This window comes from Vipera berus, assembly GCF_964194415.1.
Source record: "Vipera berus genome assembly, chromosome: 2".
NCBI classification, from domain to species: Eukaryota; Metazoa; Chordata; class Lepidosauria; order Squamata; family Viperidae; genus Vipera; species Vipera berus.
The window spans coordinates 37,312,941-37,457,119 of NC_138203.1; the positions used below are offsets into that span (position 1 = coordinate 37,312,941).

The 144,179-nt window shown below is 38.1% G+C and overlaps 1 protein-coding gene across 1 annotated transcript; it reads right to left on the bottom strand.

Moving 5' to 3' along the window:
* Positions 1–1,243: 1,243 nt before the first annotated feature.
* HAPLN1 (hyaluronan and proteoglycan link protein 1) lies at positions 1,244–64,594 on the bottom strand (the record flags this gene model as incomplete). Its single annotated transcript, XM_081321210.1, has 5 exons — positions 64,499–64,594; positions 13,313–13,437; positions 6,160–6,528; positions 3,110–3,412; positions 1,244–1,533 (listed from the first exon to the last, which is right to left on the bottom strand). The coding sequence occupies exons 2-5, from the start codon at positions 13,410–13,412 to the stop codon at positions 1,244–1,246; spliced, it is 1,062 nt and encodes a 353-aa protein (XP_081177336.1). The 5' UTR covers positions 13,413–13,437; positions 64,499–64,594.
* Positions 64,595–144,179: the final 79,585 nt, after the last annotated feature.

The window sequence follows — 144,179 nt, forward strand, 5'->3', positions numbered from 1 at the left end:
GTGATCAAATAATCCCAATTAAAATATAGCTATAGTCATATTCTATTGGGGAACCCAAGAGCTTTGCAAAGTCTTCTTTGCACACAAGAAACTGGACCTTACAAGGCATAATAAGATGAAAATGGGGGAGTTGGTGTCTCCATTAAAATAAGCAAATGTTTTTGATTTTAGCAAGAGTATTCAGTATTAAAATATTTCTCCTTTTCCTAAACAGGATAAAAAATATCTTCCTTTTATTTATAGAAGAGAGAATATGCTTCAAAATTCAAATAATGTTTATCTTGGACATATGGAACTAGGACAGGAAATTTTAAATATTTAAAATTTTCATTTATAAAGGCAATAATACTCAAAAGCTACAATCAAATCAAGATGCTATATTTAATACATGTGTGTTTCTGTCCAGCAGTTCATCTATAGATAACTGCCCTGAGTAAAAGCTAAATGCTGCTTAGCAAAATGGATTTCAAAATTAAAACAACAGCTGCAGCAATATAAAAGTTCATAAAACTATTCAAAGTAATGCAATATATTTCAGGCATATTTAGTTTATATTAAGAAGAAAAATGGCTCCAATTTTTAATTATTCATATACACATTTTCTACTGCATACATAAGAAAACCAAGAATATATTCAGAAGATTTAACTGTGCTTGATGGAATGTTACAATTCTTTACCAGAGTTTGCCAAAAGGCATGGTTTAAAATAGTGAAACTTTTTTTGAATGTTGAAGACTTCATAAAATACTGTTGCTTTAAACAGCATTCACATCTTTTTTTAACTGCTCACAAAATCACATGGAATGGCAGTTAATAAAAGATGGACACAGTTCATAACATCAGATCTCAGTCGTTATTCTCTGGTATCTTTTAATACATTGCAAATATGTAAACTTTATCCTTTGATAAGCCTTACATTCCTTAATTGAGTCCTAGTAATCAAGCTATTGCATGCCCCATTCAAGAAAAATATGTTTGTTGGAATTGTGTAGCTTAAAGAGTTACATTTCAAAAACTTCCTTACCTAGAGCTTTCTTTAAATTATATTAATTTAAAATATCTATTGAATGATTTTTTTAAAAAAATAATAGTCGAACAAATTAATTGGTTGCTTTTACGAAATGACTCCTTATAGTAAGTAAAAAAAAAGATTTATCACAGTTTTGGCAATTTGTATAAGTTCTTATTGAAACAATCTTCACATGTTCTTGATCAACTGGACACTGTTGTGCTCTTGGTCCTTTCACTGGTATGATCTGAAGCAGTAAACTCCATATAGCTTGTGCTTTTTATCCGGAAAGCCCACCAAGCGTACTGCTGCTTCGTTAGGGCTACAGCGTTTTCTTGGCTTTGAGATGGGATATCGGACACTGCCATCAGCCAGCCAACCGGCATCACAGCGGTCATATCCTAGGAGTTTCCAGGCTGCAAACATTTGGCCTACTTTAGCAATCTGTGCACCATCATTGATGCAGGCTTGCACAGCTTCATCATAGGTCAGCTTGGTCGGGTGTATTAGGTAATAAAAACGGCCTGATGGAATAGAAAAAGGTTATAATACATATGAAAAAAGTTATGCAATTAAAATAAATTTTAAAGATTCATAAGAAAAAATATTTCATTATATTTATTATGTTTTTGTGTGTAAAACAGTTCAAAACTATTCTTACGATAGTTATAGTTATCGCTAAAATTAAAGGAGGGGAAAAATTTCATTCTTTCTATAAATATGCAGAATTTTTCTACGGATTAAATTTTCTAATGCACTTACGGAGAAAGGTAAGAAGTGATACTATTGTGTTAAACAGAATGTTGAGTCCTTACCTAGCAGAAATTTGCTTCAGAAATATTTGTAAATATATGCATAAGCACTTCTAATTATCTCTAAATCATGTAATTTCAATACTGTCAGCATACTATAGAAGGAACAAGGACTGTGACACACTTAAATCAGCAGAAATGGTTCTTCACTTCATACATACTGTACATACTGCTCAAGGTGCTTTTACATGTCATTACTATGTGAATATTTCATTCATATTGGACAATTCTATGTCTCTAAATAATTCAGATTTAGATTTTCATGTTTAGTGCAATTAATTTTATACTGTACTCTCTAATATTTTCAGTCAAATACAAGGTACTATTTTTTTTAAAAAAATGGATCCAGACTATGTGTGAATTCTACGTGACAGATGCCTCATCAAAACAAAGTGATTTCCTTGATTCAGTAATCCCTGATTATTTCTCCATTGATCTGCAAGGCTATTTGGAAGAATCAGAGGGCCCATTTGCTTAAGACAGCACAGGATTATAGGGAAAAGGTGGAAACAGAGAAAATCAGCACCTCTCCCTTCACCTAGGAAGCATATTCAACAGCCTTTATAGAAAGGCAAATTCAAATCTTATCTCTTGTTTGAAGCCTTTTCTCAAAGCCCAAATTACGTGCAAGCATATCTGGGTATTTAGCTATGTTATTTATATGGGATGGGATGATAGGACTTATGAGAAACTGAATTTTCATTATAAATAGTGGTCAGTCTCTTTGGAACTCATTGTGTGTATTTATTCCTTTTCCAAAAATTTCAGATAATGCTTAAATGGCACAAGATTTATTTGCCTCAACTCAGTCAGCCCCTTATGGAACTAAAATAGCTGGATCTGGATCAAATAAACATTTGTACAATCTTTAAAGCCTATTTGTTTTGGAAATGCATTCCTCAGGATTGCCCAATGAATAGTAATGTTTACTGTTCTCATGTTCTGAGACAAATAAATTTTATTGTGAATACTCAGAGCATATGTACGCAGAGCAAGGGAGCATCCCTTTGTTTGTGGGCTGCAAGCCAAACATCTGCTATTCAAGAGGCATACAATGCCTGGTTCTGAGTTGACCAAGTTCCTGCTCAAAGGGAGGGTTTTCCATGTTAGATTTCTTGTGTAGATAAGTATTTTTCTATTAATTTCCCTAGAGCAGGGGTAGGCAACCTTGGCTCTTTTATGACTTGTGGACTTTAACTCCCAGAATTCCTGAGCCAGCCATGCTGAGGGAAAAGGGAGAGCCAAGCTGAGCCACTCCAGAAAACTTCCAAGGAGTCAAATTACTTACCAGTAAAATGAGAGGTAAAACAAAAGACATCATATCTGTTTTGTTCTTTATTTGAGAAGCCATAATTCCGGATTCCAGGCACTGTGTTCTTCCCACCACAAGGCTCTCTGGGATCTCTAATTGGATATTGAACTGACCCATCATTGAGCCAGCCTGCATTGCACCAGTCCAGTCCTGACCTCCATCCTTCATATAACTGGTCAAATGAAGCTATAACTGCATCCTGGTCGAGGCAGGCTTGCTGAGCTTCATAGAAGTTTAAATTATAGCGACCCAGTCGTGGGAAGTAAGGGAATACAATGCCTAAAAGATAGCACAAGAGGAAAAGATGACTGCTTAATCAATTAATTAATCAAGGAAGGACAATCAAATGCTAGGAGCCCAGGGTCTTAAGCCTTCATTTTGCACTATGTTCAGATCATACACTAGAATTCAGCATCAAGTTTACTTATTTTTCAGTGGCACATTTTTTTTGAATGAAAACAAAATCAGCCCCAAAATGTTGGTCCACTCCTGCAGTGCTGAAAATGAGGCTTACAGATGGAAACTGAAAAAAAAATGGTGCTCTCCCTAAACTGAAAGGCATTTCAAAAATTATTTACAATATGTTAGAATAGATAGAAGACTGAATGGAGATTTGTACTATCACTAAAACAGCAATCTGTTAAATTTAACAACAAGTGAACTGTTTAGTCTAAGAGTTTTGTCTGACTGTCTCTTTAGACCATATACTGAAGCTCACCCTTTCCTGATGGAATGCCACCAGTTCTTCATGCAATACTCAAATATGGGTTTTCAACTATCAGATAAGTTATTTTGGCTTCATTGCCTCATTATTAGCATGTCTGTTTTTAAAGAGCAAGAAAATGGACTATTTGATTTTGGCACATAAACTTTATGAACAGCCAGAAAATTTGTCATTTGATGTGTATTGGAATGAGAAACCTTCAAATAAGCTTTAAATTTGGATTTATCTTTAATGTTATTTCCACGAGCAAAATACTGCAGTATCTATTGTCTTTACCTGAAACTTAACTTCTTTCTATACTATTTGTAAGTGAGAAGGCCATATGAATATAGCAAAACTGGAAACTACACTAGATCAAATCAGCCAGTCAGAATTGTTGATACTGCCCTAGTATATGAGTAAAGCTTCCATTTCCATCTTGAAAGGCATTTCAAAAATTATTTACAATATGTTAGAATAGATAGAAGACTGAATGGAGATTTGTACTATCACTAAAACAGCAATCTGTTAAATTTATATTTGGGAATGCGGCCTAACAACAAGTGAACTGTTTAGTCTAAGAGTTTTGTCTGACTGTCTCTTTAGACCATATACTGAAGCTCACCCTTTCCTGATGGAATGCCACCAGTTCTTCATGCAATACTCAAATATGGGTTTTTAACTATCAGATAAGTTATTTTGGCTTCATTGCCTCATTATTAGCATGTCTGTTTTTAAAGAGCAAGAAAATGGACTATTTGATTTTGGCACATAAACTTTATGAACAGCCAGAAAATTTGTCATTTGATGTGTATTGGAATGAGAAACCTTCAAATAAGCTTTAAAGGTACTGGTAACGGTGTTCAAAGCACTCCATGGCATGGGGCCGGAGTACCTCAGGGAACATCTGCTGCCGGCATCAAGCTCCCTGCGCCCTGTGCGTTCCCACAGAGAGGGCCTCCTCAGGGTGCCACCGATCAGAGAATGTCGATTGGTGGCCCCCAGGGGGAGATCCTTCTCTGTGGGCGCTCCGGAGCTGTGGAATCAGCTACCGGTAGAGCTCCGGATGGCGCCCGATCTTCGCTCCTTTCGTCGCGATCTTAAGACATTTCTGTTTGTACAAGCTGGCCTAGCCTGATGGGGATTGCAGGGGTTGTTTTATCTTTGGTCTTTTAATTTTTCTTGGGGTTTTTAGCACTGCATTTCTATTGTTCTTAACTAGGGCAATTGTTTAATCTTTTTTAATGTTTGTATTTGCTATTTTATTCTGCCCTGTGAACCGCCCTGAGTCCTCAGGGAGAAGGGCGGTATATAAATGTTATTAAATTAAATTAAATTAAATTAAATTTGGATTTATCTTTAATGCTATTTCCACGAGCAAAATACTGCAGTATCTATTGTCTTTACCTGAAACTTAACTTCTTTCTATACTATTTGTAAGTGAGAAGGCCATATGAATATAGCAAAACTGGAAACTACACTAGATCAAATCAGCCAGTCAGAATTGTTGATACTGCCCTAGTATATGAGTAAAGCTTCCATTTCCATCTTGAAATTGATTTTTTCCCCTCTGAAATAAGATGCTTAATTTAAGAAACAGAATGGAAGAAATGTAGATTAAAAATGCTTAAAAGAACTCAACAGCCTCTATGGCTAAGTACACTCTCCAGCCAAGATATTTTTCCAACCCATCAAATTCAATTGTTTAGTCAGAACCATCCAGTATAAAAATGCCTTAAGTCAGAAGGGCCAAAAGATTGATCCCTTCAGCCTTGCTGAGTCTTTTAATCTGTTACGATTGTTTCTATATATATTGTTTTCTCTGCCCAGAGTTGTTCAGAAGTCAGGTTTCTTTGAAATTGAATTAAATATATACAGTACAGAAACTAAAGCAAAGATGTGTTTGATTTAATAATATATGCAGAGGCATTTTCACACAATCTAGATCAGGATTCCATAAAGACTTTCACCTATAAACAAGGCCTTCTGCCCTCATGAGGTTTGTCCTGATGTTATGGATACATAGCATCTGCATGATGTTAGGGACAGAGCTGGTTACCCTAAAGTCGTAAGTTGAATTAAATTATTTTATAAAGCTTGAAGAGAACTATAAATAAAGCCCCCTTTAAAAATGTATGCAGAAATAAAATGTAGCTTAACAAACTTAACTTATCCAATAATCTTTCTTTATTAATTAAAGAAAAATATCTAATATAGCTAGATTCTGATAGATTGTTATATTAAGCTATGAAAGCTATATTGTCTGAACAATAGTAATAGCAATATTTTTAATGAACAATTTCTGTTTAGCTGGGAAGCTTACCATCCAAGTCTAGAGTTATAACAGTTGAATTATCTTCTAAACCTTCAATGACTTCACATTTGTATTTCCCATAATCCTCCAGCATTAAATTTGAGATTACCAGAGAGGCATCATTTTCAGTGCTTTTCTTCAAGAATACCCTTCCTTGGAAATTACCATAACTTTTTTTGTGGTAACCCATTTCAACATAGACATCCAGTTCTTTGAGGTAATCTGAAGTGAGTTTGGTCCACTTGACACGAACTCTATGGAATCCTGAGACAGGTAATGTATTGTCACGATAAAATTTACATGGCAGAGTAACACTGCCACCACGATGTGAGAAGATTTTAGTTTGTTCTGCTTTCACAAGAAGATGAGGTTCATTTTCTAAACACACGGGAAAAAAAACATTGATTAGAATAGCTGAAATACACTAAACTATTTCAGAGATGAAAATAGCCACATTCCTAGGCAAGTAAAAATCTATGGATATGTACAATATGATTCAGTAGTCTCTCTCTTTCTCTCTCAGGCCTCTCATTCATGAACAATATATGGCTAACAATGTGAACATATATGAAATAACTACTCCAACTATCTCCATCAAAATTCAGACATGATCCAGAGGCTACATTTTATCATGCAAGATAGCATTCGTTGACCCAAAAATCAAATCCTGTTCCTGGGGGAATAATGCTGGAAAGATGATGGTGGTGGTATTGTTGTTGTTGATGATGATGAAAAATAGATAGAAATGTCACACATGCAGAAAACCATCTTCAAATTATAGGATACCCTGCTGTGCAAAACAGAACATGTAGGTCTAACACTTCCTGAAGGCTAAGGCAAGTGAATCGCTATAAAGAAGGAACCCTCAAAGGTAGGACTAGTTTCTGAGAATGCCAGTGACAATTGTATAGAGAAAGGACCTGGAAAAAACTAACCTAATTTGATGTGGTTGGATGGGTCAATAAATATAGCCAAGGCAGTCCTTCAGATAACCAGGTTGCAAGCCATATACTGTAGGGTACCAATTGATTTCTGGATGTAATGTAAGGTGACAACCAGCACCTTGAATTATATCTCCAAATTCACGGGTAGCCAATGCTGCTTCTGAATCAGCAGATGTTACTGAGTATATCGAGATACATTCATCATTGCCCGGGCTTCCACATTTTCTACCAATTGTAGCTACTGAATCTTCTTCAAAGCTAGCCCTGGGTAATGTATATTATAGTAGCCCAACTGATGGTGACTAGAGCATGAGTGTCTGTGAATAGGGTCAAGGAAAAATCATAACTGGCACTTAAGGTGTAACTTTGCAAAAACTCTCTTAGATAAAAGTGCCCTCTGTTTTTAAAGCGGGAACTGTAAGTCTAGGAGAACTCTAAAATTGCATCTATCTCTGATCATGGATAATATAACCTTATTGAGAGTCAGAGAATTTCCCAGGAATTCCACAAATCCAAAGTCACTCAATGTTGGAAGAATTCAGTTTGACTACTTTGGATTGTTGTTTTCGTCTTTTATTATTTTCTGGGCATTCTGGTGCTGTATTTTTAATTTTTATATGGGATTTATTGAATTTTATGTGAGCTGCAGAAAGTCAGTTTTGGTTATAGCAGCTCACAAATATTATTTCCTATCCAGATTCGGACAATCTCCAGGCACCCGGTTAGCATTACCCTAGAGACAAGATGCACAAGTGCACAATTTCTGCATACTAATACCAAATCCTGTACCAACATATAACCCCCCACCCCCCAGATTCATGTAGGTGTCTGAAAGGAGTGAAGTAAGGTCAGATCCCCGAGAGACTGCAAGAACTGGGGGTTTCTGGCCATATCTCACCTCCACTATTAGCACTGACTGGAACTAACCCCTAAGGAATATGGATGGTGACTGCACAGAAGTACCCTCTCTTGATTACTTCAGAGACTGTCCAAACGGATTGGCATTCTCCTGATTCGACTGTCTCCATTCACAAGTGTGACCAATATGATTTCTACACCAATCTCAGCCCTGCTTGGGCTCAAATCATTTGTTTTCTTCAGAGCCTCTTGCACTTCCTCCACAAGCTTCCAAGGAAAGATGGTTCGAGACCACTAGAATTGCTTGTAAGAATTCTCTGTCCTTTCATGACACCTGAAATCAATTCCAAGAAGTGGAATCCTTTTTTTGGGTGGGGGACTGTGGTGCCTTTAAGGCAGTGTTGACTCATAGCAGATGCCTGGACTACTCCCTGCAGTTTTCTTGGCAAGGTTTTTCAATAGTGGCTTGCTATTGCCTCCTTCCTAGAGCTGAGAGAGAGTAACTGGCCCAAGGTCACCCAGCTGGCTTTATACCTAAAATGGGACTACAACACATGGTTTCTTAGGCATGATGCCTTAATCATTACACCAAATTACCATATGCTGGGGAAAAATGAGTTTGTTAAATTAATGTTCTGAAAAACTTTTTTTTCCTGAAAAACATTTTTATTTTCATTTATCAGAATATGATTCATTTTTTCCCACTAATTAAGTTTCAGTGATTCTCAGCCACATAAATATGTGCTGAAAGCTTACATGCAAATTATATTTTAAACTGTCACAAAAACCAAAGAGCCTCACTTAGTCATAAATATTATATAATACATTTCTGCCCTGGGGAAAACTGGAATTCCCAATCTGAACATGGCAGTCAGCCACAGTATCAGCCTGATTCTATTTTTTTTCAAAATATTTTACAAGAACTCTGAACTAGAATGGAAATACAACTCTCTTTATTGTTAGAGTGTTGAAAGCAGAATGCATAAAAAACAATGAATTTATTAGATCCCGAAATTATCAGTCATTTATTATTCTTTATGCCTTCTATATATGAATGAATAACAATAGTAGTAATAATAGAGATTCATTTCAATTGTTATCATTAACCCTTCTCCCCCCATATAGAAAGTTTGATTTGGAAATAAGTTCCAATTCATTTTGGTTGAATAAATTATTTATAAATTATTCATTTACAATGGGACAGTGATGGGGAGATAGAATCTAAGTTAAGAAAATTATTGGAGTTTTGCAAGATGAAAGAACCAATAAAACCTGCCCAAAAAGAGCTTTGACAGAGACTAACATGGGAAACCATTCTTATCCATATCTGTCAATTAAATTTGAAAAGTTCAGAATGGTTTCCTGAAATTGATAGTACCTTGTCCTTGATGACTTTTTCTTTGCAGGAGATTACAGTAAGTAGTAAAAATAATTCACCATATGTGATTTTAAGAATCTTTAAGCCTGAACTTTTTATAGCTTGTATGGTGCAATATAAGAATGTTGAAAAATGAAAGCTTTTCAGGATGGCTACACTGGTCTAAAATCTAGTCATTAGATATTTATGCTACTATGCACACATACAAGAGATAAACTGATACAAGAGATAAACTGATATGAAAAATCTGTGATAATACAGAGAATGATAAAAAATAACTTGAGACTAACTTTGCAGGTCTGTAGACCAAACAAAAGCTGAAGTAAAACTTTAAGCATACTTGGTGACCATTTCAGTGAATGATCCATTTATGTTCCATTTATGATTTCCTTCCTTCCTTCCTTCCTTCCTTCCTTCCTTCCTTCCTTCCTTCCTTCCTTCCTTCCTTCCTTCCTTCCTTCCTTCCTTCCTCCCTCCCTCCCTCCCTCCCTCCCTCCCTCGGCATTCAGGAAGGACATAGTTACAAGAAGGAGAAAAGGAATTTTTCATCCTATTCTGTTTCTAAGAATAGTGCAGCTGTTTGGATCTGATGTGGGAAAAGTCCTTTGGATCCACAATCAGAATCTTACTGTACCTGCTAACAGTTCCTTAAAGCAGGCATGTATTTTTTTGGATTTGTACTTTTTTTCGCCTGGGACCACAAAACTACCATGTGAGCCCAGAAAAGGTGCAGATGCTGACAGGAACAATGAGCATGTCCATGCCTGATCAGAAGCACCTTTCTTGTCCTCCTTCCAGATAATTTCATATTCCTATTTTTACAAACTTTTCTAAAATAATAGTGCCACCTAGTGCTCTTACTATCTCACAGGGCACTTCACCATAACTGTTGCATATTCCAACAATATGAATGAGTTTATAGGTACACACACACTCCACTTATTTGCAGCTGTAATCTTGACAAATAGGATTCTCATATCCTAGGACCATTTAGGCCTGTTCCATCTTGTGAAAAATGCAATTCTGAAAGGAAGGAAAAATATGTGCATGTTTGGGGCATATATATATCGTGCATATTTCATAGAATCACAGAGTGAAAGGCTTGAAAAGTACTTTAAGAATCATTTTGTCCAACTTTATGCCCAAAGCAGGAATATTCTACTAAAGCACTTTTGAAAAATGGCCATAATGTCTTCCATTGTTGAACATTACTTAAGAATTAACAACCGATATATATTATTTTAACACATTTTTCATGTGCTGTTTTCTGAAATAACTCTAATAATTCTGCCCCATTATCTGTGTAACAGCTCTCAGCTACTGGAAGTTAGCTATCATGTCTCCCAGGAATCCTTTCTTCTCCAGGCAAAATGAATTTAACACCTTCAACTACTCCTCTTTAATTTTTATTTCCATACTCCTTATTATCTCAGTTGCTGTTATCTGGAACACTCTGTGATCATCTCAAATGTGGAAAACATATTCCAGTTATATTTTCACCACCACAGAAGAGAAATAAATCTCATCATATTCAATGAACCATGATGCTAAGTACACATGTGTGGTGAAAATTGCATTTTATTCCCTTTTTAAATAGATTTTTAGCATTGACAAATTTGCTAGAAACATCTAATGGAAAAATCACTTTATAAACACAATGTACAAATTTATGGTATTGATTTTTTTATATTTGATGAACATACATATTGACCAATGATAAATCCTTGGATTTCTGCCTATTTGGCTTCTGCAGAACTGTGTCATCTTAAATAACTTGTGCTCTAAAGTGAATGAAAAGTGATGATGTCTTTTTGTAGAGGCTCATTGCTTTGATTATACGTGTTGAATTTTGTTTTGTAAGTAGAAATCCTTTGGTGTTAACTGTGGAACCAGTGAATCATTTTATTTTGATTTGGCATTTTCAGTTAAGTTGTTCATTTCTGTCACAAGAGAGGCAAAAGTGCAAAAATGTTAGCCCTTTATCTTGCAACAAATCCCCTAAATAATTTTCATAGATTATTATTATTGCCACATATGATTCCTGATCAATACCTTCTCATTATTTGTTGATGTAGAATTCAGATGAGCTTAATCCAAATTAAATTAATTGTATCACTAATTGCAACTATAAATAGAAGAGCTAAAAACAAATTCATGATTAAAAAATGGGTGACAACTACAAATAGTGATAAAATTTAGTAGCCTCCAACGCACCATGAAAGTTGAGTTCAATCTATCTGTAAGTCACCAAATTCAGGAAGAATTATTCAAGTATAATTATATATGAATATACATGAGTATAATAAGTATGAGTACACTTATTCCTATGTATACATGAACCCCTGTTCAAAATATAAATTTATGACTAAAAAAATCATCATTATTTGAACTGGGACTCTTGTGCCTGATCTTCAAGTGCATTAATTACCAATTGTACCCAAATTGCATAGGCTTTTTCACTAGTGTTAAAATGTTCTCTGGCCTCTTGAAGGCTATTTAATCTTTGTTCAGTGTGGGAAATCTAGACTGAAGCTTCTCTGACAATGGCTTTCAGTTTGAAAACAGAGAAACTTCTACAATAATTTAATCAATTGTTAAACTATTTTGGGAACCTTCTTCCTTTAAAGACTCTCCATCATCATCATCATCATCATCATCATCATCATTTACCTTCCTTCAAAACAGTTACTTCTTTTTTTTTTATTGAAAAGTTTTAAAATACATTTTATCTTTAACAATCCCCCCTCCCCCTCCCCTACCAATCCCTCCCTCCCCCTCCCCCCCTTTCCCAGTTACTTCTAAGCCATGTATTTGGGGCCATGTATTTTACTGATTCTATGTCAACTTTCTTAAGTATTTAGATAGCCATATTTTCAGTTTAGGGTATATTCTTTGCCAATTATCATGTAACTTTTGGGGGTTTTTTTCTGTTCCCTTAAATTGCTGATGCCCATTACTATGCAAAATCCTTCAAAATGCTTATTTATAAACAAACATTAATCAAACATTAAATTGAACATTAAATTGAACATTTTTAGAGCAAAATTCCAAAACTGAAACATTTAAAAGTTTTACATTCTCATGTAAAGTAGGCAGGGAATTTTCACATTATGGTCCAAAGGAGTATTAGCAGCTTGATAATAATTCTAAAAACAATAACTGCTCCCTTAGAATCCTCCCGAAGTTGTCTGATGCTCAACATTTCCTTCTAAGTATCAACATGCAACACAATTTATAATGAGGCCAGCATTCACTACATTGCACCGACTCTCAAGAGTTTATCCTGCATATCTATAGGCTGTATAGTTTAAATTGTCAAAATGTAAGCTATACAAAGCAGAGAAGCTGCATGACATTTATCCTGCCTGTCACTTTTGCATAAATAAATGTATTGGTTTGCTACATACAGGATGATCCTTAGCTGCTGAAGCAAGAACTGAAAAACAGCTGCATTCCGTTATCGCCTCAAAGCTTTTCACAGCCAATCATACGCTTTAGGATTTGAATGGATATACATAAATATGTTAAGAGGTAGCATTCAATAGAAATCAAAGCAATGGGGAAGCATCATCTAGGGAGGTAAGCTACTTTTTATGTTGTCTACGTTGCTGCTGATCTGTTTTTTTTGCATCACTGTGTTTTAATAATCTATCATTACCATATTTCTGTGCTATGGAGGTGTCCTTGTGAAGGGCTTTCGATCTTATTTATTATAGAGTAGGCAGATATCTATTGGATAGCCTAATTGCTTACTTGCTGTGTTTAACATGCATGCATTTTGATTTTAGTAACCGTTGCTTCTTTGGCAAAAATCACAGAGATGTGGTATGCTGAACTGCAGACTGCAGTTCCAACCTAAAAAGCACTGCGGTATAAAAAATGTAATGCTGCAGCAAAGTTAGCCAATCAGTTTTATAAATGTAGCAAATGTTAACCTTTTTATTACAGCACCACAATTGTTCATTGATTTTTTTTTACTCACCATGGATGTGAATTATTCTATCATGCTCCAGAGTGAAGTTAGCAGCATGATGCTCAGCCCAGCAGAAAAAAATCAGCACCAGAAAAAGTAGACTCTTCATCTTTTATAGTCAAGAATCTTCTTCACTGCAAAAATATCAAATTGCAAAGAAGCTAATTGCATCTGGAAATTGTAATAGTAACACTTTATGCAGTTCCTCTGAGTTCCATCCTTCTCTTATTGCTCATTGCTTTGTGCTTGTAAAATTACAGAGTCACATAATTAAGAAATTTTATTAGGAATGTCCTCTTTGTCAGGAAGTTAGCTGTACAATTACTTGTCTACCAAATGAAATATACTATTGGGTAACTCTGCCCATTAAGAGAGTAATTGTTATTTCCAAACCATAAAAAATAAAGATTGTGATTCTTAAAGGTTAAGTGGACTTCAGTTTAAGTATTCAGAACTGTTCTGTTTGTACCCATTAAACAAAAACATACTGTATCTTAGACACAGAATATAAATACTGTTTTACGTCTTGTGACCGGTTTTTTTTTTGCACCTTAGTTAATTTAGCATGCAAGTGCAAGTTCTTCAACTGATCTGAGAGGCAGACTGCAGAGGCATGCTTCCTTACAGGCATACTCACCATTTTATAGATTAGTCTGCAGAGAAATGTTGAAACCTACATAAAGCAGGTTAGAATTGCAGGTTCTGCTACTGCAGCTGCCCTGACTGATTTTTATTCATTTCTATTTAGAATGCTGACTCATGAAATTATCCTGTCAGTTAGGGTCCCTGCAGTCAGCACAGCTGCTGAGAGCTGCAGAATAATATTCTGCAGCCTCAGAAGAATAATTAAGAAAATGAAGACCTGGAATCCATAGGAAGGAATATAATTCAAGATTTCTTAGGCAGAAGATTCAGTTTGGCATTTTCTTTAGCTGGGATACCTCTCTACTGTCCTATATGTGTTCAGAAAAAATTCTTATCCCCAGAACAAGATGGAGATGTAAAATAAATTTTATTCAGAAAAGTATATTTAACTTCTTTTGGGGAGATGTGGGATGGGGTGTGAATGTGGCATGGATCTGAAGCAAGATACACAACCTCTGCAAATTTTGAATTTAGAGAACTTTTTAATCAGAAACATTTTCTGGTTGTGTATTCTACCCAGAGATTTTTTTGCACGAGTAGTTCCTTTTTGCACAAGTAGTGGTATTAAAGTAGTTGCAAGAGAACCCCGTGACCTCTGGCTCTGAGTTAACCCACTGAGTTGTACTGAGTGGGTTAACTCAGTCGTGAGACTAAGTTATCATTGTGTGGAATTTCATTGTTCTGGCAGTATGCTCATCTCAGAAGGAAATTATAGGTTAAGGTTAAGAAGTTTTGTGTTTCTGTGTATTTCTCTCTGTGTATGTGTACTCCTTCATATACTGTTGACTTCTGGCAACTGCCTGGACTTCATGGAAAGTCCCAGTAGTCTTCATGGAAAGTTTTGGAAGTGGTTTGCCAATGTCATCTTCAGGAGAAAGGAGCCCAATTGGTCCACTGGAGGACTAGAACTCATGGTCCCCCTGTTTTTAGCATTGTATCTTAACCACTACATCAAACTGGTTCTCAAGATAAGGATCAGATGGTTCAAAATCAAATTCATTTAGTGTGGAACTAAAACAACATTAGATGTCTAGCTACTAAATAGATTTTAAAAAAACCACAACCCTGCAGTTTTTATAATTATAAACACTTGCCATTATCTACATGGCCTTGAGAGAAAATGGAGACCAAATAGCTTATTCAATAAGCCTTTTTCTGTGACTATTTATCTTGAACAGAACTACTATGTATTTATCAGTTAGACACAGAATAAACTGCCTGTGTGAATCCTCATATATGGAGGCTTGTACAGAGAAGTTTATAACCATATTCCCTACATCAGTGTTCCTCAAAATGGGCATTCTCCAAGTGCCTCAGCTTCCTCAGCTGCACCTCAGCGCCAGTATTTTCAGCAGTGGTGCTGTGCTGGCTGAAGCATTCTAAAAGTTGAAATCTGTGCTCATTTGGGAAAAGTTGACCAAGCACAACTGATTCTTTTTGAACAATATTAATCTGATCCACACAACGTTAGTTTGCTTCTTTGTGGCTTAACTTATTGGGTAATGAGCAACCCATACTTAATGGCTTATCATGATTCATGAATCTAGCTGGTTCATGCAGCATGATTAGTCCTAAATGTGTGGTTTACTATACATACCATAGTCAAACAAGCCCTGCCCTCCCAATGATAATGATAACTTTATTGTCACTTTGAATGTACACCAATCGGCATACATCAAAATGAAATTTCATTGCATACAGCTCTCAAAGGGTCACCACCTCCGATATATACTTCTTGTTCGTGGCCTGCTCAAATTTCACATTGTCCATTTTAGTCTCTAGGGAGTGAACGATGGTACACAGGACAGATGGAAATGGGACTCCATGTGGATTAGCCCTCAAATTCACTTGTATTCCGACAACCTCGCCTTCTTTCCTTTTTCTGATCCTGACTCTTCCACCTTTTCCTTAAAGAGGCCTTGCTTCTTTTCGCCCCTGGAGCATGCTGCTGCTGCCACCAACTCCTCCAAAAGCCCCACTCCCTTCCTCTGGGCCTGCCTCATCCAGTTCCTTCACTCCATAAGCTCCAGGTCCTCTCCTCCTCTGCCTCCTCTGGAAACAGCCCTGATTTGCAATACAATCCATCACTGGGCCAGCAGTCAGATCTTGCTGCTGGTAGAACAAATTCAAACAGTGCCAACGACTTTTAATGGTCTCACCAACAGTTCCAAAACAACTAGAAACTTGCCATGCCAGCAAAGATTGTCGGTCGTATGTCGTATGTTACCTTAGTTCCACCATGTTGCTCAAACACATTAAAATCTTCCTGATAATGTGGCCTATAGCCCTTACTATCCCTCCCAAAACTATTTGCCTTCAATGCACTGTGATCTTCCATAAACTTTGCCTTCTAATGTATGGAAACTGAAAATATTTAATACATTTAAAATTGAGTCCTTGACAAAGCAGAAGAGACCATTTATTATCTTATTTGGTCTTTTGAAACTATATATTTTTTGTTTTTATAATTTTCACAGTACATTGTTTAATCCTTTTTCAGTCATTCATCCTTAGCTTCCAAATAACCTGAATAATCTACAGTTGTTCGTAGGTAACGTTCTGTATTAGATGACTGAAAAAAAGTGGTGAAAACTTTACGGATGGGAAAAGTAGAAAGCTCAAGGGGAAAAAAAATAACAACAGAGACAAAAGGTCTGCAGGGTTGTGAACCAACCAGATTCTGATTACAAGACAAGTGTTATACACACTGAGCTGTTATAGCATTCCTAGAAAAGATATTACAGAGTATGGAAAACACTGATTCATTTATAGGGATGTTCCTGATTCTGCATAATAGTCATTAAAACTGTTATTGTAGGTTAGCCTACATCAAGCTTAAATATTTCTTCAAAGACCATCAATGCTTGAGGCAACAGAATATGGAAAAGTTTACTGCAGAAGTGAAGCATAAAAACATGTCCCTAGGAGCTAAAACAGGGCAATGTTTTCCACTTTATCCTTCCAAAACTTTCTGAGACAAGGAAATCTGATAGTCTGGATAAGCCTTTAGGAATCGAGCCTTGCTTGAACTCTGAAATGGAGCAACCAAATGGGTGTATGCACTTACCATTGCAGAAAAAAAATCGTAAGCTTTATTTTATTTCATTTAAGGATCCTAATATTCTTGTTATATAAAAACTCATAACACATTCATAGAACACAACTTACCTTTTAAAAAGAGATTTTTTAAAAAAATAAGATTAATACTAGCTCATTTTAGATAGCACAGTTCATATTTATAATTTCTCATTTTCAACTGATTGCAAGCTTGGGGAATTGAAACAGAACTGGAAAAACATGTGGTGGCACACATTTCAAAGTCCCCTTTTTTAGAATAGAGTTCTGATTCTCTGTCCCTTTCAGGAGAAGCTTGTTTTCAGAATTTGTACATTAGTGTAATTGGTTATACTTTGCCAACAGACACAATATTTGAAAGACTTCTCAGTTTCCATTACAGTCACAGTTTTTTTTGTGCCAAGAGCATACATGAAGTTCTGGAATATCATAAAAAAATAAGTCTTGTGAATCCAATAAAACATACTGATTTGAATCGATTTCTTCTTGTTTACTAGAAATTGAACTGATCATGGGTATGAAATGTAGAGAAGTACAAAACCATTTACTTCTTTATATTTGCCATACTTTGCTTTCTAAAATCTATGGCAAGTCTACAGAATGACTCATAAAGTTTTCTCTTTCCAGATAAATTGGTACAAGGGAAGAATTTGTTTTTCAACTGAAAAAGCAGTTCTATAAGTAGATTTATTGCTAGCTGGTGATTTTCAATGATGCACAAATGCAACCATGATATTGCTAGCACAATAACATTTTATTTATTTAACATTTGTACAGCTACCCATTTTAAAACCAATTCTAGGCAGCTTACAAGCAATAAAATGATATAAAACCACCAACAAAAAATTAAAAACAGAAAAACCTGGTGTCATCAACCACACTTTCTGGACCTTGCCCATTCCAACATTTGTGAGAAAAGCCATGTCTTGAACAGTCTTTGGAAAGATAGAAGAGTAGGGATCTGTCCATAGAACAGGGGCTGCATGATTAATAAAGGGGAGATTATCAAACATATATTTGAAAGTACTTACTACAAGTTTTTCTGATAGATTTTCTGATAGATTTCTTTTTCAAAAGTTAATATCTAAGGCAGGGGTGTCAAACTCAATTTCATTGAGGGCCGCATCAGCATTGCGGTTGCCCTCAAGGGGCCGGGTGGGTATGGCCAGGGTGGGCGTGGCCTACTGGGTGGGCGTGGCTAGAGTGCGTATGGCCTACTGGGTGGGCATGGCCAGCTCTACATCGTTCACATCAAGGGTGCCTATGGGGGCCTGGGCAGGAGTGGGAAAGATCTGAGGGTCTCTGGCAGAAGGAGAGTCTCTGGGCCAGGGCCAAGGCAGCGGGGGCCGTTCCCTCACTGTTTCCAGGATGGCTTCGCGGGCCGCATGAAACCACTTTGTGGGCCAGATCTGGGCCCCGGGCCTTGTGTTTGACATGTCTGATCTAAGGCATCTAATACTTACTGGGTTTTAGCTAAGGATGTATGGTTTACTGAGGTTAAGGACAATTATTTGTCCTCTGATCATAGGCATCAATGGATGAAGGTGTCAAAAAGGCAAGATGGCAGGCATGGCAATACGACTGAAGCCCAAGCCCTTTGTACATGCCGAAGACCTTGACATACAAAAAAGGTGGGGCTTTGAGGTCCCTCACTGATTGCTATCTTGACTCCTTTTTAAGCCTCTATTCCTGTATGGAAGCTGATGCTTGCAATGCATATTAACATTCCTACTCTCTAGTCTTTGCATAACTAACCTCCCTTCCGACTGCTTCATGTACTAAAATATCATGGATCCATTAATAAGGAATATTCAGCATAATAAACACTCAGATAAACAACTTGTGAGACAAAAAATAAAACATTTTATGATTACAAGATTTTTTTTATTTTTTTTAAAATGTACTTTAATATTTGTACCGTATATACCACCCAGCAGGCAGCAGCAACTGGCTAACCTTGTTCCAAATCTGAAATGAAGGATAGGGTTAGGCTTAGGGTGTAATCATCTGCTTCTTCCCCTTTGCTGTTTTTGGAAGGCAAAAATAGTTAGCTGTTGCTCTTTCCCCCCCCACTTCCCTTCACAAATGTAATCTCCAAGTGAGTTTTTCTGCTGTGAATTTAAAGTGTTCTTTCCACTTAAGTTGACTATTTGTTTTGGATGGCACTTTACTTTGCTACAGTTAATCCCAACAATTTATACAGTATTTTGCAAAAGGAAAAATGCTACCATACTTAAAGGATTAACTTAGTTAAGTTTTCTACAGCTTCAATTATTCTTTCTCTTTTCTGTTTACTACCCACATTTCCCTGGGTACCTCTTTCTTTATTAAGTGCAGTGATGCATCTTTTCATCAGTTTTCCAGTCACTTGAAATGGAAGGATTTCATGTGAACCTACATTAAGTCATTCAAAAAATGCTGAAACAATATGCTACTGGACTGACCAAAGACAAGAAAAAGCCGAAGGAAAAGTACAGTAGACAGCTCAGCGGGAAAAAAAACAGTAATAAAATTATTTCAGATCTTTACCAACAACCTTCTATTTGCAAGACAAGTGTTATAATCATTGCACTATTGTAGCATTGCTATTAAAGGAAACTCCTGAAGACCTATAGGACAGTTATAAAGGAGTTTTATATTTGGTTATTTTGCCTTTATGCATCTGCATTTTGATGCTATAACTCTGCATATATAAAATAATTCAGTTTAATGAATTAAATTGTCTGAGTGGCATAGATAATGTATACATACACACATATATCTGGTAAGTCCTGCCAACTTGATGAAAAATGATTGGCAGAGGGACTTCCAGTTTTGTGCAGTAGCGCAGCAGCCGAGGGATCACAGAGCTCTGCACCCTATGGCTGATTTCTGCCTGCTAGGGGACCCTAAATGGGCCTGAAGTTGTCCTGTAGAAGCAACTTAGAAGGGGGGAAGTCCTGCTGATTGTGGAGAGATGGTGGTTGATCCAATTGGTTTGGGAAAAGCCCTCCAGAAACTGGCAGGAGAAGAGGATAGTTTAACTTCCTAGTCTAGCCAAAGTGACTTAACCCAGATGGGGAAAAAAATTACAGGAAATTCTGGACATGGAAAAGACAAACCACACTTTAAGATTACAAAACAAGTTTAAGGATAAGAAAAATGATTTGGCAAAATGGACTTTGCCAGAAGAATTATGAGAACTTGAGAGATAAAAAATAAATGAAATCAAGAAAGGAAAAAAGGGAAAGATTTTTAATGAATACCAAGGGGTGAAACCTTCCTATAAAAACAGCTTACCTGTTTTGCCTTTTGTACCTGCAACAACATTTATAAGATTATGGGAAGATTCTTTGATTCATCGAAGCATATTGAACAGGGAAGATGTTGGGCAAAAAAAAAAAGGCTAAGTGAAATTAAGAAATTAGATGATGGGGGACTTCCGGTGGCTGCGCGGCGCCGGAGACAGCCTTCCCGGGCTGCCCGCGGCTCAGCTGAGTAATTTTCACCCGAAACAGCGCCGATCAGCTGTTCGGGTGAATTTGAAGCCCCCTCCTCGGGAGAAGAGGAGGGGGTGAGGCCCCAGGTAGGGGTTGAGTTCTCCGGGGCCGCCTGAGCTTGTAGCTTGGGCGGCTGAAGGATCGAACTCCCCCGTAGCCTGGGTTGCTCCCAGCTGGTCAGCGTCTCTGCTCCGGATTTCTTGGAGCAGAGCCAGGCGTTTGCGACCACCCCTGCCTGAAGGAAGGACTATGGAATAAAAGGAGCAGGCAGAGCGGTACAAGAGGAAAAGATGAAGAGGATTATTATATTTTACTCTCGAGCTTGATGGACTTTTTTAAACTTAAAGTGAAAGTGCGTCACAAGTGAAACTAAAAGATGGCGGCTAAACCTCCCTCAAAAACTCTTCGGAGTGCTGGAACTTCTCCGACGCAACAATCATCATTGCAGGCGTTGCATCCTCCTGATGTATTGACACCGAAGGATCTACAAGATGCTCTTGAAAAACATGCCCAGGTAATTCTGGAATCAATGGGAGATAAATTTGCACGGATGGAGGAGAAATTGGAGAAATTGGAGGAGAGAATGGAAGAGAGGATGGAACAGAAGTTTAGTGTGATGAAGGTAGACATTTTGTCTTCAGTGTATAAAGTGGCTGAATGTGTGGAAGATCTGGAGGAAAAAGTGGAAGATTTGACTCAAAAGAATGCCATATTAGAAGCAAAAGTATTGGAGAATGAAGATTTAAGAGATAAAATGGACAGAGAATTGAGTCTTGCTCAATATTATCAGATGCAGTTTGCTGTTAGAATCAGAGGCTTAAAAGAGAATATTAAGGAAGATCTAAAGCAGCTGATTTCGGAGGCTCTGGAAGTGGTATTGAATCAGCCAGCATCTGAAATAAAGGGAGGCATGGATAAAGTGTTTCGTGTGAATTCATGGATTGCTAGACAGAGAAAGCTGCCTAGAGATGTGGTGGTTTATTTTGTAAAGAGGGAAATTAGAGATGAAGTTATACAAGCTGCCTATGATTCTAAAGTTGTGATTGCTGATCAAGAAGTTTTGGTTCTAAAAGAAATTCCTCCAAAGATTTTAAGGAGAAGGAAGGATTTTACATTTCTTGTGCAAGAGCTCAAACAACGAGATATAAGATTCAGATGGGAGATCCCAGTTGGGTTGATGGTGATGCATGAAGGTAAAAGGTACCGTCTGGCTACTGTGATGCAGGAGCGTGATTTTTACAATAACGTTTTAAAAGCAACCCCATTATTACTTTTGGAAGCTGCAAAGAGATTTGGAGAAGGAGAACACCAAGAGGCTGAAGATGGACAGACAGAGGAGAACGGTGCTGGAGGAGATCAAGCTACAACTTCTTTGGATGATCCTAGAGAGAAGAGGGTGACGCGTGCTGCTTTAAAACGATTAAAAAAAAATAAAAGAAAAAGATCAGCAGAAGTCTATGGAATTTCCACAACGTACTTATAGCCAAGCAGTGGGAGGAGCATGGCCTAAAAAAGATAGTCCTATCAAAGCAGCGCTTCAAGAGCTTTGGGATGATATGCATGACAACTAAATTTTCAACTTGGAACGTTAATGGACTAAATTCACCACAGAAGAGGAAGAAAGTTTTTCAATATTTAAAATAATTCAAGATAGATGTTATATGTTTGCAAGAAAGGTATATTAGGGTTGTGGATCAAAAGTATTTACTGAACTCAAGGTTGGGTACGCGATTTGTTGCTTCTGTAATGAATAAGGAAAATGGAGTGGTTGTTTATGTTAAAAGTGCTTTAACAGCAGACTTAATTGAAGCAGATAAGCATGGAAGATACGTTATGATAGAGCTGCTGCTAGAAGGCAAAAAGACGCTTTTAGTTGGATTATATGCTCATAATCAACAACAAGCTGACTTTTTTAGTTTACTTTATACAAAGCTTACCCAGTTGGATTATAAATCTGTTATTTTTATGGGGGATTGGAATGGTGTTTTGGATGTACAGATGGACAAGGCTGGAGCTTCTAAGCGCGTCCCAAGTCATGCTAGACTGCCTAAATCCTTTTTTTTGAAATGAAGATTTTATATTAATAGTGTTTGTAGTTATTCTATATGAGCTAGAGAGTGATAGATTTTAGAGTTTACGGTTGTTAGCATGTGGTTGTTTATGATTCTTTTTTTTGTTTTTTATACCTTGTACTTAGCTCTGGGAAGTCGGGGGGGGAGGGGGGGAGGGGTAAGGAGGGAGGGATAGGGGAGGGGTAGGGGGGTTTGTTAAAGATAAAATGTATGATAAAACTTTTTAATAAAAAAAAAAGAAATTAGATGATGGGAATTACCAGAGGGAGTATTTAAAAATTAAACATTTGTTTGAATATAGTTAAAGAAATAGAAATTTTTTGAATATAAATGAAGATTAGTTTAAGGGGGATGAATCCCTCATGTAATACAGTATGCCTTTTTTCCTTTTATGTTTGTTTTTTTGACATAAGAAATATAAAAATGTTGGGATGGTTTACATAAGAGAAATGTTTTCTTTGTTTTTTCTTTTTTCTTTTTTTCTTTAAGACATGAGAAATGTAAAAATGTGTTAGCTTGCATGAGAAAAAAGACTTAAACATTTAAGTGTAACTAATTTTGAGAAAATCTTAACCAGTAAGAATGTTTTGAATATTATGGGGAAAACAAATTTAAAAAGAATGTAAACAGGATTTATGGCCAGGCAATCAAGATGATCAATGAAAAGAAGATTTATATCGATGTGGTTATTATTTGTAGAAACATGAGAAAAATGTTTATATTCAATTGTCATTTATTTAAGTAAGAACTGTATTAATTTAAGGTTGACAAGAAGAGGAAATCAAGTAGAGATCATCCGTGGCTTCGGGGTGAGGTATCATCAATATGCTGATGATACCCAGCTTTTCATCTCCACCCCGAACCAACCCAGTGATGCCCTCGATGTGATGTCCCGTTGCCTGGAAGCAGTACAGATTTGGATGGGAAAGAACAGGCTCCGGCTCAACCCGGCCAAGACTGAGTGGCTTTACGTACCGGCATCTCGTTTAGTCCAAGAGGTTCCATCTTTGGTTATAGGAAGAGAAATGTTACCTCCCGTTGATAGAGCACGCAATCTAGGCGTCCTCCTGGATTCACGACTCAGTTTTGAAGATCATATTGGAGTCGTGGCTAGGGGGGCATTTGCCCAGATTCGCCTGGTATGCCAGTTGCGCCCCTTTCTGGACCGAGATACCCTACACACAGTCACCCACACACTCGTTACCTCCCGTATAGATTACTGCAATGCTCTCTACATGGGGCTGCCCTTAAAGACCACCCGGAGGCTTCAGCTGGTGCAGAGTGTGGCTGCACGGGTAGTGATGGGAGCACCCCGATACTCCCATATTACACCCCTCCTGCGTGAGCTGCATTGGTTACCGGTTGCCCTCCAGGTGAGATTTAAGGTGCTGGTACTTACCTTTAAAGCCCTACATGGCTTAGGCCCGGGATACTTGCAGGACCATCTGCTACCGGGAACGAATTCCCATCGCCCAGTACGCTCACACAGAGAAGGCCTCCTCAGGGTACCGTCGGCTAGACAATGTCGGCTGGTGACCCCCAGGCAGAGGGCCTTCTCTGTGGGAGCGCCAGCCCTGTGGAACCAGCTCCCCCATGAGCTTCGGATGGCCCAAGATCTCCAGTCCTTTCACCGCAGCCTCAAAACACTCCGTTTCCACCTGGCTGACCTGGACTGACAGGGATTTTAATTATGTTTTTAATTTTTAACTCTAATTTTTAATTTATTTTAATTTTAATTTTAATTTATTGTACAGAGGCCTTTAATTTTAATTTTATCTTAACTTCTGTATTTATTGTACGTTATTGTTGTTAGCCGCCCTGAGTCCTTCGGGAGATAGGGCGGCATATAAGTCCCAATAATAAATAAATTAATTAAATAAATAAATAAATAATAAAAGTAAAGCTACTATATGGACTACAGAATTATAGAAATTTATTGTTATTGATTTTTTTAAACACTAACCCAGACAACACGATGTTTCCCAAATATTAAGGTGAATGTTAAAAATTAATAAAACATGTTTTTTTAAAAAATAAAGATCAAGGTGGCAGAAACACAGAACAGCAAGAATTTAAGGACTTTAATAGCTGGACAGGAGAACACAAAGGGTTCTTAGTTATTCCCAAAGGTGCTTTTTCAAGAGGCAACTGGACTTTCTTGTTTTTCTTTGAAGACATTTCGCTTCTCATCCAAGAAGCTTCTTCACCTCTGACTGGATGGTGGGGAATGGAAGGATTTATACTTACATTTATACTTTATACTTATAAAAAGACCCAGCAGAAGCTCCTCCATAACAGACAAAGAATAAACAATAAACCTAGCAAAGTTGTCATTCCACATGTTGTAGGAATATAAAACACCCAGACACAAACTGAGCAATGTGGTATATGCAGTACAATGCAGTGACCCATGTGAAGATCTGTACATTGGGGAAAGAAAACAGCCACTTCATAAACGCATGGCACAACATAGGAGAACAAACCCATCAGGACAAAAATCAGCAGTCCATCTGTATTTAAAAGACAAAGGCCAGTCTTTTGAAAACGTTAAGTTCACATTTTGGACAGAGATGACCGCTGGTTTGAAAGAGAGGTCAAAGAGGCCATCTATGTCAAAACTGAGCAGCTGTCTCTTAATAGAGGGGCAGTGATACAACATCATCAATCTCCAGTCTACAACACAGACCTTTTAGCAGTTCCAAGAAGACTCCACACCAATTTGCACTACTCAGCTGATACTGATGACACAGGTAAATCTCCAGGTGGCATCAATGACTCTCTAAAAGAATGCAAATGACCAGCTGTCAGCAAGGAGTATAAATCCTTTCATTCCCCACCATCTAGTCAGAGCTGAAGAAGCTTCTTGGATGAGAAATGAAACATCTTGAAAGAAAAACAAAGTCCACTTGACTCATGAAAAAGCACCTCAGGGATAACTAAGACCTGGATGATTGAGAATCTCCATAGAGAAAGGGTTCCTTAGATAAAGGCTAATAGGACTCTCCCCCAAATATTTCTGAAAAAGGCAATGGCAAGCAATAATTCTTATTGTTAAAGAAAACTATATGTCTATGTCCATTAAGTCACTGAGGCTCAAGTGTTATTGAAGGAGATAGTGTTATTTACTGCAATGCTTTTAAATTGTGAAATTTGGACTATATAATAAAGAGAAAGGATCCTTGTTATCATAGGTACAATAAAAGGCAGACTAAGAACAATAATTGCTTATAGTTATACATATTAAATTCATTTTGAAATTAAAAATGAAAGTGGTACTGCTTTAAAAATCATGATACCATATCTAACCTGGGCACCCTTTCCATATAATTTCATATGATGGGGGAACACAGAATTTCTTGACAACTAATTTGGTTCCTTTCTTATAACTGATTCACTGACATTTTATTTACTTACTATTATTTATATATCTTTCCAGTCCAAACAGAACTCTGAGTATATGATAAAACATTGAAATAAGTTCAGTGACAAAACAACAGGAAACATTAGTGCTTTGAGCACTAATTGCAGCTTATTTTTGTATAGATTTACTAATATATTTCTAATTGTTATTTTTCTAAAAAAAGAAGTCTGTTGTCTTAAATTTAAAAATAATTGCAAATAAATATTAATAAGTAGTGCACAAATAGACATATATAGTCCATTGTCTTCATAGTGTTTCATTCTTTGCATATGAGTAGAGAGAAATAGCATTCTCTAGCTTCAGATAATGAATACTTTGAAAAAGCAAATTTTGCCAGATCTCTTTTTTCAAACATGAAGGGAAGGGACAAAGCATTTTCCTCACAGCTGCAGCACAAGAAACACTGTGCTCTGAAAGCATGGATTCTGCTAGACCTGCATTAAAACAACAACAAACAACTGTGACAAAAAACCCTTCTTTTATCCTTATGAAATATTTGAGCACTGAGTAAGATGGAATGGCCTTCAGCAAATGAACCTTTTTTAGTACTCTTTTTTCACTTTATCAGTTAGGTGTTCCCTGCAGATCCATTCTGCAGCTGTAGTGAATAAGGTTGGATAAAGGACATTTATCCCTTCCCTTCTCCCACAGTCTTTCTGACATTCCTCTATTTAGGAAATCTGGGGAAACTCCTAATAGCAGCATTGGGAATTAGCTTCATCTGGAATTGCAAGGAGAGAAATATACATACCATCCTATGATACCAAACTTTGTGAGAGGACAGTGTGCATGTAAGTATAAGGTGTAGATCATTGAAGAGTTTTATCCATTTTTCCTTTGCAGCAACAAGATTGTTTTTGAAGATGTAATTAATATGGCAGTTTTGCTTTCATTTGATAGCTCCATAATCTTATAAATGAGTAAATTTACTTGTAACACTGAAGATGATAGTCAATAGAAGACCAATGTCTAAAAATTTTATGTTACCATAAAATTCCACAATAGAAAACAACTCATGGAGCAGAAAAAAGGGACTGTCACAAAGCAGAGGGATCAACCTATTTTCCATATCACCAGAAGGCAAGACAAGAAGGAATGGATGGAAACTAAACAAGGAGAGAAGCAACACAGAACTAAGGAGAAATTTCCTAACAGTGAGAACAATTAACCAGTGGGAATGGCTTCCCTTCAGTAGTTGTGGATGCTCTATCACTGGAGACTTAAAAAGAGACTGGACAGCCATTTATCTGAAATGATATAGGATTTCCTGCTAAAGCAGGGGGTTGGACTAGAAGACCTCCAAGGTCCCTTCCAACTCTGTTATTTTGTTAATTGTCAAAGCTGTATGTATTTAAAAATATTTTACATGAATCTAAGCAAAATAAGATAATCTCATGAACTGTGGTTATATTTATAGATAGTAGTAGTAATAGGATGATTTCACAGAAGAATGTTTGCACAAGATATTTGCTGCATGAGTATAAATTAGTTCGTGTAAATATTATGAAGCCCAAACAGGTTCTTCTAGAATTGTTTTCATGAATGTAACATTATGTACTGAAATCTGGCCCTTTTTTTAATGAGTATTAGCAGGAAAAATCATGTTGATTAAATTTAAACAGTTGCATAGAAGATATGAACTGTAATAGCAAGGAACTTTTTTTTCCCCTTAAATATATTTCTACCTTATTCAGCATCTAAATGAAGTAAAAGTAAAAAAGATAATTGAGTTTTTTTTCCCCAGTCAGTCTTTCTAAAATAATGAAGTCTTTACACAGATGTAAAACTAAATGATGTTCAGTGGACAGTAAGACATACAAATAAGTGTGCATAAAAATGCTTAGAGTTTATAATGTTGCTGCTTTGGCCCTATTTAAATATTCCTTACAAATAATAATAAATGAACAGGAGGCTGGATTAGAAAACCTCCAAGGTCCCTTCCAGCTCTACAGTATTCTTATTTTGCTTCTTAAAAATGTTTATTCTTTTCAGTTTAGATTTCTTGCCATATAATGCATTTCTCTTGATAGACATGTCATAGGGAATGCAGAGTAAAAGACTTCAGTCAATTTACCTATTGCAGGGGTGTCAAACTCAATTTCATTGAGGGCCGCATCAGCATTGCGGTTGCCCTCAGGGGGCCGGGTGGGTATGGCCAGGGTGGGCGTGGCCTACTGGGTGGGCGTGGCTAGAGTGCCTATGGCCTACTGGGTGAGCATGGCCAGCTCTACATCGTTCGCATCAAGGGTGCCTATGGGGGCCTGGGCAGGAGTGGGACAGATCTGAGGGTCTCTGGCAGAAGGAGGGTCTCTGGGCCAGGGCCAAGGCAGTGGGGGCCGTTCCCTCACTGTTTCCATGATGGCTTCGTGGGCCGCATGAAACCACTTCGCGGGCCGGATCTGGCCCCCGGGCCTTGTGTTTGACATGTCTGACCTATTGCTATAATGGTTATTTGATTGCAATATTGTTTATAATTGTATTCAGTGAAGTAGCCTGACTACTGGGACTAATTAAAATGATAGATAGAAGGATGCTTCCATTTTTTACTTCCTATGAAATCCCAGCTAGATAGTGTACAACATCCCATAAGAGAATTGTTTATAAACTGAACAGTATTATCTAGTGCTAAATATTGACTTTATGCCCAGTGAGTTACATCAGAAATAGGCAGATGATCATTTGGGATTTACTAATAGAACCATGCTTTTCAACTATCAGCAAGGATTTCTTGTTTATAAAGATTAAGTAACAATCTTATTTCCTCTTCAAATCATGCTGCCATAATGAAGTAAAACAAAAATAAACAGGAGAAGATTTACATTTTGGGCATGCAAGCTATGTTTATGAATATAAATATATAAAACTTCAGAAAATGACCTAAATGCATATTAAATTAATAAATAAAATGTAGGAAGAAATAGTAAGTTTCTAGTAGATTTGTAAAATGTGAGTTTTGTTCACTTGCATGCATTTTGGAATAGGATCTCCTTTCCTAATACTGTTTAAAATCTTGCATATTAGGGGCTTCCGGTTCATGCACGCGGCACTTCCGGACATGCAGGGACAGTCTGCTTCCTGTCGTCCGTTTCTTTCTCCTTTGGAGGACTCTGAAAAGGGTCAAAAATTGCCCTGGAGGGGCAATTACTGAAAGGAGGACTTCCCTGCAATCGCGGAAGGGCGGCAGCCCTCCACTGGAATCCGGGATCATCTCCTTTGGCCCAAAGAAGAGACCGGCTATAAAGATGGCCGATCACTAAGCCACTCCCTGCCAAAAGCCAAAAGTACTACCTAGCACTAAGAAGCAATTTGGAGGACCTGGGTGAGCTTTTACCTTTCCTTTTTCCTTAATCATCTTCCTGTGGGACTTTCCTGAAAATCTCCTTCCCCTTGTTTTGAGAAAATGGTGAATATCTACTTGGGAACAAATCTTTAAACCCTCATAGTTACAAAGGAAATTCAATTAATTCAGCAAAGAATTTAAGCAATTTCATCTGTATCTACTAAAAAGCTTCTTTTTGTTACTGGGGATTCACTATTTCATTTTCTCTCTAAACTGTGAATTAAAGAAAAAATTTGGACTAATCTTACAAAAGTTCTAAATTAATTTGGAAAAAGAAAAAGAAAAAAAACCTCTTACATTGCATGTTGTATGTTATTGATGACATCTTGTGGTGTAACCTGGTACAGCAAGTAAATTTCCTTTTTCTGTTGTGAGAGCTGACTGAATAACAAAGCTGTCAAAGATAAATGTGGGAACACCTGGCACTGATTACAACTCTTCAGGAGGTGGAAAAACTTTGACTATTATTAAAACAGCCTCCATGGAAGATTTAACTGCAAACAACGAAATGGATGAATACATCTCACCACTTGATTATAAACTGATACTGGACACGATCTTGGCAATCACAGAGCAAATTAAAGCCAAATTGCAAGAAAAATCTGACAACTTAAAGCCACCAAATCAAACTCTGAATTTAAATGAGGAAAAGATAACCCAAAACCAAATAGAAGAAGTGGAAACTAACATCAAAATAAGAGATTTTAAAGAACAACAAAAGCAGCCTACAAAAAACCTTAAAGTCCAAACTTTAATGGTAACTACAAAACTTACAAGCAAAAAAACAACAGTACCTGAACAAAGCAACATCAAGAGTGAAGACACTAAAAGCCCCCAAATATACTATATTGAGAATTAAATTAATCCAATGACAACCATAATACCAGCTACTACTTTCTACCTAACCCAGATAGAACTGATTTAATGACAACTATATCAACCACCAAAAACTGAACTATCAAAGCAAAAATACAATGGTTACAAAGGGGATATCTTCCTTGCAAAACTGACATTTGGATATGCTCCCTGGATTCAAATAAGGGGTATAGGAAGAAAGGAAGATACATTTGAGAATTTAAAGATACCAAGAGCAAAGTATGATTGGCACAAAAGGAAGCCAAGAGTTAGATTTAAAAAACTGAACTTGTTTTTCTTTTGGATTCTTAAAGATAGACTATAAAAATATTTTTCTACGGATCAAGGGGAATCTCAAAAAAAAATATCACTGATTTTACATTTAGCTTTTAGATCTGTAAAGGAAAAGAACTCCGAATCATATTATAGAATTTAGAATGACATATCAAAAGATAGTATGTTAATAAGTGATGTACGGTTAAGATGATTTATAGAATATTCAGTGGCTATTTTTGAACTATAGTATAGAATCTAGAATTTTAAGATGAAAACTCGACTTTAATGGTAAAACATAAGAATGTTTTGTAATGGCCAATATAAGTTTTGTAGATAAAAGAACTATTCTTTATTGAAATAGGGAATTGTGGGTTACCCAAAATTAAGCTTTCTTCTATATACTAGTATAGGCTATTCTAGAATATCCTATTGCAATTAGATAAAATTTAAAAACAGGATATTGATATGTATTACTGAAAATATATCATGAATTTTATTGATTGACTGGGCTATAACTAGAAATATACTAACTTGTTTATTTTGACTATGTAATCACTAAGCAAATTAGAGAGGGCATCTCTGTTGATGTACCTGAACTATTTACAATTGGTTATTTTTTATTTTAACTACCCAACCACCATATTGTTTCACAAATATATCTATATGTAAATATTAAAAAATCAATAAAACTTGTATTAAAAAATCTTGCATACTAGAGGGTCATTTAGACTATTGTAAGCATATTTTTGTTTGTGAACATGCTCACAATAAAAAGCTCACATATCTTTCCCTGGAGGGTTAAATGGAGTATGCTGTATTTTTCTGGGTGTCGCATCACACGTCCAAAATATTCTAACTTTCCTTTTTTAATTGTTTTGATGATTTCCCTTGGCTTTCCCAGGTGGCTTATCACAGCCTTATTAAATCACTATAGGTCCTGTTTTTGAAGTTCTTATTTAAGCTTAGTTTCCCCTCAATATTCAAAACATTCTTGTTAATTATAATTTTCTCAAAATTACATTTAAATGTCCAGACAGTTCATTCACATAAGCCATCCCAGTATTTTTACATTTCTCATATCATAAAAAGTACTATACTACTTGTAAATCACATCTCTTTCTTACCCATTTATACCCAAAATTTATCTATTCTTTTAGCCATATTCAAACAAGTGTTTAATCATATAGTACCTATATAGTATCTATATAGTACCTGTATCCAGCATTCTGTAAAATATAAACAGTCTTTTCAGTGAGTAAAGTGAATTGTTTCTTTTATTCAATTTTGTCCAATTCTCAGAGACTGCCTGGACAAGCCCCCACAATTTTCTTGGCAATGTTTTTCAGAAGTGGTTTGCCATTGTCTTCCCTCCTAGGGTTGAGAGAAAGAGACTGGACCAAAGTCACCCAGCTGGCTTTGTGCCTAAGGTGGGACTGGAAATCAAAGTCTCCTGGGTTTTAGTCTGATGCCTGAACCACTACACCAAACTGGCCTTACTAAAGTAAATTGACTTTATTCAAATAAGATTAAAACAATTCCTTTATTTCTTGTTTTTAGGGAAAGAAGACACCTACTGTTCAAGGAAATCAAGCTATTTTAAGGAATCACTATAAACAGTCAATCAATAAAATATTAATCATGTGCATGGAGAAGAATCTGTGTCACTGGATCACATCTCTTTTATATGAAAGTGAAGGAGGCAGTGAAGGAAAGAATCTGTTGCATCTGTGCCACCATTCTCATTTCTTCAAACTCCCACAGAAATCCTTTTACAAATCTAAAACTGCAAACATGGGGAAGGAAGTAGGTGGTGAAAAAGTCAACCCATCTCAAAAGACCACACTGATTTCACAGGAGAAGCAGTATAGCCTGAAGCTCTGGACTTTTTCTGCAGTGGTCTTTTGTGTAGTGCAGGCTCCTAAGAAAGCAGCAATAGAAGATTATAAGGGAGCTCCTCTGGAACAGCTTCATCAGGAACAAAGGAAAAGCCAGAAGACTATTTGGTGTTAATGAGGACACACTGAAAAACGCCATGGCAAAGGTGCTTTGCATGCTTTTTGATTTTTGTCGTCCTTCGGAACAAAAGATTCATTGATGTTGTACAATTGAAATAAGTGATTACTTGAAGTCTTCATTAATCAGTAAAAATAATGCTGTTGATTTTAGTTCCAAAGCTAAGTTAGTAGTATACTGGTAATATGATAATATAACTTGACTGCTACTTTGATAACTATGCTCTCAATACCTTCCTCCATGCAATGCCAGAGCAAATAACAACACATGTGATTAAGGAGGTTAACAGCCTCTTATACACGGATGCTTTTCTTTATATATTTCTGGTTCTTTATCAAAATAAACCTGACATCTAGTAGTGCTTTTTTCCAGCCATCAAAACCACATGAATATAAGATCATAACAGTTCTAAAGTGTCAGTCCAATAACCCACTTGATCTAGCACATTGTATTTTCAGAAAATCCAGAATAAGATGATGATGATTAATATCTAACATTCACTGATGGACAGCATTTAAGCAACTTGTGATTTTGGAATAGCAACTGCCATTAAGATGAGAAGTTATTAATAGCCCCTATCCTCAACTATTTTCCCAGTCCTCTTAAAACGATCCAAATTAATATCTCATGACAGCAAACTATATATTAATATAGATATTTCTACACTAAAGTGATTTTTTAAAATACAAATAGATAATATTTTTAGGTTCTATCCTTGTTGTGTTTGTATCTAAATATATATAAATCCATTCAAACTCATTACAATGAGAGTAACAATGATTTTAAAACAAAAATGGTTACAATATACTGTATGCAACAGAACAGTTTTTGCAGCCAATAGGTAAATTATTAACAGAACTAGCTATGTAGTTCTAAGAAAAATAGAAAGAATCATAAATATTTTAATACTTACTATTTTTTCTGTTTATAGGCTTAAAGGGATTTCATAAAATACCAACATGTGGAATTTATTAATCCAATACTTTAATTTAGATATTGCCAAATTACACACAACAACAATGAACTTTCCATTCCTATTGTCTGCTTATCAGATGGTTTCAAAGAAAACTATTTCTCTGAAAAAAAATATATCAAATGTAATAAACTGAAGCTAGGCACAGTCAAAAAATTATATTTTAGTTAAGTAAACTTTTTATAAGGAAAAAAATCACAATTTAATAACATCTTGAAGACTATGTTACCTACTTGTTTCATTTCTGTTCTTCCTGAGCATCTTGGGTTTAATTAGAACTCAAGTTCTAGTTAGAAATTATTCTAACACTCAAGCCATTGACTTAAAACTTCATTGAGATAATTGTTGAACTTGACCTCATCTGCTGTGAAAAAGGTGAACACGCTAATATGGAAATCAGCCCTTTACTGATCTGCTTATAAACATCTTGCCTCCTTAGAAGTATACAGAATCTCCTTAGGGATATAGATATGTTCCACCAGTTGGTGTTACCCAGATTCTCACAACAATTCCAGAAATCTTGCTTTCAAAAAATTAAGGCCATTTTGAGTTCATATTTGTTTAATGACTTAGATGGTTGAGATGTTTCAGTTCAGTTCAGTTCTGAATAGGAGAGACACGATAGCAGTGTTCCAGTATTTGAGGGGCTGCCACAAAGAAGAGGGGGTCATGTTATTCACCTAAGCACCAGAGGGAAGGACAAAAAACAATGGTTGGAAACTGATCAAAGAGAAAAGCAACCTGGAATTAAGGAGAAACTTCCTGACAGTAAGGACAATTAACCAGTGGAACAGCTTGCTAATCATTTAAGAAAATAAAGGTTTTGTTTTGCTGACTAACCTTTATATAAGTATTGAAGAAAAGAAGTTTGAGTAAAAAATTATATTGCAAGGGGAAAATTATAGTATTCTTTTTTTTAAGCTGAGGCACACGAAAGGAATACAAATTTTCTCCTAATTCTCTGAATTTTTAATCTTCTTCATAAACCAGGCTAATCCTGGCTAACAAGGTCATTTTGCATATAATATCATGCTGTATTTGACAATTCTTTGAGGAATATAATTACAGGAATATGAATATGCCACAAAATATAGGATGAAAATAAAATTGCCCACTGTTAAAGTCATTCTTCAACATTTTGAAAATATTACATCCATTTTTACTGGCACTCTACAATTGCCATTACTTTTCTTGCAAAGAAAGATTTGAAAGCAATTACATTTTCATTTATATGCCACTGTATAGCTGAAGTTTCCTTCCAGGCTTTTTAAATAATGTTCATATGTTGCCTCCATTCCTCCATAACTTTCAAGTCTTGAAAAGACTATTACAGAATGTGATGTTCTTAGAAAGTTACTGCTGACATGATAGGATTACTATTTTATGCTACTCAGAAGAGTATGCCAGTTACAGCCAGTTTGGGATAAGTTGCTGTAATTGAAGTTTGCTATCAGAATTGCTTAATAATATTCATTGGTGTTTTAAACCAAAAAAGCTAATACAATCCTGGCTTGTATAAACAGAGGCATAGAATCGAGATCATGTAAAGTATTAGTACCACTTTATAAGTAAGGCCACACCTGGAATACTGCAGCCAGTTTTGTTCACCATATCATAAAAAAGATGTTGAGAGTTTGGAAAAAATTCAGAGAAGAGCAACTAAGATGATCAAAGGACAGGAGACTAAAACTTACGAAAAATGGCTGCAGGACTTTGGTTTGACTAGTCTAAAGAAAAGAAGAAATAGGAGAGACACGATAGCAGTGTTCCAGTATTTGAGGGGCTGCCACAAAGAAGAGGGGGTCATGTTATTCACCTAAGCACCAGAGGGAAGGACAAAAAACAATGGTTGGAAACTGATCAAAGAGAAAAGCAACCTGGAATTAAGGAGAAACTTCCTGACAGTAAGGACAATTAACCAGTGGAACAGCTTGCTTCCAGAAATCGTGGGTGCTTCATCACTGGAGCTTTTTAAGAAGAGACTAGACAATCACTTGCCTGAGATAGTATAGGTTCTCCTGCTTGAGCAGGGGGCTGGACTAGAAGACCTCCAAGGTTCCTTCGAGCTCTATTCTATTATTGCTCCAATGTTTTGTGTTCCCCATACAAATGCACATAATATATATTACAATTTCAGAAGTTCTAATCTGAAGTTCCAATCTGGTTTCCTTTTTCGTAAAACATTCCCAATTTATTTTATTTTTCTTTCTATTCCACTGAGGAATAAATAAATAAATGACTGTCTGGGTCTAAAGAGAATTTTAAATGAAATACTAAATGGAAAAATATATCTGTTTATGTTTGCATGAGCACAGGTTTTCTGAATATTTCTTTTTAAACATAGTGTAAATTATTGGTTATTTGTTATACAAGTGTCAAAATTCACGTAATTCACTAATGCATTAATATAAAAGTAGAAATGTGATACAAGATCTATTTGGTTATTACTATTGTTGTAAATTGCTGTTATCTCTGTGTTATTTATGAATCTGAAAATGTAATTGAATTTCTATATGCTTAACCCGACATAGTCTGAATGACTCATATAATTATTGAAAATGTTAGAGATAGGATTATAAATTGAGATACATGATCAAACTATAACAATAAAATTGTATAAATGTTTTAAGTATAAGCTTGTCATATGCTTAGAATAATAAGCAACTGACTTGCTGTTGCTAGACTTAAAGAATATACTATGATAGATTAAAATATTTTTCAGTTGGTGGTATTTGCTTGGATTAGCACTCTTCATTCTGGTACACATGCATTTAATTTAACTATGGATTACAATATGCTGAATAAACTTCATTTAGTCTCTAGGGAGCGAACAATGGCAAACAGGACCAGGCCCCACCGCCCAACATCGCCAGGCCCCACCAACAACACCTCCAAAGCCACCACAGATGGAAAATGGCAGCAATAAAATTCAAACCAGTCATGCATCCCCATCTCCAGTTAAACTCACGACCAAAGGGCTATAGCAAGCCTCAGAATATAAATATCATCCAGGGAAATGGGGTGGTCTCACCATGATCTTCTTCGGGCGGCATCGTCGGCAGCCTCCATCCTCCGAAAAGCGGCCCCAAAAGGGCCTTCGCAGGGGAGGAAAAGCTCGTGGCCCCTCGGTCGGCATGTCTCCACCCCCAAGGAACTTCCACCAGAGGGGAAAGTCCACCAACCGATCGTCAGTTGGGCACTCGGCCCTCCCAGATCTTGAAGCTGGCAGAACAATTTCAAACAACGCAAATGACTTTTAACGGTCTCACCAACAGTTCTGAAACAGCTAAAAACTCGCCAACCAGCAAAGATTGTCAGTTGTATGTTACCTTAGTGCCACCATGTTGCTCAAACACATTAAAACCTTCCCGATCATGTGGCCTATATCCAGTGGTGGGATTCAGCCAGTTCACACCACTTTGCCAGAACCAGTAGCTAATTTTTTGTTGCCCAGGCCCAGAATGGACTTCTGGAAGTGTAATCCACACAGAGAATCCTATATCCCTTATATCTCTCCAAAAACCTTTCACCTTTGAGAGCCAATGCATCTGCAGCTGATCCAAGTGCCGCCATCTTAGAACTCATCGAAGGAGTGCTGTTTCCAGTAATTTAGGTAGAAGTATCCAGACAAAGTGGTAGGCAGGGTGAGCCAACAGTTGTAAGCACAGGTATTTTGACAATTCTAAATAATTAATGAAGTAAATAAAGACTAAATAGCTTTATGTGATTAGAACACAGAGGCCATAACTATAGTATATTGAGTTAACCTTCTGTTATGATATTGGCATTTTTAAATATGGAAACCATGCTGATTATATATATGGAAGCAAACACTCCTTAGTGTTGAATTTCATTACCCATTAACTTGTTATGGTTTCTCTCTCCCCCCCCCCCCAATATCTAGACAAAATAGGTGTCTTTTCTTCAACAGTGATCATATTGAGTGCTACATTTCTTTTTCTGGATGCTGTCACTTTTCCTTTTCTTTTTACCCTTTATCAACACACTGTAGAACATCAGCAGAAGCACTTCTGCTAATAGTTCATCACAAATGTTTATCTATGACCCACCCAATCCTATACTTCATCCATGTTCTGTTTAGTCATATTCCCATGGATAAAAAAGATAGGATTGCATATTTTACTGTAGGTACCTAACATCCTAGTAAATGCAACACATTTTCTGCTACCTCAGCATTGAGAAAAGCCTTTAATATTTTTCAAACCTTTAAAAAATATTTTAAGAGTATTCTGTCAGTAAAAGATTATGAGTGTCAGTGATAGTTGTGGCTAAAGCAAGCAGTGGATATAGTCACAGTCAAATGTCACGCTAGCATTTTTCTTTTTCTCTTTCTGAATGAACTTTCCTTTAGGCTGTCAACAAACAGTGATTGTTTTGTAGAAGTCCGACCTGATTATTGCAAACAACATTTGAAGCTAGGATTAGAGCCACAAATAGTAGCAGTCCCCAGAAACTGGTTTCATGGAAGACAATATTTCCATGGACCAGGGAGGGAGGGAGGAGGAGCACACAACCTGGATCCCTCACATGCATAGTTTACACTAGTATTCATGCTCCTATGAGAATGCAATACTTGATGATCTGAGGTAGAGCTGAAGCAGTGATGCTAGGGTTGGGGAGTGGCTGTAAATAGAGATGAAGCTTTGTTCACTCACCCGCTGCTCACCTCCAGCTGTGTGGTCCAGTTCCTAACAGGCCACAGGGGCTGGGGACCCCTAATATATAGCTTTGAAACTTCAGATTGCCTTCTTATGTACTAAAGGTAAAGGTTAAGATTTCCCCGCACATGCGTGCTAGTCGTTTCCAACTCTAGGGGCCGGTGCTCATCTCCGTTTCAAAGCTGAAGAGCCAGCGTTTGTCCAAGGACGTCTCCGTGGTCATGTGGCCGGCATGACTAGATACCAAAGGCGCACAGAACACTGTTACCTTCCCACCGTAGTGGTCCCTATTGTTCTACTTGCATTTTTATGTGCTTTCGAACTGCTAGGTTGGCAGAAGCTGGGACGAGTAACAGGCACTCACTCTGTTACGCGGCACTTGGGATTCAACCTGCCAAACTGCCGACCATCTGATCGACAAGCTCAGCGTCCTAACCCACTGAGCCACTGCGTCCCTTTCTTTCTTGACTAACATTAATTTAGAGCTGCAACTGTATTTTTTTAAAATATTTTTATTCCCTGTGTACTTTAACATTATTTTTGTCTCAGCTGCAGCAAGATACTTTTGAAATTAGCACATGTAATGACACCAACTCAGCAAGGTGTCAGTTCCAAATATAAAGAAGAAATTAGTTATATGGGAGGCAGGGTAGGGTTTGCAGTAAGCAGGAGTGATAACATATTACTACCTTACCTTCAGCAAAATTGCTCACAAAAAGCAGACAGACTGCAATGCAGCTCTGCACTATTCTTTATGAACTAAACATGCCTAAGAACACAATTTGCAATGTATATGCTTGCTGACATGCTGAATTCAAAGTAGAAATAACTATCCCGGATATTCAAAATCATAGCAACACATATAATGTCAAAATGGGAAAATCCTTTTACTTTTGACCTTCAGTTAACATTTTTAGATTTTTTCCTCCTCTGTCACGTACAGTAATCCATAAATGATAAATGGCAGACAAATTGTTTTAAAGGAAAAAAGATTTTGTCCTTGCCAATGAATTTATTTTTCTTTCCTAAAATAGATTTTATTGAGAGAAATGATGTTAACACAAAGAGAATTAAGTATTTTTTTTCCATCACAGTACCACATTTTTAGCTTACATATCCCATTTATAGAAATTCCATTAAAGGATTTACTTTTATTATTCTAACAAAAGAGTACTGTTTCTGATTTCTCATTTTTTTTAAAAAAAATATTTGCCATCTAATTGCTAGCTTAGCAGCAATTAATTATACATAATTTATTTATTCTATACCATCTGCCTCATCTATGTGACTCTGGGCAGCTTACAATAAAAAAATCTGTAAACATATTTTTAGATAAATTCTAATAATGAGGAAATTTCTCAAACCTATCTCATTTCCTTAATTGTTCTTTGTCCTTGTTCTAGGTTTTCTTTGTTACCTGCATCACTGTGCACAAAGATGATGTCTACAATATGATGCTTAATAGCTAAACTGAAACCAATATGGTTTAATTATTTAGATCTTGGATTAGAAACTGGAAACCAAGGAAAATGGGTAGGTGATTTTGGGTTAATCAGTCTCACAACCATGGCAAGCCATTTCTGAAAATGTTGCCAAGAAAACTGTAGGGATTTGTTCCTGTAATCATCTATAGCAGTGATCCATAAAAAAACAAAAAACAAAAAAACCCAACTTCTTGAATAACCTTTACCTTTTTAAAAAACTACAGTGTGGCTGAAGTGAGATATAGTAAAGAAAGAGATATAGTAAAGAAAAATATTTCTATTTTCACATTTGATGCTAATGTATATGTTTATGTGTATATATATATGATATATTTTGATACACAAAAAATGACAAACATGCAGAACTGGAAACAAAAGTAAACATTATTTTAAGGACACCCCTAGATTGTTTGAAAAAGAAGTACACTTAAGAGAGTATTCTTAAAGAAGAATAAGAATAATAGAAACAAATTGTAAATTATACTCATACTCTCCTATTTCATCTAGGAATACTTAGAATAATCAAGTAGAGTTTTCAGTTTAAAGAAAATCAAGCCATGAAAATGATTTGTTCCTGTTGCATAGCATTGTCATTTAGGTTATCTACATTAATTAACTTTTAATTGGAGCTTTGAGAATCAGTCCTTGAGCTATTTAGTCTACTAATTCTTATTTAAAGACTTTAATACAGAAAGCATGTAGAATGTCATGCTTAGTTATGTTTTTCGACTTCAATATTTGAAATTCTTTGATTATGTATACAGAAAAGGTAATTGACAATAAGTCACCAACAGTACAATCCTAGTATTGGAAAGAATCCAAAATGACAAATCATATACTATTTCCAAAATTAAGTCAGGCAGAAAAAAGTCATTTTTCAGAAATTTAACTACAAATTTCAGATAATAGTGAAGTATCCAGCCTCAACCTTCCTAAGAAAAAATAGTAGCTTTGAACTAGCAAAACCTTGATTCAGAAAAGTTATGAAATGATCTTGCTTGCTAGGATTGCTCTGTAAAATATTTAACCCAAGCTGTGGTTTCAAACTTGAAATTGTAGCTGTTTGTTTATGCCATATTTGAATCAAGATTTAAAAGCAGACATGGCTCCATGTTATGCCAATATACAAACAAACAAATTTGCAAAAATAGGATAATGTTAAATATCAAAGTGATTAGCAGCATACATGAAGTAAGATCACCCAGACGTTTGCTGATAGTCCATGTTTGGATTATGTGTATGCAAGCCTTTAAGTCAGTGTTGACTCCTGGTGACTGTTGGACAAGTCCCTGCAGTTTTCTTAGCATGTGTTTTAATGATTTTCTATTACCTCCTTCTGATGGCTGAGAGAGAGTGACTGGTCTAGGGTCATCCAGTTGGCTGTGTGCCTAAAATGGGATTAGAAATCTGGTTGTCCAATTTCTAACCTTTGCCTCAATTGCTATATCAAACTGCCTCCTATTAGTCTAGTTACTCAAAAGCAAATTGTAGGCATACTGAATTCTTACAAAATACACCTTCACTCATTAAACCACCGATACATTTATTTAATGCAAGTACAGGAACTATGAATTACAAAATTAATTACAACCCTAGCCTGCTGCCAAAATAGTAACCATCCATCAGTTCTTGCTTGCTGCACTGATGGGTTTCTTCTAGACCAGGAGTCCCCAACCTTGGCAACTTTAAGACCATGCTGGCTAGGGAATTCTGGGAGTTGAAGTTCACAGGTCTTAAAGTTGCCAAGTTACCCATATAAAAAGGATAGTGATTACTTAAATGCATCTAACAGTGAAATAGATTTTTTTTAAAGAACATATTGGGTTACTGCAGCAAAAGTAATAATTTTAGATAGAAATTACTGTATAAACTAAAAGAAATTGATTAGTTCTCAATGATTTTGTTATATTATTGCCCTAAAATAGCATTCCCCATTTGGCATTCTCCAGATGTCTAAGGCACAATCTTTGCCCTTGGAGGGCAAAGTTGGGAAGGCAGCTTTATGAGTAATATACGTTCAATGATTTCACACTTGCATTTTTGAACTGGTTATTGTAGACTTCTTAGTAATGCAAGCATTTTTTCATTACTTGGAGATAAAGCAAATTCTGCTTTAAAAGTTTTAATCCCAGAAGCTAAATCACCAGGCAGGGCCCCCCAAAAAACTGTATTTTGAATATACTCACTAAGAAATCAAGAACCACCACACTGCTAGCAGTTAACTTACAGGAAAGCTTGACCTTCAAGATCTGTTTCATGCAGCTGTATCTTTAATTTATGATAATGTTGTCTGTATTTCATGAATATTAAAGGAGGTGTTGGCAAGAGAAACATTCTAACTGTCCATTTATTCAAATAATTATTTTGAGCTAAGAAGCTACACCAAGTCATCCAAATATATATATATCATCATGTTGAAGTTATTGTTTATCAACAAATGTCCTTGTAAGAAGAGATGCTGCTTGATGAGAGATGTGCATTAAAGGTTGAAGCCAAAATACACAATCAAAAACAGATTTCTAGGTATTGGGAATCAATTTTCACTTCAAGGAATGTTACTTTCTCATGGCCATTCATGCTTACTTCATGCATAAATCTTCAGTTTTGGAGTCTAATATATCCATATATTGGCTATTATCCCCTTTTCTTTATTTGTTTTCTTTTTCCTTTTCCCAGCCCACTGAAATGTTTGGAAGCAACTATAAAACAGGCTTGGGATTTATCTGCCCATTAATCCATCTGCAAGATAGCTTTCTGGAACTGAACAAAGAAGGATTAACTTTGAAAAAGGGAAGAAAACGACAAGAGAAATATCAAGTTCAAACAATGGACTAGATTAGGTCAGAAGCTTCAGAGAAAAAAAGATGCAGAAAAAAAATATCCCAAATGGGAGAATCCTTCCAGGAAAGGCATTTGGGCAGGAAATTGTAATGTTGGGGATTAAACCCTTCTCTTTCCTTCCTCCTTGTCACATATTGAAAAGAAAATATTAGGACCCATTATTTTTCAGAGTCTTTTTTCATTTTGTGCTGGGATTTATGATATTATATGCCAAATCCATTTTTAAACTGCATCCTTAAGATTTTTGATGTGTTATATTTAGAAATAAGTTTTATTCTTAGTCAACAAAGAATAGGCTTCTTTGTTCAAGTTGAAAAGTCAAATTAATATTTTTATCCAGTATTATGGGCATTGTAACACAAAACTCCACCCTCTCTCTACTTGCATGCAACATCACAGTGCAAGAATGAAAGGGTAGGGTTTACATCAGTGGTCTTCAAAGTTGGCCTTTTATGACTTGTGGACTTCTACTTCCAGAATTCCTCAGCCAGCGTGCCTCTCAATTGTTGCATGCAAAATTTTCCTACATATTTATAGAAAATTTTAAAAATGGAGTTGCCGCTTAGCACCTTATGGAATTACCTACCTCTCTGGGAATAGCTGGCTGACAGACAGAGGTAAACTGGATGGTGGAAAGGTAGAAGACAGAAGAGTAATAAATAAATATTTTACTTTACTATTTGGTAAAGCTGTGTTTTGCAACTCAGCATTTCAGAAACTCACTCTATCCCAATAGCATAATTACAGAATTCCCAATTTGCTTATTGGATTCAAAATGTAATTCATGTTAATTTGTCAATGGTAGGATCCTGCTGATTATTTTCAGCAAAAGCAATGATTCTACATTTTATCCAATATATTTTATGACTAGTATAAGATGCACATATAAGATGCTTAAGCTTTGCTCTGATTCTTGTAACATCTTTAGATAAAATAACAGTGTCCCATACTATCCAACATAGAAAAAGGCTGGTATGCTTATTGTTTTAAATACATCTGCTTTTCTTTAAAGATGATATTTCTTTAAATTATTAAAAGATATCTAATCCTTTAGACTATTATTTATTTATTTCTCATATTTATTTCCTTTTGGAGCATAAGGAAGGGTACATAGTGTTCTCTCTTCCATTCTTTTCTCACAACAACCATCCATGGTGAAGTAAGCTTTTGTGGCGGGGTGGGTGTGGGTGGGGGCAGACTTGAACTTGGGCTCATTGGTTTCACAATAGCACATGACTGCTATCCTGTGACAATAACTAACTCTGAATTCAAATTACATTATCTTCTACTTACAGTATTTCTAAGTTTTAGTTGAGAGTGATTAGCTGAATCTCCTGATACACTCTCAGAGAATTATTAACACCTTTACCCAAGAGTTACACCTGCATATAACCTGTAATAACATTGCACCCTTCAGGCAACAATAGCACCATTCTGAATCATGGTTTGACAAGGACTCTGTTATTGCCAACAAAGCTCCTGCTACCACTTACCAGGCTTATGTATCCAATATTATACAGACAGCTGCAATGGATCTCCTCCAGAAGAGATACTACAAACAACTGCTTGCATGCAAGAAAAAGGAAGCCATAAAAAGATAACTGGACAAAACTCATTTAGGCAGTAAAATCCAATGACTCAGACTCACTCTGACATACAGTATCACATTACGGACACAAAGCAATAGTTCACCCACCAGTATACTTCCTGGAAAGCATACTTTCAGAAACACTACATGGACATCTCTGTTGAATGTGGATGCCATAGTCAAACTATAGAAAATATGCTAATAGGACAACAGTGACAGAGATTAAGTACCTTGTCGCTGAACTAAGACCAGAGAAAGCCTCAGGAAAATAGCTAATCACTCTAGAGGCCATTAAAAACAACTTGGTCTTGGTCTCTGGCCTCCCTTTTCTCGTCATCAACACCTATGTCTGAATCCTCAAAGAGTAGGGGCTTGTGACCACTGTCCCTATATACAAAAAATAGAATAGGATGAACCTGCTAATTATAGACTTACCAGACTCTGAAGAACAATCTGTAAATGCTAGGCAAGATGTTTATAATGGAAGTTCCAGGACTGGTTGGAACTAGAAAATATGTTTGCAGAAGAGCAAGTTGGCTTTATGGAAGACCATTAATCAGTGCCTAGTACTTCATCATTACATTGAAAAATATGTCTTTTCATAGCCTTCAAAGTAGCATTTGATTCCATTTTCTAAGCTAAATAGTGGGAAGAACTGGAGCCCTTCCTTGTTTGACGGATGTTTACTACTTTAATACACATTCTACATGAAGGAATTTTACTGAAAGTAAGATGTAACCCCCACCTCCATCCCTAGATCATCTCATTAGTGCCGACTGAAACTAAGAAAAGCAAGGCTGCATATTGGCTCCTATTATTCAATTTCTGTAAACATTAACTTTGCCTTCCCAAAACTTTCTGGAAGACACATCTCTGTTCTACTCATACAGCAATATTGTCAAGAACATCTATTGGCCTTAAAGGAATACTGAGAGAATTAAAACAATACTGCTAGACCAGCTAGAACTTAATCACAGAAAACTAAAATCAGAAGGAGGCAAATATATGGGACCCAGGATATATGTTCAGGATCCAATATGGGTACTGGAGTTACCCAATTTAATTTGGAGAAATTTGTGGTGAAATGTTTCCAGTCTTTTATCATAATGGTATTTGGGAAAGATCCTGGGCAAAGAGATGCTGCCAAGAAAGTGGTTAGATAAGAGATAGCATAGTCTGGAACTGGATAGTGGATAGGGCTCAGAAAAGATTCAAGTTTCTCAGGCTGTAAAGAAGGCGGGGGGGGGGAATTGTACTTTCAGACTCACAGAATTCTGTCAACATAGCTTTGTAATAAAGTAGAGTTAGCCGATCCAGCTGTGATTCCTATCTGGTTCACCTCAAGAGGCTGACACTTATATGTGCTTACACCAAATTAAATCATGACTAACTTCAGTAATTTAACTGTAAATAGCAGACAATAAATCCTTGATCTACCTATGAATAGTTTATAATTTCCAAAACAGCCATAGGCCTGCCACAATATCCAGCCCATTAATTCAAAATTGAAATATATATCAAATAGATGCACTAATTGCAAGTCCGCAATTTGATATTGTTTAAGAAAAGTTGCCTATTTTCTAAAAGGAAAAGTCTAATGTAATTTTTAATAAAATATTGATTTCACAGAGAAGTGAGGAATCTTATTATTTTAAGAATTAGAAATACAAATAAAAACCTCAGCTATTATAATAACCTAAATTGTTGGAAGTTTTTCCTTACTACAAAGCACAATTTAGGGTGGATTTTTCCTATCTAATCTGGCAATGAAAGAGCATACCACTTGGTGGCAGTACAATAAACACTTTATTACTTTTTAAATAATGCAGCTATGAACAGAGCCAGGCTATTACATTACCACTCAGTTATTATTTGTGATGTTCTCAATTTAAAAAATTCAAATAGATAAATTTATTCATGAAAAAATACTAGTTCTATTGTTGCTAATTGCTTACATAACTGTTTATAATATATTATATAATTGTTTATAAAATCCATACAAGGTCATTTGCATGGTAACAATGGGTGGATGAGAAATAAATCTGTTTGCTTAATGTGCTGCATACATCTTTAAAAATAATAATGAATATTAAAATGCCTATTTTGGTCTCATTCAACCGCTTGATTTCTAATAAACCTGGAAAACTGATATCCTTGATAATAAATCATGAGTGAGAAAAAGACCCTTAGCGCCCCCCCCCCAAAAGCCTAACCTAGCAGCAAAAGTCCTTTTATCATCCTACCAACTTTTGGAATTAAATAATCCTTCACAAATAATTCTGATATGCCCAAGAATTAGATGTTATATTCTGATTTTAAATACAATGCAACAAAATCATTTACTTAGGCATGTAGAATGGGAATGTGGATTCCTGGATCTGCTGGATCACTCAGCTTTCTGTAATGCTATTAATCATGGTAGCATGGGCTGGTTGTAAGAGTTGAAAGGTGGGAAGAAAGAATAGTTTTACATCAGCTCTCTTCCTTCCAGGATGGCTTGGATTTGGCTGATGAGACAAATTGTATCCAGAGGTACTGTAATGATAGGTGCTACAGAGCTTAGCCCTTTGCCTGTGGTTGTTTAATAGATGCATCGAGCTACTGGCAGAGGTTATCCATCAGATGATTCTTGTTTATAGAACTCCATCTCAGGCTAGGCAAAGATATGTCAGATGTACTGAACTGGTACTGAAGGTTGTGGGTGGGACAAACAGGATTATACTGAATCCTAGTAAGATAGAGTGTCTGTGAATTAGAAAACTGACACTTCCAGATGTTGTGCGTCACTACTTCTGGATAGGATTCATTTTCCCATTTGGAGCTGGTCTGCAATTTGAAGAACATCCTAAGCTTACAGCTCCTGCTTGAGAAGCAAGTGGATGCCAAGGCTAGGATACTTTGATAATATTCATAATCTTGACTCACCATATCTCAATTATTATAGTTAGTTTTATATAGCTTCCTCCTAGAAGACCATTCAGAAACTTTTTCTAATTCAGTATGCAGGGAGTTATGGATGCATCATGTTTCAATAAGAAAATGCCACAACTGTACTATAAAAATTGTTGTTGTTGTTAGCTGCGAAGTCGTGTCCGACCCATCGCGACCCTATGGACAATGTTCCTCCAGGCCTTCCTGTCCTCTACCATCTTCTGGAGTCCATTTAAGCTCACGCCTACAGCTTCAGTGACTCCATCCAGCCACCTCATTCTCTGTCGTCCCCTTCTTCTATTGCCCTCGATCTTTCCCAGCATTAGGCTCTTCTCCAGTGAGTCCTTCCTTCTCATTAGGTGGCCAAAGTATTTGAGTTTTAGCTTCAGGATCTGGCCTTCTAAAGAGCAGTCAGGGTTTATCTCCTCTAGGACTGACCGGTTTGATCGCCTTGCAGTCCAAGGGACTCGCAGGAGTCTTCTCCAGCACCATAGTTCAAAGGCCTCAATTCTTTGGCGCTCAGCCTTTCTTATGGTCCAACTTTCACTGCCATACATTGCAACTGGGAAGACCATAGCCTTGACTATACGCACTTTTGTTGACAGGGTGATGTCTCTGCTTTTTAGTGTGCTGTCTAGATTTGCCATGGCTTTCCTCCCCAGGAGCAAGCGTCTTTTAATTTCTTGGCTACAGTCCCCATCTGCAGTGATCTTGGAGCCCAGGAAAATAAAATCTGTCACTACCTCCATTTCTTCCCCATCTATTTGCCAGGAATTGAGAGGGCCAGATGCCATGATCTTGGTTTTCTTAATGTTAAGTTTCAACCCAAGTTTTGCACTCTCCTTCTTCACCCGCAACAAGAGGCTCTTTAGTTCTTCTTCACTTTCTGCCATTAGAGTGGTATCATCTGCGTATCTTAGGTTGTTGATATTTCTTCCGGCAATCTTAATTCCAACTTTTGATTCATCTAGCCCTGCCTTTCTCATGATGTGCTCTGCATATAAGTTAAATAGGCAGGGTGACAGTATACAGCCTTGCCGGACTCCTTTCCCAATTTTGAACCAATCAGTGGTTCCGTGTCCAGTTCTCACTGTTGCTTCTTGACCCGCATATAGGTTTCTCAAGAGACAAATAAGATGGTCTGGTACTCCCATCTCTTTAAGAACTTGCCACAGTTTGTTATGATCCACACAATCAAAGGCTTTAGCATAGTCAATGAAGCAGAAGTAGATGTTTTTCTGGAACTCCCTAGCTTTCTCCATGATCCAGCGTATGTTGGCAATTTGATCTCTAGTTCCTCTGCCTCTTCGAAATCCTGCCTGTACTTCTGGTAGTTCTCGATCCACATACTGCTGAAGTCTAGCTTGTAGGATTTTAAGCATGACTTTACTAGCATGAGAAATGAGTGCAATGGTGCGATAGTTTGAACATTCTTTGGCACTGCCTTTCTTTGGAATTGGAATGTAAACTGATCTTTTCCAATCCTGTGGCCACTGTTGAGTTTTCCAAATTTGCTGGCAAATTGAGTGTAGCACTTTTACTGCACTGTCTTTTAAGATTTTGAATAGCTCAGCTGGAATACTGTCACCTCCACTAGCTTTGTTGTTGCTCAGCTTTTCTAAGGCCCACTTCACTTCACATTCTAGGATGTCTGGCTCGAGGTCAGTGACCAACTCATTGTGATTATCTGGGACGTTAAGCTCATTCTTGTATAGTTCTTCTGTGTAATTTTGCCACCTCTTCTTAATCTCTTCTGCCTCTGTTAGGTCCCTGCCATTTTGGTCCTTTATCATGCCCATTTTTGCATTAAACGTTCCCTTCATCTCTCCAATTTTCTTGAAAAGATCTCTGGTCCTCCCTATTCTATTGTTTTCTTCTATTTCTTTGCACTGTTCATTTAAGAAGGCATTCTTATCTCTTCTAGCTATTCTCTGGAATTCTGCATTCAATTGGGCATATCTATGTTTTTCTCCCTTGCCTTTTGCTTCCCTCCTTTCCTCAGCTATTTGCAAAGCTTCCTCAGACAGCCATTTTGCTTTCTTGCATTTCTTTTTCTTTGGGATGGTTTTGGTTGCTACCTGTTGTACAATGTCGCGAACCTCTGTCCATAGTTCTTCAGGCACTCTGTCTATCAGATCTAATTCCTTAAATCTATTTGTCACCTCTACTGTATATTCAACAGGGATATGATTTAATTCATACCTGACTGGCCTAGTGCTTTTCCCTACTTTCTTCAGTTTAAGCTTAAACTTTGCAAGGAGAAGCTCATGATCTGAGCCACAGTCAGCTCCTGGTCTTGTTTTTACTGACTGTATAGAGCTTCTCCATCTTTGGCTGCAGAGCATATAGTCAATCTGATTTCTGTGTTGACCGTCTGGTGATGTCCATGTGTAGAGCCGTCTCTTGGGTTGTTGGAAAAGAGTGTTTGCTATGACCATCGTATTCTCTTGACAAAATTCTATCAGCCTGTGCCCTGCTTCATTTTGTACTCCAAGGCCAAACTTGCCTGTTATTCCAGTTATCTTTTGGCTTCCTACTTTAGCATTCCAATCCCCCATGATGATAAGGACATCATTTTTTGGTGTTAGTTCTATAAGGTGCTGTAGGGCTTCATAGAACTGGTCAATTTCATCCTCTTCAGCACTGGTGGTTGGGGCATAGACTTGGACTACTGTGATATTGAATGGTTTGCCTTGGATTCGAACTGAGATCATTCTGTCATTTTGAGGATTGTATCCCAGTATTGCTTTTCCTACTCTTTTATTGACTATGAAGGCTACTCCATTTCTTCTGAGGGATTCTTGCCCGCAGTAGTATACCTGATGGTCATCTGAATTAAATTCACCCATTCCTGTCCATTTTAGTTCGCTGATACCTAAGATGTCGATGTTCAGTCTTGTCATCTCTTGTTTGACCACGTCCAGCTTTCCTTGATTCATGGATCTTACATTCCAGGTTCCTATGGAGAAAAAATCTTTACAGCATCGGACTTTCCTTTCACCACCAGACACATCCACAGCTGAGCGTCCTTTCGGCTTTGGCCCAGTCGCTTCATTCTTTCTGGCGCTACTAGTACTAGCCCTCTGCTCTTCCCCAGTAGCATATTGGACGCCTTCCGACCTGAGGGGCTCATCTTCCAGCGTCATATCGTTTTGCCTTTTGGTACTGTCCATAGGGTTTTCATGGCAAAGATACTGGAGTGGGTTGCCATTTCCTTCTCCAGTGGATCACGTTTTGTCAGAACTCTCAGCTATGACCTGTCCGTCTTGGGTGGCCCTGCACGGCATAGCTCATAGCTTCATTGAATTACGCAAGCCCCTTCGCCACGACAAGGCAGTAATCCATGAAGGGGTATAAAAATTGTATTGGAGCAATTAAGGTACCAGCTGTCGCTTTACACAATTCATCTCCAAGACTGCCTTCTTAACATTCAGATTGAATTTTCTGACTGTGTCTCTACCAAAGGAATGACATATACAAGGAATAATAATAATAATAATAATAATAATAATAATAATAATAATAATAATAATAATAATAAGAAGAAGAAGAAGAAGAAGAAGAAGAAGAAGAAGAAGAAGAAGAAGAAGAAGAAGAAGAAGAAGAAGAAGAAGATCTGCAAGAAATATTATTTGCCTGTAAGCAAGAACTGGAGAAGATAACAAAATACAAATAACTACAAATAGAAATAGAAAGACTGTAGCAAAGGCAAGCAAGGGTAGTGCCAATAGTACTACTATTACTATAGTGCAATCCCAAAACAACTGGAGCACCACTTGAACACCATTTGCATTGACAAATTCGCCATTAGTCAATTGCAAAAGGTGTCCTTACTAGGAATTGCTTCCATCCTGCGACAATATCTGTAATACCATCAAACATCCACATCCGCCTATCCCAGGTCCTTGGTAAGGACTTGATAGGTAGACAAAAATGCCAAATCCAGTCTGAACATCTGGCTGACTATGCGATGATCAATAATAATAATAATAATAATAATAATAATAATAATAATAATAATAATAATAATAATAATAATAATAAGAATAAGAAGAAGAAGAAGAAGAAGAAGAAGAAGAAGTTGGAAGGGACCTTGGAGATCATATAGTCCAACCCCCTGCTCAGGCAGGAAACCCTATACCATTTCAGACAAATGGTTGTCCAGACTCTTCTTAAAAACTTCCAGTGTTGGAGCATTCACCACCTCTGGAGGCAGGTTGTTCCACTGGTTAATTGTTCTAACCATCAGAAAATTTCTCCTTAGTTCTAGGTTGCTTCTCTCTTTGGTTAATTTCCATCTGTTGCTTCTTGTCCTGCCTTCAGGTGCTTTTTAATTTTTGTATTCGATTTTTATTGTGTATTGCCCTGTTCACCGCCCTGAGTCCTTCGGGAGAAGGGCGGTATAGAAATCAAATTATTGAATTATTAAAATAAATTAAATTTGGAGAATAGCTTGACACCCTCTTTGTGGTAGCCCCTGAGATATTGGAACACTGCTATCATGTCACCCCTCGTCCTTCTCTTCATTAGACTAGACATTCCCAATTCTAGCAACCGTTCCTTATATGTTTTAGCCTCCAGTCCCCTGATCATCTTTGTTGCTCTTCTCTGTAGAGTCCCAACAACTTTTTCATATTGTGGTGACCAAACCTGGATGCAGTATTCCAAGTGTGGTCTTACCAAGGCATTGTAAAGTGGTATTAACACTTCACATGATATTGATTCTATGCCTCTATTAATGCAGCCCAGCAGCATGTTGGCTTTTTTGGCAGCTGCAGCACACTCCTGGCTCATATTTAAGTGATTGTCCACTAGGAATCTGAGATCCCTCTCACAGTTAATACTATTGAGGATGGTACCACCTATACTGTACCTGTGCATTTGGTTTTTCTTGCCTAAATGTAGAACCTTACTTTTTTTGCCATTGAATTTCATTTTGTTACATAGTGCCCAGTGTTCAAGTCTGTCAAGATCCTTCTGAATCTTAAGCCTGTCTTCTGGAGTGTTGGCTATTCCTGCCAGCTTGGGCTCGTCTGCATATTCAATGAGTTTTCCATCTATCTCCTCATTCAAATCATTGATAAAGATGTTGAAGAGTATTGGGCCTAAAACAGAGCCTTGGGGTACCCCACTGCATACCTCCCTCCATGTAGATGCAGTTCCATTGAGGATTACATGTCGAGTGCAGTTGGTCAGCCAGTTACGAATCCATATGGTATTGATGCTGTCTAACCCACATTTTTCTATCATATCAAGTAGTAGGTTGTGGTCTACTTTATCAAATGCCTTACTAAAGTCCAAGTATATTATACCCACAGCATTCCTCTGGTCCACTAATTTTTCCACTTGGTCAAGAAATGCAATACAATTTGCCAGCATGATCTGTTTTTGACAAACCCATGTTGGGTTTTGGTAATGACTTTGTGTGCCTCTAGGTGTTTGCTGATTCATTGCTTGATTATCTTTTCCACAATCTTCCCAGATATTGAGGTCAGGCTGATAGGTCTGTAGTTTCCTGGATCATTCCCCCCCACCTTTTTTGAAGATGGGAGCTACATCAGCTCTTTTCCAGTCCTCTGGTAGTTCCCCAGTGCTCCAGAATGCTATGCAGCCTTCTTAGTAATGGAGCCCATTTCACAGAACTGTCCATCTCAGACATTTAGACGACCACTCCTTAGTTTGCTTTCAAAATGATATGAAAACATGGCACTTCAGAAGATCACATTATCATAAATTAGCATTATTCTTTCCCAAATATTGATACATCAGGTTGATGGCTCTATGTGACTTATGATTTTATTCTGCTTTTAACTCTGTACTCTGTTAGTTACTGCAAATTAATTAGAACCTTGAGAATTGAACACCATAGAAGCTTAAGTATGCAAGTAGATAAATAAAATATTAATTTGGCTTATCAGAAAAGTAATCAGATATATTAAAGCAGTTTTGCACAGCCTTTTATAGGACAAAGGATCACATTCAGCCTTTGAAAAGATGAAGCAGGACAAAAGCTAGTTTAAGTTCATTTCAGCTAATTTAGTACAATAAAGATGCTGCTTTCCCTGGGTTTTGATTAATTTCCGTCTTCTATTATATTAACATTTACAGTTGATAGTTCATTGCTCAACACAAAGAAATGTATAATGCAGAACTTTGTTTAAATATCCCAAGAAATTTGGTAGGGATCCATAGTTGTCTTCTTTCTTCTGTGAGTTGTACATACTGAAAAAAGTTTAACATGATCTCATTTTTAAAATAAGTTTTAAAAATCATTCTGTATCCTTCTGCAAAAAAGTACTTACATTTATAACCTTCATATGTCTTTATATCCTATTTTATGAAAGCTTGTTGCCTTCCATATAATTTTAAATGTATTATAACTAATATTCGAAAACATTGTAGCTAGTTAGGTTTAATTCCCAAGAAACATAATACAAAATCTAAAATAGTAATTCAAGTTATAGACGTATTTAAATATTGCATTGTAATGTGAGCTTTTTGAAAATGAGCTTCAAAGCTGTAACAATCGGTACCAGCTTCTGTCCATGCAAACAATGAGGTACCAGTTGTGAATCAATGGGAAATTATGGTTAGAGTGCAAAGAAACATACGTCCACAAGATAATGCAGCCTTAAACAATAGGCTTTAGGAGAAAAGCAAAAACAAGCTCTACATTCAGAATAATCTGTTGATGCATTACAGTATGCATATAAGCATACATAAACCTACTTTGTTAAACATGTAAATATACTATATAAAATGCAAAGCAGAATTGCATTGTAAAGCATATGAATTTGGCATTGAATGTTTCTTCATATCAAGTTCACAACTTGTATAAGGTTGCAGATCTCTCCAGTTAAGATTGGAAAAGACCTTCCCCACAAACTCTAAAGAATGTTATCTTCAATGAATAAGGTATGGAACAAAAATCTCTCTCAATATAGCTTTCTATATCCTTATGAGTTAATCTAAATCCTTAAGATTCCCCACTTCACCTTCTCCTATCATAAAAATGCTTAAATGAAACTCAATGGAGTTCTATTAAATTATGGCTTCATAACTAGGTAAAGGTAAAGGTTCCCCCGTACGTGCGTGCTAGTCGTTTCCGACTCTAGGGGCCGGTGCTCATCTCCGTTTCAAAGCCGAAGAGCCAGCGCTTGTCCGAGGACGTCTCCGTGGTCATGTGGCCGGCATGACTAGACGCCAAAGGCGCACGGAACGCTGTTACCTTCCCACCGGAGTGGTCCCTATTTTTCTACTTGCATTTTGACGTGCTTTCGAACTGCTAGGTTGGCAGAAGCTGGGACGAGTAACAGGCGCTCACTCTGCTACACGGCACTCGGGATTCGACCCACCAAACTGCCGACCTTCTGATTGACAAGCTCAGCGTCCTAACCCACTGAGCCACCGCGTCCCGGCTTCATAACTAATTGCTCCTTATTTGATGATGATGATTATTATTCCAAAATAAGAATTCTGGTATACTACAATTAATAAGCAGAGACAAATATTTTTTTACACAGAATAGCTTTCCAGATGGATTTGGCATTGCTGTTAGACATTCCTCCTAAAGCCATAAAATTCTTCATTTAATTTGCATTGTCATGGACAGTAAAAATTATCCTAGCCTTTATAAAGGCCATCTTCCAGTTCATCCAATACTGAATGGAGGAAACTATATTCCAGTAAATCTGTGAGAAGACTAGAACTACTAAAATAAGATTTTTTAAAAGACCAAGCAAAGATTATTGAATTAATTTGTATAAGAAAAAATATCAAAAAAGACTTCCATGTTAGAACTATATATTTAAAAATGTTTGTGTAGATGTTACTTGAACCATTTTAGTAACATCCATGTTTACTGTATAAGGCAATATTTTCAAAAAATTATTAAATATTTCTCTCCCCTCACTATGTTAGCTATAGGCTCCACATTAAAACCAGTTGTTATATTGGTTAGCTAAACATATCCCACTATCTACATTATATATTGCCATTAAATGGAAGGTGTTGAAGCTACAGGAACTTTGGGGGGAGTGATCATGCAATATTGGAATTCAAGATTATGCAGGCATAAGCAATAGAACAAAATCAAACTATAGTCTTGGGCTTTAAGCAAGCTAATTTAAATAAACCTAAAGGTTGGGATTCTCCATGGATGAGAATCCTCAAAGGGAAAACAAACCCAAGAATCTTGGGAAACTTTGAAAAGTGGGATTATAAAAGCCCAGTCTAACACAATACCAATGAAGAAGAAAAATAACAGCTCTCAAAAGAAACCAGTATGGTTGCACAAAGAACTCTCTGATAAGTTGAAAGACAAAAAGGACAAGTATAAAAAGTGGAAAGAGGGGCACATAATTAGGGGAGAATATCAGCAAATAGCCCAAGCCAGCAAGGATAAAAGGAGGAAGGCTCAAAATGAACTAAGGCTTGCACAAAAGTTAAGAATAACAAAAAAAGCTTCTTTCAACATGTACAAAACAAGTAAAAGGTCAAGGAACCAGTCCAACCTATCAAAAACAGTACCATAAAAAAACAGATTAGGAACACAAGTTAAAATAGGCAAGAAAATGGTAAGAGAGCACCTGTCCACCCTAGACGAGTTCAAATTACCAGGACCAGTATAGAACAATAGAGTTGGAAGGGACCTTGGAGGTCTTCTAGTCTAATCCAGAATCCAGATGGATTCCCTATGGATCACACCCTAAGGTTCTGAAGGTACTGGCAGACATGATCTCAGAACCACTGATCTATATCTTTCAAAGATCCTGGACCACTGGGGAACTACCAGAGGACTGGAAAAGAGCTGATGTAATTCCCATCTTCAAAAAAGGAAAAAATAGATCCAGGAAACTACAGACCCTATCAGCCTGACCTCAATACCTGGGAAGATTGTGGAAAAGATAATCAAGCAACAAATCTGCAAACACCTAGAGGCAAACAAACTCAAAAACAAAAGGCCACATGGGTTTGCCAAAAACAGATCATGCCAGACAAATTGTACTGCATTCTTTGACAAAGTGACAAAATTATGGAAATGCTGGTCCACTTTACTTGGACTTCAGTAAGGCATTTGATAAAGTAGACCACAACCTACTTCTTGATAGGATAGAAAAGTGTGGATTAGACAGCATCAACACTGCATGGATTCATAACTGGCTGACTAACTGCACTCAATGTGTAATCCTTAATGGAACTGCATCTATATGGAGGGAGGTATGCAGTGGGGTATCCCAAGGCTCTGTTTTAGGCCCAATACTCTTCAACATCTTTATCAATGATTTGAATGAGGAGATAGATGGAAAACTCATTGAATATGCAGACAACACCAAGCTGGCAGGAATAGCCAACACTCCAGAAGATAGTCTTAAGATACAGGAGGATCTGGACAGACTTGAACACTGGGCACTATGTAACAAAATGAAATTCAATGGTGAAAAAAGTAAGATTCTACATTTAGACAAGAAAAACCAAATGCACAGGTACAGTATAGGTGGTACCATCCTCAATAATATTAACTGGGAGAGGGATCTTGGAGTCCTAGTGGATAATCACTTAAATATGAGCCACCAGTGTGCTGCAGCTGCCAAAAAAGCCAACACACTGCTAGGCTGCATTAACAGAAGTTGTGAATGCTCCAACACTGGAAGTTTTTAAGAAGAGATTGGACAACCATTTGTCTGAAATGATATAGGGTTTCCTGCCTGAGCAAGGGGTTGGACTAGAAGTCCTCCAAGGTCCCTTCCAACTTTGTTATTCTGTTACAGTGTTGCATAAATCTTAAATAATCAAGCAACATTGCTAATGAAATACTGCAGCAAGGTAATAGACTATTGCAATGAGTTAAAATATTAAGATGGCATTTACTTTATAAGTACATGGCAAGTATCTTGTAACAGTTCTGCTTCAATAGTTTTGTTTCTGCTACACAATACTATGTGTTTAATGAGCCACAGGCTATTATTACATAGAGAAATAGTTTTTCAATCACAGATGAAGAAAAGAATGCACTTATTCATGTATACCTCAGTCTAAAAGATTAATAGCACATTAGAAAGATATATACTAAATTATTTTACTAAATGTTCAGAAAGGCCTCTAAAATGTATGTATTGTCTATTTGACAATCAATCTAGTCTAATTTATACGATAATTTCATGCATTTGTTTTCTATCAAACAAAATTTGGCTGTTTTCTGAGATACCTTAGACTCCTGTCCAGTGCATCATTGTCAGCCAGTTTGCATCACTTTGGCAGAACCGGTAGCTAATTTTTTGTTGCCTAGAATGGACTTCCGGTTGTTGACATATTTGAATCCCACCACTGCTCCTGTCATATTAAAAGATGTACATGGACATTATCTAACTACTTGAAAATGTTTGATAAGAATTGCATGAGACTCTATAATTCAGTACAAAACGGCATAAATTGGACAAATGCTTAGTTTGCTTCGTTCATTTTGGCATCTCTCATTTAAAATATTTTGCTTCAGATTAACTTTACCTTTTTATTCAAGAGAAAATAATACAACTCCATACATTCTCAGGCCTTTTAACTCTGTACTGAAGTATCCACAATATCCAGTGTTTTCTTTACATAGACAAAAACAGAATTGCACGTATTTTAACACAAACTCTATCCCTTTCATATAATGTACTAACATCACAATATAAGTAAAAAAGGGGCAAGATTTACATTACAACAATGTAACACTGCTTTTATAATATACACCCAGTTCTATCTCTACAGAAAATTTCTATTGTAATAAGGTAGACACTCAAGTATGAACTCATGTACAGACTTCTACAGCTGCCAGCTTGTTAAATTTGATCTCTGGTCTCTTCCATAAAGCCTGTAGTTGCTCAATTGTTCTATCATCTGCAGAGACATTTTATACAACATGGTATCAATTTGCAAATTCAGTTTTCTTCTAAGAGGGAATTTTTGCTTGTTTCAGCCATTAACATTACACTGTTGTAAAAGTAATATTTCACAAGGCTCTGTTCTATTAAAGAAAACATATGTTCCAACTCTTCTGAATGGCCTTTAGATTGACAATTTGTTTAGTTTCTTTTGTTTGTTTCAGTTTATCAGATTATCTTCAAGGTATCCTCTCTGTTACAAGGGCACTTTCACATGAAACCTCATGCCAGTTCTCCAGATTAGGCTGATCACATGCTACTGATTGTTTTGGCTAAGCCCAAAAGCTAATGTTTTCTTATTGCATTGATGGGATTTGTAAGTTAATTCATGATCTTGCAGGTTAATGACCACCACAAAAAAGGTCATAAAATTGGGCATGGTCATGTGCTGATCCTCTTAATGGCCAATTCTGTGATCAATTATGGTTGTCAGTTGACAACTGTTTGTATTTCAACACTTTATCTGCTGAATATTTTACAAACTGCTGAAATTCTTCACATCTTTAATTTTCTTTCTTTCACTGTCTGCTCTCTAAAGATTGCTTATTAGAGGAGATGTTGACAATGTGCTAAGGGGAATTCAGAAGCTTGAGAATGAAGCAACAGGATGGATCATTGGTCCTGGATGGTGTATTAGAAATAAGAATTGTAAAAACAGAATGGTCTTAGGTCACTGAGTTCAAATCATTACTTGATTGGCAAAATCCAGAACAAGAGCATTTCCAGGAGATTATCTACAGAGCTTGAAAATATTTTTCCCCTTTCTAGAAGTTGTATGTGTATGTGTATGTATGTATATGCAGTGACACAGACAGTTTTGAAGACCACTCAGGTGGCACGTGTGAGACCATTGTTATGCGACCTGCACTGATTTTTAGTTTGCTTCCAAGTCCAATTCATAGTGTTGGTTATTACTTTTAAACCCCTTTATGGCAGGATCCAGGGAATCTGAGGAGTTGTCTTGGCCCAATGGGACTAGCCCACATCATTTATTTTAGTGGAAGAGGCCTACATCACTTCCCATTGCCAAAGAATTTTAGCTGGTTAGGTCCAGAGGAAGAGCCTTTTCTGCTGTGGTCCTTGCCCTCTGGAATATTCTCCTGGCCACACTCCTAGCCTTATGGAAGAGCCTGAAAATGTGGCTCTGCTGCCTGGCCTGGGGTGTGCTGCATTGGGGGTGGCTGATGGGGTAGAGAAGATCCCCACTCCAGCCACCCATTGCCTTAGTTTTCAGCTTTCTTATTTAATTTATTCAATTCTCTTAATTGTAATTGCCTTGTATTACCTTTTTAAAAATACTTTTTACTTTTTATTACAGTGGTCTCTTAGTACTCAACCACTCTGAAACTCATCAAATTTGGTACTCAACACATTTTAATGTGAAAATTTGTTTTGTACTCAATGCACAAGCTAGAACTTGTCAGTGTCGGCTGTCTTGTGACTCACTATATTATTTCTTATGGGAAAAATCTGTTTGGTACTCATTGGTTTTGGTACTCATCATCCTTCTGGAACCAATTAATGATTAATACTAAGGTACCATTGTATATGTAAACCACTCAGTGGTTGTAACAGTGAGATGGGTGGCATTTACTTTGGAGAAGAATCAAAAACAAGAGAAGCTAAAGAATGAAAAAAGAACTAGATGAAATATCCAAGTGCTGATCTAAAGGGGAAGATGACACTGAAATAAAGATAATATCTAACACAGACAACCCTGACAGAGTAGACAGAAAATAAAGAGAGCAAAAATTGTGCAAAATTCAACATCTCTATGTCCCCAAAGTGCTTTTTTCAAAAGGCAACCAGATTAAAAGACTGCTTGCCTTTTAAAAAGGCACCTTTGGAATAACCATGACTTGGATGACTGAAAATCTCCATAGATATACAACATTCCCATGTGGGTTATCACTTCCATAAGTGTTCTAGGGAACCTTAGGGATCAATCTCTTCCTTTCTTTGGAATCAGACCAATCTTTAAAATTCACCCTCACCAATAAATCTGTTCTTGAGACAGATCTGTATATGTACATGCATGCATGTATGTGAGTATGTATAAGAAGCTTCTCTCCCAGACAAAACCAATAATTGAATGAATAGCTACTGATTAAACACAATTATATGTAAAACATTGTACTCCTTTTATCAAAGTAATTGATTCACGAGAAGAACAGCCTTTACAAAATAGCCTATGCAAGCTACAGATAATCTTCAAAGGCATTCATGTTTTTCAGCAGTGATGTATGCAGCCATTTGCCTATCCTGCTTATTCATTACCATCAACAATAAGAATGGAAGAGGTTAGCTTTTGCAGAGATATTTTTTTGGGGGGGAATCTTGCCTTACTATTAGTAAACACTGTATATTAGATGGTAGTAAAATGCTTTTATATCCACTAGATGGCACATGATGACCATGGTAAATACATTTTATTTCCACAAAACCTCCCATTCATGCCATAAATAAAGACCATCATTATTAATTTATACCATTGCATCCACTCTGCCTCAATGTTTGTTTAGCCAGCTGTTTCCTCTAATCCTGCTTAAAATCCCAAATATATTCTGAGGATTTTTTTACCCCAAAGAACATTTTGTTACCTACATATTACAAGCTGTCTTTTCAAGTACAAGGCAACACTTGAACTTCAAAATATGGAGCCAGAATGTCTAATAATTCTTTAGAAATAACAAGATAATCTGTTGAGAATAATGGAATTAAACACCTTTGCAAACTGATAAAATTGATAGTAGTATAAATAAGTAAAAGTTAGCTAATTAAGTTTTTTATTTAAATTAAACTTATTATCCTGTTTAATTTTTAATCCAAAAATTATACATTAAATTCTTCATCAAATTAGGATTTATTGGAAAGTTTTCAAACAATGATGAAATCAGGTTAACTAAAGCCTGCCCAATCTCAAAGTAGAATACCTTTGATTCAAGCAGCTTTTTTCTGTGATGAAAATAGAATTCAATAAATATGGAACCAGTTGAAGGGTACTACTGTTGAGCATTCATTTTAGCAAAGCAAAATCTGTTTTGTTAAAATCCATTAATCCATAGTAATATTCAACTGAGGTAAATGGAAAACCAGATTTAATTCAGAATTTCCAGTATTCATATCCACTTTCCTGCTTTTTCTGGGAGATTTATTTCATTTCCATCCAACAGCACAGAATTCATAGACTCTGTTGCTGTGATCACTGAAAATACATGGACAAACACAACCCCACCTTTAGTATTAGGGCACAAAGTTCTTTATTTGACCAGTCAGAGTCCTATTAGAACCCATGAATTTTTTTTCTCACATATTGTGAATGACACATTCATTATAATGGGTTGCCTTCCACCTTAACATTCCAATCAATCCCAATTGAAATTTTAGCATGCTACAGCCCCAAATTCTTCATTTCCTGTTCTATGGGTTTTATTTGGGGGAAAATACAATGTTCTTCTTGTCTTTGATGGATTATTTTCTGCTACTTTCTAGCTGTATTTACCTATTCTTACTCAGCAACTACAATTTTCTTCCTCCTCCTGAGTCCCTATTGATCATTCCTATTGCATTTTCACCAAGTCATGGTGGGTTATGATTGAATAGGATGGGAATGCCATTCTCCAAACACTTTTGTGGCATGGTATGCAATTCAGTGGCTAGGGAACCATAAGTGTTCTAGGGCAGCGTTTCCCAACCTTAGGAACTTGAAGATGCGTGGAATTCAACTCCCAGAATTCCCCAGCCAGCATAGCTGGCTGGGGAATTCTGGGAGTTGAAGTCCACGCATCTTCAAGTTCCTAAGGTTGGGAAACGCTGTTCTAGGGAACCTTATGGATCAATCTCTTCCTTTCTTTGGAATCAGGCATTTCTCTCAGAACTGTTCTCTTCCTGCTCCCACTGAGACCCCCCCCCCCACAAAGAACCACCTCTTCCACTTATAACTTTACTCACTGGTAGTTTCTTTGCTACTTACTGTCTGTAACAGGGAAAATAGAAGTGAGCTGATTAACCAGAATCATGTAATGAAAACTTCTAAGAGATAGAGAGCTGGCTGAGATGTGCTTACAATACCTTTCTTTTTGTTTTCACAATAGATTAACAATGCGTATTCCTATGCGATGGTTTCCCAACATTCCTTTACAATATTATTACAACCAACCTCCCTTATTTCAAAATTATTCAGGTTTCTCTTCAGTTGTATAACTCAAGGGGAATGAATGGCTTTTTCTTAGTCTTCCCTAAGAACCGGTCAAACATCTTTAACTTTTTTAAAGACAAAACTCCACTATTCACTCCCATCAGAGAATGTTTATATTTTTAAAACTTTGGTTTCCTACCCAGGAGACTTTTTTACTTCTTGGCTTTATCAACCAACAACAACTGATTTCCTTAGAATTGCTCAGTTATTTTGCAGTGAAAAAGGTTAACCATCCTTCTCTGCAGTAGTTCCATAACAGTCACATTCCCTGTTGCTCAGATTTTCCACAGGTTCACCAACTAAATGTACAGTCACAATCCCTCTTGGTCCCAAGTCCAGCCAATATGTCAACGTTTGCATCAAAAGATAGTAAACTCCCACAGGAAAAGAATTCTGAAGATACACTCCACTTTTTTAAGTCTTTTGCACACTTTCTATCAAAAATACTAGCCTACTAATGTCAATTTGCTACAGTGCATTTAACTGCTGTTTCCCCCCCCCCCCCAATATTTAGCCAAATTAATGCACTGGGTAAATAATACAATACACTATGAGATGATTCAGAACCATGACAAATTTAATAATATTGGAAAGGAAGCTCTTTTTCTAGAAGATTTGTAATTCTTGGAATTATCTTTGTTTATTTCTGTTCATATTCATGATTGCTTATTTATTAATATACTTGTTATTTATTAACATACGCATGTATATGTATATAAAGTACAAATGTAGATGACTTATTCATAACATTATTCTCTGAAGTCTTCATCTTCATAATAACTTTTCTGTTCATTGTAATTATTTTTTTGAAATCACAATCAGAAAATTAACACGTGCCTAAACTGACCTAAGGAGAGTGGGGCTAAGGAGAGTAGATGATAGTTCATTTATTGGCTGAATGCCACTATCTGATTCTTTCTACATACATATACCTTGGCTGAATATAATAATACCATTTTCTTCATTTTTAGTCCCTATATGCCAAATATACTGTGACTAACTGAAAAGGTTTAGGACATAGCCAAAGTAAGCACTTTTAAAATGTTATAATTTAAATGGAAGATTAGATCTCTCTACCCCTCTTGGGTTTATAAATCCCAGATTTTCCAATCAATCTGGAAAACCCTTGCCCTAACTTTACTCCCTTGATTTGTATATGTTTTTTTCTTAAAATCGTGTTAAATGTACAGTTCTTAATATCTATGTCTATATTTTATGTACTTTTTCCCAATTTAAATTTTGAATTCAAGAAAACAATATTTACAGGCAACTTCTTTCTCTCCATGTATGGCTAGTATCCCATCAACCCAATGATGGTGCCCAACATTCAGCAATGGTGACCAGTGTAGCAATAGTTGCTCATGCATCTTTTTGGTCTGTGGAACACCACACACTATGCAAAACCAGCCACCTTTTTGAATGTAATATTATTTCCTGAATTTTCACAATTCCTATCCTTCATTTAAGATCATGTCACCAGTTGCACTGTTTTCTACCAACAATATGGTTCAAGACTTGAAAAGGAACAGACAGATTCCCTGATATTCAGTTCATATCTGTATGTGAAAGAGGAACTGATTTATGAAGAACAAGGGAAAGGTGACTTTTTTTGGACTTTAGTAATACATGAGATGCTTATCTGAAGTTCCTTGAAGTGTGGTCTCTGGTCCTTCCCTTCTCCTTTTCTTTATGTTCTTTTCCCAAATTCACCATACCTGGAATGTCTTTAATTTCCTACCTTCCAGTAACTATTATTACTGCCCTGCTCAGTAAAACATGGCCTATGTCAGTTAGGGATGATGAGAGTTATCCAACATAATTGGATGATGCCAACTTGGGGAACACTATGGATTGGATGGCTTACATTTCCTTTATTTTATGGGGCTTTCAAGAAGTATTATTTTGGTTACTATTATTGCACCAACTGGGATTACTATTCTGTAAGCAAATGCAGAGAACAGAGAGCAGTTGATGCAGCCACTCTATAAAGAATCTATAAATAAATGATTCTAGCCTTCCTCCCGCCAAATTCAACTCCCATCATTTCATTTTGGCAACAAGTGAGTCATGCCGGCTATGGATGACGGGAATCCCAGTCCAATCTGACTTCAAGAAATTCATTAAGACATATATTCAGGGGAACTGACAGATGAAACCCCCCTCCTTCCCCCACCCCGCAGAGAGATACAGCATAGGAAAAAGCTAGTTTTGGAAAGGCAGAAGAGTTGTCAGAAGAAAAGTTTGACAAGCCCTGCTCCTCCAGAGTTCCACAGGTTACCAGCGAACACATGAAAGAGACAGTAGAGCCTAAAAGTTACAGTTAGTCCAGAGTAGCCGGATGCTATCCCACCCCAGTCTCGGACATTTGCTTCTGCGTCGTTGTTGTTGTTTTTTTTTTACCTTTCCACAGTTTCAAAGCAAGGGATGCCGCTTCCAAAAACTCTACTTTCTGCGCTCTCGCTTCTCGTGCCCCGCGCCAGCCAGAGACGAAAGTCCCGATCCGAGAGAAGAACGAAAGAGAGGCTTCTTTCAGTCGACGAAGGACCACGTCAGACGCGAAGGACGTTTCCAAGAATGCTATTACTGCTCGATGCGAGCGCTGCTTCAAACCCCAGGAATGAAGGGGTGGAAAATTAGAAAGCCAAACACCGCGCGCGCACACGCCCAACACTCCCCCCCCCCCGGTGCTCTCGCACAGCGTCTTCTTGTTCCTTCAGCCTCCCCAGCGGCTGGACGGGGGCGACCCTGAGGGTCTTGCCAGGTGCCCTGTCCTCCTGGCCCAACCTTTGAGGCCACCGCCCGCCCACAACCCACCTACGCCTCAGCTCTGCCTCTGAGGAGGACAAGTTGTCGACGGAGCTCAGCAGGGCGCTTTGGCCAGCACCTTCAGGAACGTGAACTTCTCCTGCACGAATTGCTGGGCCTTGCCCCCCCCACCCCCCAATGAACACCCCTTCCTCGTTCAGTCGGGATGGTCTACTGGAAGGAGTGCGGCTGAAGGCAGCGAATACGGAGAGAAGACGCTTTCATGGAACGCTGCCCACTTTTCCAGCAACTCTCAGCCAGCATCCCAGCATCATTACTTTCTTTTCTAGAGAAACATTATTGGAATTCTCTTTGTTTTTGCCCGCGCAGTCTTGATTTTTCGATGCATTGTTGGAATAGCTGAATGTGCTAAATTCCCACTGTTGTTCGGTGTTTGTGTTTCATGCACCGGATTTTCAATTTCTGTCTAGAATTCAAAGAAATAATGGCAATATTTATATAATTTTCATGATAACCTAGTCAAGCAGGCATATACATAGAATGAAGGCTACTGCTAAGCTTGTAAGCCGCCCTGAGTCTTCGGAGAAGGGCGGGATATAAATGGAATAAAAATAAAAATAAATAAAATAAAAAAATAAACTACATAGACGTGTGTTTTTTCACTATTTAAATTCCTACCAGCAATATGTAACGTTTGCAAGGGGAAAAAATGCATGCATTTTAGCCATCCCTGGCAAAACTATGCATTTAGGGGTAGGATTTTGATACTCTGCTTATATTAAAAGAATACATTCTAATGTTATGTAGATAGTACTGTTTCTATTCTCTAGAGTCTAGACAATAGTTTTCAGGATCTATTTTTCCTTAACTTAAGGAGGGGTGTCTATAGAAATGCTAGCAGCTGCAATAAATACAAACTCTCTTGTGTATTTTTAATAGGTCACAAATAGGTAACTTTTGGTTTTCCATGTGGCTAGAATCCCAATTGCATCAGTAATTGGGTAGCCACTGGTCATGATCACACACAAACAACATACAAGACAGTCTATCTCTCTCACTCACTCATAAACACAGACAAATACAAGGCAACAATTGCTCAAACTAACCATTGAGAACCAATTTATGCTTTCAATGCAAGTTATGAATCATTATTATTTTCTGAATTGTATGGATTTTCACAATACCTATTCCTACTCAAGGCTATTGAGTCTTTTATCCAAACCTTGGTTATTTTCACAGTATGAATTTTCACAGTATGATATAGATATGCTCCCTAAAATTTTCATTTATCCCTGTATTTGAAGCATAGGCTGTTATATGCAGAAAAAGATAGGTGTGTACTCTGTATTAGTATGTTGCAGGATATTTATGTGAAATGTTGAAATTCTCTTTCCCTTTTCCTTATAGCCTCACAATAGCTCAGGCTGTCTTTGATTTCTACTACTACCTTAGTCAGTAGGACTGAGCATTCACTCATTCCTATAATGGTAGAATAGGATCCATGGTTTGGATGGATGCTGGAGCACAGCTACAGGTGGATCTCTTTAGGAGCATATATACCAGGGAATTTCAAACCTGGCCCTTTTATGACTTGTGGACTTCAACTCCCAGAATTCCTCAGCCAGGCACACTGGTTGAGGAATTCTGGGAGTTGAAGTCCACAAGTCACAAAAGGGCAAAGTTTGAAGACCCCTGATATGTACAGGATGTGCTGTATTGCATTGTTGTCCCTACAAGGGTGGCTATCCAGTGAGATTTGGGTGAACTATGAATGTGCCCTTGGTGATTAGCCCCATACTTGTGGAACTGATTTGCATAAACATTATCTGTGGTGACTGAGATCCTCATGATTGAAGGCCTGTTGAAACAGAGACAAAGATAAACTATAACACCTAGGTTTTGGCAATGCCTTGTCCTTCTATGTACTCATTTGCAGAAAAGTACCTACTTCAACCTTAGCCTGAAGAAAATGGTTTTGTAGTTGCCTTTGCTAGCGGACACAATGGGGAGAAGTAGGTAGTGATAGTGATGAATTGATTGTATAGGATGAATCCAAAATGTTGTAAGTTTTGCTATAAATTGCAGTCAAATATCCAGTGCACTAGGTGATATTGCTGTCTGTTGAAATATACCGTATTTTCCGGCGTATAAGACGACTCGGCGTATAAGATGACCCCCCAACTTTTGAGGTGATTTTAAAGACTTTTCGTCTTATACGCCGGAAAATCGCAGGGCAGGCTGGCGGGAGCCGGCAGGGCAGTCCTGCGCATGCGCGCACTCCCCGGCTGCTCCTTAGCAGCTGGGGAGTGCGCGCGTGTGCAGGACTGCCCTGCCGGCTCCCGCCAGACGCCCTTCCCTCTTGAGGCAGCATCGCTCCCTGGCTCCTAAGGAGTCCTCGGGGATGCTGCCTCAAGAGGGAAAAGCGTCGGACGGGAGCCGGCAGGGAAGTCCTGCGAGGGTTTGCGAGACAACCAGCAGCTGCCGACCCGAATTATTTCCTGATGAAGACAGAACAAACCCCCGAAGTGGCAACAATGGGCGTTTCTCTTGAAACGACCATAATACAACAGCCAATACCAAGTATGCGCGGGGGGAGGAGAGGAGAGGAGAGATAAAGAACGGAAGCCGAGCGTTTGTCTAGAGCTTAAAGCTTCTTAGGAAAAGAGGGGAGAGCCTCTCGCCGAGGACACGACGGCAGCGCCCTCTCACCTTCCAGCGTACAGGCATGACTCTTCGCCTGCCTGGAACTAGACGTGGACAGCGAAAACGTGCAAGTCTTCTAAGGGGAGAGAAAATAAGGCGGTTGCGGTGGAAGCAGAGAAGGACGCAACAACTGTAAACAGAGGCGTTTCCTTGACAAAAAGCCCCGCGGCCTACTTGGCTCCGGCCTTCGGGCGCCTGCGCGAGAAGTCACCAATCAGAGCCTGCACGCGCGTTTGCCTTCGACGCCCCTCTGACTCTTCCCTTTCCAACTGCCGGCGGGCTTACTTGAGCAGGAGCGCTTTCTTTGCTAGCGGGGGAAGAGTAGTCGCGCGTCCGAGGGGGGGGAAGGGAGGGGTTAATGTTGCTCTCTTCCCTCTTGGAGAGATCTCTATAATCGTTGTTGAATTCCTCCTTTGGGTGCTTGTAACTGCTGTAGGATAAGGTGGGTTTATGTTTATACGCAGATTCGTGTCCAAATAAACCATTGGTGAATGGGATGACCTTTCGATACTTACCCCTCCCCCCCAAACAGATTGTTGAAATAAAATGAGGCAGAGACGAGCATCACTCCGGGTGCCTTAATGTGTAATTAATACGGCTTCCCTTCCACGTTGCTTAGCCTTAATTCATGAAGCAAAGGAGGATTTGGAGAATTGGAAAGGAGGACGAATGGGGGCAATGCAGGACAGTTGAGGTAGCATCCCCGAGGACTCCTTAGGAGCCAGGGAGCGATGCTGCCTCAAGAGGGAAGGGCGTCGGGCGGGAGCCGGCAGGGCAGTCCTGCACACGCGCGCACTCCCCAGCTGCTAAGGAGCAGCCGGGGAGTGCACGCGTGCGCAGGACTGCCCTGCCGGCTCACGCCAGACGCCAGACGCTGATTTTCCGGCGTATAAGGCGACTGGGCGTATAAGACGACCCCCCAACTTTTGAGAAGATTTTCAGGGTTTCAAAAGTCATCTTATACGCCGGAAAATACGGTAGCATGTTCTTACACCATGCATGGTGACTGTAACACAAAACCCACTTCTTTAGTAACACTGACTCAACCCATTGCTGGTCCCAGATATTTTCCCAAAGACTATTACATGAGAGTGAAATAGTAAATGACCCCAAGACAGTGGTACAAAGTAACATACTGTGATATCTTGTCATGCAGTTGATTGCATGACAAAATTGATAAAAAGAAAAATATGCAGTACTCACAGCATTTCAAATGCTGATTGGAAGAGGGCAATCATTGGCTTTACAACAATGCAAACTGAAGCCATATAGGCAGAGTCACCACACTAATGTTCTCCAGGTATGTACAGGTGTGCCACAGCAGCATGCACCATGGGTAGCAGGTTTGTGAGTGTCCTGCTGTTTGGCATAGGCTGTGTGACTTTCTCTAAGACAGTGGTGTCAAACTGCTGGCCTGCAGGCCGGATGCGTCATCCAGAAGCCGTGCCCACCCCATTGCCAGCAATGGCAAAACCGTCCCGATACGTTGCACGACGTCACATGACATCGCAAGTTTGACATATCTGCTCTAATATTCATCAATTATATAATGATTAAAGACTGTTGGCCTTCAGCTTTTGAAAGCTGGATTTGGCTCTGGATTAAATTGGAGAGTAGATATGCATCCTTGGATCATCAGGCTGAAGTGGAAAAAAAGTAGATGCAAAAACGTAGATAAAAAACAAAGCAAAAACCCTCTCTTTATCTTCTCTGACAAGGTCAGTTTTCTCTACCCCAACAGACTCCAAGGCATCTAGACTATAGTTTCCACCATTTTTAGCCAGCCAGGCGAAAGTTACTAACTGTGGGTGAATGGGATTGAGAAAGCTAATCAAGTGTGTTTAATAATGAATGAGTCAAAAAGAAACAAGGACACAATGTAAGTCCCTGCTATAGTCTAATAATTATCACATGAAATACATATCCAGAAAAGGATACTGTGCAAGATTATCACTTTTCTTTTGAAACAAAAAAGGCAAAGGATGAGGAAATTAAATAGTAACTTAACTTTCCTTTCCATGCAGAAACTGAAAAAACAAACAAACAACAACAACAACAACAACAGGGGAAAGAGAATCGACAACTATGGCCCAGCCTCTGTATTTCAGTGAGTCCAGAGAAAGTGCAAAGAAGAAGAGGCAGAGGGACCTCTGCCTCCACTCATTTGCTCAGTCTTTTTGGCATTGTGTTATGGATGAACTGCATAAACTGGAATATGACTCTTCAGTAGGTCCATGTCCACCATTTGCCTTGGTGGAGCAGTGGGCTAATGCCTCCTTAAGTAACACCAGCTGCCTGCAATTAGTGCAGGTTCGAGTCCCACCAGGCTCAGGGTTGACTCAGCCTTCCATCCTTCCGAGGTAGGTAAAATGAGGACCCAGATTGTTGGGGGCAATTAAGCTGACTTTGTAATAATGCCGCTTGGGGGGTGTATGAAAGCCCTAATAAGCAGGCATATACATAGAATGAAGGCTACTGCTAAGCTTGTAAGCCGCCCTGAGTCTTCGGAGAAGGGCGGGATATAAATGGAATTAAAATAAAAAAATTAAAAAAATTTTTTTTGGCATCTGACCAGCTCCCTGAACTTTAGTTGTATATCTTTATTCTTATAATTAAATAAAATATCCTTACAGTTAAAAAGAAGAATGTGAATTTGCAAAGCAAAGATCAACCCCCAGCTTTACCTTTATTTTGAATAATGCCTTTTTGGCCACCATTGGCCTCAAATGCATTTTAAGAAAAAACATTTTTTTTCCCATTCAGGAAAAGAAAAAAAATTAAACATGGTTGTAGAAATCATTCTTGGGTGGAGGGAACTATTGCATCAGATTATCTTCTTGGGAGCAAATAGTTTATGATTGGCCATGCTCATAATGATAGTTGTTTGTGAAGTGTAAGCTCCGAGTGTTTTGAGAGTGTTCATAATATTGACATTGTATTTTTGCCATGAAATCCCAAAACTGTGATTTAATCAATAAGATTGGGGTAAGTCTCCTTCAGCTATTTAGGAAATGTGCATGTTAAAATCCAAAGCACTTGAATTTCCCAAGAGTTTTAGGTTGAAAAAGGCTTTCTATTAATTCTCTTATGAACATTTGTCCTTTGGAATTCTCCTTTTCACATTTCAAAATCCAATTGGCAATTATTTGATATCACATATTTGGTCCAAAACTTCAACTTTATGTAGGAAGGACATGGCACTATGTCAGAACTAACTAAATGTAATACAGAGACTTCTGTCTTGATATGAATTTACTACTGTTGCTTGACCAAAAACATGAATGATCTTGCCAAATCCAGCACCAACATTATGGCAACAAACATCTAATGAGTGAGCAACAAGAATATTTAGCAACCTGACAGTGAGCTTGAAGTATCCATATATAGATATAGGTGTAGTAAATTTACTGCCTCACACCCTAATGTCAAATATAGCAGGAAATTCCAAAGAAGTTTGTTAAGTTCCACTTAAAAATATAGAATGGGACTTACAGTACTCATGCTAAAGGATACATATAAATGTTTTTTTTCTCAATGCTTACTGAACACTCTTTGTGTCTTTCAAAAAGTTTCATTTTAACTTCAGAATGAGGCTAATCATGGCACTGATTAAGTGGATCTTCTTGGGTCAATCATGCTATTTGCCTTTTCCTGAATAAAATTTCTTTTAAATTGGTTAAAAAAAATTCTTAAGGAAAACATTCAGGTTGGTGAAATATTTAAGACATTTTGAAAAAGGTAATGCTAATAACGATATTCTTGTTGACAGTGTAGGAGCTGGATTATGAATTTGAACCATAAAACATACAGATTGTAAATTTAGTTCATTCTGAGAAAAGAACTGTGGCTATGGAATTAAAAGTATCTTCTCAGTCTAATGTGTGATCTATATGTAGAGATCAATTGAGGAAGTGTGACTCTCTTGGTTCTTCTCAATCTCTGCAAGCTTTTTATACAATCAGCTAAAATATGGTTCTGTTGTCTGGCAGGTTTTGGAATAAAAACTAACGATTTGCATAGTTTTGGTTCTTTTTCCGATATCGATTTCAAACTACATCAGGTGAAGCAATAGCTAGAAGCACATTTATTTCTTTGGACTGATTCATCAACTGCATCCTTTACACCAGGGGTGTCAAACTGCCGGCCCAGGGGCCGGATGCATCATGGCAAAACCGCACCCACCCCATTGCAAGCAATGGGGAAAAAGTTGCGATACGTCGTGACACGTCACATGATGTTGTGAGTTTGAAACCCCTGCTTTACATGAAGCTTGTCCTTAAAACCATGGTATAAGTATGCATTGGAACTTTTGGAACTCACAATGTAAAATGTTCTATTAGGTTGTTTTTAGCATACTTGTGCTAAAGGCGTTGCACTGGCTGCTAATTTGTTTCTAGGCAAATTATAAAATGCTATTTATTATTAGCTGTGAGCAAACCTTGCCATTTTGAGAACAGAATGTTCCATCCCCAGACCAGGAGTTTTCAACATTCCTAGTTATTATTTTTAAAGTCCTATATATGCCAGTATACCTATATACTTAGGAATAGGAAAGGATAAAGCCTTTAGATTTTTTTGTGCTCAAATAAAATGGGTGTATATACATACTTAGGTTTTCAGGAACATCAACTAAAACAACAAAGAATCTTGTAGTGCTTTAAGAATTATTTTATTATGTCATAAGGCAGGGGTGTCAAACTCAATTTCATGGAGGGCCGCATCAGCATTGCGGTTGCCCTCAGGGGGCCGGGTGGGCGTGGCCAGGGTGGGCGTGGCCAGCTCTACATCGTTCGCATCAAGGGTGCCTATGGGGGCCTGGGCAGGAGTGGGACAGATCTGGGGGTCTCTGGCAGGAGGAGGGTCTCTGGGCCGGGGCCAAGGCAGTGGGGGCCGTTCCCTCACTGTTTCCAGGATGGCTTCGCGGGCCACATGAAACCACTTTGCGGGCCGGATCCGGCCCCCGGGCCTTGTGTTTGACATGTCTGTCATAAGGTGTTTAAGGTTACATAATATGATTATTTTATTTTTGCTAAAAGAGATTACCACAGTAGCATTTTGGAAAATATTTGTACAATTTGGAGAGTGCATGTAAATTACTACTAAACTATGCTGAATGCTGAAATTCCATTGAAGCTTTCACGGATAGTAATAAATCTGAGCCTTTTTTTCAATTTATAAAACAGAAAAATGTTTTTAATTTACATTTCTATTCTATCGAAAGCATATAAATATAGAATCTAAGTCTGTGTGAAAATAGCTTTAAAACTCTGTCTTTCCAACATGGCTTTGAGCATGTCAAACAAGCTGGAAAGTAGAAAGCAGAATAAAATGATTATTCTAATAATTGCTATGGTGCAAAATTCTAATTTCTGAAAGAACAATGTGAAAAAAGTTAATTAATATTTGTAAAGTTATTATTTTCAATTAATATCACTATGTAAATACAGTTCAATCTACAAAATACATAAAATAATCTAGTTAAGTAAGTTGTACATCAATGTTGTTGATCTTGCTGATTATGTTATTTTCAACAGAATGTTGAAAATTTCTAGATTGCTCAGTATTACTCCCATATTGCACACAGGATCCGTGAGGGTCAATGTAACCCCATCCCAGCATCAAAGATGACATATTCTTAGAACCAATGAGCCGTAAAATCCTCAGCCACTCAGTCTTGCCACGTTCAGCTGAAGCTTGTTGTTCCCCATCCAGAGCTTCACTGAACTGCTTAATATTCTAAGGACAGAGACGTATAATGGTCAGTGCTTTTTTTTGTAAAAGAAAAAGGTGCCGGAACTCACACATGTCATACAACCCGCCTTGCCTACCCTACAAGGTTCCATCCAAAAAAGGTGCCGGAACTCCGTTCTGAGTGTTCTATGAGAAAAAAAAGCCCTGATAATTGTATATAATGTACAACCCAGCAGCTCCAGGTAGATGTTAAAGAGGAGATGAAAGGAGAAGAGAGGAGAAAGCATCAGATTGCCCCATCAGGACCAGTTCAGCCAATTACCCTACCTACATCATGTATAAGGGAATTCGCTCTGGGTCTCCTCATAGCCCTTTCCTTGATATGGGTAGGGTAAATTGGCTGAAATAGTCCTGATGAGCCAATTGGTTATATTTTAACAATTTAAATTATCTCTATATATGTAAACTAACTCGGGGAAAGAATGCTTCATAACATGGATTTCTGCTTGAGCAAAGATACTTCATCCTTTCAGGTATGGGTATAAAGACCTTCTGTGCTTCTTGATTTTACATTTGGTAGGAATGACACCAGTAAATGCATCAGCAGTGGAGTTGTGAATCACACCCATGTCTATTTTTAATGCATGAAACTGGTCATTCAAAACCTTTTCACAAACCCTAAATGGGCGCACTCTTTCCATGCTGATTATTTCAGGAAGACAAAGGAACATTGTTAAATAAAGTTTTTCTTTTAAAAAAAAGACAATGGAGGTTGTAAGTTCACTAGTTTTCCTTCATGTTCATAGAATTTGTGCATGTTAGCACATAATTATGTTTCTATAAAACAGCTAAGAAACAGCTGGGAGGAGGGCAGAAAAGATACATTCATGCAATGCACATTAACAAGGAGGCATATAAAGAATAATTACGTAGATAATCCCTGATTCATTGGGTCGTTATTCTTTCCACATATTATATAGTGTAGCACTTACCCTTTTGTCACAACCCTGAGGAGACCTCTGGTAAAGCGTTCTTCTCCTCTTCCCCCCTCAGCTGACTTGTGAAACTCCCTATCACTTTGTGGTGGGGAGGAGGAACAAAAGTAACTATAGACCACAAGAAAAACTGTATTCCTGCTCCTCATTCTGGTATATCCCCAAGGGACTTTTCCCATCTTTTGAACTTCACCAATCAACTGCTAGTACTCCCAACAAGCCCTACCTTTCAAGCAGACATCTGAGTTGCTTTTCTTGTTCTTTCTTCATTGGCCACCCTCATTAAGATATTTCAGATTTCAGCCTTGGTTCCAAAATTGCTCATTAGGCAGTGCTGCTAACCAATTGGATTGAAGGACCAGGAGGCGGTGAGAAAGAGGGTGTAGATAAGCCCATTCCAAAACTCTTAGGTTTCTGGGAAGTGAAATCAGAAGGCACAGTGTAATTGAAATAGGTGCAGCTTTCCCAAATTTCAATTCCATGGGAGTTAAGGATCCCGGATTTTGAACTTCTTCTGTAAATTAGCCAATTTGAAGGCTAACTTACAGAATGAATTGATTCAAAAACTGATGCTATACAATGAACAATTTTGTCCAATTGATGGTTAGAAAGTATCAAACAGACACAGGAGTTTTAGCAGTGTACAGATTCACTCATTATCACTACATTTCATTATTCTGATTATTCTCAAATTTTCCTATGGTAATCCAGAAGAAAAAAAAATCTTCTTGGGAAGTGTGAAAAGTCAGGGAGGATTCAGAGAGATGAAAACATTTGTAAAAGAAAACTGTATTAGGATATTACATCACCTCTAAATTAAAAAAAAAATTCAAACAGCCCAAGGAAAAGTTAAAAAATATTCCATGGGAACGAAGCATTCCAATTTTAAGTATTAATTATAATTAAGGTTTCAAACATACTTTTATCTTTTCCTTTCTCCTTTTTTTAAATACTATGCAACCTACAATTAGCTTACAAAAAAATAAGACCTTCCATCTGAATTTGAAAACATAAATATGGCATCCAAAGGCATGGGAGAAGGCAGTGCTGGTCCTGCATATTACCAAGAAAATCACATGAATAAACAGTATAAAATGTGTGATTATATAGTTCTGGGTGATAGTTGGCCCTCAGGTTGGATGGTACACAACAGATAACATAATGGTGCTTATGACACAACTATTTTTATGCTTCTGTATGTCTAGTAGCTGATAATGAGCTAAAGGAAAAGGGCATCTAAAGATGGACCATAAGAAATATGAATATGAGAAAGCTCAAATATCATAAAATTTGAAATGAATTGAATACATATTAGCATCTTCCATATAAGTGAACTGAAATGGAATGGAATGGGACCCTTTCAGTAAGAAAATCATATTGTTTTCTACATAGGATATGAGAAAAATAGAAGAAATGGCATTCTTTTTATAGGTAGGAAAGATACAGCAAAGATAATACTTGGATGCAATCTATAATCAATGACTGAATAATACCAATTAGATTCGAGAACAACTCTTTAATATGACAATTATCCAACTTTATGCCCCAACCACTGTTATAGAAGAAGAAGAGGTTGATGAGTTTTATGATCAAATTCAATCTGTAATTGACAAAACATACAAGTAAGAAGCACAAAGAAACAGATAAAATTGTTTATTAGTTTCTGCCAATCTAGTGGTTTCTTCAATGAGAGTGGATAACACAGACCTCAAACACTAAACCACTAACACAATACCTTTAAACATGGACAATCTAGAATCAGATGATTGTACACAGAAATCAAATTGACTCTATCATTGGTACAAGGAGATGTATCGGCTGAGTTACAATAGGAAAGACAACTTATCATTTATAAAGATAAATTAACTCATCAGATGGCAGCACTTGCCAACCTTGTCTAGCTCCAAAGCCCCAAAGGCTTAGGTCTGCATATTATTTGGATGGAATATCACCAGGAAATATCAGGATTGTTGGCTAGATTGGGAAATTGAAAAAAATATTTCAGATTAATGCAGGGGCAAACCAGTTTTGTCCTACTGTTAAGAAAAATAAACAGTTATATAATAGTGTTCTCCAGGGCTTTTTTCTCATAGAATGCTCAGAATGGAGTTCCGGCACCTTTTTTGGATGGAACCTTGTAGGGTTGGCAAGCTGGGTTGTATGACATGTGTGAGTTCTGGCACCTTTTTCTTTTACAAAAAAAGCACTGGTGTTCTCAGAAGTCAAGCCTGATGTGAATAAAATTTTATGTAAAGATTAATTCAGGCTTCAGCAAGTGTCCTGATCTTATCTGAGCTCAGAAGCTAATCAGGGTCAGGCTGATACATACTTGGAAGGTCTGATAGTCAGTGGAGGTCTGCCTTATTTTTTTTGGAAGTAAGCACAGAGGAATCAGTTCTGAGACTTTTGCATGAAAAAGCTACGGATATTAGAGCTTTGTAGAACTTCCCATGGCAATCCTAAACCAATTCCAGGCCTTATTCTTGTTGCAATTTACTTTGCTCCAAACAGATGAAAGAAAAACTATGAAACAAACAAACATCTTTTTAGTAATATACTTTGCTGATCTGGATGTGAGTGTGACATCAGATTATGTACCTACTCCAGATTATTTCTGGAACAGAAAAGGTAAGGGAAAATACATACGTTAGTTACATCTTTACATTTACATGTAGTTTGATCCAGAGTGACCTACATGAAGCTATCTATGGAATTCACAGAAGACCATGGAATTTAAGTTAGGAACAATTTAATTCATAGCTCAGATACTTTATTGCTGTAGCTCTGCCTCTGGTACTTAGTTGCTATAGCTTTGGTATGGATGAAATACTTTGCATTTCCATCTCTGTCATCCTTTTTTTATCTTTATTCTGTCTTAACTTTTTAAGGTACCTTCATTTTTTTCTGTGTTTTAGAAAGAGCTTTTCCCAAGGTCCATCCAAATTGGTCAAGACCAACAATCTGGACATTGCCAAGCTGAAGAAGGCTTCTCTGGAGTGAGTTACTTCAGATAGACCTGCTATCCAGTTTTGAGTCCATTTTTCCAAACGAGGATTAATGGCATGCTAAATCTGTCTACAGAAAGTTATTGAATGGGAAATGAGCCTTGGTGGAGCAGTGGGCTAATGCCTCCTTAAGTAACACCAGCTGCCTGCAATTAGTGCAGGTTCGCATCCCACCAGGCTCAAGGTTGACTCAGCCTTCCATCCTTCCGAGGTAAGTAAAATGAGGACCCAGATTGTTGGGGGCAATAAGCTGACTTTGTAATAATGCCACTTGGGGGTGTGTGTGAAAGCCCTAATAAGCAGGCATATACATAGAATGAAGGCTACTGCTAAGCTTGTAAGCCGCCCTGAGTCTTCAGAGAAAGGCGGGATATAAATGGAATTAAAATAATAAATAAATAAATAAATAGAAAGCTATAGACGGGACATTAGTTTGATGTACTGTATATTTTGGAAAGAATTTAACAAAACTCTGACAGTTCTTAAAATAATGACAGAATCTTGAATTATTTTTTAGAAATTATATGTGATTGAAAGCAATTTTATATTTTGCCTATTATTAAATTTGACTTTTATTGCTTATCATTTAATATTGTCCGTCTGGGAAATAGTGAAGAAATTATAAGATAATATAATGCAATTAAATAAAAAGGACCTTTTCAGTCACTGCTGGAGAAAACTGGTTAAGTCTTTTCCCCTCTTCCTATTAGAATGCCAGTGCCAGAATAAGTTCATGAAAATATATGGGTATGCTTTGCTACCTGATTAAATTTTTGTTTATTAAGAGAAAAGGCTCCTCTCATGCAGTTGTTACGCAAATGTCATGGTCTTCAATTCCCATCATCTCTATGATAGATGGGACAGTATGAGTGCTCAGGAACAATGGGAATTGTAGTCTAACATGCAGGAGAGTACCAGGTACTGGGAAATCATAGAGCAAAATTTCTCAAAATAAACACCTCTGAATCCAAAGGGATTTACTCCAATATAAACATGCATGGGAATATGGCTGAAATTCTATATTCATTGTTATTTAAGGAAGCCCCACTCATGATATTTGTTGCTAGGAGATGAAGGACTTGATGGTACAGAATCATTTGTGATGGTGGGATTTGTGAATAAATAGGTATATTTCTAAAACCTTTCATTAATAAAAAGAAACAGCCTCTCATTATTATCTATATATGAGTTACGTTTGTCTATAGTACCAGGGGTCTGCAACCTGGACAACTTTAAGACTTGTGGACTTCAGCTCCCAGAATTCCTCAGCCAGCTGTTGTCAAGGCTGCAGACTCCTGGTCTATACAGTACATGCAGAGCCTTGCTAGGGAGAGAGTAGTATACCAACTAAGTATGCAATACTCATGTCCTCCAGAGTACCATATAATAAGTAATATGCAATATATGTATACAGATTGACAATAGCTAATTTAAGATAAAGGGTCTATCAGGATCAGCTTTCTTTTGTATGGATGGTTCATAGTTGGATAATCCAATCCAAAATTAACTTGCTGCTTTTTTTCCTGTACCAAGATTTACTACTGGTGTCTTATCGAGACATAATAACCGGGTTTACTCTTATTTAGCTTTCATTTCCATCATATTCAGCTCTGTCCTCTCATTCTGTTGGTCCCACAGCAGCTCTAAAGTGTTGCATGAGTGTCAACATAATTTGCAACAGCAGAACAGACCAGCTGATAATCTTCCTTAAACTGTAAACCGAAGTAGTAGTTTGAAAGGGACGTTGGCTTTTGGGGGGAATGCCTAAAGACATGGGCGAGGAAACACGTCGGCGGGGCACCACCCTTCCTGGTAGACCAAACAGAAGTCTTTATTTGGAAGCCCAGGGAAAATAGATAGTCCCATTGATTCATGATCCCGGCCCAGTAGCTTTAGATGGTGAGGAAAGTCTTCCTATTTCAGTAACAAAGCGGCCCTTGATACTCGTGGAAGGGGAAAAAAAGTTGGGAGGGGAGGAACCTAAAATCCCATCCTCGGAGAATCGAAGACAACTCATACGGGATGTGGAGAGAGGAGAGCTCAGCCGCGAAGAAGAAGAGATCGCTCGGCTGAACATGAATGATGGGCAGAGTAGTCGAAGTGGGGGAGGGCAGGAACTCCAGTGTTGAAGTCTGCCCGTAACTGCCGATGCGGAGAAAACCGGCTGCTGAAAACTCCTTTGCGACCAGACCTTGAAGACTCAGCAAGGCAACGTCTGCTGCTCCTCTGTTGTTCATCGGGCTTCAAGGAAGAGGGAAAGGCGGTCATTCTTACTAGGATCCGTAGGTGGAGCTCTTCGATCAAATAAATGAAGCATTTTCCTCCCTTAGTTTTTTTTTTTTTTTGCAGAAGGAAGAGATCGCCGGCGAGCGACATAGCGTCTGCTCTAGGCAGCACGTGGTTGGTTGGTGGTGCCCAAATTCCTCAGCTTTGATCCAAGAAAAAAGACAACTGTTCCGCAGAAGGAGGGGGGAGGAGGGAGAGAGAAAATGCAAGTCTAAGGAACAGAAGCAGAGCAGATACATTTTTTAAAAAATTGCAAGACAAATTCCCTAAGCCAGTTCCAAACTGAAGAGAGGAGACTTTGGGGGCTGAAAATCAGAGACAGAGAAACGCGGGGAAAAAAACACCAAAGCGGACCATTAGAACTATGCTATCACGTTTTGAAGCTCAGGAGGGTTTCCTTGGGCTAAAAGTTCTTCACTAGTAAATGTTAACGTTAGGACAAAGGCATGACCTGAGAAAGGACACAAGTAACAATTTAATTCAATCCTTTCAGTGCCAAGTGTAAATTTAAAGCTTCTTCAGCTCTGACTGGATGGTGGGGAATGGAAAGATTTATACTCTGCAGACAGCTGTTCATTTCTGTTCTTTTAGTGAGTCGTTAAAGCTACCTGGAGGCTTATCTGTAACCCTGAAGACACAGATAAGCCTCCAGGTAGCTTTAACGACTCGCTAAAAGTATGGAAATGAACAGCTGTCTGCAAGGAATATAAATCTTTCCATTCCCCACCATTCAGTCAGAGCTGAAGAAGCTTCTTGGATAAGAAGGGAAACATATTCCAAGAAAAACAAGAAAGTCCAGTTGTCTCTGAAAAAGCATCTTTGGGTTAAGTTTGGATTCTATTGTTGTGCAAGCCATAACACTAGATTAATTGAGTAAAGCATAAAGATACTATTGGTACAATAGCAGTCATTAAGATTAAGACTGTTATGGGGAAAAGATATCTGAAAGATTGCCTCTCCCTTTAAATTCCTTCATTGACTTTGTTACATGTTGCATTCTTAAGCCACACAAGTAGGGGATATAATTCAGTGTCTTTTCTGTGATTCCGTAGTTTTCTCTCTCAGATCAGATTGGCCCCCTTTGATTAGTTTGTGCAAAGTCAAATTGATAGCTTTATATCAGGGAAAAGCTTTTTTGAATGGTTTAAACAGTGTTAATACGACTTCAATATTTGTTTTATCCATACTTTTTTTTTTAAAAAAAGTGACCTCAGATTGTTTTGCACAGTAAATAAATATGTACATTTTAATATATTTTATAATTAATTTTAATGCACAAGATATTCCATTGTTCTTGTAAAATGTGATAGCATGAATTGCTAGTATGATGGGGTATTATGAGTATTCATGAAAGACTAGACTCTCTAGCGAAAAAAGTTGTAATTTGGGTTTTGTTATGTCTGACTTCAATCACATCTTAGGGAGCTAAACATAGTGAGCATGAAAAGTCGATGCAAGCCATTCTGTTTGGCACTTCAATTTTATTTTGAATCCATTTTGCTGGATGCCCTTCTATTTAGTAATTGATTTTCTCTGAAATTCAGCCTTTGGAAGAACATGCCAGAAATATCGGCTTAATCTCATTTCTAGCCTTTGGGGAATATATTATTCTGACTTGTTATTCATTTGCCCTTTGTCCCAATCATTTAATTTTCCAAACAGCATTTTCCCTAATTAATGAATGTGATAAATATGCCCCAAAGTTTTGCCTACATCTGTTGTGATTCAGGGTCAGCCTGTGAGTTCGGCAGTTGGGTCGGACGATTCAGAGGAGGAGGAGGGGGGTGTTGGAGAGCTTGCTGAGAATAATATTGAGGCTCCACAGAGCCCTCAGCCAGGCCCCTCCCATCTGGTCACGACGCAGACCTAGCTGTGTGAGCCTGACAGCATGGATGAAGATGACCCACAGCTGGCCCTGTTCAAGGACGCCTGACGCAGGAGGCAGTCAATCAGGAGTAAACAGAGGAAGGCAATGGGGCACCTCGGAAGGAGGCAGAGAGAAGCCACGCCCTGAACTGTTTAAAAGGGGAATGTGTGGGAGGGCTGGTTTGCTGAAGGCAACCGTTTGAATAGCTCCTGTTTCATGGTTCGTGTCTTGTTTTTGCTCTGTTTGCTTTTGTGTCCATAAATTTGGCAGGCTTAGTTCCAGCCTCTTGCCTTCTTGTAAAGGGGTTGTCCCTGCCTTATCTGCAGGGCCGGTAGTAGGCTGGTACAGAACAACATCAGTCCAGTAAATATATCCATATTGTTATCTATTGCTACTTCCCAATGATTTCTGTCTCTTGTAATTCTCAGTCTTCACCCTCCAGTTTAATACTTATGAATTAGATTTTTTTTTTACATTGTGAAATTATTGAAATAAAGGATCGTATAAAAGCCTACTAGAAGTGTTTTGCCTGTAATGTTAGGAAGATTTTGAAATGCTCTTACCCCATCAAAAATCTTGCCAGAATGTTTTTTTTAAATTGAATAATTTTCTTCCTGTTCAAATACTTGAACATTTCGGGACATGTTTCATGAAAAGAAACTGGGGTCAATTGAATGAGAAATGTTGCCATTTGGAATGAGATTTTCCCTGGACAGTCGAACAGCATCCATCCTACTAGTGTTTTGAAGGGCCCTGAAGACCTAGCTTTTTGACCAGGCATTTGGTAAATGTCATTGAAGCCATTTATTTATTTATTTATTTAATTAATTAAATTTATATACCGCCCTATTCCCGTAGGACTCAGGGCGGTTTACAGGGAAAATTAAAAGCATAACATACAAAAATTAAAATCAATTAAAACAATTAATTAATTCAAGTCCCTGAAATTTAAAACTAAAACCCAATTAAAACTAAAACCCCTCAGTCTGGGCCAGACAGCTTGAAGAGCCAAGTTTTCAGGTCCCGGCAAAATGAACGAAGGTCGGGGGCAGTCCTAAGTTCCGTGGGAAGTTGGTTCCATAGGGCCGGTGCGCCCACAGAGAACGCTCTTCCCCTGGGAATAACCCGCTGGCATTCCTTAACCGGCAGTACCCTGAGAAGGCCCTCCCTGTGGGAGCGCACAGGACGATGGGAAGTTGATCCCTAGTTTTCTATTTCAATTATGTTCTAAGTGGAGATACTGTAAAGCAACTTCCAAATAGGTAGTAAGCACATCACAACAATAATTTGGGTTCAGAAAGCATCATCAAATGCCATCTAAAGTATCCAAAGCATAAGATGAAAAAACCCCTAACCCCTCTAACTGAAAGGATCATTTTTGGAAAATATGAATACAAATTTCAACATAGTATGATCTGAACAAGTGAAAGATTTAGTATGAACAGAAGGTGGATCATAAGGGTCTTTCCGAAAGCTAGATTGATCTAATAGAAGATCTTGGTGAAACAAGATATAGAATTTTTGCAAGCAAGCACCTTCTGCAGTAGATTCCCTTTCCTAGTCTAGAATTTCTTTCCAATATTCGTAGACTTTGTAAGAAGTCAATGGGCACAAGAAAAAGTGGTAAAAAATATTTCCCCATGAGTGAAACTTTAATCAGAATATGAAACAAATGCATTCCTAAGCCAAACACAGCTGAGTAGGAGCATGTTCAGAAATCCCAAAGGTGCTTTTGAAAAGGCAACTGGACTTTCTTGGGTTTTTCCTTGAAAATGTTTCACTTCTCATCCAAATAAGCTTCTTCAGTTCTGAACTTTATTTTGATACAAGATATTGAGAGCAGCCAAGAGGAAACATTTGTATCCTGCATATAATTTTTTTAGTGGCATCCAGCATGAGTAAATAGTGAATGGGTGGACTTTTAACGTTGGACTAGACTACTGAATTTGAAAACCTGGAGAGCAGGGAGCAACCAAAATAATCACCCACAGAGTGGCAAGTGATTGAGGCAGAAGCAAATATAAACTGTTATCATCATAATGTAACCTGGGGATAAGATTGCTTACTTTCTAGCATTTTTTCTTAATTTCTCATTTTTTTAAAAAAAAGATATATATATAATCACACCAGGAGCAGATCACTATGTGTCGGGTTTCAGATTTTTATTACTTTTTATTTTATTTTATTTTTTCCAAACCAGATGTATGCTTATTTTCATGTACATGGCTGACTAAGTAACTGTCTTAAGCCATTTAAGTCTAGAACTGAAAATTACCTAATTGCACCACTAAATTCATTAACATCCTTCTTAAACTTAGTATGTCAATAAAATTCAAAAAAGCTAAATGCTTGGATGTTAAAATGAATAGCTGAGCAGCAGTTTATTTTTGGGGCCAATATCCAAAATAGGAAAATTATCTTTCACTTCTAGTTTTATTAGGAGATGAAAATGTTATCAGCTCCTAAACTCTCCAGTTTTCTTAAGGCTTTCATACATTTCTTTTTCCTCCTTTCTCCTGTGTTCTTTCCAGTTGATGTTTCTTCACATGGTTATTGAAACTGTAAACATAACACCAGTAAAATGTGTTAATCACAGAAGACGTTGTGAGTTTCATCTCCTATGGCATTTTGAAGAGTTAACACTCTTTTTCTTTATGAAAAGCAAAGGCTGGTGCTGGGAAAGACAACAACATAGTTCTGTGCAATGAATAAAGCATTGCTCTGGTTATATCAATGTTCCTGTACCAAATCAAGCTGAAGAAAGAAAGAAAGAAAGAAAGAAAGAAAGAAAGAAAGAAAGAAAGAAAGAAAGAAAGAAAGAAAGAAAGAAAGAAAGAAAGAAAGAAAGAAAGAAAGAAAGAAAGAAAGAAAGAAGTGAGCAGCTATAAGTTATTGGTAGATCATTTGAGCAAAGCAACATCTCCAACATGTGGCCTCAATTGGTGGGCATGCATTTTTGTACCTGCCTAATCGTGAATTTCTTTGGCATGAAACCACACAGCAAGAGGAGAAAATCAGTGTTCTATTTGTAGCTGTGACTTCAAGCTAAAGTTGGACAACAGTAGCTATTTCTTTTGCAATACTGAGAACATACCGGTATTTCCATTCACTCAAAGTGGCATTTGGAAAATCTGAACATATTTGTGCGGTTTTATTTTATCCTTTGGTTCCTGCTCCTTTTTCAATTACCATATTTATGCAAGGCCAAATAAAGGATTATAGAGGAAGCTATTTGCAGCAGAAACTGCAGCTTCTTAGCTAAAATATGAATCAGTATGCTCATACACAGGGACACATATCTATATAGGTAGACAAATAACTGTATGGACTTACACACACACACACACACACACACAATGCTTTCAATATTACTATTGTGTGTTGAAGCAGACAAAACTCTATTACTAATCTGAGAAAATAATCCTAAAAGTGGGCCAGTCATTCTTTGGCCTGACTTTACTTGGGCCCCTGCCTAATTTCAAAACTGCTGTACAAGAAATCACTTCAAACCTCTGATAAAAGCTATCAGTTCTTTCATTCCAGCCTGTTGCTTAGGAGACAGAGAAGGAATGCAAGGATGTGTATGTGGAAGCATATCAGATTAGAAAATAGTATTTCTTCTCATATGTGCCTAAGGTCAACCCATTGTTTGTTTCGCTTCTTCATCATAGAATAACAAAATAACAGAGTTGGAATAGACCTTGGAGGTCTTCTAGTCCAACCCCCTGTTCAAGCAGGAGACCCTATATCATTTTCAGATGAATGGATATTCAGTCTCTTCTTAAAGCATTCCAGTGATGGAGCACCCACAATTTCTGAAGGCAAGCTGTTCCACTGGTTCTCACTGTTAGGAAATTTCTCCTTAGTTCTAGGTTGCTTCTCTCCTTGATTAGTTTCCATCCATTGTTTTTTGTCAATGGTGCTTTGGAAAATAGGTTGACCCACCCTCCCTTTTCTTTGTGGCAGCCCCTCAAATATTGAAACACTTTTATCATGTTACCCCTAGTCCTTCTTTTCACTAGACTAGACATACCCAATTCTTGCAACCATTCTTCATTTCCTTTAGCCTTCAGCCATCTAATCATTTTTGTTGCTCTTTTCTGCACTCTTTCCAAAGTCTCAACATCTTTTTTGGTGATCAAAACTGGATACCGTATTCTAAGAAAGAAATATGACTCCCCTGAACAGATTTTCTCTGAAGGAATACAGTCCTTGATAGACGAAAGTTGCTCAACTATGCCTTAATATGACCAAGTCCATATTTTCATAAAAATATTTGGCTATTTGGCTATTGATCTGTATAAAACCAAAAAAGTTTTTATTTTACAGTCACTTCTATTTTGTGAGGATTGAGTGTTATTATGAGTCAACACAACCAAACAATACATTAGCATTATAATATAATAACATTAATACATTAATGTATTAATTTAATTAATACATTAAATAAGTCATACTGAACATAATATAGTAATAATAGAACAAATGAGAAAATCACTTGATAACAGCAACATCAGCTGATGATTTGCCTCTGTGAAATAATCATTGCAGATTGAATCCCATTTCCTATCATTTTAAAGATATGAAACATTTGAATGGAGTTGGACCTGAACCTAGTTTAAACAAAATATCTGAATTTGGAGTGAACACCATTGTTGGAAAAATAAATGGAGGAAACACTGTTGTTTGTGGAACACCTAGAATAATTACTAGAATATCTGAATAATTATTGTAGATCAGGGATCCCCAACCCCCAGTCCATGGACCAGTACCAGTCTGCAGCCAGTTAGGAACTGGTCCGTGCATCTGGAGGTGCACTGCAGGCGTATCTTCCACCTCCAGGCATGTGGTGAGTCTGCAGGGGTCTGAGCAGGAGCGGGAGACTGATGGGGCAGAACCAGTCTTGCTTAGTGCAAAGGTCTTCCGGCAGCTGCATTTGCAACTGGCTTGCAAATCTGTGTCTTTCCTCCTCTTCCTCCTTCTGCTTCTTCTGCTATCTCTTCTTCTGCCTCCCCCTCCCCCTCCTCTTGCTGGTCCTGCTTCTTCCTCCTGCTACTTCTTCTTTCTCCTCCTTTTCTTCCTCACTTTCCTCCTCTCCCCCTCCCAGCACCCCAGTTGGGCTCGTTTTCCCTTCGTGCAACTCTCCAAGTTTGCAAAACAAGCACGTGCCAGCCTACCTTTCAAGCGGGGGCTTCCCCAGAAGCCTCGTTGGATGGAGATCCTACCAATGTTTGTGTGTCTGAGGGTGTCTTTCTTAGGGTGCAAAGAGGGGCAGGGAGAAGCTACCTTTCACCTTAAGCACTATGTCTCCAATAGAATCTCTCTCTTGTCTGCACCTTTTCTAAGACCGCTGAGCTCTGTTACACTTCAACTGGAGTTTTTTTGCTTTTGTTTTGATGCTCCAGGTGCCTCGTGTTTTGGCAACATCCTGCCTGCTTTTCATGGTTTAATTTGTAGTGTGTATTTGTGTGTGTGTGTGTGTGTGTGTGTGTGTGTTCCTCCTTTCTTTGTGCAGCTCTCCAAGTTTGCAAACCAAGTGCACTCCTACCCAGCTTGCAGTGGGGGAGGGGGACGGGGATAAGCCCCTTTTCCCCTTAAGCACTGTGTCTCCAAGGGAATCTCCACTGAATTTAGGATTGTCTCTTTTCCTTCCCACTTTCTTAAAAGCAGAAAGTCACTGGTCTAATCTAATGCAATTTAATAAAAATAGAAATAAAGTGCATTATTATTTATTTGTTTGTTTATTTAGAAAATTTGTAATAAATGTAATGCACTTGAATCATCCTGAAATCCACCCTCCCCCACTGGTCTATGAAAAAATTGTCTTCCATGAAACAGGCCCTGGTGCCAAAAAGGTTGGGGACCTCTGCTGCAGATAATAGAATGATCTATATCTGAGAACAAGATATTACAGTATGGTATGTTCTACTCAGTAGGTTCTTACATCCATCAAGTCCAATATCTTGTTCTCAGGCTGCCTTGTTTCTCCACTGTTGTTCTCTTGAAGACATCATTCTAAAGAATGTGGATGATTATTTTAGGGCATAGCTGCCATGATTGATAGCCACTGATATTAGATCTGAAATATAGCAGTGTTTTTTTCTTTTAGATCTTTACTTTTCTATTCTGTTTGATGACAGGTCATCCAAATATCTCATGTCATCTATACTATTCTTCTGTTTTGTTTGATTGGCAGGTGGACATATTAGTGAAAATAGTATACGGTTGCCATTAGCATACTCTATGGGGCCAGCATATAGAATGTGTCCCATCACTTCTAGTTTGACATTTAAAAAAAACACAACAAGCTAAATTCAGGACCAGCTTCTTTGCAAATATGACTGTATTATTTAGATTGATAATAAAATAATAATCCTAGGCCTTCTCACATTCTGTTACTGTATAATGACAATATTTTTGATAAAGCAAATTGATAGAATAGTTTTCATTTATGTATGTGTAAAATAGCTAATCTGTCACGATAACTGACCTTTCTACTTCTTTTGAAGTCAGAATTGCCATGGGATAATTTGTGGATCTAGCACTTCTAGGAGTAATAACATACTAGAGATTGTCTGTGTTCTACAAGCAATTCCACGTAACTGGTAATGTCTTGAAGTTCTGTTGTATTTATTTGTTATTACTGAAGTGTTATATAGACTTGATGTGCTGAGGAATATATTTGGTTCACTTTTTGTGTGTCTATTAAATTTTTATTTCTCAGGAAAATACTTGAGGCTGTTTAACAAAAACATAATGTGTCTTTGTTTTTAAAGCAATATGGTTTTCAGATAGTCATGGGGAATATTATACAGATATTTAAATTAATATTTGTGGATTTTTATATAGACACGAACATTTGGATTACAATGCCAGCATATTAATATTTATTAGCTTAACATTGAAAGGTAAGTACAATTATTCACACCTTCATATTTGTTTTTCAGGAGATTGGTAGCAGGAAAAGTATCTTGTAGAGTGTCAGGAGGATAATTTAAGGTTATGCAGTCCAGATCAGGATGCGGATAATAGAACTGGCCAAAAATCTTTTCTGTGCTGTTGCTGTTTATAAAGCAGAAATCTATATTCTTGAACTTGTGCACTTGCAGTGATGCAACACATGATGTATATAGTGAAAATATAGTCACATATGGATACATGATCATATGACATAACGATGGGATGGAGCTTTGTAATCAATATAGCAACCCATAATTCACTGTTATATCTATTAATATGATAATATAACATCAAATAAAAATATCCAGCTTCTTAACTCTAACAGGAAATAATGATTAGTTACTTGTCTGCTACTGCACATATTTGTACTACTGAATTAATTTATTAATGTGGGATAATTGCTCCATATCTGGTTTCAGTTGTGATAATGAACAAGAAAATAGAACAGTATCCTGGTGCTGCTTCTGCTTAAGATGCTGCCAAAGTGTATAAATTTCAGTTTTGGAACAGGAATTCTTATGATTAAAAAGTTCTTTGTAGAGTCAGATTTTAATTTGAATTTATGATTTATTTCATCTCTTCCATTCCTACCCATTTTACCTATGATATTGTTTATCTTTCTCATTGCTTCAGCAGAAAGTACTTTGGAAAAAACTCTTCCTCTTGGGAAGCCATCAGGGGTATCTTCAAGAAGAGGGTTCAAAACAAGATGGTGGTCACAACCATGATATCGAAGATGCAGCATTTTTTCCTACACACATTGCAATAAAGTGTGTAGATTATAGCTTCCATCTTGATTTTTTTTTAAAAGAATTAGAATTAACAATTAGCTTCTGGAATAAAGAACAACCATACAGACTTTTGGTCATTGTTTACCTCTGTAGAGTGAGATTTATTATATTTCTATGTAAATTATAGTTGCTGGTTCCTTGTTTTTGGCATAAGCCAATATCTGATAAAACTACTATTGTACTTATTTTTTTAGACTTTCAAAAATGCATGTTTTTGCAATCATACAAGTGTTTTCTTCCTAAACAGTTAAGAAATGTTTTTTAAATAAATAAATAAATAAACAAGCCGGCTGCATTTATGAAGAAAAGCAATCTCTTCATTTTCTCCCTTTTTGATTCAAACAAAAAGTCTTTTGTATACTTTTGAATGTATAAAGAGAAAATAGTGATTAAACTTTTGATATGGAAATATATTTAGTGAGGTCAGACCAAAATTATTTTAACCATATTATTCAAATGCAGGATTGTGCATTTTTAATTAAAAAAAAATAAATGTGGAAAAATGTTATTTTTATGCTAGGCATAAAATGGTATAATTTATTTCTTTCAGATGTAGAGGCTTTCTAAGCAAAATATAAAAGTGCTACAACTGAGAACAGTAGATTTTAATACTCATGAAAATTTCACTGCTATCCCAGGAGTCTTTGATATATGTGTTTTTAAGTAAATAAACGCAAAGAAATGGGTTTAAAAGAAAGGAATAAACTATAAAGGCCATCATATATGAAACATACATGTAATGTATTGGGCCTTTTACTTGAATTGCTTTCACGTGTCTGTGAATGCTGCTTAAGATTGCTTAATTAGGGTCTTTGTGTAATGGTCGCTGACTGCCCAGACATGCAGTCTCCAGGACGATCATTGGTTGGCTCTGGGGTGGGAATAGGTTCCTTTAAACCTATTGGCCACCACCTAGTGGCCAACCATATAAATAGCTGCGCAGAAGCCTCTGATTCAGTTCTGTTCCTGTTACTTCAATAAAGCAATGTTCCTCTTTGAACCCTCTGTCTCGCCTCCTGCTTCCAAAGAACCCATTACACAACAATACATATGACCAGTCTTCTTCGGGCCTTAAGTATACTCTGAGGAACAGCAGTGGGAAGTGTAAGAGCAGCAAAGTGAAATCTTTTCTTAGTAGTGGATGATTTAGACTCATGACTTTCCAGAAGGTTGCAGGTGTTCTTCTAGGTGATATCATGAATCAAATTTTTAGCCTCCTGATTTTATCTTTGGGCGGGTTTTCAAGGGCTGGAATGGGAATGAGACCTTGGAAGGGAGGAACACAATCCTTTTCTTAAACCCTTAAAAAGCATAACCTTACACTGTCAAAATTCAGTAGCAAAATCACTAAAAGTTGGTGGCAGAATTTCAGGTCATTTTAAACCTTAGGGAAGGAAGTAAATATGTACCCTACAGACCTCCTTATTTCCTTTTTCCAGAAGGCAAAAATGTATTGCAAATATTGGCATTGTGGAAATAACATTGAAATTTTATAATACATCACACAATAAGGAGAAGGGTACAATATTGTAAATATATATTGCAGATCTCTTCTCAGGGTACCAGATACGGAGGTTTATCTTGGTGTTTACTGAACTGTCAAAAATGTTGGTTTTTTTGTCCTTGAACTGCCACGGTGTTGTCAAATAGCAATGGTTGGTCATATATATAGTCTTTTCCCCAGATTTTGGGGAGCAACATTCATGTGACCACTCACCATGCTGCTCTTTGAGAAATTCCTATGTTTCAGTGGGATTAATTAATTAATTAATTTATTATTTATTTATTTGATTTGTATACCGCCCTTCTCCCGAAGGACTCAGGGCAGTGAACAGGGACATAAATATCAAAATACCCAAAATACAGAAATTAAACAAATTAAACCCTAGTGCCCAAATGCAGAAAATAAATTACATTAAAACAATAATTAAAACAAAACCCATCAGACCAGGCCGGCTTGTACAAACAAATAGGTTTTTAGGTCACGTCGGAGGGAGCGAAGGTCGGGAGCCATCTGGAGCTCAACCGGTAAACGGTTCCACAGGTCAGGCGCACCCACAGAAAACGCCCTCCCCCTGGGGGTCACCAGACGGCATTCTCCAAACAGCGGCACCCTGAGGAGGCCCTCTCTGTGGGAGCGCACTGGGCGGAGGGAAGTTGATGCTGGTCGCAGGTGCTCCCTAAGGTACTCCAGACCCATGCCATGTAGGGCTTTGTAGGTCATAACCAGTACCTTGAATCTCACCCGGAAGGCAACCGGAAGCCAATGCAACTCACGGAGCAGAGGTGTAATATGGAAGTATCGGGAGACCCCCAACACAACTCGCGCGGCTGCATTCTGCACCAGTTGGAGCCTCTGAGTGGTCCTCAAGGGCAGCCCCATGTAGAGAGCGTTGCAGTAGTCTAACCGAGAGGTCATGAGCGCATGAGTGACTGTACGCAAGGCATCACGGTCTAGATAGAGCCGTAACTGGTGCACCAGGCGCAACTGGGCAAAGGCTCCCCTAGTCACAGTTAATATATGATCTTCTAAAGAAAGCTGTGAATCTAGGAGAACTCCCAAGTTGCGAGCTCTATCTACGGGAGGGAATAACTCACCTCCCATAGTGAGAGATGGAATGATCTGAGTTTCCTGAGATGCTGGCACGTACAGCCACTCTGTCTTGCCAGGGTTGAGCCGAAGCCTGTTCCTCCCCATCCAGACCCGGACCGCCTCCAGGCAATGGGACATCACGTCGAGGGCATCACTGTGGTGGTTTGGGGTCAAAATGAAAAGCTGGGTATCATCAGTATCATCAGTATTGTTGTGATTCAGGGTCAGCCTGTGGGTCCGGCAGCCGGGTCGGATGACTCGGATGACTCAGACGAGGGGGAGGAGGAGGGTGTTGAAGACGAACTTGCTGATGATGGCTTGGAGGCTTCGCAGAGCCCCCAGCCAGGGCCCTCTTACTTGGTGGAGACTCAGCTGCGCGAGCCCGACAGTGCGGATGATGATGACCCACAGCTGGCCCTGTTCAAGGACGCCCGACGCAGGAGGCAGTCAAGCAGGAGCAAGCAGAGAAAGGCTGTGGGACTTCTCGGAAGGAGGCACAGGGAGGCCACGCCCTGAACTCTAATAAAGGGAGTGTTTGGGGAAGGGCTGGTTGCTGAAAGCAACCGCTCCGTTTGAGGATCAAAGTTCCGGTATCTTGTTTCATGTTCTGTTGTTTGTTTGTGAATTAAACTTGGCAGACGTTTTCCAGCCTCAGACGTTTTCCAGCCTCTGCCGTTTGTACAGGGGTTGCCTTTCTGCAAGGCCGGTAGCAGGCTGGTACAGAACAGGTATCATCCAAAGCCACGAATGATCTCACCCAGAGGTTTCATATAGATGTTGAACAGGAGAGGCGAGAGGACCGACCCCTGTGGAACTCCACAAACGAGAGGCCTCGAGGTCGATCTCTGTCCCCCTGCCAACACCGACTGTGAACGTCCCAGGAGGTAGGAGGAGAACCACTGAAGAACCGTGCCTCCCACTCCCAATCCTCTGAGACGCTGCAGCAAGATACCATGGTCGATGGTATCAAAAGCTGCTGAGAGGTCTAATAGGACTAGGACAGAGGAACAACCCCTGTCCCGAGCCCTCCAGAGATCATTCACCAGGGCGACCAATGCCGTCTCCGTGCTGTGCCCGGGCCTGAAACACGATTGGTACGGGTCCAGATAGTCAGTTTCCTCCAGGACCGAAGGGAGCTGATGCGCCACCACACTCTCAACAACCTTAGCAAGAAAGCGAAGGTTGGAGACCGGACGAAAGTTGTTTAATACAGCTGGGTCCAAGGTAGGTTTCTTGAGGAGAGGTCTCACCACCGCTTCCTTCAAGACGGAGGGGAAACAACCTTCAGTCAAGGAAGCAGATATCACCACCTGGAGCCAGCCTCGTGTTCCTTCCCAAGCCGAATAAACCAGCCATGAAGGGCACGGATCCAATAAACAAGTGGTGGAGTCACAGGGTCAAACTCCTCCCAGATAACATCGACAAGACCACCCATGTCCTGATCATCAGACTCTGCCCAGTCGGAGTCCAAATCGGTCCGAATCCGAGCGATTTTGTCCGACAAATGTTGGCTAAACTCCTCGGCACTACCCTGTAAGGGATCCTCCCTCACCTCCTGATTAAGGAGGGAGCGAGTTACCCTAAACAGGGCGGCTGGGCGGTTATCTGCGGACGCAATGAGGGTAGCGAAGTAATTAGACCTCGCCATCCTCATTGCCGCGAGATAAGACCTAGTAAAGGATCTTAGTCGCGATCGGTCGGATTCAGATCGGGTGGATCTCCAACAGCTCTCTAGGCCCCGTCTCCGACGCTTCATCTCCTGGAGCTCTGCGGAAAACCATGGAGCGCACTGGGATCTGCACCGGGTCAGGGGCCTCAAGGGAACAAACTCAGTCAAGTGCATCCGTGGCAGCCTTTTCCCAGGCTTCCACTAAGGCATCAACCGAGCTGTGAGCAAAGGAGGCAGGTGGGGACCCCAGCGCTGCCTGGAAATTCTCAGGGTCCATTAAGTGTCTGGGGCGGAACCATCTTGATGGTTCAACAACCCCACAATGGGGGGTGGCAAAACAGAAGACATGGTGCAGTAGTTTAGAAGAAAAGATGGGATAGATATGAATCATATGATAGTCATATGATCATATGATAGTTATTAATCTATCTGATCCAATCAAAATATCCATCCATCCATCTGAATGGACATTTTAGAGAGGGGGTGAGGAGGGCCAACCTCAAAACAGGCCAGATATATAAAAAAAGCCTGAACAAACCTTTTATATACACACATTTTGATTAGATCGAAACATTTATGACATTGAGTTCATAAGTTTGTTGAGCCAGTACTAAAGACACAACTGCTAGATATGAGAGAAACAAGGGAGACTTTCTAGATCACAGCTTCTCTTATTTGGAGTGCAACTAATCCAGCATATTCTTATGCTTCACGTAGACAGTTTTTTATATTTAAAATTACTAGCGAGATTGCATATTAAACTAAATCAAGAAAAACCCCCACAATGGCACATCTATTAATACTGGTTAAGAAAAACATTCCCAAGCAGCCTCACCTACCCAGGCACCTTTTAGATATATTGAACTATGCAAGTTAAGAATTATGCAGTATGTCATTTTAAGAAATCTAGAGGATATCATGTTGGATAGTGTTATGTTAGAGTATGAGAGCAGGAATAAAAAAGGGATTTATGCTAGACTTTGCATGGCAAGAAACCCAAACACTGAGAACATTGTTGGATTTATAATTAAGAAAACAAGCTTCCCAGTTTCAAGCTTTTCTCTGCATCTGTGAAAACTAGAAATGTGTCTTTGTGGGTGTGTTTAATGAAAGCAAATAAGCAGTACAGAATTCTAGCAGATTCTGCACTTGAAGTCAAATATTATTTCTGGCTGAACCACAGTCATCCAGCAGCATACTTTCTCTGACCTCAAATGATAACATAGAATTTCAGGATTTTACATTAGTAGCAACTCATGCAGTGTCCTCCCATATTTTATACATGTTCTTTATATAAATAATTTTTGCTATTTCATTCCATAGTAAATGAGAAGCAAGCTTTTCTAATTTCTGTACATGATTTTGCTTTCCTACATATAGAAACATAAGAAAGTTTATTTCCTATTTGTCTCATGTCCTCCAAGAATATTTTATAGTCAATATTCTTAGAGAGAGAAAAAAAACTCTATTTGAACATTTGCAAATTAGGATCTAAGCAATTTGCTGCTACTAAGCAAAAAAGTAAAGCAATTTTCAGTGCATTCACTGGAAGCAATTTAGCTTTCTTTTATGTGACAAAAATTGAGTTTTCTTCTTTTAAAATCAATATATCATTTATTGTGATATTTTTATTGGTGCAAGCCATTTCAAGATGTCCAGAAAAAGAAGATGCTGCTTTATACTAGCATTTTGTTTATGGAAGAGTCTTATGATAAACAACATAAATAGATACCCATCACGTTATTCTTTTTTAAGGTGGGCAAAATGATGCACTACATAGTTAAGAAGTGAAACATACTATGCTAGAGAAAGTACAGTACAAGCTTGATACAATACACTGAAAAAAGTAAACTAGTTAGCCCCAAACTTATTTGTTATATTTTTATATATGTAAATATGTTGTTTCTTACATGCCACCCATTCTTTAAAATTCTCACTCTGTTTTTTCTAACAATCTTATCAGTTCTATCCATCCATAACTTTCTTGGTATTCTCCCTTTCTTTTCAGCCCATTCACCAATTCAATGTACATTTATTTTACAATTTGATCCTTACATATTCTCTGTTGCAACTAAACCAACTTAACAATATAATATTTTATATTGATTGTTGACTTTGATATTCAGTCCACCTTCATTTATTACCCATTCCTTGTTGACTTTCTCTCTTCTTGTTGTAAAGTATATTTTTCAATGTCCCCTATTACTACTACATATATGGGACGTAGTGGCTCAGTGGGTTAGGATGCTGAGCTTGTCAATCAGAAGGTCGGCAGTTTGGCGGGTCGAATCCCGAGTGCCGCGAAACAGTGAGCGCCTGTTACTCGTCCCAGCTTCTGCCAACCTAGCAGTTCAAAAGCACATAAAAATGCAAGTAGAAAAATAGGGACCACTATGGTGGGAAGGTAACAGCGTTCCGTGCGCCTTTGGCATCTAGTCATGCCGGCCACATGACCACGGAGATGTCCTTGGACAAGCGCTGGCTCTTTGGCTTTGAAACAGAGATGAGCACTAGAGTCGGAAACGACTAGCACGCACGTGAGGGGGAACCTTTACCTTTACCTTACTGCTACATACAAATTATGTTTCTGTTTCTCTTTATATACCCACTCTTATTTCTCTAACAAATGGGGCTTCTTGGACCATTGATTCTATTGGCATTGGACCCTATCGGTCACTGAACAGGCATAGAATTTAATATATAGAAGTTATTACCTAATATTGAAGCTAATGGATATACAATCAAATAATCACATAACATTTAATCACGCCAATCAACAGTCTACAGGCTCATATAGAGATCTTCAGTAAATACCAGTTTAGAGGCTATTAAACATTTGTAAACTAACACATTGTATTATTATTATTATTATTATTATTATTATTATTATTAATAATAATAATAATAATAATAATAATAATAATAATAATAATAATAATAATAAATAAGCATATACCTAAATTGCATGGTAAGTGGAAAAGATAACTCGATAATGGAATCTGAACAAGGGCAGAAAGCTAATGGGGAATCAAATCCAGTGGCTTAGAATCTGAAGGAGACAAATATCTATGAGAAATGACAAATTCCTGCAACATGACATATTGAAAAAGGAAACAAAGGAGAACTGTATAGAAGACAGTATGAGTATTTGCAGTGATCTCAAAAGTGCTGAAGAGAAAAATTTTAACCCTAATTTTATCGTGTTTCTATCTTTTTCTCAGAAGGAAAATAGAAGTTTAGCTATTCATAGTTATACCACAAAGAAATCATGCCATCTAATCTACTTTGGTTATAGCTGGCAGAATATTAGATGAAGGGAATGTCATACATATAATGTTCTTAAATCTCAGAAAAGCTTTCAAACAGAATGACTCATGATATCAGTTATGTTTCGGGATCAGTGAGGCATTGACAAGGCAGAGTGGTGAAAACAGGAACATGTTTATTCAGTTACAACAGAAGGAGCACTAACTGCTGCTTAGCTTCTATTTATACAGACTGCCACTAGTCGGCAGCCAATGAGGTTAAAGCTGTCACAAAATGTCCTTGACAACAAACCACAGACACATCCAAGGTATGAGTGACGTTGTTTATTCTTCTTGCAAGCAGTAAGACGAAACCGGAATAAAGTCAGTGTTGGCAGCATCCTGCTCCAATGCTCCTTCATCTCTTGAACACACCCCGGCCCCACCCCGCCAACACAAACCAGCATCCGCCCACAATCCAATAAACACCCCGCCCATCTCCTCCCTGTGCACTGGCTCCACTCCTTGCACAATGCCAGCAACCGTCAGGTAAGTCTGCCAGGTAACACCCGGCCCAGACCCCGTAACCCCTCCTTGTGCTTCCCTGGCCATCCTCTCCCTGTCTCCACCACCCGCACCATGCAGACCCTTCCCTGCGTACACGTCCACAGCCCCTGTCATCCCTTGCCACGTCCATCGTGTCCCCACCACAGGTCTGACTCGACAGCCATGTGCCTCCTGGGCTGGGTGCGCCATTCCAGAGTGGCCACGGCCAGCCAGTTGCTGGAGAGGCCCAAGGACCGAAGGTCTGGCTGCGGAAAGAGACTGTGCAGGTGCAGCCATCAGCTGTCCAGCGGCTGCCTGCACTGGCCCGGCAGGGAGAAGAAACTGCGCAGGTGCAGCCGGAAGCTGTTCGGTGGCCACCTGCACCAGTCCCAACCGTTTGGCCGCTCCACAGGCGTTCCGTGCCACATGGGTGGTGGGTCGGGCCCTCTGCTCTGCTGCAGAGCCGTAGGAAGACACCGGAGTCTGGTCGGCGCGTTGGGAGAAGGCAGCAGGTAACACCAGGTTGGCATTGAGAGGCGTCCCCAGAGAGTGGCGAGCCAGCAGGGCTCGACAGGCAGCTCCCTCTACCAAGGACCCACCTGAAAGGCAAGGATGGGGGAATGGTGTTTACCAACCCAAGCCACCGATTCTCTCGCACCACCCCCTGGTTTATCCAGATGTTTGCAGTGGAACGCCTTGACTAGGCGGGCTGCCCGAATGTCCCCTTCCGCCACCCATGAAGCCTCCGTTACTGGGTACCCCTTCCATAGCACTAGATACTATACCCATCCCCTCCGTACCCTCGAGTCGAGGACTGCCTGTATCTCGTAATGGTCCCCATGAACCGGACCCAGAACTCCCCCACCTGCCACCCCAGGCAGTCCCTGAACAGGCTTCAGGAGGCTGCTGTGGAAGACTGGGTGGACTTTTCCTAGGAACTTTGGTAACCTTAACTGCACCATCACGGGGTTAACCACTCGGACTACCTGGAATGGGCCTAGGAACTTGTGTCCCAACTTTCTACTGGGTATCCACAACTGCAGGTACTTGGTAGAAAGATACACCCAATCCCCTGGCTTGGGGGTTACAAACGGCTCTCGCTTTTTATCCGCTTGCTCCTTGGCCCTAGCCAAGGCCTTTGTCATCACCTTCTTGGCGGCTGTCCAGACCCCCTCCATCTGGTCTACCCACTCCCTGGACCCGCAAGGAACTGATGTCTCCTGACCGCATTCAGGGATGGGCACAAAGTCGTAACCCGCCACCACCCGAAATGGTGTCAAACCCATGCTGCTGTGAACGGCATTGTTGTGAGCGACCTCAGTGAACGCCAAGAGGTCCACCCAGTCTGTTTGTTGATACGTTACATAACACCTGAGGAACCGCTCTACTGTGGCGTTGGCTCTCTCAGCTGCTCCATTGGTGCACGGGTGATATCCTGAACTCAGTCCTTGGGTGGACCCGATATGTCTAATAAACTCCTTCCAAAACCATGCTGTGAATTGTACTCCGCGATCAGAGAGTACAATTCACAGTGCAACCGGTAAATGTGAGAGAGGAACATCCAGGCCAATCTCCTGGCCGACGGTAGTCCTTTGCAGGGAATGAAGTGCGCCTGTTTAGAAAACAGGTCCACAACTGTCCAAATCACATTATAGAGTCTGCTCTCTGGTAACCCTATGATAAAATCCATGGCTATATCTTGCCATGGTCGTACGGGGTCAGACATTGGCTGCAGTAATCCCAGTGGTTTTCCAGTACAGGGTTTTGCCATGGCACACACAAGGCAGCTTCGGACATACTGTTCAACGTCCGCCTTCATACATGGCCACCAAAACTGCCGCCGCGTCAGATGTAAGGTCTTAAGGAAACCAAAATGATCGGCCTGTTTGGCATCATGGCACTGGTACAGAATAGTGGAATGAAGTGCTAGGGGTATGTACAGTCTGTCCCCATGCCAGGCCAAACCATTGCGTAGAGTGAGAAGACCAGGGTGTTCCTTCAGCCAGGCATCCTTGTTCAACACGTCACACAAAGCACGGGACAAATCATCCATTGCTTCACATACCATGTTTTTAACGTCCGTTGGGCTGTCTGGTGGAATGAGTTCCTGGACTACCTCTTCTCATTTGGTGTCATATTGTGGGAGGCATGACAACACATCAGCAAGAAAGTTCCGTCCCCCCGACACGTATTTCAACATGAACTTGAAGTGACGGAAGTAGATAGCCCACCTGACGTGTTTGGGTGCCAGTTTCCTCGGTGATTGCAGAACTGTGGAAATCAACACACATACGGAGTGTGCCGTCCTTCTTCTCCTGGAACAATATAGGCACCGCTATCCTGGACCGAGCAGGCTGAATGAACCCCCTTGTGAGGTTCTTGTCAATATATTGTCTCAACTCATGCATCTCACAGGGTGTCAAGGCATACATACGCGGTTTCGGCAACTTGACACCTGGTTCGAATTTGATAGTGCAGTCTGTTGATCGGTGCGGTGGCAGGACATCACACTCCCTTTTGTCAAGCACTTTGGCCAGGTCAGAGTATTCCCGTGGTATTTGGGTTTCCGCTGCCCCATCCACTCCTTGGGCCTTCTCGTCCCCTTGCCGATCAGCAGGCCCCACAAAACCATGGCGTGGTGGTTGTGGACCCGTCCCCAGACATAGGTGATGGCACCCCCCCTTCCCACCATATCATAGGGCCCCACTTGTCTAACCAGGTGAGCTCCAGAATCACCGCCTCTGTCATGGACGGGACCACGATAAAATGCAACACCTCCCAATGGGTCCCCAATTCCAGGTGAACCAGTTCCATCACGTGGGTCACCAGTGCCCCCCCAGAAGAGACCCATCCACCTGTTGGAAACGGAGAGGGGTTTTCATCTGTCTCACTCCAATGCCTATCTGGGTGACGACTCCTTGACTGATAAGACATCGGGTACTGCCTGAATCGATCAGAGCGGAATAGGCCCCCCTCCGACCCATCTGTGGGCTGACAAGCACTATCGGGACTGTGAAGGGCACCACTGGGGCACTTACCATAGGGTCCTCCTCCTGTTCCTCTGGGCTCTCATAGGGTTCTGGTTCATCAGCGGTCGGTGTTTCTGTCCTCGGTTGTGGTGTTGTCTTGGGCATGACGGTCAGCATCTGATGGGCTTCTCGTGACCACTCCACCGACTTTCTTGCCGTAGTGCCCTTTCTGGGCACGGTGGCTGGGCCCGCACGGGGCGCTGGCAGTGGGCACATGGCAGCCCGGTGTCCCAGCTGATCACACCGAAAGCACCTGATGACTGGCCTTGACGGTGGTTCGGGTGGTTTCACCGTTGTTGCCATGGTCTTCCGGTCCTCCTCCTTTGGTTTGTCGGTGACCCTACGAGGCCCAAATGCACCCTCTGGTTGTCCCCTGCACTCTCGTAGCCCAACATCAAGTTCAACGGCAATACGAAACCACTCCAGCAGTCTTTTGGGAACGCCCCATACCACACACGCCCTGCGCATAGCTCCGTCCAGCCCCACCTGGAAATGGTGTATCAGGAGACGTTCTCGCCATGATCGTAACTTGCAGGCCACCCGCCGGAATTCACCATCAAATTCCACCGCAGGCCTTCCTTGCTGTCATAGTCCTACCACCTCCGCCTCGGCTCTGTGTGTACGGGCCACATCCTCGAACTGTGTGTGCAGCACATCTAGGAACAACCCGACATCAGCCAGCTCTTTGGCGTGTTCACTGTAGAGGTTGGCTGCCTATGCTCCCCCTGCAGACTCGCGGTGATTGCCACCACCATGGCCCATTGTGATGCATAGGCCATGCCGTACTGATCCAGGTGATGGATGTTATGACTCAGGAACATAGCGAGCCGGTCGGGATGCCCGTCATACGTTACTGGCAGGGGCAGAGGACCCCAAACCATCCCCGGACCCCAGATTCCCCCCTGGGGCCTGGGCCCTCCCATACCTGGCACCTGCTGTTGCCCACTTGATGGTCTCGTGGAGCCACCAGCTGCCATTACACACATGTTCGGTTCATTCTGACCCAATGCTCTTGTAGGGGGCAGTTCAGACCGGTCAGACCCTGGAGCCGTCGGCTGGTTTGGCGGCCCATGAAACCTCGGGCTAGCCAAACGCAACCCAGACTGGCCTGACTGAATGGGCATTGCCCCCTCCTGTGACCACTGTCTTGACTCACAGCCCGGGGTGACGGGCGACCAGGGCACTGGCTTTTGGCATCCAAATTCCCCAAACCGGTCCCTTAGGATGTCCAGCGTATAAGCCCCTGGTGCCGTGGAGTAACTCCACTCCTCGCCTTCCTCCTCTGCCATCCACCGCTCCCTCCAGGCTGAGGCCGAAAGCCCCAAGCGGGACTTTCCATGGGCCAGGTGCAGTTGGTCTAACGCAGGGCTCAACCACCATTCCCCGCTCTGAGCCCGGGTCACTGTTTCCAAGCCTCCATCACTGTCAGATTTGGGAACAACGCCTCTGGCCTTAGGCCGTACCACTGGCTGAGGCCCCTCCACTTCAGCCAGGTCCTGTGGTGCTGCAGCAGCCCCCATGAGCCCTTCCTCTGTAGCTGCTGGAGCGGCCCCTTGTGGTTCCTCTGCCATGCCACCCACAGAGCAAAGGGAAGTAACGGAAAGAGGGAAACCAAGGGTAACGCTGACTTACTGTCACAAAACGTCCTTGACAACAAACCACAGACACATCCAAGGTACGAGTGACATTGTTTATTCTTCTTGCAAGCAGTAAGACTAAACTGGAATAAAGTCAGCGTTGGCAGCATCCTGCTCCAATGCTCCTTTATCGCTTGAACACACCCCAGCCCCACCCCGCCAACACAAACCAGCATCTGCCCACAATCCAATAAAGATCCCGCCCATCTCCTCCCTGCGCGCTGGCTCCACTCCTTGTGCAACGCCATCAACCGTCAGGTAAGTCTGCCAGGTAACACCCGGCCCAGACCCCGTAACCCCTACTGGTGCTTCCCCGGCCATCCTCTCCCCGTCCCCACCACCCGCACCATGCAGACCCTTCCCCGTGTACACGCCCACAGCCCCCGTCGCCCCTTGCCACGCCCATCGTGTCCCCACCACCAGTCTGGCTCGACAGCCATGTTCCTCCTGGGCTGGGTGCGCCATTCCAGAGTGGCCATGGCAGGCCGGTCACTGGACAGGCCCAAGGACCGAAGGCCCGGCTGCGGAAAGAGACTGCGCAGGTGCGGCCGTCAGCTGTCTGGCAGCTGCCTGCGCTGGTCCTGACTGGTCGGCCGCCCCACAGCTGTTCCACACCGCGTGGATGGAAGGCTGAGCCCTCTGTGCAGCTGCGGTGGCCGCCTGCACTGGCCTGGCAGGGAAAAGAAACTGCGCAGGTGTGGCCAGCAGCTGTTTGGTGGCCGCCTGCGCTGGTCCCGACCATTCGGCTGCTCCACAGGCGTTCCGCACCACATGGGTGGTGGGTTGGGCCCTCTGTGCTGCTGTGGAGCCATAGGAAGACAGCGGAGGCTGGTCAGTGCATCAGGAGAAGGCGGCAGGTAACACCGGGCTGGCGTTGAGAGGTGTCCCTGGAGAGTGGTGAGCCATTTTAGGTAATTCCCACCTAAAATGCAAACTAACAGCTCTGTAGACAAGCAGTCTGGAGTTTAAACAGTAATGGCCTTTAACCATTGCTCAACAGTTTACAAGCAATTTATCTCAATACATAACAATATCATTCTTCAAGAAACATGGACTAGATGAGACTACTGTTAAATATACTCACAGTTGGCTGAATGACGGGATCCAAACACTTATTATTGATTCCACTTCAGCCTGAAGGGAAGTATCAAATAGAATGCTGCAGAGTTTTGTCCAGGGTCTTTTGCTGCTCAGTGTAGAAAGGTGATGGATACTAAGTTTACAGTTGACACAAATCTAGATAATAACACTTTAAACAAGAGAGCAGATTCAAAAAGCTTTAAGCAGACTTGAACAATGAACTGAAAGAATAGGGAGAAATATAATTTTCTGCATATGGGAAGAAACAATGACACAAATATAGAATAGGAAGAATTAGCTTGCCAATAATATATGTGAAAAGGATCCGGATGTCTTTGTCACCATAAGTTAAACATGAGCCATGCAGCTGCTAAAAAGCAAATGCTGTCTTGGGATGCACAAATAAAAACATAAATCCAGATGATAGGAAAGAATTGATGAACTGTATTCTGACTTGATCAGACATTGTTTGAAATGCTGTGTACAGTTTGGTCACTACATGTCAGGAAGTCTTATGAAGAATGGTTAAAGGATCTGGTATGTTTAGCCTACAGAAAATAGACTAAGGGTAGATCTAGTAGTAATCTTCAACTATCTGAACAATTGTCACACAGAAAATTTAATGGACTTATGTACTGCCCTAGGGAGCAGGACCAGAACTGGTGAGTTAAGATTTCAAGGAAAGAAGTTTTGACTATACACAATGATGACTGCACAAACTGGCAGCCAGTGAATGAGTTGCCCCATGATGTGGTGAGTTCTTCACTAGATGGTTTCAAAAAGAGGCAAATGGTTATCTGTCAAAACTTTATATTTTTAAACTTTTATTTATTTCATTATTTATTTCCTGCCTTTATTATTTTTACAAATAACTCAAGGCAGTGATCATATCCAACACATTTTCTTCTTGCTATTTTCTCCACAATAACAGTTCTGTGAGTGGGCTGGAATGAGAGACAATGACTGGCCAAAGTCAACCATCTAGCTTTCATGGCTAAGGTCAGACTTGAACTCATGGTTTCTTGCTTTCTAGCCTGGTGCCTTAACAGTTAACTACTATAAAATGCTGTATATCAGGGTGTTTTTTTTGCAATAATTATTATTGTATATGACCTTTTTTCTCATCCATAGTCTCTTTTACTTCATTATTTTATTAAGCAACTTTTCTTACATGTTCCATTAGTATAGCTCTATGCTCTTCAGTAGCACTGTCTAATGTTCTTTACATTCTGTTCCAAGAAGATTCTACATTTTCTTTCTATATTTTGCAATCATTGGTTTGGAAATTAACCTAAAAGGACTCATACTTCCTCTTACTACTTCTAGTTTTCCATTATTATTTTTTTACTCCTTTTCTTCCATATCCATTCTCCGGATCATTCTTGACACTACCAAGGAACAATCCGCATCACATTTATAATAGCTCATCTTTATGAGAGATCATCTTCACTAATTCTTTTAACCTTCCTTTATAAATAATTTGAAGGCAATAGACTTTTTCTTAAGCAGTCACAATTCCATTAATTTTTTGGTCTCTAAATAGCCCATGATTTTTTTCCTGTAATCTCTCAATTCATTTCCTCCTGTCCTTTCATGTCACCTCTTGCAAAAGTTTTCACAAACTCATATCTGTTTCTTCCATTGTCACCATTCACTGAAGTTTTAACATAAAAATGTGAACAACTTATGGATCCCTACTCTCATACACACTTAAAACAACCTAAATGATTCCAATTCATACTTTATAATATGCAGTCTAACCCTTCATTTGTAATAGAAACTATATTCTCAGTATGCATGCATCATTTCCACATTGGAAGATCAGACCAACTTCATCAGATGTCCTTCCTTCCTTCCTTCCTTCCTTCCTTCCTTCCTTCCTTCCTTCCTTCCTTCCTTCCTTCCTTCCTTCCTTCCTTCCTTCCTTCCTTCCATTTTATTTCATATTCTTTACCATTGTCCTGGGTCAGAGATATCAATCTTTCCCTATTTTTCATAAATGTGAAAGAGAAGATAAAGAAGTTGTAAATGTTGCTATTAGCAATATTTGTACCCAGGCCACATATAACATTTTCTAATAACAATAAAGATTGTACCAGTCAGTTTTGGCACATTTTACTAATATGAGACAAGAGCAGTAAAAGCCACTTTAATCCACTTATTATTTATTCCAATAGGTGCAGGCTATTCTATGCAAATTGGACATTCTTATTTATAATTGTTTATAAGCCAACATAATGTTGACCACAACCTAGCAATTCAGAAAAATATAGTTATGCACACTCAGAATATCATGAATCAATTAGGATTTAGATAGTGCATAAATTGTATGTATGTATAAATAAATGAATAAATCTAATTCCTTTATACAAAGTACACTGCGATCAACCCTTTGTCACCCTATCTATCCCCCCATCCTATTGACATCACATTGTATTTCTTAGCAAAGAGAAGCTTCATTTTCTCTAGTTACATAGAGGAAGATGGGAATACTCAAGTTATTAAAATATTTATATTTTTCTCTCATAGCAAAACACTCAAGAAGCTTAATAGTAATAAAATATATTAAATGAGTTAACAGTAATCAACCATTGGCAGAATATTACATGTAAGACAATAGATTTGTATGGATCCTAAATATTGAAGATAACAAATAATTCCATACCTCTGGGTGCAGTATCTATTTAAACTATACTTGATTGACATCTATGCTCAAAGAGGAACATTGTCAGTAGATTCCAAATTTCAGGCTCCGTTGTTAATTTTTTTTTTGATCTTGCACGCCTTCTTGATGGCATAAAAGAATAATGAAAAAGAAGTCAATATTCTTTGTTTAATGTTTAGCCTTACTTTTTTCTAATTTTTAAAGCCAACAGGAAATTAGTAGTTAACAGTGTCTAGAGTCAAAATGTGATACTTTGAGTTTGGCAGATTGAATTTATTTCCTGATTTCAGTTACAAGATTACAAAACTAGTATTCAGAGCAAGGCATATGGTGGACTCAGTGATAGATTTTAGGAATTCTGCCTTATGTGACCATGGTTATAGCTACATAAAATTGCCTTAGTCAACAAGCTTACTGGATTTTCCTGATACAGGTCAATCCCTATTGCCTGGAACTGGTTTCTATTAAGAAATAATTTTAAGCTGTAAAAATAATTTTGTTAGGTTTTCAAAATGTACTCTATTTTTAGCCATAATGTAACAAAATGTTAAGAATTACATTTGTCCAGGTAGAAATTAAATTTGAATAATTATTGGTCTCCCTCGTCTCTGTTTGATAGTGATCAAGGTAGTTTTATTTTAAAGTGTTTTGGGCACAGTTGTAATTGTTGCCTTTTGTCCTTACTGTATCAGCTAACTATTCTGAATTATCAGAATAGTATTTCAGGAAAACACAGTTAACTAGAGCCTTTTCCTGCATGGCTACTATCTAATACAACCTGTTTACAGACTCTTACTATTCTGACCATAAAATACAGAAATTCAAATGCACCAGAACAAGCTGAGAAAAAAGAATTTGCTCATTTAATTGTTGATCAGTATGCTACAGAACTGCATTGCGTTCAATCAATATGGCTGCCAGAAATAACCTTATTTGAAAGACAAATTAGAATGTTCCTGCTTTTATTTTACATTTGAACATAGAAGTACAGCAGGGGATATTGAGAGGTACGATTGTTAAGCATTTTTTTTGTTCCAATTAATACCTTTTAATAGCCTTCCCACTGTTTCTCAGATCACAGCAACATAGGCATAGTTTATGGTGCTGCAATAATATAGTCTGTACTTCATCTCATCCCTGGGTTTTCAGCTCCAGTTGCATCCCTCCATTCTCTAAATAATAACATTACATTTGGTTATTAACTCAATTATCTCTCCATTCCCAATTAGGTTTTTTTCCTCATATAATACTCTTCCACTAATGTTTAAAAATCATGACATGAAAGTGAGAGGATGTGGCAAGTTTCATACCATCAGCATGTGTTACAGTATAATGTGGACCTCAGGATTCATGAAGTTGGTGGTTGGCATCATATTAGAGAATTCTGTGGAAGATGTACTTGAAAAAGAATGTGTCACAAATTACTGTTTCATTGGTAGTCTATACTTCTCAGAAATGAAACTAAATTGGCAATCTTATACACACATAATGTACAATTCCGTATTTCCCTATTTCAAAGAAATCTCTTCACAGCAGACAGACACCACAGATCGTGTCGCCGCAAATGCTACAATGGTCCATTTTCATGGCTGCATACTTGTACTAGTCCACAAGCAGGGTAAGGAAATGTGCCATGCCAATGCTTTTAGCCAACTGCCTCTACAGAAGATTGATCTGGACCCAACCCCAGCTTGTCGTATCCTGGCGATCCAGCACCTGCCTGAAGCACCCCTACATGCAGGGAACGTTGCAGCTGAAACCATCATGGACAGAACACCTAGCTGCATTCTTAACTGGGTGTTAAGGGGATGGCCAGAGACCCAGCCAGGCCCTGAGTTCCATCACTACGCTTTTCAGAAAAATGAACTGTCAGCCCACAAGGGATGTGTGCTGTGGAGCAGCAGGGTCATCATTCCACCCAGTCTTTGCTCCAGGGTGCACACCTTATATGAGGGGCACCCAGGAATTGTTCGAATGAAGGCTCTAGCCAGGAGCTACTTTGGTGGCCAGGCCTGGACAAGGACATTGAGAATCAAGTAAGAAATTGCCAGGCCTGCCAAAAAACCCAACTGGAGATGCCACAAGCACCAGTGCACCACTGGGAGACCACACACGCCCCATGGTCTCACGTGCACATTGACTTTGAGGGCCCCTTTCAAGGGCAGGTGTCCCTAATTGTAGTAGACAGTTATTCCAAGTGGGTTCGAGGGGGCACCGGTCTCATCCAGGGTCATCCAAGAGTTGTGCCAGCTGTTCACCACACATGGTCTGCCAGATGTAATCATGTCCAACAAAGGGGCACAATTCATGGCAGGAGACTTTCAATCTTTCCTCAACAGCAACATGATTTGGCACATAACATCCACTCCATTCCACCCCACGACCAATGGTCAGGCCAAAGAAATGGTCAGGACCACAAAGGAGGCACTCAAGCAGATGATGACTAGGGACAGGAATCACCTCCTGGTGAACTTCCTCCTGTGTTAACACACAACTCCCAGTAGAGCAACTGGTCACAGTCCAGCAGAGCTGAGGTGGGGCCACTGGCTCACCACGAAGCTTGACCGACTTCACCCAGACAGAGTAGCGGCAAAGACAGCTCAACCAAAGCCCCCAGGAACTTACAGCTGGGCCAGGAACTATACTCTGTGGGCTCAGAGTATAAATTACAGGCAATTGCCTGAAGTTTTCCAGTTCTAGTTTGAGTCAATAAATAATGTTGTAACTATGCTGGTCTGCTCCTTGCCTACTGAAGCCCACTATTCAATAAGCCCCAACTAATTTCATCTTTTAGTCAGTCTATAATTTTTTGATTCAAACTCATTGAGTTCTGGAGAAGTATACAAGAAATAACATTTTCTATTTGTGTTGATGAAAAGATAGCCACCTGAATTTTACTCAGTATTTATTTTCATACTTATCTAGACACCTGCCACCTGCCCCTTTGCCTTAACCATCAGATAAACTATTTTCTTCTCATGAAATGCAGCTAGATATTTTTCCTGTTTGATTCTATATATCATTATTCTAGTTAGTCTTCTGTTATTTCTGCTTGCTTTTCTTAAATAATTGCAGCCTGCTGCTATATACAATTTATGAACTATTTAGCACAGCAAGATTTTAATTTTTTGTGAAGAAATCAGTCCATTTATGGCCAGAGAACTACTGTATATATGTGTAAGAGTAATGCTAATCTATTTTTGAACAAAAATGTAGAGTTGAATCTGCAGAGATGCACCATATATTCCCCCTCCTCCCAAATGTCAGCCCAAATCTAGGAAAGATTAATTATTTGCTTGATCACTATTCCTGTCACTTACACTGTTCCCTACAGTTCTGCTTCACTGTTAGTCACAAGTTATTTTGTTCACACCCTGTCACCTTAAATGGTTAGACATAAATTAAGCTTACAGTGCACATTTATTTCCATGTCATGGATAGCAGGAAAACATTATAACAATATCCTATGCTTTTGTTCTCCTCTCAGGAGAAGAGAGGAGAGGAGAGATCCACAAGTATTCCACAGCTTTCTTGCAACCAGAAAATAACTTTACCTGTCTTTCCCAGGTTTCAGTGATGCAGTTTTATTATAATCTAGTGTTTCAATAGCAATCGTAGAAGTCCTTAAAATTACAGTTAGATAGAAATAGATAGCTAGATAGCTAGATGAATAAAAAAATGCAAGGCAGTTGTTACAATCTAAGATGAAGTTTATTCTGAGAATGCAATATACAAAATCAGCTGTTGGAGGTGGACACACATGAGTCTTTTCTGAGAATCTTTATATAGAACAGTGAGGGCGAACCTTTGGGGCTCAGCGTCTCAAAAATTTAGAAAATGCATAATTTGATTCTGCTAGCATATCTCCCCCACCCTTCTCCACACAAAAGAGAAACAATTCATAACAAAGAAGAGTAAATTAAATTATTATTTTTTTATTAAATAAATAAAATTTACATGATTGCAAAGATTTTTCAAAATGCCTATCTTAGGCAGCTCTGGGTCTCATGAGACCTTGAAATTTAGGAGAATACACTTGTATAGCTTTGCAGCCTTTGAAAAGAGCGGGAAAGCATGCCCCCCATTCTTGCATGCCTTTGGGACTTCTGAGGTTAGCAAGAACATGGCCCTCGGTGCTTTCTTGTAAAACTTCCAGAGGGTCTGGAGGCTTGATGTGTCACTAAAAATGGCATGGCATGTCACCTTGACAGAGGTGTCATGGGTTTGGCATCACCGGTATAGAAAGACCTTGCCTTTGTTTCTCAAAAACATGTGAAAGTATGCCATATAAGAATTCCACCAAAGCATACTTAGCCAGTGCTCCTGTTTTTGCAGTCAGGCACCCTGCTGAATTGAGGTTTTTCAGTGGTGGGATTCAGCCAGTTCGCACCACTTCAGCAGAACCGATAGCTAATTTTTTGTTGCCCAGGCCCAGAATGGACTTCCGGAAGTGGCATCCACACTGAGAACCGGTTGTTCACATATTTGAATCCCACCACTGAGGTTTTTGGTTATTTAGCATTTGTTAACTGAAAACGGCAATATGCTGAGAGAGAGAAAATGCCATCTGATTGCATTTCCATTTCTCATGGAACTATTCTAATTCATGATTTTGAAACTTTGAAACTTTTACTCTGATTATGGTGGGAAGAATGTGTGGTGGAAGAATTTGATTTCCTTTCCACAATAGATAGATAACACATATTCCCTTAAAAAAAACTTTATGCAAAAAAGAAGTGACACAAGAAATGAGTGGCATAGGGATATAGAGGGGAAATAGAGCACAATTTCTCTTCAGCTATAGCAAAGGACAATTTCTTGATGAGTATTTCTTTGTTGTTATTTTAGTAAAGAAAGGACTGTTTTTAGAATTGGTTGTTCTTTCAAACACCTGCCTTCCAGCTTCCTTTAATATCCATTGCAAAAAATAGGTCTTGTAAATGAGACAGCCCTACTTGTCATAGTCTTCCTGGCTATGTTTCAGCTTTGATCATATACCAACTCCATGTATCTGCAGGAATCTCATCACAGTAAAAAGATAATAGCTTTGAGCTTACATTTTCTTCTATGTAGTATTTTATTGTTATGGAATATTCTGTGTCCTATTACAAAACTGAATAATTATGGTGCAGTCACTAAAGTATACTTCAGTAAAACAAGTAATAAATGTTGGATCAGAATTGTGATAGAGACTCAGGGGTTTAAAATAGTACATAATATTATCAATAAGCTATGAAATGTGAAGCACATTTAATATTAATATGAATGAAATGTTGGAAAAGTAACCTACAAAATTATATTAAGGCTACATGAAAGCAGCAGTAAAATTTATTGCAGTTTTACATCTGAGCTTCAAAAGATGGCTTCATTTTTAAAAGGAGAGAGTAAAATCTGACATCAGAAAGTTTTTTTTATATTATCATCACCACCGTAAGCTTTTGAGGCTTGATCAAGTATCATTTAACATTTAATACAGACAATGTTTTCAAAGTGAATGAAAAGGAAGTTAGGGATCAGGAATGGACTTTGACAATGGTTGTTCTTCTGTGTTTTTTATTGTCCTCAAAGTGCTCCTTAAGCCTAAGTGGCAAAAATGTATGGGGTATTTTGAGATTAACTGACTGCAAATATTAACAAAATATTGCAGTTGGAAAAGCACAGTGGGATAGGAAAATGGTGAATAAAGACTAAACTTAGCAAAATAAGTGAAAACGTTGCCTCAATATGCTTCAAAATTTGTTTTTTTGCTAGTTTTCTACTATTTAAAAAATCCCTGATACTCTATCACAATTCTGAGCCAATATCTATTACCTGTTGTAATGAAGTATAATTTAGTGACTGCATCATAATTTTACAGTTTTGTAATAGGACAAAATAAAACAAGTTGTCAAAGGAGAGGCAATTTTCATCCTGAATAAGATGGATTATGTCATGGAAGCTGAGAAACAACTTTCCAACACCACATTTTATCAACTTTCTTCTTTAAATCCCACAGGATTTCAACAGAACTATGCAATATGATGAAACAATTTCCTAAAGATATACATCTACATGTAAACACCCCACGAGTCAAGAACAGGCAACTTCTACTTCCAAAAATAAACAAACAAGGAAACCTGGACTGTCCTATTGTCTCAAGCATTGGAACTATTACAATAGAAATATCAGGTTTCATGTATTTCATGCCCTTTTGTTACAACCACTACTTACAATATAAAACACATCATAAATCTCAGAAAATTGAATTCCATAGGCAATCTCTTTAACAACATCATTTTAGCCAGATGTTGATGCACTATATTTTGCACAAACAGAGACTTTAAGCCATCAGGGACACATCACTGATGGCAAAACAGCACACTTTGCAACCAAATTGGATAACTTAGTATTCCCCCATTATTCCTTTACCTTGGACAATAACATATGCCTCCAAATCAGGGGCACAGCTATGGGTATGGACATGGATCCTCAGAATGTCAACATCTTCAGGTTGCTCTAGAAAAATATTTTCTTAACTTTTACTTCCTGAAGTTACCCCTTTATTTGAGATTCACTATATCATAAAGTAAACAAAGACCCATAAACACATTGATATTAAGGAAAACCACAGATTGTCATTCAAATCTATATACTTCCAGCTTCTAACTCTAGGAATAGCACTTAGACTTATATACTGCTTCATGGTGCTTAACAACACTCTCTGAGTGGTTTACAAATGTCAGCATATTGACCACTAGAATCTGTGTCTTCATTTTACTGACCCAGAATACACAACCAAATCTATCATTTACAACCAAGTTTGACACTACAGCTATATTTGTTCTGATCCATTTGACAGAAACACCCAATTGATGGAATTAAATCAAACATTCAGGAAACTGAACTACCAATCCAAAGAGATCAATAAACAAATTAGTAAAGAGAAAGGACCCAGAGAGGATCTATTAAAAGAGAATCCACAGAAACAGAACAAATAAACACCACTTGTTGTCACTACAGCTCATACTTGAAGCCATTCAAACACATGATTAATAAGTGCATTATTAATAAGTATTGAGTGGCAGGCACATTCTTGCATATGAACAACCATCCCCCTTTCACAAGCAACAGAAAATAACAAGACTATGATTCCAACATGGGAATCAGACCATGCAACAAACCCAGATGTCATTTTACCTCCACATCTACATCAACAACACTATCAGAGTCCCCCACAAGGTTAGAGATGCTTCCATCTGCTTTTCATCCATTGAGATATATGCTTCATCTGCCAACAATGCCCTTCTAAATTCTACATAGAAGAAATGGAGCAAAAGGAGTAATGGACACAAATTTAATATTGTCAGAGCATTTGTGCCTCCTAGGATAACTCTGGGGTGCCAATTTACTAGTGTCATTAAACAAAAAATGGTTGAACTCACATTTGTTGTTGTTGTTAGTTGTGAAGTCGTGTCTGACCCATCGCGACCCCATGGACAACATTCCTCCAGGCCTTCCTGTTCTCTACCATCTTCTGGAGTCTATTTAAGCTCACGCCTACTGCTTCAGTGACTCCATCCTGCCACCTCATTCTCTGTCGTCCCCTTCTTCTATTACCCTCAACCTTTCCCAGAATTAGGCTCTTCTCCAGTGAGTCCTTCCTTCTCATTAGGTGGCCAAAGTATTTGAGTTTTAGCTTCAGGATCTGGCCTTCTAAAGAGCAGTCAGGGTTGATCTCCTCTAGGACCGACCGGTTTGATCGCCTTGCAGTCCAAGGGACTCGCAGGAGTCTTCTCCATCACCATAGTTCAAAGGCCTCAATTCTTTGGCGCTCAGCCTTTTTTATGGTCCAACTTTCACTGCCATACATTGCAACTGGGAAGACCATAGCCTTGACTATGCGCACTTTTGTTGACAGGGTGATGTCTCTGCTTTTTAGTGTGCTGTCTAGATGTGCCATGGCTTTCCTCCCTAGGAGCAAGCGTCTTTTAATTTCTTGGCTACAGTCCCCATCTGCAGTGATCTTGGAGCCCAGGAAAAATAAAATCTGTCACTACCTCCATTTCTTCCCCATCTATTTGCCAGGAATTGAGAGGGCCAGATGCCATGATCTTGGTTTTCTTAATGTTCAGTTTCAAGCCAACTTTTGCATTCTCCTTCTTCACCTGCAACAAGAGGCTCTTTAGTTCTTCTTCACTTTCTGCCAATCTTAATTCCAACTTTTGATTCATCTAGCCCTGCCTTTCTCATGATGTGCTCTGCATATAAGTTAAATAGGCAGGGCGAAAATAATAATAATAATAATAATAATAATAATAATAATAATAATAATAATAATAATAATAATAATAATAATAATAATAATAATAATAATAATAAGTTGGAAGGGACCTTGGAGGTCATCTAGTCCAACCCCCTGCTCAGGCAGGAAACCCTATACCATTTCAGGCAAATGGCTGTCCAGTCTCTTCTTAAAAACTTCCAGTGTTGGAGCATTCACCACTTCTGGAGGCAGGTTGTTCCACTGGTTAATTGTTCTAACTGTCAGGAGGTTTCTCCTTAGTTCTAGGTTGCTTCTCTCCTTGACTAGTTTCCATCCATTGCTTCTTGTCCTGCTTTCAGGTGCTTTGGAGAATAGCTTGACTCCCTCTTCTTTATGGCAGCCCCTGAGATATTGGAACACTGCTGGACTCCTTTTCCAATTTTGAACCAATCAGTGGTTCCGTGTCCAGTTCTCACTGTTGCTTCTTGACCTGCATATAGGTTTCTCAAGAAACAAATAAGATGGTCTGGTACACCCATCTCTTTAAGAACTTGCCACAGTTTGTTATGATCCACACAATCAAAGGCTTTAGCATAGTCAATGAAGCAGAAGTAATCCTGCCTGTACTTCTGGTAGTTCTCGATCCACATACTGCTGGAGTCTAGCTTGTAGGATTTTAAGCATAACTTTACTAGCATGTGAAATGAGTGCAATGGTGCGATAGTTTGAACATTATTTGGCACTGCCTTTCTTTGGAATTGGAATGTAAACTGATCTTTTCCAATCCTGTGGCCACTGTTGAGTTTTCCAAATTTGCTGGCAAATTGAGTGTAGCACTTTTACTGCATCGTCTTTTAAGATTTGGAAAAGCTCAGCTGGAATACTGTCACCTCCACTAGCTTTGTTGTTGCTCAGTTTTTGTAAGGCCCACTTCACTTCACATTCTAGGATGTCTGGCTCGAGGTCAGTGACCACCTCATCGTGGTTATCAGGTACGTTAAGCTTGTTCTTGTATAGTTCTTCTGTGTAATTTTGCCACCTCTTCTTAATCTCTTCTGTCTCTGTTAGGTCCCTGTCATTTTGGTCCTTTATCATGCCCATTTTTGCATGAAACGTTCCCTTCATCTCTCCAATTTTCTTGATCCTCCTTATTCTATTGTTTTCTTCTATTTCTTTGCACTGTTCATTTAAGAAGGCATTCTTATTTCTTCTAGCTATTCTTTGGAATTCTGCATTCAATTGGGTGTATCTTTTTCTCCCTTGCCTTTTACTTCCCTCCTTTCCTCAGCTATTTGCAAAGCTTCCTCAGACAGCCATTTTGCTTTCTTGCATTTCTTTTTCTTTGGGATGCTTTTAGTTGCTACCTCTTGTACAATGTTGTGAACCTCTGTCCGTAGTTCTTCAGGCACTCTGTCTATGAGACCTAATTCCTTAAATCTATTTGTCACCTCTACTGTATATTCAACAGCAATATGATTTAATTCATACCTGAGTGGCCTAGTGCTTTTCCCTACTTTCCTCAGTTTAAGCCTAAACTTTGCAACGAGAAGCTCATGGTCTGAGCCACAGTCAGCTCCTGGTCTTGTTTTTACTGACTGTATAGAGCTTCTCCATCTTTGGCTGCAGAGCACATAGTCTGATTTCTGTGTTGATCGTCTGGTGATGTCCATGTGTAGAGCTGTCTCTTGGGATGTTGGAAAAGCGTGTTTGCTATGACCATCATATTGCCTCGACAAAATACTATCAGCTTGTGCCCTGCTTCATTTTGTACTCCAAGGCCAACCTTGCCCGTTATTCTGGTTATCTTTTGGCTTCCTACTTTAGCATTCCAATCCCCTATGATGATAAGGACATCATTTTTTGGTGTTAGTTCTATAAGGTGCTGTAGGGCTTCATAGAACCAGTCAATTTCATCCTCTTCAGCACCGGTGGTTGAGGCATAGACTTGGACTACTGTGATATTGAATGGTTTGTCTTGGATTCGAACTGAGATCATTCTGTCATTTGGGGGATTTTATCCCAGTCTTGCTTTTCCTACTCTTTTATTGACTATGAAGGCTACTCCATTTCTTCTGAGGGATTCTTGCCCGCAGTAGTATACCTGATGGTCATGTGAATTAAATTCACCCATTCCTGTCCATTTTAGTTCTCTGATTCCTAAGATGTCGGTCTTCAGTCTTGTCATCTCTTGTTTGACCATGTCCAGCTTTCCTTGATTCATGGATCTTACATTCCATGTTCCTATGGAGAAAAAATCTTTACAGCATTGGACTTTCCTTTCACCACCAGACACATCCACAACTGAGCGTCCTTTCGGCTTTGGCCCAGTCACTTCATTCTTTCTGGTGCTACTAGTACTAGCCCTCTGCTCTTCCCCAGTAGCATATTGGACACCTTCCGACCTGAGAGGCTCATCTTCCAGTGTCATATTGTTTTGCCTTTTGGTACTGTCCATAGGGTTTTCATGGCAAAGATATTGGAGTGGGTTGCCATTTTCTTCTCCAGTGGATCACGTTTTGTCAGAACTCTTTGCTATGACCTGTCTGTCTTGGGTGGCCCTGCATGGCATAGCTGATAGCTTCATTGAATTACACAAGCCCCTTTGCCACGACAAGGCAGTAATCCATGAAGAGGATGAACTCACATATATCAAAATATTTCAGGCAGCCTCAGAAGGTATCAAATACGTAATGGTTTTTAATATATTACAATTATTGATTGATAAGAGACTTATAATCAATCTCGTATCTAAGCTGCATTTGCATAACCAACCTAGTTTCCATTCCTCCTTTCTCTCCACCATTTAAAGGCTACATCAGTCTAGCCACTCTATGCCTCTGATGAAGTGAGCTTCAGCTCATGAAAGCATTTTGATTAAATTTGTTACTCAGAAAAAAATGCTACCTTGTTTTTATTGCCAACATAGACTCACACAGTTCTCATCCTATGATATCTATGCTGTCTATACATTTTTTGTTCGTTTTTTTTAAATGCTGGGTTCAATGCTATCTTTTTAAAAGAATATGTTTTAGAATATTTAAAAGGATTTAAAGCTTCTATACTGAAACTTTCCCCAAAGATGTTTCTTTGGCAGGCACGAACTCCTCCTCTGTAATACAGATTGTATATTTTATACTACTCTCAGTGAACTGGACACCTGCCAAATTATATTGTTTAGTTGTCACCGTTTTCAAGAATCACTGGCCCTACAGGAATATGCTGGGATTTATTAACAGTCAATCTTATAATTTTCAAGTGGTTAATGACTTAAGAGAACAAAAATGGAGATGTCATTTGTGAATTGTGTTGGAACTCCACACTCCACTTTGCCCTTCTGTTTGGTGATTCTAAATTCAGGTCTTTCATCTTTTCTGATAAAGCAGATGTTCTTTACCTATCAAAGTTTCATTATGGGAAATTAGAATTCTATGCCTAACTTAATTTTTGGAAGCTACAGTCAAATCAGAGAATCTCACAGGAAGACAGTTATGATGATAATACTTTTGAAGAGAAGCCCAAGATTGGAAAGGTTACTACAGCAGAAGTAAGAATAACAAGAGGATAAAAATATCTGAGATTCAACTTTATGCTTTCTCAATGGTGAAATATAATGTATATATCCTGTGAGGTATTAACATAACATCTATGAGTGCTGCCATAAGCTTATACACACAGTAATTTTGACTTCTGGCCATTAAGTAATTATAAAATAATCTTCCATGAATTGTTAATGGAAAAGATTTATGAGATCTACTATAATGGATTCTACTGAGGCTTTGGAGCATCTACTATCATTATCTTGAATCAATTGCTTTTTTAAAAAAATTATGTGAGGAATTATCTAAAAGAAAAACATTTATTTTTAAAAGTTGTGTGCAAAGTAACTAACAGTAATGCTAAAAGGGGGAAAAAGATTCTAAGTGGAAAACATGTTTTAAAAGCTTACACTATAGAAATGCATGTAAGGAAAATTGGTTTAAAAAGATTTCTACAAGCATCAAATACATACATACTACAAACTGCATCCAGAGATCGCAACACATTAGACCATGGAAGGACTTGATATGGTAGCTATTTACAGTAGCTTCTGGGTTGCTTTTATTGTTCCAAGCCATAGGCAGATGAGGGCATCTTCTTAAGCTGCTTTGAAGAGTTTTGTGGATGAGAAAGGATGAGAAAGGAACAGTTTGATCTAAATCCATCATGGTAGGTTAATCCTTGCCATCTTCAGATGCATCTGATCTGGATCAAGAGACAGAAATTCTGCTAACCCCTTAGGAAAGTTTTCAAGGTGGGAGCATAAAGAGTGTAGGTGGAAGCAGATTAGACTGGAACACCATCTGGTTATAGCCCACTTCTAACACTTGCACCCTGGTCTGAACTTGTTACTATGGATATCTTTGCACTGGCTTGCCACAAGGCTGTGTGCTTAGTCCCTACCTGTATTCACTGTACACATTCGATTGTGTATTGTCCGACCCATCCACTGTGATTATTACGTTCGCAGATGATATCACTGTAGTGGGTCTTATTACAGGTGGAGATGAAACAGCATACAGGGGGGAGGTACAAAAACTATCCTTATGGTGTTTCAACAACAACTTGCACCTGAACATCGTCAAGACAAAGGAGATGGTGCTAGACTTTCAGAGGAAAAGAGAGGAACCTTCCCCACTTTACATCTGGGGGTGGGCTGTGTGGAGAGAGTCTCCTCCTTTAAATTCCTGGGAGACTACCTCTGTGAACATCTTTCCTGGAAAATCAATACAACCCAGGTAGCCAGAAAGGCCCAACAGAGACTCCACTTCCTCAGGGTCTTGCGGAAGAACAGGGTAGAACAATGACTAATGACCTTCTTTTACCAGTCTACTATAGAGAGCGTCCTCTCGCACTGTATTGTGGTTTTGTATGCTGGCCTGACAGCTGCATATAGGAAGATATTACAGAGGGTGGTGAGCACAGCACAAAACATCATGGGCTGTCCCCTGACACCACTGGATGACATCGCCAGGACTTGCTGCCCTGGAAGAGTGAGAAAAATTCTCAGGGATGACTCACACCCTGGTCGGTACCTCTTTACTCTCCTACCATGGGGTAGGTGATAAAGAAGTATAGCCAGCCACACCAACAGACTGAAGAACAGCTTCTATCCATGGGCTATCAGGCTCCTGAACGGGAAATAACTCTATGTATCATTGACTTGCAAGGCCAGTGTGTTGTGCAATTAGCTCACATGGTGTAACAAGATGGTGGGTTTGTTGTCACTGTGAGTTGTTATGGTGGGGGCACCAAGGGAGGCTCAGCCAATCTCACTGAATACATGTTGTACTTTGATAATAAAGGTTCATTCATTCATATACTGAATCCTTGAATCCTTGGCATAAATGACATAAATTAGTATAGTTGCTTTTCACTTTTTCCCCTGGACTACATTGTTCACAATCTTTATCAGCAGAGCAATCATTAAAGCTGGGATCACCAGTCCTTCTGAGGGTATCATGATCCAGCATTACCTTTAAGGTAATATGTGTTTCATCACTTAAGAAAGCTTTTTATCTTTCATCTTGAACTCAACTTGGAAGTCTACTCAAAATTTATGCAGTACCTGCTCAACAGATGATTCATCGTAATCCCAGTAATTCTTTCAGTTTTGTCACAGGTAGTCCTCAGGTTATGACCACAATTGAGCCCAAAATTTCTGTTGCTAAGTGAAACATTTATTATATGAGTTTTGTCTCATTTTATGAATGTTCTTGCCATGGTTGTTAAGTGAATCAGTGCAGTTGGTAAATTAATAACACAATTGTTAAGTGAAACTGGCTTCCCTATTAACTTTGCTGGTCAGAGGGCTGCAAAAAGTGATCACATGACCCCTGGAAACATCAACCATCATAAATATGAACCTGTACTTCACTATTTGTACTACAATATGTGTAAAAAGGACAACCAGCGAATCTGTGGAAAACATTGAACTTTATAGCTGCAGATTTGCCAAAATACATATAAAATGTTACAATCTGAAGGATGGGTGGATCCTGATTCATGTTTTTTCAATGACTGGTATTGGTGAGATGTGTGCTTTGAAATATGCCTTTATTTACAACAGCTGAAAATGCAGTACCTGTTCAACAGCTGATTCATCATAATCCCAGTAATTCTTTCAGTTTTGTCACAATATGTGCTCAACTGAAATAGGACATGGCATAAAAAAAGGCTAGGAAAATAATATACATGAGGTGAAGTGAGGTGAGGTAAGGGGAAAAGAGTAGGAAAGTGGATAAAAATAAATTGTGACTACATTCCACAGCAAAAGAAATAATATCCTTCAAGAAACTGAAATAAATATGAGGTCAACATGAAGAATACCTTCACCTTTTCAAATGTAAAAAAAAAACAACCTTTATTGAGGCAGGTCTTGTAGAAACTCACCTAGAAATACTGTGATGTATCCACATATGCTAATCTCACTCAGTTGGTAACAAAACAGCTAAAAGAGAAGAGCTATTGATTACTTCATTTTATGAATGATTTATTAATCTGTTTTGGTATTAAAGCAACCCCCCCAAATGTTTACTCTTTCAATAAGTCTCTCTCACTAGGTAAAGTACAAAACTTGTGCTATGTTGATTATTTATAAAACTTGTGCTATGTCGATTACTGCTAAGCTTGTAAGCCGCCCTGAGTCTGCAGAGAAGGGCGGGATATAAATGGAAATAAAATAAAATAAATAAATAAAATAAATTTAACAGCGATGTTGTTGGATGATTATTAATAAAGCTGTTGGATGGTTCCCAGGGTTAGTATGCTTTTGGTGGTGACATTTTATTCATATTTCATCATTTTTGAGACACCTGGGAAAGCATTCCCATTTAATTGCTAAGCAAAGATCTTTTATAAGACAGTTGTAGGGTGTTAGTAATTTTAATATTAGTTTTTTTTAATATTTGTTCTTTTCTTTTGTCATTAGTTGTTTGCTTATTATTGTTAACAGCTAGCTTTTCAATAACTGAAGTGAAACTATTACAGAATTCAGAACAAGCTTACTCTAGATAAGTAGCTTGTTTTCCTCCCTACTTATTTTCTCCTTGGACATGAAGTGGAAGTTTCTATTGATGTCAGGATTACTCCATTTTGTTTTCAAGTGAAATGAAAAAGATTTGAAAAACAAGAAAAAAATGAATGTTATGGCTGAATCAACACCATGTAACCTTGGTTAATTTGAGATCACTCTCTATAAACACTTTTGGAAAAGACATGTACACTCTGAGATTATAAACAAGTGTTTACACATATTCTTAATCCTTATTTCTGTTTGAGTAATGATTCACATGACAAATATGTATTCAGGTAATGAGGCTTTATGGTTTGGAATTTTAGTTTGAGAAACTGTGATACATTCCCTTTTCACATCTGTATGTTTATTTGCAATGCCTTAGCTGTCAGCAGAAAATGAATGTGGAAAATACTATTCTAAAAGCTTACAGCTTGTTTGGGGCAAGCCTAATTTTATGGGAGTTTTATTTTTGCTAGTATTTTCCTTGCAATTAATTTACATCACCTCCCCTTTAAATTCTCAGGGTATTAAGCAAAGATGCGATTGTTATGTATTCAGTGCTATTATAATTTAAAATATGGAAACAATTATTGGGATTTTCTTTCTCTTTGGATGTTTTGCTCTTACATATACACATTAATTGCTTATTTTTAAATTGATTTAGGCATATTATGGACGCGGTGGCTCAGTGGGTTAGGACACTGAGCTTGTCGATCAGAAGGTCGGCAGTTTGGTGGATCAAATCCCGAGTGCCGCATAGCAGAGTGAGCGCCTGTTACTCGTCCCAGCTTCTGCCCACCTAGCAGTTCGAAAGCACGTAAAAATGCAAGTAGAAAAATAGGGACCACTACGGTGGGAAGGTAACAGCGTTCCGTGCTAGTCATGCCGGCCACATGACCACGGAGACATCCTCGGACAAGCGCTGGCTCTTCGGCTTTGAAACGGAGATGAGCACCGGCCCCTAGAGTCGGAATCGACTAGCACACATGTGCGGGGAAACCTTTACCTTTACCTTTAGGCATACTAAAAGGATGATTTCTTTTTTTCTTGAATTTCCTTATACATGTTGACAGGAAGAAAATAAGTATTTACTGCAAATATCTCCAAAACTATGAGCAAAAAATCTGATCACCAAAATGATATGTGGAAAAATGATATGTGGCACTTCATTTTACTCAAAAACACTAAGAGAAAAACAATGTAGCTGATGATGGTATCCACAAAATCAAGTTAAAATGAAAAGCGAGATTTGTTCATTTTCAAATATGGTTGAGGCAATCTAAAATATGTTTACCGTGGATCAAACCCAATTCTTTTTGTAACTACAGCATAGTTTCATTATTCTTCTAAGAAAGAAAATAGTAACAATTTGTCAAAGTTTGCTCCACATGTTATTTTGTGCAATGTTGTTTTGCCTCTTCTCTTATTAAAAAGGGACATTTTCACTCATATTACCTTCAGAATTTTGATTACCATAATTATTACTTCAACACAATATCCATTTGCAAAATAACTGTTTTGATAAGAAGGGCAAATGTCAGTTATGTGTCACATCTTGAGTCATCTGTAAAGCAGAACAGCAAAACATTTCTCTTTGTTTCTCTGTAAAACTGGACAGTAGTTGTTCAAAGATGTCCATCAAAAAACAAAACCAAACAAACAAAGCAGAGTGAGCAGGCTGGAACACAGGTTATTTAGGACCAATCTGTAAAATTTGGTTGCCCCAGTGTGAGTATGGCTTATTCATTAGTCTCAAGGGCAGGAATGCCCAATGTTATCCTCTACCTGTGAAGGCGAACTCTACCACATTTTTCTACATGTTTAGGTCAACAAGAGTATTTTCTGTTTTGTGCCAGCACAAACACTGCTGTTTGGTTCACCCACTTTTCTTCATTCATTTTTCGCAAACACTTTCAGTTGGCTGTAGCAAAAACATGTACTTCTCTGTAGCCGTTGGTCAATGCAGTTCAGGGTCATTTTGCAGGCCATGATTTTGATCAGTTTTTATCAGCTAATCTCTTTTTTTCTTCATTTTACTGGTGGATCAGTGAAATGCTTGACCTTTGTGTTTTAGATTTTTGTTATCCAGCTTTTTATTATTTTTATAAATAACTCAAAATGACAAATATACCTCCTTTTTCCTCCTTTTATTTTCTCCCCAACCGCAGCCCTGTGAGAAAGAGTGACTGGCCCAAAGTAATCCAGCTGGCTTTCGTGCCAAAAATCGTGTTTTTACATGTTTATCACCAATGGAACCATTCACTGATGAAATGGCGAAACATGGAATTTTTTTAAAAAAGAAGAATCTTTTTTCTCTTTCTAGGCCAAGTGATAAAAAAATGGTGAAATGATCATGTTTTCTTTTTATTGGTTTGCTGGTTGATTCACCAAATAGGAAGAAAGCAGATAGGTCAGGGGTGGGTAGCTACTGGGTATGGTCCCTTTATGACTTGTTGACTTCACCGTCCAGAATTCCTGAATAAGCCATGCTGGCTGAGGAATTCTGGGAGTTAAAGTCCACAGCTTATAAAGGAGCCATAGTTGCCTATCCCTGAAATAGGTGAATGCTCCAGCAGAACCAGGGTTCATGATCAAAGCAAAAGGAAGAATTGAAATCCACAAAGGAAATCCTTAAACAAGATCAATTTCCAGGTAATTTATGCAGGAGAATGTGTGCAGGGAAGAAAAATCTCTATGTCCACCAGCATTGTTGTGATATGTGAATTCTATATGTATTTGAGAGCAGTTGTTAATTCTTAGTCTTCATCTATTTATTGTTAGCATGAGCCAATGCCAAGTAAAATAACCTCGCTGTCATAAAGTCATCATAAATAAGATTCAGTAGTACCTAGTGTGCTTGTTTCTTGGTCAAGGAATTTAATTAGTATCAAATGGAGAAAAAGAAAGCAATTGTTCATTTTATACAATAATTTCCGGCAGTTTCAGCTAGTCTAAAACAGAGCTTGGAAGTTACTAGTAGACTAATCAAAGCAATTATGTAGAATAGTGTTGGGGCTGCCAATATAGTTCACAGCATTGTTGATCTTTGAATAACTTAAGGACTAGGGGTTAAAGATTTTTTTTTTAAAAGAAATACCTCTCATATGGGTCAGCACCAGGAGCTTTCCTCTGGGCTACTTGGCCAATGCAGCAATCTTAGTAGCTACAAAAGGAGAAGTTCTTAGCGATGAGACCCCATTGATTGAATGCCCCACCCGGGAGACATATTGTAATATGTCACCCATATTGCTGTAATTCTAAGCCACATTTATTCTTCTTAAATTTTAGAATTTATTAGAAAGGTTTATATTTTCAATGTTCATACATATATGCATGCATATATTCTTGTGTTCTGTTTTTATTTTATTTTCAAATTGGTTTGTTTTCTTTTAACAACTTTTTAATCTACCTAGAGTTGCCTCTTTTGCAGTGGATTAAACATGTAACAAACCAAAGGACACAAATATGACAGGATTTGTACTACATCTAGGCTGACTGAAGTTAAAAATACCTTCCAGTGAGGTCATTGTCCCTGCATGGTGTTTTTACCACTTTCAAGTTGCAACCAGCCACATCTGAGAATATAATCATTCCAAATTGCTTCAGTAAGCACACCCAGAGAGCTAACAGAATGTCCATGTGCTTTCTGGCAGCACTTTTTCATTCTAAATCAAGGTTACAGACTGGGGTGGAGATAGAATGGGATTTATTGAAGTACAACAAATTGCTAGAATATACAAGGATGGCTGTATAGCTCAACCATAGCCTGAAGATTTATCTTTAGGACAGTCTTTGGGATTTTTTTTAAATTTGGAAAATAAAACTGATTGCTGTCTTTTGCAATGCATCTCTTAGATTTGCCGTACTCAAATCTCCTTTTTCCATCCTTTTATGAAAAGGCAGTTGTGATTAGCATTATAATCATTGTACACTTTCACTTAGGCAATCTGTTTCATGCCTGACCTATTTGCATTACAAAGTAATCTCTAGAGAACTGATTCCTTGCTATGTAATAAAGAAAATGGTCCAAAATTGCCTACTCTCTTTCCCACCAAACTTTTTTAGAAGGCAAATATGCTGGCTGAATGCTGTAATATATGACTGAGAAAAACCATTATGATATGGCAGGAAGCTGCTCACATAATAGTGATGCTTAAAAATGAAAAAGAAAAAATAGATTAGAAGGCTGACAAAGGAATACAGTTTGTGGATTCCTTGTACTGGTGTATGCTTGGATGTGTGGCACAAGAAAGATGGAGTAGCTCATCTTGTCATTTGGTCTAGCAATTTAGCGTCCCGTTGGTTCATTGCTTATGCCTCTTGTTGAGTTCAAGAGGACATCAGAGACCAGTCTCTCATCTTATTTTTTGTAACTTATGAATTCAATGACAGTGATCTGACTTCTCATTTCACTGTACCTGAATGATAGATTAATGTACAATACGTCTTTAACAGCCTACATTTAGACAAATCTCTTTGTGAACACAGTTGTGACTGACAGCCATGAAAGAGCACAGTTGAGTCACACTAAGGAGAATATTCCCAGGTAAGATATTTGTTACTTGTTAACTTCTTAAGTGACATTTTGTTACAACTTTGAATTTGCAAATAATTGGAAAATGTGTTTCTTCTTGTTTAATTCTACATATGTAAAAGGCTCACTTTAAGTTGTAACTCATTTCTGATTGTCCAGTATGGAAACTATCATCATCTCTCAATTTGGGATGAATTTGAACTTTTTACCGAGCACTCAAGACATGCAATGTACTGCTGCACTGTTTTAAGCCCTAGGGTTCTACAAAGCAACCATCATAGGTGTTCAATCATAAACTTGAACCTTGTATTTCTTCATACATAAATGATTCTTTCTGTGATCTCAGTGCAAACTAAGAACCAAGTAAGGCTAAGCTTCAGAATGTGGTTTCTGTACTGCTAGTTTAATTTATTTACAGTGAAAAGTGTTTAAAATTCAGAGACAAATGTACCTAATATTTTCTGGAATATAAATTAAAGTTCTGATTATGAAATATAGAAAATTTAACTTTTTATAAAAATGATATGCAAACAACTAAGAAATGAACATTTTTTCACAAGCTATACACTTTTTATATTTCTGGAAATTTCTCAAAGAGATATGACAAACTTTCAGCCATCAAAAAAATACTGTATTTGTTTAGTAAGAAACTCAAGTCCAGTTAGATTACTTGCCACTGTAGCATTATAGGTAGGTATTCTCTCTCCCTCTCCCTCTCCCTCTCCCTCTCCCTCTCCCTCTCTCTCTCTCTCTCTCTCTCTCTCTCTCTCTCTCTCTCTCTCTCTCTCTCTCTCTCTCTCTCTCTCTCTCTCTCTCTCTCTCTCTCTCTCTCTCTCTCTCTCTCTCTCTCTCAACTGTTTACTAGCATAGTGGAACACAGTTATTTTTTCAAAGTGTTCAGACTTGCACTAGATGAGGAAGAGGCCTTTACAAGTCTCTTCCTCCCTTCTAGGGGTTAAATCTTAATGGATGAAAACCCATACTGGAATGGCTATGGTGGTGTTAACATATGCAGCCCACCACATCTAGAAAATTCATTAGAGCAATACAGTAAAGGAGTTACAGTTTGGTGTTATAATCATAGCAGAGGAGCTGCGTAATTTTTGTAATTCTCTTGCCAAATGCTGGCAAATTCTTTCATCAGTGAATACAGTCTTTGCATATACCCTTAACTTAAAGTTCCAAAACTGGTCTTGGTTTAAAATACTGAGTAATGTGAAAAGGGGAAACAAGGTGAGAATCTCTGTGGAGGAAATTTTAAATGACAGGCTGGTTGAAAGAAATGAAAAAAATTCCTTATGCATGAAAAAGGCAGGACCTCAGTGAAAACACTGCAGCTGCTGTCCCAGCCCATGTCCTGAAGTCACCTTTTTAATTTCCAAGTGCCTGTCAGAACCCTCAATTATGAATCATACATATTCTCTGGGTTTCGGTTATTTGGGTTCTGACATTCTCCTATGGGGGGAGGGAGGAGGCACATAGAACATTTCCTCTATTTGCTTTGATGTATCCTTTATGGGGATGCGGTGGCTCAGTGGGTTAGGACGCTGAGCTTGTTGATCAGAAGGTCGGCAGTTTGGCAGGTCGAATACCGAGTGCCGCATAACAGAGTGAGCGCCTGTTACTCGTCCCAGCTTCTGCCAACCTAGCAGTTCGAAAGCACGTAAAAATGCAAGTAGAAAAATAGGGACCACTCCAGTGGGAAGGTAAACAGCGTTCCATGCGCCTTTGGCGTCTAGTCATGAAACGCTTTGAAACGGAGATGAGCACCGGCCCCTAGAGTTGGAAACGACTAGCACACATGTGCAGGGGAACCTTTACCTTTATCCTTTATGGGGTGTGAATGGAATGCCTCGAGGCCATCTGCCTTATCTCAGCGCAAAGGAAGGAACTAGAGAAGAGCTAACAACCTTGAGAGAGGCGCCTTATTGGGTCGTTTCCCACAGCCCAATGTCACTTGTGGATTGGCCTGTTTGAACTGACCAGATGGACTGTTGGGTGGGGTTATTACTCTACGGATTTAACCTATTGATTTGAGCAGAAAGCCCTCAGATCCTGCCTAGCTTTCCTGCTTTCTGTACCTGCCAATATAAGTTCCTTTTGAAATGATGCCAGTTTCAAGAGTTCTGCTTTCTTGGTAGAGAAATGGAGCCAGGTCCTTACAGTGCCTTTGTCACAATGTTACATCACATCCAGATTTATCAACTGACATGCACTATGTATAAACTGTTGCAGTATAATGCAGTTATGATTTTGGATTGTATTGGGTTTTCATTTATTTTTGTACTGTAATAAAGATTATATATCTGAGTATGTATGAATGTATATATGTACTGCTGAATATCTTTTCTTCAAAACAATCAGCTGTTTTGAAATAATGGGGAATTCTTATTAAATTACCCCTTGCAATTTCACAAAATATTCAGTATGTTGGTGCAAATCTACATGAAGTATAAGAATAAAGTACTTCTACCCTTTGCTCCAGTGTCGATGCCTTGTAGAAATTAGATCAATTCTGAAGCGTTAAGAATCTCATCATTTTTGCTCCATTTGAAGGTAGCTGAGACTCATTCCTACTACAATCAGCTAACTTTCAAGAAACTTTAATTTCAAATATAATAAGAGATTTAGATGACTTTACCAGTAGAATCATTTCTGTATGTCTTCTCATAAGTGATTACTTTCCCCTGAAGTTTTAAAATGAATGCAGTGGTGTGCTTGTAGAATGCTTCAAACAATATCTTCTCCAGTCCTTTATGCTTCATTATGTTTCAAAGAGGAGAATCCAGTGATCTTAAAGCCTGGGAGCTTTATAATGCACTATTCAAACATGATGAATTCATTAAATAGTTGATTAATGCTGCTGATCAGAATAAATTCATTTGCACTTCATGTGGAGGTCATGTGTATCTTCTTATAACACACTGTACTATTTTGCATTAGTTTAATGAACACTTTGAAATAATTGGATTTGAAGGACTGGCTCTTAATGCATCACAAATAATCACCTCAAATAAGACTGTAAGTCCCAGAAACAGAATCCAAGGCCAGATTGTTCTTAGTTTTTGAATGTTAATAATACCTGACTTATTTTAGTGTAACCCTGAAGTGTGTTTTCTTTCCTTCCCCACATCACATTTTTCCTACAAATGAAATATCTCTGTTGAACACTCCTGTTACTAGATAGTCAACATAATTGAAAGAATTATAGCCTTACTAATAATTAAATGGTATTAACATTTCCTACACTGAGCACAACTTTAGTATAAAACACTTGTATCTGTTATTTGCAAAAACCCAGAAATTAAATAATATGGGATTAAATATTCAAAGAGAGTACTGATTGACTAAAATGTGCTGTCATCCAAGCCTTGCAATCACTATATATAAAAAACAGGCTGGTGGTTTTTTTGGACTATCCATAATTTTTGATTTCTACTTTGGCTTTGATAACAGTATGTTCCTTCCACTTCAGTAGACAGGCTATCTGGCCAAAATTATAAATCAACAATTATTTTTGCTGTCGCTCTACAAAGCTCAAGTCTCTTTTATGGAGAACGAATGGGTCAATCTGGTGACCCCCTTTCTTGGAGGGGATCTATAGGAAGACACCCTCCTCCCCCAAGGCCTTCTTCAACTCTTCTGGCAACCATCTATTTGTGTACTGAACTTCAGACAAAATCTTATTACAATCTATTCAGAAAATTCAATGGATTCTGAAGCAAAAAGGGGCAAAGTATGATCAAGTTAGGATTAACACCTTGGTTATAATATCATAGAAAGACCATTCTTCAGGGGGAAAAAGGGTTTTGAGATGTTTGAATCTTTAAAAGATGCAGGAATGATGGGGGCAAGGGTAGGAGAAACCCTCACATGAGTTCACATATACAGACTTCAAATAGGTGCAGAAGAATTTAGGTTGCCAAGAATTTAAAAGCAGACTATTGTTATATTTGTGCTGTGTTCTGAATAAAAAAGAAATAACTGCTATGTGATGGTGATGATACTGTTTTGTATGCCAGTCTTCCTCCCACACTTGCAAAATTCAACAGAAAGAAAATCAGTGTAAAATTTAAAATGTCTGTTGCAACCACGATAGCACTGTGGTCACCAACACTAGTAACACATTTGTAAATATCACCATCATCATCATCATCATCATCATCATCATCATCATCATCATCATCATCATCATCATCATCAACATCATTTTAGCCATTGTCTATCCACCGCAGGATGAAGGCCTCTTCTGCATGTTTCTAACTAACACGGTCCTGAGCTTTCTTTTGCCAACTTGGCCTACAATACTTTCTGATGTCGTTGATCCATCTTGTTTTAGGGATGATTTTATGGATGATTTTTATCAAGTGGGATTCATTCTATGACTGCCTTGGTCCACCTACCATCAGTTCTTCTTTCTATAAGTAAGTAAGTAAGTAAGTAAGTAAGTAAGTAAATAAATAAATAAATACTTTTCAGTAATAATTTTAAATAATTGCTCCTCTTCTCTTCCTGCAGGAAACACATTTCTCCCCCTTATAAATGGAAAGCTACTGAAGCAGAGATTTTGAGAAAGTGTTTCAGGTGCAAATTATTTAAGAATTCCACCCAGTTGTGTGGGTATTTCAAAAAAGACAAGATAGCAACAACACAAATGAAGGGATTTTTTCATGTGCACATAATGGTTCTAGCCTCCATTTTGACTTGTTTGACTCTGCCTGGGGCACCCTTGAAATTCACATTTTTCTGATGATCATGTTGCTTACATGGACTAAGTATGTATAGTGAAGCTAAAACACCAAAGCCTACCATTTCTTTTGAGACTGATGCAGACATGTTTCTCTGCCAGTAACTGACAGAATATGTAAGTGTAACAGAACCCAAGTAAAAAGAGATTATTTTTTCCCTCACATTTTAACAGTAGGTATGTGATGTGTGAGAAACTCTATTTTTTGTCCCTCTGGTGATGGATGATTTTGAGTGAGCAGCTGCCAAGATTACTTCACTTCTTGAACTCATAAAATGCAATTTTTCACTTATTGGTTAGGGTCAAGCTCATCTGACGCTAAGTACATTAAATGCCATTTCTATTAAAAGGTACCCCTGCAATCCTTGGGAACAAGTCCAGGTAATTCATTGGAGTAATTCTGCCTTTCCAAACAGATATTTTTTTAAAAATACATCCTTCTTGAAAGACATTGAAGGTTAATGATTTGGAATTCCATTTTGTGGTTACAGTGCAAACCAATTAGGAAGGAGATAGCTGATAATTATGAACAGTACCATTATGAAGCATGGAAAATGAGCTTAGATTCTTCACTGAGACATTAATATAAACCTCAGTGGCAATATCAGTTCCTTATCATTTTATTTAAAGAAAGGAAAATGCATGACTGGATGATTTCCCCCCCCACCGCACCCTATCTGCCCAAGCTAGTAGCAACTTAGCAATTTAACATAGCATTAGTACAAACAAAATAATTTGCTTCTTCCTTATTATTAGAATTATATCCAGTTACTGATAAAAGCTGCAAGTGAATATATTGTATATATAAATCAGAATTAACATTCTGAGGTCTGTAAGTGGTATGGTTGGATGGTTTCTCTGATAATATTATTTTTGTGTGTATAATTTTTTGCTACTGTTTCTCTGTTGTGGTTCTGTTATTTTGTCACTTTGTCATATTGTTTTATTATTTTAGACTAATTAATGTAAGAAAGTAATGTAGGCTTATCAGCATCCTGTAAGATTAGTATGACATATAAACCCCAGAAAACAATCAAACACATAGATAAATAAATAATATGTTAAATAGATGCTACAAAATTGGAGTCATCTCCAAGTGAATGCATGGAGAAATGCTTTCTGTTGGATCATTCAGATCTCACTCTGCATATAATCTAGATCTCCAGTGAGCATATCAAATGTAGAAGTCCGTTAGATGTGATCAACAGCTATTAGGTACATAGTGTACATATAGATACATAATGATCTTACTTACATTCAACTGTTCTTTTTGGGGACACTTTATTTTGTGGACAAACTATATGGAGGTATATGGATTACTATGAAAGTATTTTACAATCCTTCTGTTCTCTGAGGTTGCTTGTTCAGATTAGTATATATCAGGGCAGGAAGGAATAAGAGAACAAAATTATTTTTAATTTACTTGCAATTGTCTAATTACAAGTTACGCATGTAAAAAGGTAAATCACACAGTCCTGAAGACTCAGACTTATCATCTGTCTTTCAGAATAATCAAAACAGTTAAACCTCTGAGCCCAAAGAATTATAAAAAAGGAGACCTTCACACCAAAACCTTTGCATAGTTTGTATTTATCTTACATAGTATAGCCACACATCTAGGATCTAGGGATTTCTGTCCATGGATATTGTTTTTGGTCCTGAATTTGCTTGACTTGATTCTGATAAAACCATACCCATGCTATCTACAGAATCCAGGATATACCCTTCACACATTGCAAATGCGCCAGCTGATCCAAGGATCTAGTGACAAAATAGTAGATATGTATTTCTCTCTCCCTCTCCCCCTGTCTCTTCTACACTCTTGTTAATATGTATAGATATCTCAAGTTGCCCAAATAACTTTTATCTCTTACTCTTGTGTTGTGTGTCTTTTCATTAAAAGGATTAATTTAATCCTTAATGTTGCTGTGGCATAGCAACATCCTTCATGTGAAAAATATGAAAGGGTACAGAGAAGAGCAACAAAGATGATTAGGGGGCTGGAGGCTAAAACATATAGGGAATGGTTGCTGGAATTGGGTATGTGTAGTTTAATGAAGAGAAGGGTGAGGGGTGACATGATAGCAGTGTTCCAATATCTCAGGGGCTGCCACAAAGAAGAGGGAGTCAAGCTATTCTCCAAAGCACCTGAAAGCAGGACAAGAAGCAACGGATGGAAACTAGTCAAGGAGAGAAGCAACCTAGAACTAAGGAGAAACTTCCTGACAGTTAGAACAATTAACCAGTGGAACAACCTGCCTCCAGAGGTGGTGAATGCTCCAACACTGGAGGTTTTTAAGAAGAGACTGGACAGCCATTTGCCTGAAATGGTATAAGGTTTCCTGCCTGAGCAGGGGGTTGGACTAGATGACCTCCAAGGTCCCTTCCAACTATTATTATTATTATTATTATTATTATTATTATTATTATTATTATTATTATTATTATTATTATTATTATTATTATTATTATTATTATTATTATCATTATCATTATTATTATCATTATTATTATTTGAAAAATATTTGAGATTATCATTGGCTTTGTGGGCCCTTTAATTTTCATGTATTTTGCAGTTTTGTCTGTTGAACCCCATAATAAATGATACCACTGCAGATAGTTTGACATAGAAACCATTCCATATAGTTTGACATCAATGCCATTCTTGTCACAATTTTTTCAAAAAGCTATATTTAAATGGTTACATCTTTTTTCATATCTCATAGGTTTTTTAGGAAACACAATTTTCCCAATCTGTATTTTACCATCATATCCCAACTGTATATTCTGGAGACAAAGATTTCAATGTTTGAAGGCTTGATTGGACTCTTTCCTTAGAACCTTTTTTTTTAAAAAAAATTACTATCTGTAATCCACAAAGGAACCTACTTCTTTAAAAAGAAAAAAGAAAAGAGAAACCCATTGATCTGCTCTTGGGTATAATATAACATCTGCATTGCATAAGAGCCTTGGTGGAGCAGTGGGCTAATGCCTCCTTAAGTAACACCAGCTGCCTGCAATTAGTGCAGGTTCGCATCCCACCAGGCTCAAGGTTGACTCAGCCTTCCATCCTTCCCAGGTAGGTAAAATGAGGACCCAGATTGTTGGGGGCAATAAGCTGACTTTGTAATAATGCCGCTTGGGGTGTGTGTGAAAGCCCTAATAAGCAGGCATATACATAGAATGAAGGCTACTGCTAAGCTTGTAAGCCGCCCTGAGTCTTCGGAGAAGGGCGGGATATAAATGGAATAAAAATAAAAATAAATAAAAATAAAAATATAAGGAAGATGCCAAGGTTAAATGCCAACTTTCCCCTCTTTTCTACTGTCAATGAGTATTGATTTTTAAAACATGAGGCAGCTTTATAATGTGTAATGCCACAGAAAAGAACAATCATTAAATCCACAGAAAATAATCATATAAACTGTTAAGGCTGCCAAGCACTTTGGATCAAAGAGAATACAGTACTTCAGAGTACAAATTGGCATAAATATTGCTCTGTCTGAAAATGTCTACATCTTTTTTGGTGGGCAGTGGGGAGCGGGCAGAAGTTGTCATATAATTTAAGAAAAATGATTAAGAAATGCATCAAATGCCTTGATAATATTTCTATGTCCTATAAATATTCTTTTGTATTTATTTGAAGATGTGCACTGTCCTATTAAGTACATTAATTTACATTGATATATAATTGAATCAAACGTATTTTTTTGGCATCACTCACTTTGCCCCTAACAAATCCCTAAAAGGCCCCAAAAATTGCATATTCATTTCTTAAGAAACTCAGAAAAAGTAAATGGATAGCATATGGAAATAGCCTAGTTATTACTTGATTTTTCTTTTCCTTGCAATAATTTTGTTTTGTTTTGTTTTTTGCATGTTCTTCTTTTCTCCAATATCCTTCACTTCTTATTTCAGCTCAGTTTAATTCTAGGCACTGTAGGGTATGATAAGCTGGCACACTGTCATTTAATTGTGCAAAATATGGCAACATTAAATAGGATTAAATTTTAGTTTGATCTCTGTTCATTAATGAACTATGACTTTATGAAAAATCTGTTCTTTGTGTTTATAAGCAATGGGAAATTATGGTGGGTAGCAATGCAAAGTTCATTTTTTCCTTATCCATAAGCAAAGAAGATGGAATGAATGCATCAGACCAAGGACCACTGTAAAGATAATTTTTTGTAAACATATGATGTTAGTAAAATATTCGGCATAGTCAGAATGTGTGAACATTCTTAGCTTTTTCATGAAATCAGAAGAAATGGTTGATATGTTGCTTGTAGTAAGAACTACTTTTCACCACACAGGTGTCACATGTGTAGTGCTGCCATTATCAGATTAGATGACTTTGATTTGCAGGAAACGTAGCAGAAGCCAGGTGAAGACAAATTGCTATTTTATTGGGGATTTTTTTATGTTTTATATTTATTATTTTTAAGTTCACATCACATTAAATTGCCCAAATCTTTTCAATCACAATGTCAAGCCACTCTGAGTAAATGCCTCAATAGTAGTTAAGTTTCATCCAAGGGACATTGCATATTACAAATGTTTGGTAAGTAATGTTGAAGAATTAATAATATCAACAGATTTGAAAGAAATCCTTTTGATCAATTGAACAAGTGCTGTGATAAATAGGCTCAAATTCTTTTTTAAAGAAAGGCTTATTTTATTAATGCAGTTGTTTGCAAAACTTTATCTTCTTAGAAGGAGCATTATTCTTATATGGTTACTTTGCTTCAGAATTATTGTGTCATTTCTATGTAACTTTCTGCAAATATAAATAATTACTTAACCAATTAATCAAATGAAATGCACATGATCAGTCAACTAAGACTTCTTTAATCAAGTCAAAATCATAATTAACACCCTTTATTCATATGAAGAAGCAATCTTTTAATTGAAGGTGTGTACAATTAATTTTCCATTTACACTTCCAATTATACTTCAGGTCAAATCATCTGTAAATTTATTCTTTTAAAAGAAAGCTGAATTTAGTATAGCAGCGTAAAAGTTTCTAAATGAAAAAATATCTGCATTCATATTTTGACATTAATACTGTAGTTTAAAAGCTTTAGCTGATGGACATACATTTGGACTCGATGACCGAGGTTTTGTTATTGACTTTTAGGATATGTCCATTCATTTTTCTTCAACCCTTCATAGCAAGGACAATGCCAGGTTCAGTGTCACCTGCCAGTCATTAGAATGTTAAGCCACAATGCATAAAACCTGTTCCAGAAGAATAAAAATAATTCTTCAAGCAAGATATTACAGACTCCAGTACAAGTAAATCCTATTATTATGCTATAATAAAAAGAACTTCTTCCTTCCTTTAGAGGGAATTGTGTACTTTTGCATGAAAAAATGGAGATAATTCCATTACCTGGGGAATCATGTATTTAAAGTTATTGATCGGCAATTCCAGTGAATCATTGTGAAGCTATGGGTTCAGCTAACAATCAAATTGCATAAACTTTTTTGTGAATATATTTCTTTGGGGTTTCCCCCCCCCCCCAGATGATTAGTCAAATGCCCTTGTCCAATTTATTCAGACAAGATCTGCTCTAGGACAACTGAAAGTCTGAGAGGCAGTACCTGACTGAAAATACAACTAAAACAGGAGAAAACAAAGGCAAATAATATTTCCTTCTTCAAAATTTTATACTGTAGCCTGGGGCCCTTCAAGTTTTGTTGGGAAGAGAATACAGAATACAGTGGGACATACTGATTGTTCATTGTACTAGTTTGTCTCAGTTTCTCATGTTTATAAATCATCAGATTAACTTAATATTAGGGATTTGTCTTAAAAATATATTTTTGGTATAACTCTGTGCAAACGTGAATTTTTTAGTCACAAATCTGCTCTGGACAGTTTTTGCAAACTGTTTTCCTTAATGTGATGCATTTTATGCATTAATGATTATAAGCACTAGAATTTTCTCTTACATACCTTTTATCTTTTTTTAAAAAATGAACTGCATTATAAAACTGGAGAGCACAGCATTCCAAATAAATAAATTTTATTTCATATACTGATTTTGAAAAATATGAAATCTGATTAATTTACCACACAAAATTCTTCTTATTTTCAACAAGAAGGGCATCAGGTTAGAAGTAACTACTTTAGTCATTCAGGTCAATTAGCAACATGACACTTTGGGCTTGTGAGGATAAAGTTGTACTGCCTGAAGATGGATAAACATCAGCTTGTCTAACAAAAAAAAGTATTTTTTCATTATGCCTTGAGGAGCCTTAAGAAAATGTGTGTGTGTGTGTGTGTGTGTGTGTGTGTGTGTGTGTGTGTGTGTGTTTTGAATAACCAAATGAAAGAAAACCAAAACCCTGAGGTTGGGCAATATTCTTTCAGGAGAACAAAACATCTTTATATTTGCAAGGAGGAGAAAGGTTTATGGTGAGGAGAGATCCTTCTTCCAAGGAAGCAGGTGTCAGACCAGTTTTGGTCCTAAAATAAATAATTCAGTTGAATATACTTAAAATTATATGTCATTTTCCATGTGAAATATATTTGGAGTTTAATATGGGAACAAAGAGAGAAAAGAGAATTATTCTGATTTAAATTAGATGTTCTCACTTGGATCTGAGGGATCCAATAACTAATATTTTGGACCCCAGCTCTGTTCAATTGCTAATAAGTGGCATACTTAAGAGCTTGCCTAATACTCTGCCAATCCTGCATTAATTTCCTGCTCTCTGTATGGCTTGCAAAAAGGTGAGGAATTTTGAAATGTTAAGTAAATTGGCATGTCCTTTGAATATATATTTTCCTCTTGTTCTAAGTGGATATTGCAAAACCCTGTTTTCACCATATGTTTGTACTGATAGAAATAATGTCTCAGATAAAATTGACCCACATAGCTTCATTCTGACTCAAATCACGTACAACTATTAATCATTTTTATTGCCAAGTGCTAAATAGAGGTATATGAATCATTCTGATTAGGGAAGATCAGACTGAAACTATTTTCTCATTACCTGGGCAACTTGTTTTTGAGGGTCAAAATGGTCCTGTAATTTTAATTATTTAAATAAAAAAAAATTGAAATGCTTAGCTGTACTAACTGTCTCCACTGAAGGAGATAGAAGCTGAACAACTGCCATGCTGGCTAAGTATTATTATGTTTCTTTACATCTTCAAAGCAATTTTGAAGTATTATCTAATTAATTTGCATATCTCTCTGGAGAAATAAATTGAATGTTATTTTCTTTACTCCTCAGTTGAAAAGCTCTGTGAGGGCTTGGAATAAAATCTTGTTGTCACATCTTTCTTGAAAAAAATGTTTTTTAAAGGAGCAACACTACAATCCCACAAAGTTAAGTTTGATGATACGGAAGAATCACATGCAAAGCTAAAAGGTCCTCTGAAAAATTCACAGATGTCACTTCCTGGCCTGCTTAGTGACAGTGTGGCTGATCCATAATAGTACCATAAATCTATATCTGTTCCATAAAGTCTTCTATTAGGTATGAGTAGAGAAAATGGTAAAATCTGCAGTGCAATGTGTTAGTGTTAGAGAAATACAATGGTTCAGCAATCATAACCAATGTATATGTTATTTAGTTGTTTATTTATTTATAACCTGCCTTTATTATTTTTACAAATAACTCAAGGTGGCAAACATATCTAATACTACTTCCTCCTCTTATTTTCCCCACAACAACCCTGTGAGGTGAGTTGGGCTGAGAGAGAGAGTGACTGATCCAAGGTCACGCAGTAAGTTTTATGACTAAGGTGGGACTAGAACTCACAGTCTCTCCACTTTCTAGCCTGCTGCCTTAGGCACTAGACCAAACTGGCTCTTTTAATGGTATCATGACAAGCTGGGAAAAAGTGTTAAAATACACCCAAAACTTCATTCTAAGCCCTGCACTGTTCAACGTAATTATAAATGACTTGAATGAGGCACTAGAAAATATTGTCAGGTTTGTGGGCAAAAACATTAAGGGCTCATCAGGATTTAGAAGAGGTCTTGACAAAACCCAAGAAGATGAATCTCAACAAAGATAAACACTAGTCGTTCATTTAAGAGGGAGGAATTAAAAGACAGTGAGACCATATTGAGCACAGCACAAATAAAAACAATATGAGCAACTTGATGAATTACAAGTTGAGCATGAGCCTGGAAATGTTATAAAATTTCAAAATTTAAAAAAAATGTAAGTGCATCAGGAGAAATATAGTGTCAAGAAGTAACAATTATTTTTTTTTACTTTTGTACCTCAACAGCTTGCCTGGATTCTACTCAGAGTAGAATCTGCCCAGAGAAAGGTACAGGGAAGAAATGGCCATAGTGTACATATGATACTTACAAGATTGGATCACAATGCCACAATTCTTGCCTGTTTGACTTCCTCTCCTTCACAGATGCTACGGATAGTGGACCTGGAAGAGAAAATGCCATTGGTTGTTTTTAGCCTCCCTTATGTCAGAGACAGGAAAATTGTCTTGTACCTAAAGGTTAAATACTTGAAGGACTGTCATGTGAGAAAGAGACAGAACTTTTCAGAGATGTCACAGAAGATGGGACAGGAAAGAGCTGGTTCAAATTACAAGGAGGAAGATAAGAAAATGATAAGCTGAATGATCTCACAACCCCAGAAGGATGTTGGTGCAAAAAAAGACCCAGAGAAACTGATACAGGCAATGGAAGATGTCAACATGAAAACTACCTTAGGTGTCTTTGAATAGCTTGAGGATGGCAGTAAACTGAGTTGCATTACACAAGTGGACATAGCTGGGATGATTTCTCTTTTTTTCCTTTCTCTCTCTCTTTTTTCTAATTTTTAAAAGAACTATGCTAAGCTGATTTCAGTGTTCACCAAATAGTTTTCATGTGTTTCCTTCTTCAAAAAGATGGGAAATGTCAAATTTCTGGTATTGCCAATCAGAGCATGTCAGGCCCTACCAACAAGGGATTTAAAAGCATAGGTTACCTATCATTGGTTTTAGAGAAAAGGTTCATGTAGAAGAGTGGAGTTTTTTTCCCAAACTTGGCATTTTTAAGACTTGTGGCCTTCAACTCCCAGAATAACCCAGCCAAAAGCATCTAGCTGGGTAATTATAGGACTTGAAGTCCACACATCTTAAAATTGCCAAGTTTGAAAAACAGTGATGTAGAAGGAGAAGGGAAAAAAAGTTGTAAAGTAAGCATGGTGGCTCTCAGCTAAATAGATTATTAATGCTGCCATTGACAAAATAAATGACAATCTGCTTGCCTTGCTTTCCTCTTTTTTTTGTCTATGAAGTGAGAACAGCTATTTGTGCAAGAAGGTGACTTTTATAATTATTCAGCAAAAGTCATTCTTATATAAACTTCTAAGACTTTTAAAATAAAAGTCAGAGTACAAAACTCACTGATACTTTTATGTGCATTTCATTTAGAAATTATTTTATAGGCACTTACTAGGCTTTCTAGTTCAAATTATCCTTGTGAGAGAAAATGTTGTCTTGAATAGATTCTCCTTTTATTTATTTTATTTATTTATTTTAATTCCATTTATATCCCGCCCTTCTCCAAAGACTCAGGGCGGCTTACAAGCTTCCCTGCCACGTGCCCATTTTTTTTTCAAAAGATGTATTTCAGTTTATTTTTCCCTTTAAGATCTTTTTGATTAATATTGTCTGTACTTTCCTATCAAATAATTTCAATATTATTTTATATAATGTTACTTGCTGTTCCTAAAGAGAGAAATCCAGAGTAATTTTGGCTATACCCATTTAGTGGGCAAGAACTGGAAAATAGTCTCTTAATGCTGGATTATTCCAGATGGCTAATGACTTAATTAAATGGAGATATATGGAAGTATATTCTCTTGTGGTGCATGAACAATGTAGGCAGTAATAACCAATCTGTTAAGTCTGATAAAAAAATGTACAGTCTCCTAGGAGGAGAGCTTGACTCTTGATGACATCCTGACACCTCTGTGTAGTTTTCTTGGCAGCAATAGGGAAATGATTGCTATTGCCTTCTTCTGAAAATGGAATGTTAAAATTGTTAATCTAATCAACAGAAGCTGAAAAAGCTGGATGTAGCACTCAGTCTAAGTAGTCAAACCTTTCCAGAACTTTGCCATTGAAATAAATATTTAGCGTCTTTATGTTGAAGGAGCTGTTCTTCTAATAGGATGAGTTTCATGCCTCATGGCACAAAAGTTATGAGATTTCAGTCAATAATCAAAGAATAGCTTGACATTTTCAGAGTGAAAAGACATTTTTTTTACCAACATACTTATGATGAAAGAAACTTTTATTTCTGAGACAGAAGAACAAATGGAGACAAGGCAAATAAAAACAACACAGCGTAACAAAAAACATTACAAAATGAAATGTAAGGTAAATGGATTCCTGCTGTGAAAAGTTATATACTTTGGGCATGATTAAGTTACTTTATTTAAATTACTGCAAAATGTATATGTTATATATTTGCTGAATATAATTTTAAAGACTGGCATTCCATCAGGACTAACCATGCTTAGAAAATGACCCAATCTTCCAGCCAATCCACCTCCCTTGATTGTAGAACATAAAAAAATGAAAAATAATGATTAATATAGTGAAGCATTCATTACAATAACCAGCCATGTTGTATAAATGCCAAAATTATTATCATTCTGTTTATCTATTAAAAAAATAAGCCAAAGCCCATGTTTAGAAATATGAGAGAATCAGCAGACTCTGTCTTCTACTACTGCTATTCTAATTTATTAATATCAATCATAAATCATTCATAACTTTGTTTTGAAAAATGGCATAGAATTTTTAAAATTAAGACAAACACCTTTACAATGGAAGTTGTACTTTTCTTTCTATTTATTTTATAATGCTGTACAAGCAATTTTAGATTGCACATGCGTTGCTAGAAAGTGAGGTTCTCAGCATTTCTCTGCACTCCTAAGTTAAATCTTCCTAATTCTGAATATTTTACTTCTTCTTATAGGGCATATAGCAGCTCTTTACTTTTGTATGTGACTATGTTTTGAAGAGGAAATACTTTTCTTTTTATTGGGCTGATGTTTTTCCTTCAGAGTTGCTGGTTAATTTGCTCAAAGTATCTCCATTCAGTTGGTGCCATAATGCATACAATAAATACAGGCAGTAGAGCTCTGATTGTTGGTATGGCCTATATCTTATGACATCTGTTGGCCCTACTTCCATATTACTGCCGTTAAGTCAACACTACCATCTGAATTACGTGCACTTCAAAGTTATTCTTTCATCCTGTTCCTACAAGGATCAGTCTGTGCAAGAACACTTGCACGTAGATAAGTAAATTAAGGGGTGAGGTTAATGAGGGCTGAATCATTACTGAGCAGGTATAAACTTTCTTGTTTGATGAATTTAGTTTATGTATGGCAGTGTAAAGTGACTTTGCATGCTGCTTCATAGTTGTTGAGCTATTAAGTTTTCCTGTGCATTGTGTATGACCTTTATGAAACTCTTGGAAATCTGAAATGTGGGGTCAAGGTCTGCATCTGCAGCTTCTATATATACTTGCAGAATTATAACTAACATCAACATGTCTCATGTAATCCTTTGGCACATAAAACCGCTTCATAAGGAACCACTTTGTGCAGCATTTGCCTAGAAAACTTAAGAAGTAACATACTATTTCTTGATACAATATGTTCTCAACATAATGAAAGTAATGAACATGAGCACTGGACTCTCTGGAGATAATTAGAGAAGAGAGTTTATTGTTTATTATTTCATTTACACAAAGTAACTATCTTATAAACAGGCTAGTGCAGCAAAATCTAAATTACTGTTCTTTTTTAGCACCAAATATCAGTTCACACTTTATTCTTTCTTTTATGCAGTTTTGTTTAGAGAAAATAGTATGGAATCAACCTATTTGGAATTATAAAATGGACATAGATAAAAAAAAACATCTGCTGTATTCAGAAGAGGCTTAGAACATATTGTCCCCCAACACTTAACAGTCATCGCTGAGAATAGTTAAACAAGGAAATGTAATATAATCCTTTAGAAATTAAATATAGCTGCAAATTAGAGAGACTATGTTTAGAACCTTAATTTATGCCATCAATTATTATAGGACGATTTGGACAGTTGATTATGTGAAGTGGTGAAATTATCCTGGTTATTTTCTTCTCTTTTATAGGCAAAGTCATAAGTAGATGATGGTGACAATACTGTATTAACATTTTGTATGCTGATTTCATGTTTTCTTTCTGTTGGTTAGTTATTGCCTTCTTTTTTCTGCATAAAAAGAGAAATGCACCACACAAACACAACCCCTCTTAGAAGATATGTAAATAAAATGAATAAATGAATGAAAAAAATGAATGGAATCACAAATGAGACCAAATCTTATTGTAATGAAAGTGAGAAATCAGTCAGTACAACTTTTTCTACTACTAATTCATAAAAAATGGCTTGTGTATGAGGCAGAGTAAAATATTGGGTGATTTTGCATGATGGGAAAGGTAGGTGAGAATGGAACTATGATATCTCAGTGCTAGCGAGCATGAGGGCTACCAAGTAACTGCTAATATGTGACTTACAAGTGGTGTCTATCTGGCACCCAATTCTGTTGGATGCCTTAATTTCTCTCACACAAACAGAATGTCATAAATGACATCTGGAGCACTGTGAAACGTTAATCTGACTGAGCATGGATACGTGCCCACACTCAGGCCTGCACTGTGGGGATAAGCAGTTGTCGTCTAGCAGCCTGGTTTAAGGTGACAAGCTGCTTTTTGGGACAGGGGAACCATACAGACCACCTTTCTGGCCACAAGGAAATCTCAGGCCTGTAGACCAGAACAGGGTCTGTGAAATATATTGTAGACAATCATGTCCCCACTGCTGAATGGACAAATCACCAGGAAACTTTTATTTTTTTATTTTTTTTTGTTTTATATTTTATTTTATTATTATTTTATTTTTGTTTTTATTTTTATTTTAAAGACTGTAATAAAGTAGGGACAAGATTCCACTAGCAGTATCATTAGTAGCACAGAAAACCTTTCCTCAATTGGATTTGTTGTTTTCATTGGTTGGTTATAGCACTATAAGGTCTTACACAAGTTTTCAATCATTTTGTACCTAAAACGTGAAATAAAAATGTCCAGATTTAAATTTGGATTCTTTTATATGCAAATAATATGCTTCTTAAATATTCTGAAGTAACCAACAGTTGGATTTTGTTCAAAGGCATTTTTATCTAATAGTAAACATTAAAATAAATATCCTGCAATCTAGTTATCAGGTCATAAATAAAAATTAGAGGCATATTGCATGGTAATGCAAGATTATTATTACTCTTATCATTTGTGATTACTCTGATCCCAATTTTGTGATTTTAAAGAAAACAAATCTTGGTAATCAAACAGCAAAAAATGTACCAAAATCTCACATTTACCTTATGTGGATGATCTGAAGCTTTATGGAAAATCAGAAATTGAAATCCAGTCATTGACAAATACTGTAATAATTTTCTCGTGGAAAATGGAACTTTTAGCACAGAAATGAATTCTAGCATGTGGAATTTGGCATAAAAATTTGGTACAGTAGAAATAAGATGCAGTAAGATCATAAATAGTAATGGAGAGTGGTCAAACCATCAGGAACAATCAGGATGAACCTATTAAGTATTGATCATTTTACAGTTGAATAATATCAAGCATGGACAAGTTAAAAAATGTGATTAGAAAAGAATATATCCAAAGAGTGAGTGAAGTATTAAAGGCAAAATTAAATGATGAAAACAGCCATCAATACCTGGGCCATACCTGTGATATGATACATTGCTGGAATTATTAACTAGACATAAGCAGAATTGGACAGGTTGGACTAAGAAACAAGAAAGCTAATGACTTTTCAGTGTGCATTATATCTATGCCCCAAGGTTGCTTTTTCACTAGGCAACTGGACTTGCTTGTTTTCCTTTGAAGATGTTTTCCTTGTCATCCAAGAAGTTTCTTCA